The sequence below is a fragment of the Wolffia australiana genome, chromosome 7 (assembly GCF_029677425.1).
Source record: "Wolffia australiana isolate 7733 chromosome 7, ASM2967742v1".
Taxonomy (NCBI): Eukaryota; Viridiplantae; Streptophyta; class Magnoliopsida; order Alismatales; family Araceae; genus Wolffia; species Wolffia australiana.
In genome coordinates, this window is record NC_135841.1 from 2,748,300 (window position 1) to 2,892,478 (window position 144,179).

A 144,179-nucleotide genomic window follows, 5' to 3' on the forward strand; every position below is an offset into this window, starting at 1 on the left:
ATCTGCCTCTCCATTAAACCTTTCCTCTAGCCCCTTCCTCAATAGGAACCTAAATTAAGTTCCTATCAGAGAAGGATGAGATGCGTCTGATCTTCATCTGTTCCTGACAACTTGGAAATATGAGTTATGTTAGATAAGGCAGTATTTGTATATGGGTTTGCCGATTAATATGTTGAAATTAAGCGATTTTTATTCTTTTTTATTATCAATCTCTCTAAACCCTGCTCAATGTTTAGAGAGAGAAGGGTGAGCCATTGCGGGTTTACTTGGATCTGGAGGCTCCACGGAAGCGCTCTGGCACCGAAGACATTTTCGTCGGCTATCACGTCAAAGATGATGTCCAGGTCACCTATGCTGGGGCACAGTTCCACAATGCAAGAAACTACCACGTCTCCCCACAAAAAAGAAATGTGGGTTCTTCTCCCCTAGAACTCTTATTTCTTGTTTTAATGTTTTTCATTATTCCCGAAGAAAAATCTAGTTTTACTTGTTTCTTTTTACTTTTCCTACTCTTATGTATATAGCCCAGAGATTCGTCCTTTCACGGAATTCCCTGGTCTGGACACAGTTATATCACTTTTTTTTCTTAAAATTATGGAAATTTGTTTATTAGCATCCCTTTTTCACCCAACTCATTTTTTTACGTTTTGTTGATATTATAGATTTTACCGAAAAAGATGCCTTTTTAACAACAACTGCCCTCTCAAAGGGTACTAATTTTTTCACGATTTTCTTTGTGGACAAAAAATGTCTTGTTTACTAAAGACTTCCCTTCTCAACTCTTTTTATGATTTTCTTGATTATAATTATAATGATACACCCCAAGGATATGTCTTTTCTATCCAGAACTCTCTTCTAAACCATTTCCTATTTTCACTCTTTTTACCATTCTTAGTTTACTGATATACCCTGAAAGAGTGTGTTTTCCAAATATCCAGGATACTCTAGTGTACTGGTCCTCTTCGCGATGCCTTCCGCACAGGGACAAGCTGGCGAGCAGCTTTCTGAAGCGGGTTCCACACCATTCCTTTGGTAGGTGTCTCAATAATGTGGGTGGCACTGACATGGCATTGACTTTCTACCCAGAGTGTGCTGCCACCTCTGGCGGTGGCATGAACCGCTGGTGGGACCACCTCCACTGTGCCATGTCACACTACAAGTTCGTACTTGCCGTGGAGAACACAGCGACAGAGTCTTACGTCACCGAGAAGCTCTTCTACGCCCTGGATGCTGGGGCCGTGCCCGTCTATTTCGGCGCTCCTGACGTGACCAATTTTGTGCCGCCGGATTCCATTATTGACGGCTCCAAGTTCAGGTCCACAGCTGAGCTGGCATCCTATGTGGCAGTCATTGGCAATGACCCAGTGGCATATGCAGGATTCCATGCCTGGCGGCGCTGTGGCGTGCTAGGCAACTATGGCCGGGTCCGGGCCACTAGCCTCGACACACTCCCTTGCCGGCTCTGTGAACGGATCAGCAAGATGGGGGGGAAGCTGACTGCCAGCCCATAAGATGACCCGTCAGCCGATTATAGCCATATCACAATGGGAATCATAATGCAGAGGTTAATCAGATGTAAATATTAGGCGCGTGATGTTTTGGGGAAATTATTTCTATCTAATGTGCCTGAAATCCTGTCCTGCGCTCGTCTTGAATCTAAAGCTGGAGTGACCAGCTTATCCATGTCAATGTCAATGGCAGAATCAAGATTTATAGATGTGGTCAACACAATGTGCAGATCTACAAGGGTTGAGGCATGTCAAACACGTAAATGTTCACCTGAACTTTCCGACAAGGTTGAATGCTGTGTACGTTATGCAGAAGGGCACACTATTGAAGAGAGATTTTGGACCAAGTAGCATCTGCAGACAGAACCTCAAGTATGAAGAACAACTACATTAAACTGAAGGATTGGGCTTTGTTTCTGCTACATTCTAAAACTGATCCTCCAGGTGACAAGGGAGAACTTCTTGTAGATTTAATTTAAGATGAGACTAGTAAGGACTGAACACGTAACCTGTACTCATTATGATATTAGCAGCTAGGATTCAATATAAGTTCAAAAATAAATAGATGAAAGATAGAAACTAGTTCCTCTTCAAATGGGGACTAGCATACTGGCAGTGCCCATTTTGGTGGTGGCATGGAGTTTTAATTTACAACAGAATGTCTTGCAAGTCAAAAATATTGAACTTCTGGGCGTATTAAGGTCTTAATTATGATTGGTGGAATGATTTTCTCATTCAACATCTCGTTTGGGTCCATTCTTGCATTCCAAGAGTGAAGGATTGAAGGAGTAACATTCAAATCAAGACTCATGAAGAGAAAGCATCACTCGGCCCGTTAGGCATGTGACGACAATATTAGTGTGTTCTTCATCTTTTCCCAAATCATTTTTTATCTGCTTTCCTAGGTTTTCCTCATCAATACCCTAGGTTTTTTATGATTACATATGGCACCATCTCTATTTCCACCAGCAGCAGAAAAATCCACATCACTTACCACACTCCACTGTTTCTGGTGCAGATTCACAACCATCTCCACCATGATTCGTGATGGTAAAGTTTATTTGCTCACTACATTCATGCCACTGTTATAAAATATCATCTGGTGGGCCAAAGTGCAGGCTAATGTATTTAACTAAAATTAATTAGGGTTTATTGCTAGGAAATTCCAGAAATATCCCAAAATTATTCCACATAATTTGGATAAATTAAGTTAAATAGAATATATATTTCATTATGTTTGAATTAATTTGAAATTATTCTGACTAGGTTGATTTCATTAGAATATGTTTAGTTCCTAAAAACTAAATTTAAAATCATTTTAAAAATAAAATAAAATTAAAATTTTCACTAATTCAATACTTACTCTGTTCTCGTAAGGAAATTTATAAATATCATTGTATAAATCAGAAGCCTTAAATCACCAAATTACCCCTAATTTCAGGCTTATCATAAACCCAACTCAAAAATTAGAAAAATCAGGTTCATGGTCATGGTTAAGATGCATGCACTATAACCAAAATTTACACCAATTATTTTTAATAATTTAAATAGTCTAACTCCCCTGATAGAGGTGAGGTTATGATGTATTTGGGCATTAAGAATATTCATTTTATGGAGGAGCTCTTCACCCGATCGCTCACAGGTGCGATCGACCATGGCCTCATCCAACCGTATTTTACGAAAAGGGGTTGCACAATCCTCTCGCATTCTCTATTTGCAGATGATGTCATCCTCTTCCTCAATGGATCTATAAAATACATTAAGGAATTTATGAGTGTCCTCACAACATACGAGCAGGCTTCGGGCCAGCTCGTCAATGCCTCGAAAAGTAGCTTTATAGTTGGTCCTTCCACCATAATAAATCGCTCTCAGATAATCCTGCACTATACCCGCTACTCACGAGGATGCCTTCTGTTCGACTATCTTGGATGCCCTATCTTTTTGGGACCTGCTAGGCATCATTACTTTGATGTCTTGTTGGGCAAACTTAGAAAGAAACTAGAGGGATGGAAACTTCTTTTCCTATCCCCTGGAGGACGTATCCAACTTATTCGACATGTCCTCCTGGGTATCCGGCTGCACACCCTCGCGGTCCACTCACTATCTCTCACAATCCTCCGCTCAGTGGAATGACTATGCGCACGTTTCTTATGGTCCGGTCACCTCGAGGGAGAGAGTCGCCATCATTGGGTTTCTTGGGAGAAAGCATGCCGGCCGACGGCCGAGGGGGGTTGATGCAGGACGGGCGTGGTCGACGTCCTGCAACGGGAGCGTGGGTCCGCCTGTCGCTCTCGGGGACGTTCATCTTGAACTGCACGTCCCGCCTGTCGGTGGGTGTCCCGGAAAGGTCCTGCGCGGGGCCTCAATTCGTAGAAGCTGAGGGTGACCGTTCTCCACTCGGTCAACGCCCACGGGGTCGTCGTAGAGGCATTGGGGGGCTTGACGACCGGTGGGCGGATAGGTTCAGCCGGCTGAATGGCGAATACGGCGGCGAACGATACAACGGCTTACGGCAGCCGAGGGGCGCGGCGGCGCGGCGGCGGCGAGCGCGGCGCGACGGCGCAGGCGGCGCGGAGGCGAGGCGGCGTGGCGGCGCGACGAGGCAGCGAGGCAGCGGCCCAGCGGGCGGCGCTGCCCGCGGCGGCGGCTGTCCCGTCGGCGGTGTCCGCCCGTGCAAGCGGCTGCCCGCGGCGCAGCGGCAGCGGCGGCGCAGGGCGGCGCCCGTCGAGGGCGGCGCCATGCGGCGGCTGCCCGCGCGGCGGCGGCGGCCACGTGCAAGGGCGGCTGCCCCGACGGCAAGCGGCGGCCCCGGCGGTGGCTCCGCAAGGTGGGGGCGGCCCCGTGGCCGTGCGACGGGGCTGCGACCGGAATCCTTGCGGGGCGGCCTGCGACGGCGGAGGTTGCGGCGGCGGCAGCATCGGCCGCCTAGGGTTTCGTCGGGTGAAACCAACGGAACAGGAGGGGGGGTGGAACGGGACGAGTGGCCAAGCCGGCCCCGTTCCGTTCCGCCCAACTCTCTCTCACCCTCTTTCTCTCTTCTTCTCACACGAAAACGGGACGGGATCTCTTCCAAAAATTCAACAAAGACTTGCTCTTGCTCTTACCCTAGGGGTCCTATATATAGGCCCCTTGGGTTACAAAGGAAAAACCCTAAGCGAAAATAGGAAATTTTAACCTAGACTTAGAAAAACAAAAAAAATAACTAGATAACTTGAGGGCTACGCCATCAGGGGTCTAGGGATCAGACGCCTCACGGATGTCCAGGACATGCTTCAAAAGAAGCTCGTATGGCGTATGCGCACCACACACTCGCCATTGGGAAATTTTATCTCCGCCAAGTATGGCGAGTGGGCCCGTCAAGAGATAGATATCCGGGGTCATCAGAGATGGTGGACATGGCAGCGCCACTGGCTTGAGATCGTCCAGGTGACCGGCTTATTGGCCGAGCAGAGATTAGCGCCTGGTTTGATACCTGACACATTGACGAGCCATTCGCTCGCCATCCACAGTTTGTACCACATCGAGTGCGACTCACAGTGGTCCAGCTACTTACGGCGCAACACGCAACACCTACGGGAGCAGCATGGCCTCCCTTTAGACACGTTATCCGAGGTCCAGAGTATCCCAATCGGGCCTAGTCCCGACTGTGCCATTTGGACGCTCACACTCGATGGAGCCTACTTGTGCAGATCTTCTTAGGAGCATTTCAGTGAGAAATCCCCTATCCAGTAGTGGGGTTGCCGCATCTGGCATTCGGCGATCCTTACTCGAGTCTCCTTTTTCCTCTAGAGACTCTTACTTCGTGGCCTTCCGACCGATGATCGAGTGATCCGTATTGGTCACTCTCTCAGTTCCCGTTGCCACTGCTGTCCCACATCCCCACATACTGAGACCATGGACCATATTTTCTTCCATAGTGAGACAGCCCTAGACTGTTGGCGTCAAATCACACACCATTGGCGTCCACTCCTTAGTACTCCACTGACCCTGTTCGAGTGTTTTAGCAAGGTGTTTCTCTCACCAACGTGCTCTAAACGGAGCCCTATCCTACACATCACCATAGCTTATTTACTATGGGAGATATGGAAAGGGCGAAATTCTTCACGTTTTGCAGGTTCGTCCCTGCGCGCCGTGGATATCATGCGATGCGTCAAGTTATGGATATGGCATATCCACCATCTCATCCCCTTTAGAGCCTACAACTCAGCAAGCGTGTGCGATTTTCTTCGCTCTTGGGGCATTCCGGTGACCCCTGCCCCTATCTGCATTCAGCTACAGGTTGTCCGTTGGTACCCACCCCCAATTGGCATCCTCAAATTGAATGTAGATGGTGCAGCTAAAGGGAACTCGGGGCCAACAGGAGGAGGTGGAATCCTCCGAGACCATACATGGAGTATTCTCTTTGCTTTCTCCTATTTTTATGACATACAAACTAATACAGTAGCCGAAGCAATGGCAATACGTGATGATGGTTTACTCCTCTGCGAGGAACGAAACCTTCACATTATCGTCGTAGAATCGAACTCACAAGTGTTAGTCGACGTGCTTCATGTAGGTACATGCTCCCAATGGCGACTACACCGGGTATGGCAAGACATCATGCGGTGCCACCCTCGCACAACTAGCGTTCGCCACCATCTACGAGAAGGCAACCAGAAAGTAGATGCTCTCGCCAACCACGCGGTACACACACGACTCCCTTCTTCTCTTTTTCTTTCTTAGCAGGAGCTTCCTCCGCCGGCTAGGGGATGCTATCGTGTCGATCATCTCGACATGCCAACCCTCCGCACGTGTCGTACACTCTCGACGGAAGGCCCGCAAGAATGGCAGATCGCGTGTAGCATTCGAGGTGGGAGAGCTCACCCTCTCGCCTAATCTGACGACACATCATCTCAAGCCAGAGGGGTGGACTGTGGCCACCTCGAATGAGGTCCTCGCCACGCACTTCATCGAAGCCACTTGACGGAGGCGAGGACAGCTCCAATACCGCTCCACCATCGACATCATGGGAGGCTCCAGTGGGACGTCGACACGAGCACTTCTCCGAGCACCTGCCATGTATCATTTATGTATCTTTCCCTTTTCTGAACATGGGCGTGGACGAGTGGGATCCGCGTGTAATTGGGATATTTATACTCGTTCCACGCCTATAAACACTTATGAACACTCTACTTATTTATAAAACCCCCCTGGGTGGCTTCTAGGGCACGGCTGGATCGGACTACGGGCACAACCGTAAGGTTAGCCATACCCGGCACCGTGTTTTTTGTCACAAAAAAAAGGATATTCATTTTTAATATTTATAAATTTTTCCAAAATTCAAGGCCACATTTTTCTCTAAAATATTAACCTGAACTTGAAGAATCTGATAAAATACCTATCATTAAACTTAAAAACATATTTCAAAATTTCCCAAATCTTGTTATCATAAAATATTAATAATAAGATTAACAATTTTCTTCAGAGTCACTATTGTTGTGAATACATAATATTTCGATCAAGCTATGAGAAGAAATGAGAGAGCATGTATTCGACAAATATATATCTACATTGGAAGCACTTCAAGTCACTATTGTTGTGAATATTTTTTTATTGTGTTGACCTCTGTTTACCATCTATCATATGTAATCCAATGTCCCCAGGCATCATTCGGCATCATCTGAATTCTGATTTTTCAAAAAAAAATCCTCTGAATTCTGATCATCTGTATAGAAAAAAAACTACATTGCCTAAGAGGAAATGCAGTGCCCTTATTATCAGCTTTAACTTTTAGTCAAGATTGCTGGTTAAAATCCAGGAAGCAACACACTACATGAATTGACAATTTAAAAGGAAGTGGAAGGTATTCTGGGGGATTGTTTAAGAGCAGCCTACCAAACAGGAAAAATATTTTTTGCCGGTCTGATATACAATTTATGGAATGAAATCCAGAAGATTTCAGATACCAGGTGTCGGATGTCAGATGGAGATCATAGGGGTCATGACATGGTGGATGCCAGCACAGGATATCAAAATCCAATATCCAGAAATCTTTACATTTTTTAAGGACGCATTGTCTTATATGGAAGAAAAAGAAAGAAAAAAACACTATAAAAACCCAACAACAACTCAATAAATAACTGTTGCGCTCTAGGAATGACCCATTTTATGGAGTTGTCTTGGTTGTCCTGCACTTATTGTTGCCAATTTTGAAAGCCTTTTGGATCTGTCGGGCCAATAAAGGTAACACATATATTTTAACCTTTCTCCTGCAATTTCAATATCTTCAACTTAACTGAATATTGTTTAATTACCTTATGAATGTCAATATTATTTCATAGAGAAGAAATAAGACCAATAGCTTAATTACTTATTTATATGTGTTTGATAGTAAGACCAAAACACATTTAAATTATATTTGAATTCATATTTTAGATCTCTAACAAACCAATAACCTACATCCAACCCCTGAAATGAAAACAGATGCTAATATCAGGACAATAGTTCCGGATCGTCTCGGACATGTACGGTGGACGGGACGGGATGAATTTCTTCCAGTCCGACATCCGGCTTCAGTGCAGGGACATGGACGAGATGATTTTTTCGTCCGACGATACGAAAACTGTCCCGTCCATTCGTCCTGGGATGAATTCCGTCCCGTCTGGGGAAGAACCGTCCCTCCCTCATCCCAAACAAAAAAACCCATTTATATTTTTTATATATTAAAGGTGTGTTAAAATTATTAACATACTGTTGTGGCAAGTACCGTTGCTCAAAAGTAATATATTAAAGGAATTTAATTGACAAATATTTGAATATTTAAATTGCAAAAGGATACAACTATAATAAAAATAAGGGTTTAAAGTAAGTCTGAAAATCGGAGGGACTATTTTTCAAATTTAATTGCATATTTATCCTTTAAACATCTCTTGGTCGTGTGTTGCAGTCGTAAATATCCAATAAAAATAGTTCCAATGTCTCATTCAATTAATATGGATTTTTCTAAGTTTTTAGGGATACACATAGGAGAGAGAATGCAGAGGGACAAATGTACAATTACTTTTGAGCAGCATCAGTTTGGGCGTAAATGAAAATACAGGGACTTTAATGCAAAATATCACAACAAGGCCACACGGCTAGATCTCAACCGTCGAATATGAATCCTACAGTTTTCTGTCCTTCTCTGACCGTCTATTGTCTCAGACCTCCGGACGGGACGGTTTTTTCATCCCACGGGACGGAACTGTCCCGTCCGGTCATCCCCAAGACAAATTTTCATCCCAATTTTCGTGCATTCCCTTGGATGAGTCGATTTTTTCATCTTGGACGAAAAAATCGTCCCATCCGTGTCCTTACACTATAATCAGGACATATAACAGTGTCGGATATTGGAGTATCAGGACATATTGGGACAGATTTCCATTTAACATATAACATGTAAAGACCCACATCAGATTTCCATTTTCAATATCCAGTACAGCATCCGTTCTAATATGGGCATCCAATATAAGGCTCGAGACAAGCGAACATTAAGGAAAAGTAATACCCTTGTTACCAGAATGTGCTTTTTGCACAGTAGGCATTTGAATCTTAATAATCCTGACATTCCGTCCACTCAAAGTCTGTTTTTTTTTCATTTGGACCATCCGCGGACTACACCCCTGAACATGACGAGATGATGGTTTGGAACGGAACGGAACGGATGAAGGACCATCATCCATCAATGAGTCTTACAGGGATTATTCTGGAGCAATTGTGGTGTGTTGAAGGGAAATGAATAAATTAAATAAAGGTAAGGTCATTAGACAGGAAGCCCATAAAGCAATTAAAAGGCAGGTGATGATCAGTACATGGAAGACTTCTTGAGAATTGCAAAACCTGAGAGATCAGCAAAACAAGAAATTAGTCTTAGAACAGCTTCAAAGATATGGAGAGAGAAAGACAAGTGAAACTTAGTACATAGTCAAAGATATGGAGAGAGAAAATAAATGAATGTAAGTACAGCTTGAAAGACATAGGGGGGAAATCTAGGAGAATGTTAGTAAAGTGGAGAAGAGAGAGAGAGAGAGAGAGAGAGAGAGAGAGAGAAGAGAGAGATAAGTGAACCTTAAAGCAGCTGGAAAGAGAGAATGTGAGTTCTGCTTCAAAGAGATGAAGAGAGAGAAAAAAGCAGTTGACAATTATTATTACTTTCAAAATATTGAGGGAGAGAGAAGGTGAGTCTTAGTTCTGCTACAAACAGATGAAGAGAGAGAGAGAGAAGGAAGTGAATCTTAATACTGCTTCAACGAGAGGAGGAGAAAGAAAGGGATTCACTGCTACTTGAGGGAAGTCAAGAGACACAAGTCAGCACTATGTCGTAGAAGTGAAGAGAGAGAAAGAGTGAATCCTGCTTCAGAGAGGTAAAGTTAGAGAGAGAGAGAGAAAGAGAGAATCAATACTGCTTCTGGAAGGTAAAGATAGAGATGGAGAAAGAGAATCAGTACTGTTTCAGAGAGATGAAGAGAGAGAGAGAGGAAGAAAATCTGTCCTAATTCACTCAGGTGAAGAGAGAGGGGGGGGGAGGAGGAAAATCTGTTTTGCTTGACTCGGGTTGAGAGAGAGAGAGAGATAAGGAAAACTTGTCCTTCTTAGGGATCGGGGATTCGGACAGATCGTTCGAATGCTCGATCGGATCGGGCATTCGAACGAACGAATCCGAACACCGATCTGTCCACTTCAGATCCGATCCGAACACGATCTGCGCCTGTTCAGATCGGAGTGTTCGAACAAGCTTGCTGTTCGGATCGAATATTCGAATAAGATCCGATTGGAACACGTTGTTCAAATCGGATCGAATTGAATGTTAAAATCCGGCGGCGCCAGCATCGGCAAGTGGCACCCAGCGCCGGCCAGCGGCACCCAGAGGCTGGCCAGCTGCCGCCAACGCAGGCCAGCGGCCGCCAGCTCGGGCCAGCGGCCGCCAGCTGTGGCCAGCGGCCGCCAGCTGTGGCCAGCGGCCGCCAGCTCTGGCGAGTGGCCGCCAGCGCAGCCCAGCGCCGCCAGCTGCGGCCAGCGGCCGCCAACACCGCTAGCTCCAGCCAGCGGCCGCCAGCACCGCCAGCTCCGGCCAGCGGCTGCCAACTCCGGCTAGCGCCGGCCAGCGGACGCCCAGCGCTGACCAGCGGCCCCCCGCCTCGGCCAGCGGACACCAGCGACTGCCAGCGGCGTCCGGCCAATGACCGCCATCGGCACCAGCGGCCGCCAGCCAATGACCCCCAGTGGCGCTAGCGGACGCCAGCGATAAAGTCGTTGGCGGTCGCCGGCGCCGCTGACCATTTGTTCGAACTTGTTCGAACAAGGTCGAACAAATGGCAATCGAACACGAACAACCCAATTCGTTCGTTCGAAACTTTCGATCGAACACGAACAAAGGGTCTGTTCGAAAGAAAGATTTGAACAGATTGTTCAAATCGGCATTTGTTCTTTCGAATCTGTTGATCAAAATTCGAACGATCTGATCCGATCCCCGAAGCCTAATCCTTCTTCACTCAGGTGAAGAAAGAGAAAGAGAGAGAGAGAGAGAGCTAGAGAAAGAGAGAGTCTGTCCTGCTTTAAGCAGAAGAAGCGAATCTTTATACTCTTTCAAAGACATATAATGAAAGCGAGAGAAGTGAATCTTAGTACTGCTTCAAAGAGATGAAGAGAGAGAAAGAGATAAGTGAATCTTAGTACTGCTTCAAAGAGATGAAGAGAGAGAAAGAGAGAAGTGAATATTAGTACTGCTTCAAAGAGATGAAGAGAGAGAAAGAGATAAGTGAATCTTAGTACTGCTTCAAAGAGATGAAGAGAGAGAAAGAGAGAAGTGAATCTTAGTACTGCTTCAAAGAGATGAAGAGAGAGAAAGAGAGAAGTGAATCTTAGTACTGCTTCAAAGAGATGAAGAGAGAGAAAGAGAGAAGTCAATCTTAATACTGCTTCAAAGAGATGAAGAGAGAGAAAGAGAGAAGTGAATCTTTGTACTGCTTCAAAGAGATGAAGAGAGAGAAAGAGAGACAGGATCAGTACTGCTACAAAGAGATGAAGAGAGAGAAAGAGAGACAGAATCAGTACTGCTACAAAGAGATGAAGAGAGAGAAAGCGAGACAGAATCAGTACTGCTTCAAAGAGATGAAGAGAGAGAAAGCGAGACAGAATCAGTACTGCTTCAAAGAGATGAAGAGAGATAAAGAGAGACAGAATCAGTACTGCTTCAAACAGACGAATAGAGAGAAAAGAGGGACAGAATCAGTACTGCTTCAAAGAGACGAAGAGACGGGAAAAGAGAAGCATTCCTGCTTCAAAACAAGCGAAGAGAGAGAGAGAGAGAGGCGGGGTAAGTATGAACCTGAACACTGTTTCAATGAGCTGAAAATAGAAAGACGGTGATAAATAGAGATAGAGAGAGAAAGAGCATACCTGACGGATGTGGTGATGGTTTTGTGGTTTAACACGTCCAAGAAGAAGATCTCTTGATGAGGGGCTTCATGGCCTTGTCCTCTTCCAGGGAGATCATGCCAAGATGGGACGGGTCTTCCAGCATCATCTTGGCCACCAGGTACCCGCCGATTGACCACGTCTGGAATTTCCTCGCCTGCTTGCCCACGAACCGCCCAAGCTTCCCGTCGTAGTATTCGGGCCACCCGTCCTTCTGCAGCCGGCTCTCCATCAGCTCAATCGCTCTCCTTGCAATCTGCGGCCTCCCCGTCTTGATGCATGCCGCCGTCAACATCCACATCAGCACTACATAAATTTCCACCAGACCCAAAAATATTAATCCTCATGATACTTACCATGCCTAAATCCTATATGATTATGACCATACTTCATGATTGTAAGCATGGTGGTAGTCAGAATGGCAAGTTATATCATAGTCCCATGTTATTGTCATCCAAATGACTTAAAGTAAAACATAGTCTCAATTAAACACACATAACTACACGTCTTGATGCATGCAGCCATCAGCATCCACATCAGCACTACATAAATTCCCACCAGACCCAAAAATATTAATCCTCATGATACTTACCTTGCCTAAATCCTATATGATTATAACCATACTTCATGATTGTAAGCATGGTGGTTGTCAGAATGGCAAGTTATTGCAAAGTCCCATGTTATTGTCATCCAAATGACTTAAAGTAAAACATAGTCTCAATTAAATACACATAACTACACGTCAAACTTTAGGATGGAATGGAAGAAATAGACAGTTACAACTTTACATAAAACCGCACATGAAGCGCGAGTGACATATATACTTTGGTGTTGACTTTTAGGTAAGGATAGTACAAGATACCCCCAGAAACCCATAGAAAAATAAATTAATCCTCACTGACTATGATATCTAACTCATATGATTTGAATTATTCTAATTAAGATCTCTAACTCATATGATTTGACAGCTACAACTTTACATGAAAGCCCTACTGAAGCTGGAGTGACACATCTAACCTTGAAATCTAACGATATATACTTTGGGGTTGACTTTTAGGCAAGGATAGTACAAAATACCTCCAGAAAACCCATAGAAAATAAATTAACCCTCACACTGACAATGATCTCTAACTCGTATAATTTGAACTGGACTAATTATGATCTCTTATGTAATCTTCAGAGCAGAGATGAATAAAGGGAACGTTAAATTATTTCATTTTAAATAAATCTAACCCTCCCCTAAGGAAAGCAGATAAGTAGTTGATTTTGTCTGGAAGATCCTCTCAGAGGAGGCACAGGCTGATCCGAGTCTGATATCATTCGGTTTCTTCTAAATTCCTCTCTCTCTACCTTTCTGAGAGAATCCTGGGAGCTTCTATCGGGAAGGAATATGATTCCAGAGGGAGAGTATGAGAGAGAAACCATGACTCTATGATTACTCTAAAATACTCTGAAAGACAGCTCTTACTTCCAAATTATTCATTGAGCTCATAAAGGGAGGGCAGCTCTATTTAAAGGGAGAGCACCTTAACCGCACAATGACCAAAATGACCACGGCTATTGTGGTGTAGGATCGGATCATTTTCCTTCCAAGAACCCTCCATGGTAGAGATCTATGCCAGGATCTCTATCAATAATCTTCAAAGCGGATCAGGGGAACGCATGGACTAGGTCGAAAATTTAGGTCCTAATCTTAGCTTTTAAGGGAGAGGAAAGAGGTGGAGAGAAATGTCTCGAAAGAAGAAAGAGAGGAGAGAGAGAGAGATGTGAAGAGAAAGGCAAGGAGAGTGAGAGAGAGACGTAAAAAGAGAGAGAAAAACAACAGAATTTTAAAAAATAATCGGAATAATAATCAGAGAATGCCTTGGGGGATGCGTTCCATGGAAAGAAAATTGGAGCAGAAAAAGGAAAAACAGAGAAAATAGAATTTACTGATGAACAAACCTGGCCAAGATCCGCCGTTATGATAGCTCCACCTGGTGTTCTTGGGATCACAACCAGTCACAATCCTCCATTCATGGCCCTCAATTGCTGGATAACACACCTTCAATGGCATCTCCCCAACCAGCTCTTCCCACCTTGCTTCAATCAGATCCATTATAGCTGTCGACTGCTCCGGCGTGGCCAGAGACGAGAGGATTGCAATGCAGTTACCCAGAGCAAACCATCGAAAGTCCATCATAGCTGGCCCTACATTGCCCAAGAAGTACCCACCACGTATTGGCATGAAATCGAACACCCAGTCAGGGATCGAGTCTGGGATTACATTGAACTTGTTGACCGCGGTGTGGGAGTACTCCTCAGTTTTGTAGCGGTAGATGTCGTTCAATTGCTGGAAATCAATCCAGAAGTAGCTCCGCATGTGGAAGCTCAACGCGTGTAGGCGCTTGACGATTCTCTCGATGAACTCTTTGCCTTCAGCATCGTGTTTGAGCATCGTCAGAGCGCATCTTAAGGACATAAAGAAGAGGGCTTGGATCTCGATAGGATAGCCATAAATACCCTGAAAGGAAATATTTTGTTAGTAACATAGAAATATTGCAGAATAGCTGCAGATTTGTTTGAAATAGATTGATACATGGATCCATTTCGTAGAAATGTGATCCATGTATCAGCGCCGCACCCACCCACGACGAAGGCCCAATAGCCGGGCTTACTTAAGCCGGCTATCAGAATAGAGAAGTTGGCTTTTGAACTCAGTAAGTGCTTGTGACACTACTCGTCATAATCCCTCCCTCTCCTAATCGATCTCCCTCGCAGACGTCCAGACCTGCGACGGAGTCAGAGCACCCCGAGCTCAGGCGTTGTTCATCCCGCCTACTCCACGGTGTCGTCCAGCCCGCCGGACCTTCCTCGTCTCCGCTCTACCCTCCTTCTCAATCTCTTCTATTCACTCCCCCTCTCTGTTTCCCCATCGAGACATTGTAACAAGTTCATCAAGAATATTTTGACTACACGAGGGACATAACAAAATGAGTCCCTAAAATATGTGAAAGAAACTAACGCAGGAAACTGGATAGATAAAGAAGTATCAAATTTTCGAATCTAATTGATCTGACCGGGAAAAGTTAGCGCCGTCAGTGGAAGTTGAGAGCTTCACATGATTCAACGTAGAATCATCAATTCTGCAATTGATGAAGAATTCATTCATCTGTGCTTGGACGAAAGATGATTATCAATTTAGTAGTAATTACATCATAAATTAAGTAAGACATCTTTCTTCCTCGGCCACGTGGCCAGCCCAGATGAATGCCAAAAAAATTATCCAACCAAAAGAGATAAGGCCCTGTATCAGTCTTAGAGGAAGTAATTCCAATGAACTTTCAAAGGACTTAATTTCTAGATAAGTAAATATATTTTATTTTAAAAAATTATAAATAAATACATCACTCCAATTCGCTCAGCGTAAAGCTCTATCCATCCACATTGTTTCATCTTCTCGACATGTGCTCATAAACAAAAGAACAAGAGAATCTTTTCAATTTTTTTAGTTTTAAACATTTGGAAATGACCTAACCAAATATACCAAACACACGGTCGCAAAAAATGAGCAAGCTTTGAACATTACTCCAATAAACAAGACTTTTTTACGTATAACATTTGTCAAATAAAAGGGATATCTTGGGCCAAGCTCGGTGGGGCCCACTACCCGATTTTAAAATCGGGACAATAACGGCTAGTTTTTTACTAGCCGTTATGAACAGTAAATTAGCCGTTAAACGGCCTGTATATATACCTACTTGAGTAATAAAAAACTTGAACATTTTCTCTTAAATTCTGTTCTTTCTCTCTACTTCCTCTATTCTCTCATTCTCGCCCAAGAGTGTCTACACAATTCTGTCATGGTATCAGAGCAGGATCTCTGATCTTGCATTTGATATTTGTTGTTTTTTGGAGCTTAAGAGCATCCTACGGGAGGCTACCTAAAGCGTCCAGAGAATTGCTTCCGCTGCGTCTACACCATGACTGAGGAGTCAGTGAAGATTCAGGCCCCGGCCGTATCGTCTACATCATCTGGGCACCAGTTGATCGTCCCGGATCGATGGCTGGCGCATCTTCCGGTGCTTGCAAAGTGCAATATATTCAATGGCCACAATCTCCTCCTGTGGTCAAGAACAATCCAAGCTGCCTTGAAGCCTCGCAATCTTCTACACCTTTTGACTGAAGATCCTCCAAACGAAGATCATCCAGACTTCCAGAGATGGACCATGGAGGAGGAATTCGTATTTGGTTGGATGCTTGATTCTCTCTCTTCAGAGCAGCTCACAAGGTACACATCATACGCGACTTCTAAAACTTTATGGAAAGCCGTCCATAGAAATCATTCTAAGAAGCATGACAAGACGAAGATAATTACTCTCATCGTCCAGTCATATACTCTCAAGCAAGGAGACATGGATGTGCTTACCTATTCCAATAAACTGAGAGACATTCACAATGAGCTGGATCATTGTCGTCCACCCTCTACTGATCCAGTGGCTAGAGCCCATGAGGCAACTAATCGCCTCTGTCAGTTCCTTAATGGTCTTAGACCAGAATTCGAACTTGTCAGGAGTCAGCTTTACAACCGAGAAGATGAACCCTCATATTACGAGGCTGAATCCAAGGTGATGCAAGAAGAAAGTCGTTTGAATTCTGTTAAAGGAGCCATTGAAGGTACAGCTTATATAGCAAAAGGTCAGCCCCAGCAGAAGGGAGATCAAGAAAAAACTAACAAAGAGGATATATTCTGTAACTACTGCAAAAAGAGAGGACATACCAAAGAGAAATGCTGGAAACTACATGGAAAGCCTCCCCACATTGCAAGAGCACATCTAGCCCAGCAGGAACAAAATTCTGGTAATACTCTTCCCTCAATGCAGAACCTCCAGAAGGTGATAGAGGAAATTCAAAATTTGAAGACAATCATTCACTCTGGTTCTGTCATCGGCTCCACCTCAATGGCCAATACGGGTAACAATGATTTTTTAACACAAATAGCTTTGTTTACTAAGGATCTAACAACTGCTTGGATCCTAGATTCAGGAGCTGCGGACCATATGTCATCTAGGAAGGAATCCTTCATGACATATTGTTGAACTCCATGCTAGGGCTTGGAGGAAGGAGAGGAAATGAATTCCTTAACTAGAATGTACATGAGGAGGGGTATATATACCCTAGGAGAGAGAGAGGAGAGAATATAAGTTAGTGATAAGTGAGGGAGCCTAGTGGGTTTATAGAACATGACCCACTAGGAGAGGCCTCTCACTAACAGCCCCCCGCAAGCGAGGTATGGATGTCATCCATGCCAAGCTTGGAGGTAGCACGAACAAGGAGAGGATTTGATAATCCCTTCGTGAGAACATCGGCCGCCTGGTCGGATGACGGCACGAAAGACAAGTCGAACAAGCCCTCGTCCATCCGCTCCTTGAAGAAGTAGCGGTTGATCTCCATGTGCTTGATGCGACCCGTCTGGCCCGGATTTTGAGCCAAGGCAATAGCCGATTTGTTGTCACAATAAAAGTGGATCGGACGGGTGTACTCGACGCGAAGTTCGCGGAGCACCCCGTGAATCCACTGAGCCTCGAAGGCCCCATCCGCAAGTGCCCGGTATTCGCCTCTGCACTCGAACGGGAGACACGATCCTGCTTGCTGCTTTTCCAGCTCACAAGGCCCCCGAAGACAAAGATGCAAAGACCGGTGGTAGACTGGTAGTCCACAGTCGAGCCTGCATAGTCAGCGTCTGTATATACCTTTACAGTCGGCTCTGAGCTCCGGGGGAAGAGTAAACCCTTCCCGGGACAGCCCTTCAGGTACGCGAGCACCCGGTGAGCTGCCTGACGATGAATCTCATGCGGAGCATGCATGAACTGACTGAGAAGGCTAACTGCATAGCTGATGTCGGGACGCGTGTGGGTCAGATAGAAGTTTCCCCACCAACTGCTGATATTGATGGGTGCTGACCGGCGGAGAGTCACCCGCGCCCAACTTGACGTTGGGGTCGATGGGGGTCTTCACAGGAGCACAGTCGATCATACCCGTCAAAGTCAGCAGGTCCACCGTATATTTCTGCTGGCTGATGAAGATACCACGAGCCGAGTAGGCCACCTCGAGCCCCAAGAAGTACCAGAGCTGACCAAGGGCCTTGATCTCGAACTCGCGGGCAAGGGGGCGGCTGAGGCGTGAAGCTTCGGCAGTGTCCGACCCGGTGATCAGGATGTCGTCCACATAAACGACCAGGATAGCGACCCCGGCCGGGCCGTGACGGAAGAAGAGAGTGGCTTCCCCATTGCTCTGGGTGTACCCTTCGGCGCGCATGACGGAGCTGAAGCGGCCGAACCACATCCGCGGTGACTGCTTCAGTCCATACAAGGACTTCCGCAGTCGGCAGACGGTCCCCGGAGGCCCGAGAGGGTAGCCCGGAGGATGATGCATGTAGACCTCCTCGGTAAGATCGCCATGAAGGAAGGCGTTCTTAACGTCGAACTGGCGAATCAACCACCCATGATGAGCGGCCAGCGCCAGGAGGAGGCGGACGGTGTCCATCTTCGCGACCGGAGAAAACGTCTCGAAGTAGTCGACGCCGTAAGACTGAGTGAAGCCACGAGCCACGAGCCGCGATTTGCGGCGTTCCAAGGAGCCATCGGCGTTGTGCTTGGGGGTGTGAACCCACTTGCAAGAGACGGCCGTCTTCCCGGGTGGGAGAGGAACCACATCCCACGTGTGGTTTTTGAGCAAGGCGCGCATCTCCTCATCCATCGCCGCTTTCCAATGAGGACAAGCGATAGCATCGGTTAAGCGGCGTGGAACGAAGACAGAGTCGATGCGGGTCAAAAACAGGCGGTAGGGAGTACTCAACCTGGCGAAGGAGCGATAGTGAGAGAGGGGGTAAAGGGGAGTGCGGGTGCACTGGCGGACCCCTTTACGCAAAGCAATAGGCAAGTCAGGGGAGTCATCGTCAGCAAGAGAAGAAGACGGCTCGGAAATGGCTGGCGGAAGAGAGGAAGGCGAGGACTCAGCAGACGGGGAGGGAGCGGAAGCAGGAGGCGAGGATTCGGGGGAGGAAGATAATGGAGTAGGCGCAATGGGTGAGGAAGGAAGGCCGACCGGTGGAGGAGAAGAAGAGGAGGGTGGAACGACTGTGGGAGGAGAGACGACGGTGGGAGGAAAGGGAGCAGCGGGCTCCAGAACCAGATCCGGCTCCAAGGGGGGGGCCGGAGGAGATGTGGGAGAGAAGAAGGGTTGAAATTCAGAGAAGGTGACATTGGCGGAGACGAAAAACCGACGAGAAGAGGGATGAAAGCATTTATACCCTTTCTGAAGCGAAGAGTAGCCAACAAAGACGCATTTGGCGCCCGGGCATCCAGCCCGACAGGAGGCGTTGTGTCATGAACATATGCCGTGCAGCCAAAGACGCGGGAAGAAGGTGAGTGCGGAGCTGCGCGGGCGGAAAGGCAGCCGACAACCGGTCAAGCGGAGGGCTGAACTGGAGGGTCGGGGTGGGCAGCCGGTTGATGAGATGAGTACTCGTCAGAACGGCTTCCCAATAAGTCCACGGACGTCGTAGTCCAGCAGGAGAGTGCGGGCAGTCGACGTGACATACCCAATACGCCGCTCGGCAAGGCCATTCTGCTCGGGCGTCGCCACGCAAGACGTCTCGTGGAGAATCCCATGGGCGGTGAAATACGAGGTCAACTCCTGGTTGACGTAGTCCCGCGCATTGTCGGACCGGAACCGCTGAATAGTCCGGCCAAACTGAGTCTGAAGCATGGTGCAGAAGGCTTGAACAGTCGAGGAGACGGCGCTCTTGGGCGGCAACAAGTAGGTCCACGTGTAACGGGTGGCCTCATCAACAAAGATCAAGAACCACCGGTGTCCCTTCAGGCTGGCCTGTCGCGACCGACACCATACATCGCTATGAATGCGATATAAGGGAACATCACTGTGAGAAGTCGACGGAGGGAAGGAGGCCCGGCGATGCTTCGCCAGTTTGCATGCATCACAAACAACAGAAGAGAGGTCCAAGCCAGTACACAATGTCGGAAAAAGTCTTTTCAAAACATGGAAAGACGGATGCCCGAGCCGCTGGTGAGTGAGTAGAAGCCGCTGCCGGCGCTGGTCCTCGACCGTCAACAAGCACCGCTGCACCGGTCCCGACCGCCTCTCGTCCAACAGCAGTAGGCCATCCGAGCGCCTAACCCGCAAAGTCTTCCCCACCTTGTCAGTCAAAAGACCCCATCAGACTGAATGTGGAACGAGCAATGGACCGCATCGACGAGTCGCTGCGGTGACATAAGTAAGGTCTGAAGGGACGGAACATGAAGGACGTTGTGAATGATACCAAGGCCATCCACATGGATCGACCCGATACCAGTCACGCGAAGTCGTCCCCCACCCGCCGTGTGGACAGCTCGACCACCAAGGTGCCGCTCGTAGGACAGAAACCGGTGGTTGAACGGGGTCATATGCTCTGTGGCCCCAGTATCAAGCACCCAGGTGGTATCCAAACGGCGGGAGCTTGGAGGGCCGAGTGTCCACAATACCACTGATCTGACTTGGGAAGGAAGAACGCACCAAATCACTGAAGTGAGCCACGGTGAGGCTGCGAAGAAGACCGGTCTGCAGGGCAGCCAGCTGGGAGCTGAGACGGCAAGTTCGGCAGTCAGCTGGTCATTAGTCATGGTTGGATGGCTGGAGCTAGAGGCGGCGGGGCGGTGCCTGGGCAAGATGGGCTCTGGCTGCGGGACCGGCGACGACGAGGCAGGAGCTGATGACGACGAGGGGCGACCTCCGGATCCCGGTACTGTCAAAAATTTCTTGATGCACCGGGCCTCAAGATGATTCGCTTACGCAGTAGGAGCAAACCACCGGTGCCCGAGAGCCCGAAGAAGGCTTGGGCAGCAAGGGAGGTTGCTCCGTGGGCGGGACAGGAGGGCAGCACTCGCGCCGGGGACTCGGCAGGCAGGTCCAGCAGCGGACGTTGACGACGAAGGCTGCTTTCAACCTCCATCAACTCCTTAACCAGACCATCGAAGTCCGGAAGAGGAGTCTGGGAGTGAAGAGCCCGGCGCCTGACATCCGCATATTCCGGATTCAGCTTGTCGAGAAATGACATGTAGCGGAGCTTGAGAGCATGGCGGTCGGCGCACCGGATCCCCACCGGCATGTAATAGTCCACCTCGCGCCACAGGGCTTGGTGGGCAAGGCTATAGTCCATAATGGACATGGTGCCATGTCGGAGTACACTCGCCCGCTCGGCCAAAGTAAAGATCTTCCAGTCATCAGCATCATGCCCGCAGATGGCGGCAGCGTGCTCCCAGATCTCCCGCGGAGTCGTCAGGTGGAGGAACTTGTCATAGACCTCCCGAGAGAGAGTGTGAGTCAAGAGCCAGGAGTGGACGAAGTACTGCTCGGCACTCCAGGCCGGGAAATGCGGGTCCGTGACGAGGAGGGGCTGGCAGGTGAGATGTTTCTGGAGCAGACGGCGCGCGAGTGTACTCGGCGAACTTCAGCCACGACATCAAGTTCGGAGCACTGAGACGGCAGTTATCCGAGCCGGAGGGAGAGGAGCACCGATTTTCGGCGACGGGAGTTCCCGCAAAGTCAGCCGCGGTGAAATCTGCTTGGGTTGACGCCGGGCGGTGGATGCAGACGGATCACTGCCCATGCTGGAGGTAGTCGACATGACGGCAAACAGCAGCAGCGGCAGCGAACGAAGAACCAACACGGTCCGAACACGGAGACAGTTGCTTGCGGGCGGCGGCTTGCGGGGAGCGCCGTGCGGCGCTGCTCGCGGCGCTGCTCGCGGCGGCTGCTTGCGGCGCGCTGCTCGCGCGCTGCTCGCGGCGGCTGCTTGCGGCGGCGGCTTGCGGGCGAAGCGCCTGCGCGGGCGCTGCTCGCGGCGCTGCTCGCGGCGGCTGCTGCGGCGGCTGCGCTGCTCGTGGCGCTGCTCGCGGCGGCTGCGCGCGGCGCCTGCGGCGGCGCTGCTCGCGGCGCTGCTCGCGGCGGCTGCTGCGGCGGCGGCGCTGCTCGCGGCGGCTGCTTGCGGCGGCTTGCGGGCGGCGGCGCTGCGGCGGCTGCTTGCGGGCGGCGGCTGCTGCGGCGCTGCTTGCGGCGGCTGCTGTGGCGGCTGCTGCGTGCGAGCAAGGAGAAGATTGAGAGGTGATGGTGAAGAAGAAGAAGAAGAAGAAGAAGAAGAAGAAGCCCGCACACAGGCTTAGGGCTAGAGATGGGGATCAAGAGCTTGGCTCTGATACCATGTTGAACTCCATGCTAGGGCTTGGAGGAAGGAGAGGAAATGAATTCCTTAACTAGAATGTACATGAGGAGGGGTATATATACCCTAGGAGAGAGAGAGGAGAGAATATAAGTTAGTGATAAGTGAGGGAGCCTAGTGGGTTTATAGAACATGACCCACTAGGAGAGGCCTCTCACTAACACATATGAAAAACTTGCTCCTGGGAAGCATGTACAAACTGCTGATGGAACACTACTTCCAGTAGTGGGAATAGGCAATTTGGCCATACATCCAATTGGCAAACTTAAAAATGTTTTACATGTTCCAAAACTGTTTGTGAATTTAATCTCTGTTCAACAGTTAGCTAAGATAAATGAGTATACTGTTCTGTTTGATAATCTGGATGCTTATTTGTGTCAGAAGGAACTCGGGTGGAGGATTGGACTAGCTAAAGTCCAACAAGGACTCTACTACCTTCCATGCCAAAAACATGGAGTCTTAGGAGGAGATCAAACGAGAACAGTAGCTACTGCTACATCAAAGGAGTCACTTATGGTGATTCATCAAAGGATGGGTCATCCATCTTTCTTCCTCTTAAAACAAATGTATCCGCATTTATTCAAAAACTGTTTGATGGAAAATTTGATATGTGAAGCGTGTCAATTAGGAAAGTTTAAACGTACTACCTATCCACCAAGTAAATCCTACTCAACTAAACCTTTCCAAATAATTCACTCACGATGTTTGGGGACCCTCTCACAACAGGATATACTAGGATTCAAGTATTTCCTAGTCTGTGTAGATGACTATAGTAGATATACCTGGGTGTTTCTTCAGAAACACAAACACGAAGTGACTCAAAATATCAAGGTGTTATGTGCCTTGATCAAGAGACAATTTGGTGATCCAGTACAAGGACTTAGAACAGACAATGCCAAAGATTTCCTAAACAACGGATTACTAGAATTTGTTACCAGTGAAGGTATAAGACATGAGACTTCATGTCCTTATACTCCACAACAAAATGGAGTTGCTGAAAGGAAAATTGGTGATATAGTGGACAGGGGAAGAACTTTACTAGTGCAAGGAAATGTCCCAGCAAACTTATGGGGATTTGCAATCATGACAGCTACCCACTTAGTGAATAGACTTCCTTCAAGGACTCTAGATTTTAAGAGCCCACTTGAGTTAATGGAAATGCACTATCCTAATGTGCGACTAAAAACAGGATTACCTGTTAAAATCTTTGGGTGTGTTGCCTATGTATACAATCATACGCATAAACAGAATAAGCTATCTACAAAAGGTTTGAAGTGTGTATTTATTGGATATTCTGTTACTCAAAAAGGATACAAGTTATATCATCCAATTACTCGAAAGTATATTGTATCCAAAGATGTAGTATTTGATGAAACATCCTTCTACTACAAGCCACATGGTACTGAAGCTCATAAAGATGTAACTCAGTTACTCACCAGTAAAGAGACACCAACACCAAATATGGATACTGACCAAGAAGTACGTGTAGAAGTTAGATTACCAGAGCAGGAATTTGACAATTCCCTTACTGAGACAAATGAGATCGAACCTACAGATATGAATCAAACAAATGAAACAGGAGTCACAACAAGAGAGCTGGAAGGGATACACAAATTGACCCCATACCCCAAATACTATCAGAGGAAGAAGAAGGAAAAATCAACAGACCCTGTGGACTTGAGTGAAGGGGGAGAAAAAGGTAACATTACTGAAATTGAAACTGATAACCGTGGGATAGACTGGCCAATAGCCCTAAGGAAGGAAAAACGAACTTGTGTGAAACCTGTACCATATTCCATGGTAAACTATTTAAATTTTAAACAGGTCTCACCTGAATATAAAGTATTTCTCACTACAATACAAGACATTCAAATGCCGAAATCCCCAGTTGAAGCCATGAAGAACATTAGATGGAAGGAAGCTATGGATGAGGAAATGAAGGCACTACTACAGAATAATACATGGGAGATAGCTAATCGACCAAAGGACAAAAAATCAGTGGGCTGCAGATGGGTATATACGATAAAATGTAAATCTGATGGAAGTCTAGATAGGTATAAGGCACGCTTGGTAGCCAGAGGGTATACACAAACATATGGAATTGACTATCAAGAAACCTTTGCTCCAGTTGCAAAGATTAATACCATTAGGATTCTTATTTCATTAGCAGTAAATCTAGACTGGCCAATAAATCAGTATGACATAAAAAATGCCTTTCTTAATGGAGAACTAAAGGAAGAGATTTATATGGATATTCCCCCTGGATATGAGGATCAACTAAGTCAAGGTAAAGTATGTCGACTCCGCAAGGCCTTGTATGGTTTGAAACAGTCACCCAGGGCCTGGTTTGGAAAGTTTGCCCAAGCAATGAAAAGCCTTGGATATAGACAAAGCAATGGGGAACATACTATGTTTTTTAAGCTTCAAGATGATAGAATGATTACAATTCTATTAGTATATGTAGATGACATTATCGTCACTGGAAACAATCTTATAGAAATAGAGAATCTTGAAAAACGTTTAAACAAGGACTTTCAGGTTAAACAATTAGGACCTCTAAAGTATTTCCTAGGCATAGAGTTTGCAAGGTCTAGTAAAGGGATAATAATGATACAACAGAAATATATTCTAGATATTCTGAATGAAACCAAACATATGAACTGTCGTATAAGCGAAACTCCAATAGAAGTTAATCACAAATTAACCACTAGTGAAGATGACCCTAAGGTCGAAATTAGTTCTTATCAAAGCATTGTGGGAAAACTATTATATCTCTCACATACACGACCTGACATATGCTATGCGGTAAATGTACTTAGTCAATTTATGCATTCACCTAGAAACTCTCACTTTCAGGCAGTTAACAGAATTCTCAGGTACTTGAAGGGAACACCAGGGCTGGGCATCACATACAGGAAAACAGGTAAGTTAGATCTTATTTTATACACTGATTCTGACTTTGCTGGCTCTCGTCTTGATTACAGGTCTACTACGGGATATTGTACATTCCTTGGGGGAAACCTAGTCACATGGAGAAGTAAAAAACAGAGTGTGGTTGCAAAGTCAAGTACTGAAGCTGAGTTCAGAGCAATGTCAAAGGGTATTGATGAAGCAATGTGGATCAAAAGCCTACTTGATGACTTAAAGATTACATATTCTACACCACTTATCATACGCTGCGACAACAAGTCTGCCATCAGCATTGCTCATGACCCAGTTTATCACGATCGAATGAAGCACGTGAACATTGATAGATTTTATATACAAGATCATCTGGAGCAAGGAATTCTCAGGACAGAGCACGTCAACTCAGAGGAGCAGTGTGCAGACATCTTTACAAAGGGTTTACCAGTTAAACAAATGCAATATCTGGTGTCCAAGCTTGGAATGACTAGTATACATTCCTGCACTTGAGGGGGAGTGTCAAATAAAAGGGATATCTTGGGCCAAGCTCGGTGGGGCCCACTACCCGATTTTAAAATCGGGACAATAACGGCTAGTTTTTTACTAGCCGTTATGAACAGTAAATTAGCTGTTAAACGGCCTGTATATATACCTACTTGAGTAATAAAAAACTTGAACATTTTCTCTTAAATTCTGTTCTTTCTCTCTACTTCCTCTATTCTCTCATTCTCGCCCAAGAGTGTCTCCACAATTCTGTCAACATTAGTCACCGGCAGCTAAAAAAATATAAATTTCCAGAAAGAATGGCCCATAAAAACAAAGCAGCTGAGACGCTAAAATTTTACAGAGAACTAAACAGTAAACATAAAAAATAGAGAATTAATCAAAACTCGCCAAATATTAATTGAAGCATACCATTCTTCGATCTACCATGCAACAGCCATCAGCACACAGCAGGGTGGGAAACGTGTCAAAACCCTCTGACAAGCACAACGAAAGTATGAGCCTCATTCCTCTTTGAAAATCTGGCGTCTCAGACAGGGACAAATCCCCAGTCGATTTAGTATAAGCACGAAGAAGGATGATCCACCAAAACCCAGAGTCAACAGGAGCCACTCTCCCAATCGCACTCTCTCCAAAATCTGCGATCAAAGTTTCAGTTTTTCTAACCGGCTCATGCAAGACCTTGAAGCTGGCAGGCATGACCCCTTCCCCAAGCTTGAACCGATCCACCTTCTTCTCCCACCCTTGAAGATGCAGCGTCTTGAGCAGGAAATTTCTAACAATGTCGGGCTCTCCGTTCATCAGAAAAGCCAGAGCACTCGGTACAAAATCTCTAACAAAGACCTACATCAACCAAAAACCAAAAAAAAATGAGAAAAACGCAAATCTCAGGTAATAGTTAAGATCCACCTACCTGATCATAATTAAGAACCTCCTCAGAAGCGTGATCATAGGCTGCAATGGTTCCCACAGGCTGACCCCGAAAGAACACCATCGACCTCCGGAGCGCCTCCCAAGCATCAGCCACCATCGGATGCGGCTCGAACGAGCAGCGAGTGGAAGAAGCCGGGGTGTCGAATCCGGATCGAGCGGCAATTCTCGGCGAATATACGTTGTTTTCCGACGGATCGAGACCTCGAATGTTGGAGATCGACAGATCGCTGAAGGAGCGTTCTTCGAAGGATCTCTGCCGTTCTATGCTCATCTTCGGCTTGTCGAGGAACTTCCTCAGATCGAAATCGTAGGCCTCCGCAGCTGAGCAGCGCGCCTCCGCCATGGCGAGGAGCTTCGCAGGTTGGCGATCGCGAGGAAATGAAGGGCCGTCGATCGTGCAGGAGACGAAGGAGCTATTTAAACAAAACGGCTACAGTGCCAGGTGGCAGCCTTAGGAGCAGCAAGCTCATCAGACGTATCGTGACGTGGGTCCATCGAATCGACGGTCCACGTTAACTCTCCCGGCCATCTACACCGTCCCGTGGACCTTGCTACGTACCTGAGGCGACCGTAAATATCCCAATTTACACACGGTTGGTAAATCTGCTGGTGCCCAGATGAAATATCTGGGGGAATGCTCGGCGTGCCTCGAATGCCGGGAACTGAACCTCGTCCCCTTTCGCGTTGGTGCATGAATGAGATGTGGACGTTGTTGTCCCTTATTTTTGTGTATCTCGGGGATCGAGTCGCCGTAAATATCCCAATTATTACACACGGACCCCACTCGCCTGCGCCCGGTGCCCAGATGAAATAGCTGGGAAATGCGGTGTGCCGCGGATGCCAGGAGCTGAACCTCGTCCCCTTTCGTGTTGGTCCATGAATGAGATGCGGACGTTATCGTCGCTTATTGTCGTGTATCTCGAGCATCAAGTCATTGTAAATATCCCAATTTTTACACATGGACCCCACTCGTCCACGCCCGGTGCCCAGATGAAATAACAGAGGGAGATGCTCGCCGTGCCTCGGATGCCACGAGCTGAACCTCGTCCCCTTTTGCATTGATGCATGAATGAGATGTAAACGTTGTCGTCACTTATTGTTGTGTGCCTCGGGCATAGATTCGCCGTAAATATCCCAATTTACACACGAACCCCACTCGTCCACGCACGGTGCCCAGATGAAATGCATGTGGCAGTCATATCTTGGCGGGATGCTTGGTGTGCCTCTGCTGCCATGAGCTGAACATCGTCCTCTTTTGCGTTGGTGCATGAACGAGATGTGAACTTTGTCGTCGCTTATTGTTGTGTATCTCGAGCATAGAGTCACCGTAAATATCTCAATTTACACACAGATCTCACTCTTTCAAGCACGTAGCAGAGAGGAAATCCGTGGGATAATCATTCCTTGGCGACACGCTGGGTGTGCCCCCAATTCCATGAGCCAAACCTCACCCCCATTGGCGTTGGTGTTTCGAGGAGAAGTGAGCTCTGTCATCGCCATTATCGCGTATTGTGGATATAGAGTGAGCATAAATATACCAATTTACATAATGAATTTACTCATCCTTGCACACTGCTGAGAGGATGCTGGGTGTGCCTCGGATTCCATGAGTCGAACCTCGTCCCCATTAGTGTCGGTGTATGAAAGAGAAGTGGGCATCGTCATCTCCATTGTCATCTATCGTAGAACTATAGCTACTGTAAATATTCCAATTTACATATGAGCTCTACTCATCCACGCACATAGCTGAGAGGAACTGCATATAACAATCATACCTTGGCACGATGCTGGGTGTGCTCGTAGGCCATGAGCTGATCCATGGTCCCATTGCACTGGTGCATGCGGGAGAAGCGGGGCTTGTCATGGCCATTGTAGTCTATCGATGATGTAGAGAGAGCATAAATATCTCAATTTACATGCAGGTTCCTCGCTCGCACTGTCGAGATGAAATGCATGCTCCAGTCATACCTCAGAGGGACTCTGATGTATGCTTCGAATGATAGGAACTGATCCTCGTTCCCACGAGCATTGGTGCATGATAAAGATGTGGACGCTGTCATTTACATCATCTTCTATCGTAAATGTACGAGTGTAAATATCTCAATTTACACACGGACCCCGCTCGTCAACGCACACGACTGGAGCGAAATGTATACAACAATCATACCTCAGAGGGACATTGAGTATGCTGGACGCGAGGAGCTGATGTTTGTCCACCAAGGAGAACCAGGCACCGTCAACGACGTGGAAGTATGTCGTGGTAGGAGCTCCGCGATGTAGACTGTGCCTATTGATGTCGTTGTTCACGCTAGATCTTGATCTTGCTCCGGTGCTCTTGGGCCAATGCAATCTGTCCCGTCATTCTTTCATGGATCCTCTACCTAATCAAACTTTCCGTCCAATCAAGCGTGGACAAGTGTTAATAATTGGTTGGGCCCACCAATCCGACAGTAGACCTTGTCATATAGTGGGCCCGATCGGATGGGACATGTTTTGCTCTTGTGCATGGACGACTACATTATGGATCTCGGGCCAAGCAGTCAAATCAAAGATATGGACACATGGCAGCATCTTAAGAACTGAGGCCATACCTATCAACACGTGGCGCCCACAAGATGGACGATCCAGAATGGCTGTCCCAGAAACGCATCTTCCTCCGTGAAAATCGATACGTACGCTTGGATGTTCTTGTTGTTTTCTTCGTGTTTTTTTCTTGTTTTTTAGCGATACGACGGCGATCGTCGAGTTCAGAAGATGGCGGATTGCGCGAGAGGGGTTTCTCGAAGTGTCAATCGGCGTGGTTTTTGCGATGGGTAAGAAATCGATTCGCGATCTTCTTTCTCCTTTTTGCGCGTAATACTGTTCGCGATAGTTCCAATGCAATCGAAATTGCTGACGTTGAACAATTTGGACAGGACTGACTCAGTCCTGTAGCGTAAAGTCGATTGGATTGATTATCTTAATCGTGAGGTGATTTTTTTCCCCGATCAGGTCGTTAAATCTTAAGTTACTTGTTTAGTTGCTTTTTGGGGTTTATCTAGTTTTCTCCGTGATTTGGTGGATTAAGTTACTCCGAGTTCTTAAATTTAGGTGAAGAGAATGAAAAATTAAGGAGGTAGGGATGAAGGGACAAAAATGGTATCGGTCAGCAGGACGTAGTGTAGGTCCAAATCTCAGATCAGAGGATAACTTATTTTTTGCTTATCTTGGGAAAGGAACTTTCTTCGTTCAATTTAAAATTCCAAATAGGAAGATCTGTCGGAAGAAAATTAAAGAGCATGGAAATAGTCTCAGGACAATCCAAGATTTTTCCCCAGCGGAAGAAGTGAATCCATACTTCACCAGCCGGAGGAATCTTCTGAAGTTCAAACGCCAAGAATTTGTAGTTTTTCCTGTGAAAGATTTTTACTCAGGTTGGAAATTTGTGAAATTGACGAATAAGGAAAAATATTTCGGGGATTTTGCGCGGATAATGTGTTGGAGAGAATGCGATAACAATCTACTCCTGAAATTCGGACGATTGAATTTTAGAGCCTCCGAAAATACAATCAAGGCTTAGGAAATGACCCTTGAACATGAATCTTCTGAATCAAGACTTATAAATAAAGACCCCAGCGAAAAGAATCAAGACTTGGAAAAGCGGCCCATGACCTTGATTTTCTGGATTAATTGCTGAAAACCTTGACATTAATTTAATTACTGAAGACCCCTGAAATTATAATCAAGACTTGGAAAAATTGACCCGTGAAATTGATTTTTTTATGGACATCCGGGTCTGAATCCCGACTTGAAAATCAGTTTGATAAACCGAACCCTGCAAGTGGGATCACAACTTATGGAGAATGACCCATGAACTTGCTGTTCTGAACCTCAGGATCTAAATCCAGACGAGAGAAATTGTTTGACAGCTAGAAACCCCAAGAAAAGCACCGAAACTTTTTTTTATAATGTTACAGTTTCATTAATTTTGACTTTTGACTTTTTTATCATCTGGATATCTGGATTCTGAATCCTGAAAGGAAGTTCAGTTGATTAACTCTAGTGGGCCAATTTTTTTTTCTTTTTCTACTTAGGTAATTCACCAGGGCCGATTGAAATCATACAGCTGCGTGGCAAAGCCCGGACCACTTGCCATTGAATAGAGTAAGTAAATCAGGAAAATATCTGATCCGACGGTCAGAATTGTCTTGCTGCAGGGCAAACCCATCCCAACCGTCCATTCCTTGCCGTTAATTTCCTTTAAAGGGCCTCTGCATGACAGCTGGAATTTACCCCCCTTCTGATCAACATTAAATCATTTTAATGACGACTGTACGTGCCATGGCTGTAAGTTTCTGAACCCCCTTTTGTCTTTACCCGCGAGTTATTTTATTTTTCAAATATAGTTCTGGTAAAATATCTCTATCATTATTTAATATGGTAAAAAGAGAGGCAGTGTCCACTTTAAGCCAATGGGCTCCTGAACGGATATTGGACGGATGATGTGGCGGTGACGGATGTGACGGATGACGAACTGACCGTGACGGTGACGTGACGGTAACGGGGGGCCTTGGACAGGTGACGTGACGCGACGGCCATCACGGTTGACGGCCATGATGAATTTTTTAAAATGACCAAAAAGCTTAAAAATCGTTAGATTTAAGCTTTTCGACGACCTAGCTTTCGCACTTGGCCTCGCCAACTCAATTTCATGGCATTTTGCAGAAAAGTCACTTCATTAGTTCACATGCGCAAAAGGACGCCGTCCAAAATTAATTGGAGATATGCCTCTCTGATTCTCTCTCCTCCGAATGGTTGTTTTTCCCATCACACGTGACGGTGACGTTGTCCGGTGACGGGGACGCAAATGTGACGGATCTTTCTGAAATCCTGGGACGTGTGACAGGGCGGTGACGTGAAGAAAGTCTCGTCATCTCACTGTCCGTCACGGAACGTCATCCATCTCGTCCCGTCACGTCCGGGGCGTCACGTCCCGGCCGTGCTGTTCCCTAGTTACGAAGCTTTACGAGCTTTGTAATGGAAACCCCACCCCGTAGTCCGTCATCCGTCTACGAGACTTAATTCTAGGCCACTGACAGGAAACAAGGTGGGCCAGAAGGGCCCATTAAGGTCCATTAAGGCCCATGGAGGCGGCTTTAATGGCAGTTATCGCTGTCAAAGAATAGCCCAAGTATATGAGAAGAGAGGAAGCTTTCGTTTGAATCTGAAGAGTTCTTCATAGAGAGAGATGGCCGCCATGAACAAGTTCTTCTGCGTTCTCATCGTCTTCATACTTGTGTCCCAATCTCTCGCAGATCTCCAGGGAAACGTGGGTCTTCTCTTCTTTTCTCTTTCTCTCTCTCGTCTTCATACTTTTGTCTTATTCTTTTCTCTCTTCTCTTGCCTGTTGTTCCCTTCTCTCTCTTATTCTCTTCTCTCGCTCTCTCTCTCTCTTCTTCTCTTCTCTTTCCTCTTGTTCCCATTTCTCTCTCTTGTTCTCTCCACTTGCCTCTTGTTCCCTTCTCTCTCTTATTCTCTTCTCTCGCTCTCTGTCTCTCTCTCTCTCTCATTCTCTTCTCTCTTCTCTTGCTCTTGTTCCCTTTTCTCGCTTATTCTCTTTTCTCTTCTCTCTCTCTTGTTCTCGCCACTTGCCTCTTGTTCCCTTCTCTCTCTTATTCTCTTCTCTCTCTCTGTCTCTCTCTCTCTCTCATTCTCTTCTCTCTTCTCTTGCTCTTGTTCCTTTTCTCGCTTATTCTCTTTTCTCTTCTCTCTCTCTTGTTCTCGCCACTTGCCTCTTGTTCCCTTCTCTCTCTTATTCTCTTCTCTCGCTCTCTGTGTCTGTCTCGCTTTCTCATTCTCTTCTCTCTTCTCTTGCTCTTGTTCCCTTTTCTCGCTTATTCTCTTTTCTCTTCTCTCTCTCTTGTTCTCGCCACTTGCCTCTTGTTCCCTTCTCTCTCTTATTCTCTTCTCTCGCTCTCTGTCTCTCTCTCTCTCTCATTCTCTTCTCTCTTCTCTTGCTCTTGTTCCCTTTTCTCGCTTATTCTCTTTTCTCTTCTCTCTCTCTTGTTCTCGCCACTTGCCTCTTGTTCCCTTCTCTCTCTTATTCTCTTCTCTCGCTCTCTGTCTCTCTCTCTCTCTCTCATTCTCTTCTCTCTTCTCTTGCTCTTGTTCCCTTTTCTCGCTTATTCTCTTCTCTTCTCTCTCTCTTGTTATATTCTCTTCTTTTTTTGCATTCTTCTATTTTCCGTTTTAGTTATATTTTTTTCGTACTATTCGACGGGAGTGGAGACTAATTTGGTGTGTGTTTATGGTCGGCGCAGGTGCCCGGAGGTTCCTCCCAGCTTCCGTCCCCGAAGATAGGTGCGCTCTCTCTCTCTCTCCCTCTATACCCATACAGAAACGCGCTCTCTCATTCTCTTTCCATTCATCTCTCTCTCTCTTTTTATCTACCCATCTCTTCCTCCTCTTCTCTCTCTCTCTCTATCATTCTTTATATATCTGCTCTCCCATTTACACACAGAAACATGCACTCTCTCTCTCTTCCGCTATTCCACTCAAGAATTTCTCATCTTCCCTCCTCTCTCTCTCTCTCTCTCTCCCCTATTATACACAAAAAATGCACTCTCTCTCATCTTCCCTCCCTCTCCCTCTCTCTCTCTCTCTCTCTCTCTCTCTCTCTCTTCCCCTATTACACCAAAAAAAAAAACATGCACTCTCTCTCTCATCTTCCCTCCCCCTCTCTCTCTCTCTCTCTCTCTCCTTATTACACCCTAGAAAACATGCACTCTCTCTGATCTTCTCTCTCCCTCTCTCTCTTCCCTTATTAAACACGAAAAAACATGCGCTCTCTCACATCCTCTCTCTCTCTCTCTCTCTCTCTCTCTCTTCCCTACTGCAGAGATAAACATGCACTCTCTCTCATCTTCTCTCTATCTCTCTTCCCCCATTACACACAAAAAACATGCACTCTCTCTATCTCATGCACCCACTTTCTCTTTCTATCTCCTCTTTCTAAAAATGAAAATGGGGTTTTGGGGGGAGGGGGGGCAGACTGCGGGGCGGAGTGCACGCGGAGGTGCTCGAAGACGTCGAGGAGGAGCATGTGTCTGAGAGCGTGCGGGGGGTGCTGCGCCAAGTGCCAGTGCGTGCCGCCGGGCACCGCCGGCAACCTTCAGTTCTGCCCCTGCTACGCCCGCATCCGCACCAGGGGCGGCAAGCCCAAGTGCCCATGACGACGCCCTGCACTCCCACTCTTTCTCTCTCTAAGTTCATGTGTATGTTTCTGTCTCTACTTTCTCTCTCTAGTGTCTCTCTCTCTCTCTCTAATATCTCCCTCTACTTTCTCTCTCTAGTTTATCTCTCTAATTTCTCCCTCTACTTTCTCTCTCTAGTTTATCTCTCTAATTTCTCCCTCTACTTTCTCTCTCTAGTTTATCTCTCTAGTTTAATTCTCTACTTTCTTTCTCTAGTTTATCTCCCTAGTTTACCTCTCTAGTTTCTCTCTCTAATTTATCTCTCTACTTTCTCTCTATTTTATCTCTTTACTTTCTCCCTCTACTTTCTCTCTCTAGTTTATCTCTCTACTTTCTCTCTCTATTTTATCTCTCTAATTTCTCTCTCTAGTTTATCTCCATAATGTCTCCCTCTACTTTCTCTCTCTATTTTATCTCTCTAGTTTATCTCTACTTTCTCTCTCTAGTTTATCTCCCTAATGTCTCCCTCTAATTTCTCTCTCTAGTTTATCTCTATACTTTCTCTCTAGTTTATCTCTCTAGTTTATCTCTCTAATGTCTCCCTCTACTTTCTCTCTCTAGTTTATCTCTCTACTTTATCTCTCTAGTTTCTCTCTGGAAACTTCGGAGGCTCTTGTATGTTGTCCATCCTCGTGGACTGTGCTTTTAGTGCTGCCCATCTGCTGAATCAAAGTTTTCTCTCTATCTCTAATAAATCTCGCTCTGACGCACACAGAATTACGAAATCTCTCTAAAAAAATGTGTTTGTATGTTTTTCTCTCTCAAGTTTCTCTGTAGAAGCTTCGGAAGCTCGTGGATGTTGTCCATCCTCGCGTGTATTCTCTCTCTCTAAGTATATATTTCTGTGTCTGTTTTTCTCTCTACTTTCTCTCTCTATAAAACCCTGAAATTAATGTCTGTCATCTGGGGTCCATTCTAGTGGACAGTGCTTTTAATGTTGAACCGGCTGCTGAGTCAAAATTATCTCTATCTCTATATATATATCTCTCTAGTGTGCACAGAAACACAAACTCTCTCTCATTTAATTATGAGTGTATTCCACACCCCCTCTCCTCTAACATGAGGTACTGGGAATATAGATCCGGTTCGTCCCGGACGGGGACGATGGAAGAGACGGGACTAGTTTCGTCCCATCTGACGTCCAGAATTTTCCCCGGAACGAAGGATGGGATGATTTTTCGTCCGGTGAGTAAAAAACCGTCCCGTCCAATATTTCCATGACAATTTTTGTCCCGTCCATTGAAAAAACCGTCCGTCCCTCGTCCCGGGCGAAAATATATGTATTAGAAAATACTTTATTTCCAGTTCCCTTTTGAAAGAACTAGGCGCGCCCTAGTTGTGTCCTTCGAAAACGAAAGAAGAATACCTTCCCGGCTCCCCTCCCCATCAACCACGTCGGTGGATTTCACACCCATTTGCATCGTCGAAGAGCACTTCCCCGACGGCGATGTATGTTTTCTATCTCGCAATCTCACTGTCGATCTGTCTATCTCACTGTTGATTAGTCTATCTTACTGTCTACCTATCCATCTCACTGTCGATCTATCTACCTTATTGTGTACCTATCTATCTCACTGTCTATTTATCCATCTCTCAGTCGATCAATCAATCTCAATGTTTACCTATCTATCTTAATCTCGATCAATGTATCTCAATATCTACCTATCTATCTCACTGGCTATCTATCTATCTCAATGTCCACCTCTCTATCTCACTGCCTATCTATCTATCTCAATGTCTACCTATCTATCTCACTGCCTATCTATCTATCTATCTATCTATCTATCTATCTATCTATCTATCTATCTATCTATCTCTCTGTTGATCAAACTATCTCACTGTCTACCTATCTAACTCACTATCGATCAATCCATCTCAATGTCTACCTATCTGTCTCACTATCGATCAATCCATCTTAATCTTCTCGTCACCGTTAAAGGCAGTTAATCCTGCCATTGATCACACTTTTCCCACGACTTATTCTTCCAGCTATCTTCATACATCCATTGTAAGCTACGTGGGAAAATAAATGGGCGTAGAAGTTCCAGTTTTCTCTCTATAAATATGTTTTGTTTTTCTTCTGAGTGTTAAGTTGGAAAGTTCTTCACTCATGTCTTCTTCTCTTAATCAACAATCATTTCTTCATTCTCAACACCAATTGAAGCTGTGAGAGCTCCAGCTTCCCTCCAACAACCATAAGATGGCAGGATTCATCATCAGTTGATGCTGGGAAAATTTTCATGACAAAATTATTTTTAAATTGTTATTCATTGAGCTTAACCGGGACATAATGGGTTTGTATAGGCTTGAGAACTTGTTCAAAAAAATTACTGCTTAATCTTGTTGCTTTTATAAATTTATTTTTTGTAATGGTAAGGAGCAAAAACTTGTACATCTATCACAACATTTATAGATATACGGAGAATGAACTGATGAAAAATGTTAGGATATTGAACCTCAAATGCAATGTTGTATTTTTAAGCCATTTTCTAATTGTTCTTAAAGTTCAATATCCTAACCTTTTGGAAGGAAAGAACGACACTTGATTGTATGTATACATCGTATTTTTAAAATTATTGGGTCTCTTTTTTCCTACCTATCTCAATGTTGATCTAATTATCTCACAGCCTATCTATCTAGCTATCTCGATCTCTATCTATCTATCTCCATCTCCATTCCAATCACCCACAATATAGGTTTTTGGGTAGTGCGTTTATTTATTAAATAAGAGGGTTGTCACTGTCTCAATCTCTATTTCACTGTTGACCTATCTATTTCACTGCCTATCTATTTATATTTTTCCTATGTATCTATCTATCTATCTAAATGTCTACCTATCTATCTATCTATCTATCTATCTGTGTTGCTTATTTAAATGATTTTTTGAATGAGTTGTCATATTCTCCCCCTGCCACTCAGTGTTTACCAAAACAATTCTGTTTCCATATCATGTAGCCCAAGGTACTAAAGTATATGAGTATTCTTTTCCTTAATCATGCCTGGATTATTTTAATAGAACATTAATTTTACATTTCGTAAGCCCCAATATAATTTAATTTCGCCACTTTCATGTATTGTTCAGATAATTTGTACACATCTTTTTCGGAGCTTCTGGACTGCAGCTTTATTTGTCGGCGACCCGAAGAGGTACGTATATTTCAACTTGTCACATATATATCAACTGATCGTTCTCTATGAATCGTATATAAGAAATTTTTAGTTGCGTATATATCATTCTGTCGCATGTGCTATGTGATTACCGTGTTTGAGTCCGCCAGAATGGTTATGGATCTGTCAATATATTATTAGTCAATGAGTCCAAGTTTTGAGATTAATATCGATGGTCATCTCCGAATGTTTTTTTCCGCATTTGTTATCCTTATGAACGTTGAGTGTTGTAAACAACTATTAGAGTATCCATTAGTTTTATTATATTTCAATGTCACTCTAATACGGTGTTCAAATTTCTCGTCACACACTTCGTACGAATGACTGCATATTGTGAATAATTTTGATAGAGATATGGAGTCCACATCTGCTACCACTCCTAAATCAACGGCTAGGGCTACGCCGTCGGTGTCCGCGGAGTGCGATGCCGTAGAGGTGGATGACAATGTGTCATCTCGAAGTATATGACGCAATCGGTCTACAGTTTTAGATCGATTTGTTGAAGTTGGCCCGGACGAGTACTAGTGTACGCTTTATCAACCGCAGAACCCCACCCATAAGGTCATCATCAAGCGGAATAAAGATAAGAGCACGAATGTTTTTTGGGGACATATAGAGAAAGTACATCGTAAATTTCACGATGAACTCAAGGGCGTCCAGATGAATCAGAGAAGGATAACCCATTACGAATTACTGTCCCACAAGTTGTACTTACGCGGCATCACCGCGGAGCGTACAAAGGAGGAGTTCGTCAGGTTCATCTGTGACAACGATCTTCCTTGGCAACTTGTGAAGAAAAAGTTGTTCCGAAGATTATAGTTCTACGGGACACAGGTGGTTGGGGACATCCCTTGTCCTGATGTGGTCAAAGCAATGGCTTCTAACATGTATAGAGAAGTCCAAGGGAAATTAATGAGATGTTTGGTGACATTCACAGTGTCTCTCTGACAGTGGACGCTTGGCATCAAGAAATAACCTCGCCCTTTTAGGTGTCACCGCCCACTGGATTGACATCGGTTGGAAGCTCTGTGAGCTACTCCTTGCTATCCAGCGGATCAAGGGATCCCATTGCGGCACCAACTCGACGAGGATCGTCGTGGAAGTTGCAAATGAATATGGAATAGTGTCGAAGCTTTGTGCCATCACCACGGACAATGCGTCCAACAACAGAACGATGCTGGCCTCAATTGTAGATCAACTGAAGACCGTAAACCCACAGTTCACTATGGATAGACACGTACCATGCATTGCACATGTTCTCAACCTCGTAGTCCAGGCCGGATTGAAGATCATTCGTAATCCTGAAGCACCAGAAAGTAGTATGCTACGAGGCCGAGATTTTCAGACATGTGCAGCGTTGGCCACGGATGAACCAACTGAATCACAAGTTGACGAATATAGTACAATGACAGCTGCATCCTTGGGAATAGCCGTTTCACGTGTGAGAGCCATCGTCAACGCTATTCAAGGATCCACGCAACGAATGGAGAAATATGTTGATATGTGCAAAATGTTTGAGCTCCCAAACTCGATCAAGATAAAGGTGGACTGCCCAACACACTGGAACTCCACTTTCATGATGTTAGAGCGTGCTCTTGCCAAGAGAGAGGTACTCGACCATATGGCCGTGAGGTTCCTTTCGACATCGACTAAAGATTATGCCCTATGTCAGGAGGACTGGGAGTTGATTGATGAATATCTATGTATCCTCGGGCCACTGTGTTAGGGTTTCGACTATGTGTGTTCCACAAAGAGATTGTCAATCACTGAAGTAACATTATTGATCTCGGACCTGAAGTCCCAACTTGAGCAGGCTATGTATAGTGCTGGGGCAACCTTGGATGTCGAGCGAAGGGATGAATTGCGCTTGGCATGTAGTGCTATGCATAAAAAGTTGATGCAACACGCAAAGGTAATTTGGGGCAATCATATTGTGGCGACGGCGGGGACCCTGGATCCATTCTCCAAAATAGACATTGTGCATCCGTTATATCGTGAAGAGGTGCTTTCCTATCTTGGCGGTCTTTTGGATAATGCGTGTAAAACAAATGCAACTGGATGTGATTCGGAGCAGGGCGAATCATCTGGAAGACGCCGTCCGAAAATATTTTGTATCCTCCAAGCGACAATATACCCGTCCGTGCAAGACTCAGCAACCACGCTCAACGCCTAGACAAGAGCTCGACAAGTATCTAAATATCCCGTGTAGTGAGGAGGAAGATAGTCCACTAAGCTGTTGGAAGGACATCGGAACTCGATACTTTCCGAACTTCACAAAAATTGCGTCCCAATTTCTTGCCGTATGCCTAACCCGTGCACCAGTGGAGCAGCACGTATCGAAGAGGACGCCTAGATGCAGAGAGCATTGAGATGTTGATGATGCTTCGTGCATGGTTCCGTCGGGCAGAGCAGTACTCGTCTGACTCCAAGGATGACATTGTCAACGACGATAGCTCTTCTGATGGTGAGTTACGTTATATCACTTTCTGACATTTTCTTAAGCATGCTTATTTTTCTTAACTCTCTCCTTTGCACGTAACAGCGTAAGAGGGGAAAACATGAAGGCGGTGGACGGGTTTACATCTTCCTGCTTTATTGTAAGTCCTGCTAGTACCGCATCCTTCCTGCGTTTATCAACCTTTACACATCTCTCTCTCTGACGCAGATATTTGTCTTCTATATGTGATGCAATGAATCTCTCTCTGACGTGTTATTTTCAATTTAGTTTTCGTAGCTCTTCTCTACCTTTCTCAGAATTTCTCTGCTAATTTGAATTTAGAACTTTCCATTGAAAATCCTCGGCATCAAATTTGTCTCCCTCTACTTTGTTTTTGGTGGGTTTGCCCATTTTCAGTGGTATCTCTCTCTACTATTCTGATTCTATACATGGGTTCAAACTTTTTATCCTTTGCTTTCATTTTTCGCAAATTACGAGAGAAGACTGTGATTTAATTTTTTTCTTTAAGTTTTTACTCGGTTATGACCCTGCTTTATTTGTTGTGATCAGTTTTACAGTTTTGGATCATTGTTTTATGCTTGAATGCTGTTTTTTAAAGTACCTGCTTTCATCCTAAAAAATTTCCCACCTCATGATCTGGTTCTGACGATCCTGGAGTACTATTTTGTTAAACGATTTTCTACCAAACTCTCTCCCTCTGACGCCATTCCTATGTTACCCATTGATCACATTGGATTTCCTTTTTCCAATGACATTTTTACTTTGTTTCCTATAACAGTGTGGACTGCATAAAAGTGCGAGAGGTGAGACGGCCATCTCAACACCATCAATCTACGCCAAATGTGAAGGTGATTTTGAGCGAGTTGGCTGGACGGCTGCAAGACTCTGAAAAAATGCTGCATACTTTTTAGTTCACCTTTCCTGTGACTCATGAACGCCACATGTGACATGCCCACGTCCAGCCATACTCTGAATTTTTTTTCCGTTTTAGTTTGTGTGCTGTCCTTTGAACTACAATGAACATTTCGAATGATCGTAAGAAATATTTCAAAATTTCAAATTAGGACAACAACCTCGAACAAAATTGCATTTTTTTTCAAATGGTAAAAATGTTTACATTTTCAAAATATTTAGGTGATTGTTGCCACATCTGCGAGTATGATGGCAAAGCAATGGAAAGAAAACCAAAAAAAGATCTAACGCTGCATTTCAGGTGTTTTGACATTCGGCAGTTAATCTGCAGCAATCTCTGGCGGTACATGGAGAAAACAGTCTGAAGGCCGCCCACTCATTTGAGCCAAATATGAACCGAAAGCCAAATAACAAATCCTGAAGCTCGGATTCCTTGCCCAGAGACCAGTTGCCATCTCACTAAAGAGAATTTCAATTTTGAAAGCAATTATATTCTCCTAACAACTTCCCAGTGAAACTCAGCCTCACCTCTGAATTCATTAAAAAATGGTGAATAATCTGATAGGTATTTATAGGAATGTAGAAATAGGACCATTATTTTGACTTGGAGATCCTCAAATTTTTTTGAAAATTAAATTATCAATCTTAGAGTTTGGAAACTGTAAAATTCCTGATCCCTTTCTTAATCTAGAAAGAGAATTCCATCCTCATCTCTAGAATTTTAGTTACATAAAGATCAGGACAATAAAACTTACTCAAATATCCTGAATATTTAAAGAAAATTTAAATTTTACTATCATTGTCTGGAAAATGTAAAATTCCAGATTCCTCAATTAATCTAAAAAGTTAGTATTGGCCTCACCTCTAAATTAAAAAAAGGCAAATAATCTGATAGCTAATTATAGCTATATAAAAAATTAGTCAAATATTTAAAAATTTAAAAATTTAAATCCTCCAAGTTTTAAAATTTTAGAAATTCAAATATCAAAGTTGGAAAAAATGTTAATTTCCAGATTCTTTGCTTAACCTAGAGAGAGAATATCGTCCTTGTCTGTGAAATTTTAAAAGTTTGGTGAGTGAAACGGGTCCATAATTTTTTCTTGAACATGCTGAATATTTCAATAAAATTTAAAATTTACTATCAGCGTTTGAGAAATGTAGAATTCCAGACTTCTTGCTTAATCTAAATAGAGAGTCTCAGCCTCATCTCTAAATTCAAAAAAAAATGGTGAACAATCTGATAGCTAGTTATTGGTAAATTAAAAATTGGTCGATTATTTAGAGAATTCAGATTCGACAAAAGAGTGACATGTTATTTCAACGACGTTATTTCAGTTAACAAAATGAGCACACTGTTTCAACTATGCATAGATCTGTGATAGCTATCAAGTGTTCATGTGGATGTACATGAATGAATTCTTTCAATTACGGTGCCGAAGTAACCGAGAAGGATTAGAGAAAAAGTTGATGAAAAACTTATCTCACAATTGTTTAAATCGACAGAAACTGATTCAATCTTATATCACAATTTCTCAGGATTGCGTTCTGAGAATATGGTGGGAAACACAAGTGGCAAGAAAATCCCGAACAAGTTGATGGAGATTCGGGTCAACTCGACAGAATCCGATTTAAGTCTTATTTAACAAATTCCCACAACTGTATTCTGCGAATTACTTGCGAAATAAAAAATTGGCAAGAAAATCCAAAATAAAGTGACATTACGACAAAGTAACTACTACCGTACAACTATAAGTGAATGTATGAAAGATATTTTAATTGCTAATAATTGGGGATTAAATTTCAAATTATAAAATATTTCAAATGTAAAGAAATATTTTTTTCAGAATTTTATTAACAATTCGTCCACCTTTCGTCCGCCCACCGTCCGAGTATTCCGGACGGACGGATTTATCATCCCACGGGACAAAAAACGTCCCGTCCAATCGTCCTTCGGACGAATTTTCGTCCACGAATTTGTCCGAGCCCCTGGACGGGACAAATTTTTTCGTCCCGGGATGAAAAAATCGTCCTGTCCGCGTCCCGGATCTATAACTGGGAAACTTCTCAAACTCTCTCTCTCTCTCTCTAAATATAAGTTTGTTGTTATGTTTCTCTCTCTACTAGTTCTCTCTCAAGATTCCTCGGAAGCTAATATCTTTCTGTCTCTCCCTCTATCTATATATATATCTATATATATCTATATATATCTCTAATACACACAGAAAACAATCTCTCTCATCCTCTATCTGTCAATTTCATAACCCCTCTTCTCTCTCAACACTCTCCTGTAATAATATACATCTATCACTTTCTCACTCACAATCTCTCTCCTTGTATCCATCTCTCTCTCTGTGTCTCTATCTCCCTCTCTCTTCATGTATCTTCTCTCTATCTCTCTCTCTTCATATACTTGTCTCTTGCTCTTTGTCTCTCTATATCTCTCTCTCTTCATATACTTGTCTCTCGCTCTTTGTCTCTCTATATCTCTCATTCTTCATATACTTGCGTATCTCTCTCTCTATCACTATCTACATATTTATTTGCATGTTTATCTAAAACCACGCAAAGTACATGCCATCGTGGGTGCTGCCTGTTGAATTGGTTTCTCTGATTGTCCTCAGCTGTGTATTGTACTAAGCATCATATGACTTTCTCTATATAGAATTGCTAGAAGCTCAGTTGCCTTTCTCTTATAGAATTTCTAGAAGCTTAGGTAACTTTATCTCTCTAGAATTTCTAGAAGCTCAGGTGACTTTCTCTCTCAAGAATTTATAGAAGCTCAAGTGACTTTCTCTCTCTCTAGAATTTCTAGAAGCTCTGGTGACTTTCTCTCTCAAGAATTTCTAGAAGCTCAAGTAACTTTCTCTCTCTGTCAAATTCCTAGAAGCTCAGGTGACTTTATCTTTGTCGAATTCCTAGAAGCTCAGGTGACTTTATCTCTCCAGAATTTCTAGAAGCTCAGGTGACTTTATCTCTCTACAATTTCTAGAAGCTCAGGTGACTTTATCTATCTAGAATTTCTAGAACTTCATGTGACTTTATCTATCCACAATTTCTAGAACTTCAGGTGACTTTATCTCTCCACAATTTCTAGAAGCTCAAGTGAATTTATCTCTCTAGAATTTCTAGAAGCTCTGGTGACTTTCTCTCTCTATAATTGTAAGAAGCTCATGTGTTTGTCATCCTACCACAAAATTAAATTTAGATCCATAAAACATAGTATTTTCTATCTCTCTCCTCTTCTCTCTCTTGCAATGAAATAAATATCTCTCCTTATACAAAGCATAAGATGACTTTCTCTCTCTAATCTTGCTAGAAGCTAACGTCTCGGTTATCCTACCACAGTATTAAAATGAATTCCCATAAATATATATTTGTTTCTCTCCCTTTCTCCTTGTTTCTCTCTCTTTTGCCATAAATATAAATATTTCTGTCTTTCTCTCTCCATCTACTAAGCATCATATGACTTTTCTCTCTCTAAAATTGCAGAAGTTCAGGTTCCCATCATCCTACCACAGTATTAAAACGACATATAAATCATACTCTTTTATATCTCTCTCCTCTCTCTCTTGTGATAAATATAAACATTTATCCCTCCATATACTACACATCAGATGATTTTCTATCTCAAAAATTACTGCTATCTCAGCTCTCCCTCATCCTACCACAGTATTAAAATGAAACCCTTTAAAATATTCTCTTTCATATCTCTCTCCTCTCTCTCTCTTGCGATAAATATAATATTTCTCCCTCCACATAATAAGTCTCAGATGATTTTTTCTCTCTAAAATTACTGGAAGATCAGCTCTCCCTCATCCTCCCAGAGCTATAAATGAAATCCCATAAAATGATATTTTATATATCTCTCCTCTCTCTATCTCTCTTACAATAATTAGAAATATATATCTTTTATCTCAATATTACTACATATACCTCCTTTCATATAAATCTCTCTTTTCTCTCCACACATGACTCTCTATTAAATCTCTCTATTAACTATATACATCACTCTTTATTAAATCTCCTCTGCCTGCTTTAAACTCTGCTATCCTCAACATTTTAAGAAACATGGAAAATAAAATATGAATTTTCATCTTAAAAGGAGGTATTTATGAAGGAAAAAATATTATTAATTAATCTACATCAGCGTATCATCCAGGGTCAACATTGACTTGGAGGGAGAATCAAAGATCAGAAAACAGGTCAACACATTACCACCCCTTACATCATTAGAAAACTTATAGCTTCCAAAACATGAAACCCAACACCTAACTTTCATGTTAAACCCTAAACCCTAAACTCTAAATGGAGAGCAAAATTGCGCAACATTTTAATTTTTTCTAAAATATATAGAAAAAAGATGGTGATATGGGTATCTGACGTGACTCTGCCCTCCACATACAAGAGGGTAAGACGTGTTTGGTTAACCTGACTGGCATGTGGACAGCAGACACAGACGCGTGTGTTGAGATTCTCAACATGGGACTTACCAATAACTTTGTCAGTTTCAAACAATAAGTGGGTATTTTGGTCATTAACAGATTGTACTGCTCTTTGGAGGCAATTAAAATGAACTAAAGATTGCAATTTTACTCAGCTATCTATCTCTTGGCACTCCCTCTAAAGTAGTTCCCTTACCTTGTGCTCGTCTCTCTATCAGTAGATCAAAATCACACGAGATTTTTAATTTTCTCTCACATATCAGAAAAAGTAGATAGTTATTTGTATATATCTGTCTGTTCCAAATATGAAGGGGGTATTTTGGTCATATGACTTTCAGTGTATCATATTACTAGTTAGTGATAGTTTTATTTTTCGTCGCCGTAAGCATATTGAAAATAGCATTTTTAAAATGTGAAATAATGTAATGGGCGAACGACGGGGATTGAACCTGCGCATGGTGGATTCACAATCCACTGCCTTGATCCACTTGGCTACATCCGCCCTTCCTTCGGAACCTTAGCTAAGAATAGCTAAAGGTTACGAAGTCAAGTCAATATTTATTTATATATGAATATATGATTATTGTATTTAGTCTTTCGCAGGTGTTTAAAATCAATCCAGTCATGACCGCTCACTCACTCGCGTCTTCATCTAAAGATTCCCCACTTCCGCGCCTTTGGTTCTTTCTTCAAGAACTGAAAGAGAAGTTCTTGAATGAAGAAAGGTTCGTTCGACGGCGCGACGAGCAAATTGACTTCGTAACATGAAGATGAAGATGAATTGACTTCGTAACCCGCTCACTCGCCCCTCAGGTTACGAAGTCAATGAACAATATGCGAATGAAGAATGTCAGAGCAGAAATCTAGCAACGCATTCTAGGCACAGATCATTGGTATTGGATGTATCGTTAGGTTGTGCCGAGTCAAATCTGCTCCGTGTTTTTTCTGTTGCAGAAAAGAGATCCCTTACCCCCGCTTTCAAAAATTATGAATATTAAATCCGGGAGGCTGCAGGTACTATGGATCCTCTGACTCCCAATCGGGTTGCCTTCCTGGGTCTCGCCGGTGTTACCTGTAGGTCGTTCTTTCAGAACCTCGAGATGGCCGTCTCCTGTCCCCCTGTGGGGAATCCGCTCCCGGGTCTTCGCTCTGCAGTATCTGGCCCGTCCTCTAGGCACCTTTGGAAGGCAGGGAGTGTGACTTCTCCAGCTCACTCGCCCCTTCTCATCACAGGGTTTGGTGGCCCAAAATTTACTTGGCTTCGCCAAAAGGCCTCATCTCGCAAAGCCCGGCTCACGAGGCGTCCCTCTCGCAGTAGGGAATCTCCCCCCGCCTCGCTCTTGTGACATGCTATGTTTCCCTTCTCCGTTCCAGGGTGAGTCCCATGCTTTTGTGGATCGCGGTCTCACGCACTAATCCCTATAGGTGCCCATAGTAGGCTGGCCGCCCTACCTAAACCAATCATCATATCGGTCCCTAAGCCCCATTGCTGGAAAGGCTCGGCTTCAAAACCGTACGTGGAGCTTCCGCCTCATACGGCTCCTCTAGGGATGGAGGTATGCCCAGCCCAGGTTTGTGCGGTTAAGGTTGTTGTACACGACCTCAGTTGAGCATTCAGTTAGAGACGGCGATCGCAGGTTCGCCAGAAGAGAGGGTGTTGCCCGCTCGTAAACTCGCGCCTCCTGCACGCAGACAACTTCTATAAATTAGGTTGGCCACGTTACTGATAACCACAGAACGAGCAATGAATCCACCCCAACGACAAATGAACCTACGGGCGGGGCATTTTCGGGGAGTAGCCCGCTTCTTCAGAAACTTCCTGGCACATACATTAAGGGAGCCATCGAAAGGTGACTGAAACACCAGAAACAGGGATAATTGGACGTTATACTTGTAATCAAACATCTCACTACAGATTTCGATTCATCTTCTTCTTGTTTGAATAATTGGACGTTGAACCCATTTCATATGATGGGCTTCGCCCCCTTGGCGCTGCTCCGCTATGCGCTATTCATGCTGTAGAGAAGACTTTATGGAACCGTGCTTTCTTTTGCTTGCTTTTCACCGCTGAAGGTGATGCCAATCACTGCTAACTGCTTCTGGTCCCAAAGATTCGAGTTTGATATTTTCGTTAGTAACTTATCTTAGACCAGTGACCTGGGGCGTACTATTACCACTACGTACCACACCACCGGGCGGCTCGGCTGAATGCCGAGTCTTCCTCCGCCGCCAACTCAACGTCGTCGTAACCAAGCCTAACCAAACCGTCAAGGTCACTGGTACTTTGACGTTATAGGTGTGGGGAACGAGTGACATTAAGAAAGAATTAGGTTCACACCGGTACTTCGAAAGGCGCCGGCTCCCCCCGGATGGAATGCTCTGAGCAGTTTCGGCTCTTATATATCCGTAGTTGGGATTCGTCATTTCTTTGTGGTCGTAACAATCACTTCAAGCAGTGGAAAGAATAAAAAATGTGCTCCAAGTCCTTGGGCTGTTGAACAGAATCCAACCACACTTGAATGGATGGTACAAAGTCCTCCAGCTTTTCATACTTTTGAAGAACTTCCAGCTATCAAGGAGACGAAAAGCTATGTGAAGTAAAAAGGTCGTCGACTGCTACTAAGAACCTAACAGAACTTTTCTTTTGATTTCTAATCTAATGTTTGTTAGAAAGAAAAAGGCGCGAGGAGCGGGAGCAGATTGTGGCACTCCACTCGCCGCCAATGCGGAAGGATGCCGCCGAAAGGAATGGAACGCTGCTTCGCTCTGCTGGATGCGTCGGATCCAATATAAGAAGCTCTCTCTTTACCCGATCATTCAAACATGTGGGCGCTTCATGCACACCTGCTCTATTGTTGCGTAGCAATAGAAGCCTGTTCATGCTGCTTCGGCGGCGCTTTTCTTTCAGAACCTTCTCTTCGCTCTGGACATGAGCGCTAATAGACTCGGGGAGGGAGCAGGCGGTGCGTGTCGTTCGTAATGGAAAGAAAGATACCATTCCTTTAGAACCTCTTTGTTGGATCGCCGGCGCAAACACAGTGGTCTCTGACCAGGACCAGGAACCCATTCGAATTTGGATCTTGACATGTCGGTTGTTTTTAACCGTAGGCATCTTGCTAGGAAGTTGGTGGGCTCATCATGAATTAGGTCGGGGTGGGAAAGGAAATCAACCGAGACCCCGTTAGTAGCGGCGAGCGAGAGCGGATTGGGGTTTGAATTAAAAAAAGTGTGTTCCGGTTTCATTCGATTTGTTGTGAATTGGATGATGGAAAAACCGGCAAGCAGCAAGCGTAGGCTGTGTTGCCGTAGCCCGCCCTACTGAGTTGTACAAAGTCAGCAACTGGGGCACAAGCGTAGGCAACACAGGACTTACGGGGTGGGGCGCGCAGTGAAATGTAATTGTAAAAGGTTGGAAGATCTGGCCAAAGAAGGTGATAACCCTGTAGATTCGTTCCCATGGTTCGATCCTTCCCAGTAAAACGCGGCGTGTTCGAATTCAGATCGCTTTTACGCGAGAAAGGGGGACCACCCTCTAAGCCTAAGTATTCCTCAATGACCGATAGCCATAAAACTCAATTGTGACTGATTCTTTGACTTCGTAAAGACCGGAAATAGATGAGGCGCGAGGAGCGTGAAGATTCAGACGAGCGTGAAGATGAAGATTCAGACGCGACTGACGGAGCGCGAAGTAAGCGGATAAAATAACGGGTTTCGTGAGTAAGGTGGGAGCGGCTAAGCAAGCATCTAAGTTGGCCAGGAACCTATAACTGGGGGATCAAACCTGGAACAATCAACTTACAATACCTTGATAAATAAGAAGCATCCGAAGAAGCTCTTTCATCATCAGCATCTGCTTCATAAGAAGGAAAGTCTCGCTTCCCATGTCAGTCAAAAAGGTGGGGAAGGTAGCTTCTTTCAATAGGTTCCGAAGGCGCGACTCTAGGAGCGAAGTCAAGAAAGTTACGAAGGCGCGTATGAGCAGAAGCGACGGAGCGAGGTGCGAATTTATGAGCAGAATGCTAGCGCCCTATTTTTATGCTCTCTATCTTACCAATTTCTATCTAAGTTCCTCTCAGAATCTGGTATGGATTCTTCTTCTTCCTCTTCGAGCCAGCTTCGGAAGATGACGTGAAGCTTCTTCTAACGGACCATCCGCTATGCCTATAAGATAAGCTATCAATCAGTAGGCTTGCGCTGTTCACTTGAAGGGAGGGGCTGTTCGGTTCAATAGGAGCCCTACTTCCTTCAGTCACAAGAAAATGAGTCGCCGCCCCCTCTCATTGCCATTCTTTCAGATGTTGAACATTCGGTATTGTTCTTCATTCGATGTGACGTCTTATGTTCAAAATAACATAACCTTGCATAACGTTTCTTGCATTCACGCTGCGCCCCTTATGCTCCTAAGCGCCTTGCATAACATGAATCGTTGATGAATCTTCATCTTCATCTTCATCACTCCCGCTCGTAAACGCTCCTAACTAAGCGCCTAAAGGCGCCCCCGCTCGCTCGTCTTCATCTTAATCTGAACGCTCGTCTTCATCTGAACGCTCGTCTTCATCTTCATCTTCACGCTCCGTCGCGCCTTTATTTCACTCTTTTGTCTCAGTGAAGGAAGCGGAGTTCACTACTACTTATAGGTCGACGTGAAGTCAGCGAGTGTAGGACGAAGGACTCTTTCGTTCTCGTACAGGAGTTACATTACTTCGTAACCTCTGACTGACATTCCACGTTCCTGAATCCACTTCTTTTATAACCTTTTAATTACTCATAGAATTGAATTTCGCACCGGAAATTCAATTATGTAGTGACAGGGACTCGCAGCTTGTTGTAGTTCATTCAATAACGGGAGCAAACGAGGCGATCCTTGAGGCCTCCGTGCCGAGGGCACCCGGAGTTAGGGGCTCAGAAAAGCAGGAACTTGCCAGGCCGCCACTCGACAGGCCGCTCTCCTACGGTTGAATGAGAGTTTCCGAGTTCTGGAGTTCCGGAGTTCTGGAGTTTGCTGTCCAACGAGAAGCAGTCCGGAAAAGCAGCTCTCCAATCGGGAAGGCAGTCCAACCTGTTCCGGAGTTCTGGCGCTTTGGTGTTTCAAGTCCCAGCTGCGATGCGGATTCGAGGCCGCCTGGCCGATGGCACCACAAGCGAAACGATCCTCGAGGCCTCAGTGGAATTCCCCCTTTTAGTGTTGGATCCACAAGGGCTTTTGAACAAGTTTGATAGGTCATTTTGGTACTAAAATCTCTGTAGTTTTTCCCTTCCTTTTAGTATTCAAGAGTAGGAAAAGTGGGTCTTGGTAATTTGCATTGCGCACTTAAAGGTAAGGGCCCTAGCGGGACGTTCTGTCAATCGGGGAAGGTTTTTGGTGACAACACCTGGAGATATCAGAAGTGAGAATGCTGATATGAGTAACGAAAAATCCTGTGAAAAACACGATCGCCTGCCAGTGGAAGGCTTTCTGCGTTCAGTAAATCTACGCAGAGTGAATCGGTCCCTAAGGAACCCCTGAAAAATAACATTAGCATTGCTCTTGGTGCTCCCTCTACAGTGATATCCTTACCTTGTGATCATCTCTCTATCACCAGATCTTCAGTTGGCTCTCTCTAGATTGATTTTATTCACTATATTCTATCATAAATACTGATTTGCCATAAAAATAAGAGAGGAATATAAGGACAAAAGAAGATGAATCCCAGATGTATAAATATCTCTTCCTCTTTATTTTTTCCCATCTCTGAAGAACCCTTAGTTTTACAGTCTATGTCAAGCTTGTTCCCAAGATTCAGATACTTTCTTCATTCTTTATTGAATTTTGAGTGTGTTGTTTGATTCAAGAGAAACTATTACGAACTGAGTAGAGTATGGTATCATCTCCAAACATTTGTTCAAATAAAAATCAAATAAAAGATGATGACCCAAATATCAATATTTTGGTCATCATGCGTGGAAAATCATGCTTTGAATAAAAAGTTAAAAAGGATAAAATGGTAAAAAAAAAGTGTCCACCCCAACAGTTTCAGATTATTCAAATCTTAGAAAATACAAATTCCCCTCTCCAAAGTAAAAGACCAGAAAATCCGGCAACATGGTAAAACATTAAAATCATGCAACACGGTTATTTTTTTCACATGAAACTAATTAAAAAATTAAACCATAAAACCCAGCTCCAACCTGCCAAGTGGCCGTCATCTAGAAGCGGGCCCAACAGCGGTTGCATTGTGCAATACAATCTCCTTTACAGTCAACGCTATACCCAAGAACCCTAGGGTTTCTCACAAGCAGCCTGGTCAACGCTTTCCCCTTAATCCCCCAGTTGCTCATCAGCAGACCCACGTTGACTTTGACCTCCTCCTTCAGACTGCAGCCCAAAACGTCAGGAAATTTCTTCAGCAGCTTAGCCAGATCGTCGTCGGTGAGGCCGACTTCTCTGAGGAAAGTCAACAACTCATGGATGTCTACGTGGCTGGGAACCCGTCTTTCCCTCTCTTCTCCCCAGTAGGAAGAGTGGGCCCACCCAAAGGCCTTTCCCAGCATTGAATCTGCTTCTTCAGAGGAGAAGTTCAAGGACAAGATCAGTCGCTTAGATTCTTCCCATGACTTGGCTTTGTCCTCGTCTTCGAGGAGGTCTGCGTTGACCGTTGTGTGCGTTGACTTTTGTCTCCACTTTTTATGGTGGGTCAGTTCAAGTCCCAGGCTGAGTTGGAAGTTGGGGATATTCAGCTGGGACGCAGGAATATGTAATTAGTGAATGTTTGTTGAAAATAATAGTAAATTCTTGGAGGAGGTCTTTTTTATCTTTTTTTTTTCAAGAATGGAGTAAAATAAAAATGAGAGTAAATATGAGAATGTGGCTCACAGTTTGCTTGGTCCAGCTCCTTGGAGATTCTGGTATTGCCATGAGAGACAGCAGCGGCGTCTTCCCCGGCAGAGCTATTCAGTTCAGAAAAAAAGAAATTAGAAAAAATGGCAAAATAATTTGTAATTTCAACGAGAGAAACAATGTATAAGTTACCATGAGGAAATCGCAGGGATAACCTGCAACGACTGTATGAAGAACAGTAAGAAGCTAAGAATATAGGTGCGATAACTCTTGTTTATGGCACTATAGTAATGGGTTGATCATCGATTTGAGTGATCTTCCTTTTTTTCTTTCATATATATATAAGGACACAAGGAACTGTTGTATTATTATTCTTTATATCAAATAGAAAAATAATGATTATTATCTCCTACCAGTTAATAAATAAAATTCAATCAAGATATTCTAAATTGATCATTTGCTCTCTATTTATTTAACTATATGATTGTTTATCAGAGTCTCTGGCCAAAGGGAAGAGAGAAAAGAAAAAGGATATAGTATTTAACAATTACATTTTCTGCTTGAGGTTAACGAACCACGAAAATAAATTCAATAAAAGGTTTCAATGGATTATTGAGTTATTTTTTAAAGTTAAGAAATCCATTGGTTTTTGAAGGTAGGAACCTGCAGAAGCCAACCGGTTTTCTAAGAGAGAAGAACCAGAGTTATTTTTCAAAACCAGAGATTACAGCTTCCTCAGGTCAATTTTGTTCAAGTTCTACGTTCTAATTGTTCCCTTGACCTAGGCCAATAAGGAATACGGGCTCATCATCATTCAATAAAATAAGAACATTTTTTTAAGTCGGAAGCATCATTGAAGCCACTAACAAAAACCTGAAAATTTTCTTTAAAAAAAACACCTGAAAGTTGTTGTTTCCATCATTTCGTTTGAATGCTGATTAAACATCTACTGAACAGAAATTCCATTCTCCGCAAAATAGTTCCGGTTCTTCTTCTAGACTGGTTTCTTAGCTCGATGCTTATTTTATAAAGAATCGACATTCTTCACGGAAAGAACTAGAGCAACTCGAAAAATCAACCGTAAATTATCCTTTAGAAGCAAGCCACACAGCTCCCCCGTGTCAACATCGGGAAACAAAATTATAAGAAGGAATTTTTATTGAGAATTTCTTCCGGGGTCAATTGATTTGAAAAACCGCAACGCCGGAGAGGAATTTGGTGAGAAAGCCTTAAGAAATTGCAATTTTACACATCAAGTGTTTAAATTTCCACTTCCTGGAGGAAGCAAATCGCACAGAGATGCATCAGAAGGACGATTTCAACTAAGAAAAACACAGAATTATCAAAATTTCAACGAGAAAAAGAATTTAAAACAGTATTTGGAGACTAACCCATGATTCCAGGCGGCATATTTTACTTCTCCGGTGAGAATCTGCGCTCGTCGGCGATGGGTAACAGCGCAAATCCCCCACAAGAAGGTCCATGACAGCGGATTTCTCCTCCAACCAAGAAGGCATGGTTACAAACACGCCGAACGATTTCTCTTTCTCCCTGAAAAAAATAAACTCTTTCACATTAATCCAATAATCTTGAAAAATGTACATATACCCCACTTTTGGGTTGCAAGTGGAGATAAGAGACTCTTAGAAAATGGGCCCAATAGGACATTTCATGGGCCAAAATGGTCAATTAAATTGTACACTTAATCATGTTTTTTTTGCTGCAAACCAATGTAGGATTTAAACACAATCAGCCAAAATGGTGCAAAATGGGACCTTTAATGAGATGATCACAAATGGGCCAAAATTGGAAAATAGTTAATTCGGATAGGACCTTCAATGGGCCATATTGGGCCAATTAATAAGATAAAGTAAAAAATGTAGATATGCACTAGAAACGGAGGACACGTGTTATCGACACCGACGTCAACATATGAAAAAAAAAATCACAATGACAGCATCAACGTCAACAGCTGTAAAAGTTGATGTCTTTTGTCTGTTCGGTCCCGAAAATTATCATCATTCACATTGACATCATTGATGACCATCATCAAGTAAAAAGAATTCATGACCGCCCACAGTCAGTCCTGCTCAGAGTCTCTCTCCGTCATTCCACACGTGACTCACCGGAGTGACAGTCACCCGCTACTTAACACTGCTATTGCCTGTTGCAATAACTCTCTTTTTCCCCTGCTGTTGATGCAGGTATAGCTTGTCCCTTGACTAGGGTTGGACATTTTGGGCCGAGGACCGGAGTGACCGAACAAAAACTGGTACCGTCAGTCTACCATTTTAGGGTGGACTGGCTGGTTAGATCGGATTAGGTTCTAGGGTCAAACTAGATTGAGTTCAGGCATTAATTAATTTAATATTATTTTTATTATAAAGGTATAACACATAAGTATTTTAATTTGTAAACACTTCTATCCCCCTGATCCCCCTTCCCCTCTCCTGCTTCCTGCCCTTGCTCCCCCTCCCCATTCCCCATCCCTGCGCCTTGTTTTTCAAAGATCAGGTCTGTTCTCTGGATCTTGCGGTTGGCTGATCAACAAGCCAACATATTTGGTTTCTCCTTTGTCTCCAAGGTAAGAGAAAATTATGATGTCATCTTTATCTCAAATCTGGTTACTATTATTTTCTCCAGACAAATTTGGAGGTGTATTTTTGGTCGAATTTGTCCAATTGAATGCATTGTGGCACATTTTTGTTAGTGTGAGTAAAATTTTTGCATTTTCTCAGAATGTTCAATGGAATCTTAGATTAACTTAGGGTGTTTTCTTCTGTGAGACAGGCACTTCCTTTTATTCCAGCTAGATGCCTAGGAATTCATGGAACGTATTCTGGTGTGTGAGATTTTTTTGCTTGGAGTTCGTTAATTGGAATTTCCCAAATATTCTCACTTGTCTCAGGAAATTTTACTTGGAATTTTATTTCATGTAGAATTTAAAAATATAATTTGGGTAAGTACCTAGCTCAACATCATTTCAGTTCTGTCTTTGCAAACAACCCCTCGATCTTCTTTCATGATTGGTCTTTGTTACCATTGAGAATCAGTAAATCCACCATGCTTGTTCTGAATAACATGATATAATAAAATATGTGTAAAGTTTAAAATTTCCTGAATTGTCATGACATGTAGTGCCATTACTTCGTTTATTTAATTTAATAAAAAAGGAAATACACTGTCTTCATTGGTCTTTTAAGGGCGTTATTGTTGATTCTTTGGTATTTTCTACTTATTTATATAACCATGTTGGCTTCCACGAAATAACTTCAGCTTCTTGTTTTTTTCCATACATCGAACACTGAATAAAAACAATTGGTATATTATTTTAGTGTCAGGTCTGTTAATTTATCATTTTACTTTCTATTATATTGAATTTTTTATTTACACTCTCTCACATCGTTTGAGCAAATTCATTGAAGTATTCTAGCTGTCAATACTTTACATATTCTACAACCTTATTTCCTTTATTTGGATTGTGTGCTTAAGCTGTAGAGGGACCAGGATGGGGGAGGAAATGGAGAGAGAAAGAAAGAGGGAATATTAAGAGAAAGAGAGAAAACTAGGAATAGAATATGGAAAAGTACCATAAAGTTTTTCATTTCAATTTTATTTTAAAAAATCCTATTTTACTATTGGTCTTCCATTTTTAAAATTATTTACTTTTTTGGTTGCTATAGAATTTATTTTCAGATTGATTATTCTAATATTTCACCTTGTTATTGCTTCTGACCTGACTGCCACATGGGAAATTTGTTTTTTGTTATTTTTCTGAACATTATTGTTTTTTATTTTTTTATCATCATTAAAATTATCCGTTTTGGTTCTTTCTATACATCAAATTGAAATTCTTGATTTTTTTCCCTTCCAATATGAATTCCATTGAAAGTGTCATCAGAAAATTTTGACCCATCCTTCTGTATCAAAGTGACAATAAGAAAATTTTATGGAAGCACAACTTCAGCTATTGTCTATAACATGTTTTTGAATAAAATATGAAAATTATGTGATACCTTTTATGTTAGATATGCTGTAGTGTTTTGCAACTTCCTCCACAATGCAAGCGTGCAGTTATTTACTATGTGACATAAACTGTTTTTTTTCCATTTGTTGAATTTATTTTAGGTTTTATAAGACTACTCACCTGGTCTAATGTTTCATAATATTTTTATTCATTTATGAAAAATGTGTGCCTCACAGTTTTATGTCTTACCAAGAGCAGATATTGACATGACATATTTTTGGCAATTCAGCTTGTGATTAATGGTTTTGGGTAACGACCTTGTACTTTACACAACAACCATTGATTTAGAGACAAGGGATGATATGTCTATGGAGGACACCAAGACTTTCTGCATAGGAAACCATCATCTGTATCATCTGTATTATAGTAAGTATACATGAAAATTATTTAAAACTAGACAAAATAACGACAAGGGATAAGACAGGGAGCATAGAGTTATGGAAACACTTGAAAATGTGTCAAATCCAGCATCACAAAGACCTAAAGCTTTGAACTGGTGTGAAACCTATATCAGGTTAATTTTCAGGCTAAAAACTATTCAAGCAGATTTATGAAGGAAATAAAAGTACTTTTTAAGGCCTCGTTGTGAATTTGATCATGCCTTTATTGCTTATTGACCATAAAAATGTAAGAAAATTGTAACCTTTTATGTAAAAAGTGTTTATGCCACTATTCTAAATGGGAAGCTTGTACGATATTCAACACCTAAAATATTACCGTAAGGAATAAATATGGACATTCAGACCAGCTCGAACTGTGTTACCATACTTCAGATCATTATGAATTTAATTGATGAAGCATGACATGGATTCTCATCAATCCAATATTTCATATTTGGATAGTCGCTCATCATTTAGTTGGTTTTCATCAAATATTATAAACTCACATAACTGGTACATAGAAATTAATATATTTTTATGTCCTAATGCCCAAATTAATATGTTTTGTAAGTATTGTCTGAAAAACTAACAATGCTAGTTATAATATAAATATGGATGAAATTTAAAAATGCCAATGAAGGATAAGGAGTCATTAATGACCAATATGACATATCATACATGGCATATGTTCTAAATTTGGTTGTGCAACGAGGATTGAAGGAGCTAGGTATTTGGGTATATAAATTATTTTCCATTTTAATGTTTATTTCAAAAATATTTGGTACATACTTTGACTCATATTAGAGGGATAAAAACTCAATTGTGATGCTAACGATGAAACGAAGCAGATGTGCACCGATCACATTTGTGATTTATTGGATCATTGAGCGAGATGGGTTGAACTGCTCATGTGTATAGCCTCTCGAAGTATCCATGTGATCCTCCACACATCGAATCTACTTCTTCACCTTGGAGAGCTCCGTTCAACCTCTGTAGTCGTTGTTACACCGTCCCGATCACATCAAGAATGGAGAGGAGCCATGGGAAGAAGGGAGAAGAAGGGGAAGGCCCATGGACAATTCTGGCTTGGGTGAATTTCATTAAGTATATCTATAGTGTAAAGAACCAACACTTAGAGGATAAGGAGCTATCATGATTTTCTTTCAGGGCCTTCCCCTATTTATACTAAGTGTGTATTTTTCATAAAACCCCCCAAAACTTAGGTATATATTCCAATGTCCAAAAGACCATTTGTGTGCGACCCTCTAGGTGTTGAGTTCTAGAGGCCTTGATTTGAATGAACAGCTCAAAATGATACGCATCAGAAGACTTTAATGATTCATAACGACATCAACAAAATCATGAAACGAAATAACCTTTGCACGATTAACATCTGTGATTCCTTTGATCCTCCAACGAGTCGCGTGGAGCTGCTCATGTGTGCATCCTCTATAAGTATCCACGTAGTCCTTGACACGCTGAATCTCCTCCTTCATGTTGATGATCTCCGTTCAAGCTCCGTCATCATCATTACTTCGAATAGGAATATTTAGAACACATGCTTAAAGACTAGTGACCTCCGTATTATGATCTCATCATAATTCACTAAGTCCGATCATATATTCATGGACTTTGTTATAAGCATCACCTACGCACTGTAATGAATATTTTCTACAAATGAATGCGGAACGAGATATGGAATGTGTGATTGGCTTGAGAACCACATATATTACTATCAGTTTGAAAACTTGCCATTCCAATTGAAGCTTCACCACAAGTAGTTTGCCAGTGTCATAATTTATATCATGATTTGGGCATGGAAGATCATAATTTTTTCATTAAAGATGTTCCCACCAGATGGAACTTCACATATGGAATGATTGAAGCAACTTGGGAGAAGGAAATATGTTAGACAAGAGAATGAGTGATGCCAAGCTATTCCATCATGGTTGAAGAGTGAGATCTTTAGATAAGGTTTGTCGAATGATCTGAAGGGTTTTATGATGCCTCTAAGATCCTTTCTAGTCAGATGCCTCAAGTATTTTGAGTGGATCAACTTTTACTAGATAAATTTTGATCTGTAATTCTCCGTTGAACAATCCTACTCCTGGTCTCCCTACGTCTCTTCGCAACGAGAAAACAAGGTCGCTTGAAAGTGTGTCAACAGTAGTGAAGGACATGTTGATAGGTTATCAACTTTTATTAGATCACTTGATGTTGAAGCCTATATTCCCCAATGAGTCAATGTAACATGCAAGAAAGAGGATTGAGTTTTTCCCTTACAATTTTCTTACTGTCAACGTTGTTGTGAAATTCCTGAAAAAGTTGTCCACCTCTTCAACTTCAACCAACCAGTTAATTATTGAAAATCTGCTGTCTATAGTTGAGAAACGATCAAAACTAGTAATTGTATTAGTGGAGATGAAGAAACCAATCAAGCGCAATCCAAAGACCAGAACTGATAATTTCAATCAGCTTGAGAAGAAGTGGATGATTACTTAAAAGAACTTTGCATTGGTCCTTGCGATGGCCTACTCAAATGGTGTCAAGTTGGTCCACAAAATATCCATGATTCGTAGTGCTTATAAAGGAATTCCTCTCTATTTGTGCATCGAGTGCTCTGGCAAAGCGTCTTTTAACAGCACGAAGGGATTGTCACTTTTCAAAGAGGATGATTATCTATGGAATCTGTATCCATACCAAGAACTTTGAAATGTTGGGCTTCTAAGGCCAAAATAGAATACAAAGAGGATGATTGCAAATTAGAGGAAATTGAGGCAAACAATGATGAATAATAATTATTTCGTGATCATTTTTTCTGAGAACACTTTGCGGTGAACACCCATTCAAAAGCATTTAGGTCATAAAATTTAGTAAGAAATCTTTAACCCAACAGTGCTCTCTAAACAAAGGAAGATAGTCTCCTATCACTAGGCTCACAAACCAACCTGTACTTTTGTTCTTATTATTCCTAGATCCATGAGTTTAGCAGCACAATAAATTTTCAATATCTTTCCCCTTTCTTGAGCCATTAATCATGATGTGTTTCTATGCTTGTTATTGGTTGACGCCGTTCAGCAACATCGAAGCTATGCTCTATCAAATTGAGCTAAGGCGATATTGCATTCAACATCTAATGGGAACTTTTTATTTTAAAGACGAACATTATAGATTATTTTATAATATGTTCTTCCTTGCAAGGGAGGCCTGCGCCTCCCTTTGGTATTAACTAGTCGACCTGTCGTACCAAGACTGGAGCAAACTTTAGGTACGGTTTAGGTCTTTGCCAAAAACAGGTATCGAGCCCGAGGCATTTCAACCCTTCGTCGTCTATTGACGAACAGGGCATTACCTGGTGTCGTTGTCATAGTGTTCATAGGCTGATGACATCGACAACTGCAGATCCCTAAATGGGCCTTATTGGGCCGAGGGATAAATATACATAATAGTATATAAATGCCACATATTTAGGATGCGGGCTCCATCTACCTACTGCCTTCCACAAACGAGGCAAGAAATCGATTCAAATGGAATTTGCTATTCTGTGATCTAGTTGTTCATGTCACTTCACTGTTGATTTTCAAATGTTATTTCCAGTTTTAACTTTTTTTTTTTTATATATTCTACGATCTAGTTGTGCATGCCACTTCAACGCTGATTTTCAACTAGTTTTTCAATCTTAAACCTTTTTTTGCTATTCTGTGATCTACTTGTTCATGTCATGTCAAACCTGATTTTAACTAGTTGATCTTTTTTTGCTATTCTGTGATCTACTTGTTCATGTCATTTCAATCCTGATTTTCACTAGTATTTCCAATTTGAACTTTTTTTGATATTCTGTGATCTACTTGTTCATGTCATTTCAATCCTGATTTTAACTAGTATTTCCAATTTGAACTTTTTTGGGGGATTCGGTCGCTATTTCTGCGGATCCCCTTTCCGCCACCATAATTGATTGAAATTTGAGTAGCTTCCAGATCATAGTTCATGGAGCAGAGGCTGGCGAACAGCGTGCGTATGAGTATCAACGAGAAGAAGTTCATAGAGAGTGGATTGCTTTCAGAACTGCGGATTGATGGTCGACAACTGCTGGATTATCGTAATTTGATCATCGATCTCGGGAGGCGGGTATTCAGACTTCGTCTTTATGATTCAATACAATTAACGATTACTCCGATCTTTGTATTGCTCTGAACCGTCTGATTTGATTACAGAGAAGATGGTCAGGCAAGGGTACGCCTGGGAAATACTCTTGTAATGGCGATTGTGACTGCAGAACTGGTTCAGCCGTATCGAGATCGCCCTAATGAAGGAATTCTGTCAATTTTCGCGGAGTTCTCTCCCATGGCAGATCCGTGCTTCGAGACAGGTCGCCAGGGGGAGCTCCCTGTTGAACTGGGACGGATTATAGACAGAGGTTTGAGGTAAATATCCTATTTCCGAACTTTTTTTCGATTCTTTTATGAAGAATTGACTATTTTGGAGGTCGAGCTGTTCAAGAACAATTCCTTAATTTCCATTAATAAGGTTCATACAAATTTGAACCTTAGTTATTAACTCATTATTCTTCGATAATCAAAGCCGCAGTACCAGGAGTGGGCAAGGAACCAATCGTAGAAGAAGATTTCTTTGATCCCTTCACTTTCTTGCTTGTATTCATTTCGTTTATAACTTTATAACACTTTCTTTCTTCGTTGGCACTGTTGTGAATTGACTTATTTTGTTAAAAACAAGAATAGCAAACCATTTTTATATCAAGAATCAGATGCGTATTTCTCTCAGCTATGGTTTGCCGTCACTCGGGTTGAGGAGTAGAGAGGATGATGGCTACTCATCTTTCATTTTCACCGAGATGATGACGATTACTAGTTTGCCAGTGTCATCATCATCCATCCACGAATTATTGACTGATGATGACGACGACCCATCAATGCTCTCTTGTTACTTTCTTTAATTTTACTGTTTCAGATGACTTGTAGTGATGACTAGTTATCATTATCCTAATCATTCGCCTGTGGCTAGGATGATGACTGTGATGATGATTCTGGTTTCATCATTCTGGCTGAAAACAAGGACAATGATGAGGCTGACTTGTCATCATCGATTGTAGATGACAAACTCTGTTCTTGGCTTTCATGGTTTTTTGAAGACCTATTTTTATGGAACTATACGGACCTTAATTACAGGGAAAGCTGGGCTTTGGACATGGAGGCTCTCTGTGTGATCTCTGGGAGATTTGTTTGGGCTATTCGCATTGACCTTCACATTCTTGACAATGGGGGGTGAGCTTTGAAAATTTAACATTCTGTAACTGTTGAAAAATACTTGAACGACAATCCAACTCCAGGTATCTCGTTCAGGAACTTGATTGATGCGGCCAATATAGCTGTCTTAGCTGCCCTCATGACTTTTCGAAGACCCGATTGTTCTATTGAGGGAGTAGATGATCTGAGGGTTACTATTCATCCCCCCGAGGTTAGACTCAAACCGTTTTATTATCTATATTTTTATACATTCTCATTACTTGAACGTGGAATCTGGGTTTTCTTTTTCTCATCTCTGGGCAGGAAAAAGAGCCCCTTCCTTTTATTATCCATCATCTTCCAATTGCAGTAACGTTTGGAATATTCAATGAAGGCAACACTGTAGTACGTAATGCTTGCATATGCTATTTTTTCCTGTTGCTCTCTCCCTCTCTCTCTTCATCTCTCCCTCTCTTGCATCCTCTCTCTGTCCCCCCTCTCTCCATCTCTCCCTCTCTTGCATCCTCTCTCTCCCCCCCCTCTCCCCATCTCTTCCCTTCTCTCTTCCTCTCTCTTACTCTCTCTCTCCCCTCTCTCTTCCTCTCTCTCTCCCTCTCTCTTAATCTCTCTCTCTCCCCTCTCTCTTCCTCTCTCTCTCCCTCTCTCTTAATCTCTCTCTCGTTCCCCTCTCCCTCTCCCTCTTACTCTCTCTCTCTCCCCCTCTCCCTCCCGCTTTCTCACCCTCTCTTCCTCTCTCTCTCTCTCTCTTCCGCTCTCAACCTCTCTGAATATGCAATGCATTATTCAGGTGATAGATCCTTCTCATCTTGAAGAAGCTGTGATGTTAGGAAGAATCACAGTGACCGTGAATTCAAACTGCGAAATATGTGCCATACAGAAGGCGGGTGGGGAAGGCATCCCGCCAAGTGTTATCACTCACTGTTTGAAGGTCGCCTGTTCCAAAGCTGCTGAATTAAGTGCTCAAATTGAGAACTCTGTGAGTAGGAATACCATGAGAAAGACCCATTTTTTATCCACTTTTTAGTCTTCATTTCTTAGTATTATCACATTTGGTATGATAACGAAGGCCATTTATTTTATTTTTTTCAGGTAGACTCACACAATGAAGGCCGTGTTCTTAGGCAAGTGAAGCAGTATTCTTTGTCCTCTGCATCACCGTGTATCATAAAAGTGGACGATGATGCAAACACCATTATCATTGAGAATGAGATTGATGAATTGAAGTGTCGAATGGAGGAATGGAATCCTGTGTCTGACGAGCGCCATGGTGACATCAAAGTTCGTGGCATTGGAGATGATTCATTTTCTAAACAGAGAAAACGTAGCTCATCTGTTGGTCACCCATTAAACTGGTAAAGCAATACTATATCAAATCTTATCTTGATTTATCTCTTGATATTTCCTTATTTCATGAGGCAGTCTCTTTGGTTATCTTTTTGTTAGGATTTGAAATCTTCTTAATATCTTAAACTCTGATTGTTAGACCTCAGATGAAAATCAATTTTTAGTTATTTCATGTCAAGTGCATTGATGCCAGAACTATGCAACTTCTCTCAATCAGTAGTCTTGTGATATGATGCTGCTTTGATTCAAAATTTCACTAGTTTAATATTTATTTTTGTTTCAATGGACTGGATTTAGAGTTTCATTTTTCTCAGCGCATCACTCGGCTATTTTCGATGCCATTAAACAAGTAGTTCTATAAAGTTTAAGAGTTTTCCTGGAACTAAAACCTACAGAGTTTGTTGCATCTGCGGTTGCAAATTGAGGATAATAATATTTTCCTGGCTAAGCTTTTGAATTCTCTATGTTTTTTCATGGCAGGGATCCATACTCGGATGTCATTCCTACAAATATCCTTCGGAAAGTAATGATTGCGCCAGGTAGGAACCCTTATCCTCTCTCTCTCTTTATGTATATCTTTCTATATAAATCTCTCTCAATCTGTCTGGAACCTTCATCCAATCAATATATATCTTTATCTCTCTCCCCCCCTCCCTCCCCCCTCTCTATTTATATCTATGTCTAATCTAGACCTACATCTATCTTTTTTATTTATTTTAAACATACAATATCTATTTATTGATCAAGAACACTATCCACTCTCTCTCTATATGTCTATCTACCAATCTGTCTCTATCTTTGACTCGCACACACATATTCTTGCTTTCTCTGTGGAACCCTTAGCCTCTCTCTCTGTACACACATATATATACAAACGTATTTCATCAAAAAATATACATGCCCACATATCGATTTATCGTTCTCTCTCTTTATCTCTGTGGACTCGCACAGACATTCTCTCTCTGTGGAACTTTGGTCAATCTCTCTCTTTCTGTTGAACCTTGATCACTCTCTCGCTCTGTAGAACCCTTGGCCACTCTTTCTCTCTCTCTCTCTCTCTCTCTCTCTCTCTCTCTCTTCTCTATCTATCTATCTATTGATCAATTTATCGCTAGAATCACACACTTATTCCTTCCTGGGTTGGCACCCTCAATTGCATGCCCAGGAACATTGTCGGTCCTGAGAGTGGACCAGGAATTGGTGAAAGTTCAGGATAAGCAGGAATCCAACGTGGACCCATTTTTGGGGAATCCAGGTAAGGCATCAGTTCTAGATTTGGGCCGACCAAAGAGCAGGCCCATTACTCTGAGAGATGCGGTGAAGCCCAAGGATCGTCGTAGACGGTACACTCCATTGCCTTCTTCCAATGACGTATAATTTGCTGCCGAAAGTGGCCTTGCATCTTTTTTTTGTTCTAGCTGTACCCACCATTACTTATTCCATCTGTCGCATAAATAGATTATTGATGTAACCAAGTTCATTGTGTTTAAGAATTTGTGTCATGATATCGCATAATTCCAAATCAAAATGTATTGATTTGGTGGAGGGAACAACCACACTTAGCCTCTGGTCTCGTCCCAGACCCTCGGACATGGGATAGGACTGAAGACCTGATTTGGGATGTGGATCAGGATGGTAATCCATATTTTCAAAAAAAAATCAGGACGGTACTTCAACCGTGTCCTCTCCTAGGCATCCCAAATGCATTGAAATGTGTTTGTCAGCAGCCGTGCACCTTTCTCTTTTCTTTATGTCCTTAAAGCCATGTATTTCTGTTATTAGATATCAACCCTTATAATTCGGATCCCTCATATCGGGTCCACGAGACCCGATAGGTGTAAAACCCAGTATAACTACTGGGTTATGATGTAAAACCTAATGACTAATTATAGTTGGTTGAATCTCGTTTTTCTTCTGGCGGCTATGGTTTGGACAAGTGGAGAAGAAGCTTCTCTATTGCTTCTCTCCAAGATCAGCTGAAAGCTGACAGTGTTAGAACAGGACTGCTGGTGCATCGGATAAGATGCTTGGACTCAGGACATCCCTTGTCCGAGTCCCTGCGTTCGCTCCTCACCCTTTCCAGAAGTCACAGATGCAGGCTGTGATACACCACGTCACGTTCTGCATCTGGCATCCTACACAGATTCAATTCCACTTTGGCAGGTTCGAGGTCTGTTTGAGTAATCCAATTGGCCAAAGATCTTATTCGAAGACTAGATCAGCTGAGTCAGTCTATTTAACCGGCTGAGTTGACGATAAAGTTCAGGGACGGATGATGATTTTCCAGGGACTCCATCCCCTAACCGTCATCAGTCATCCGTCCTGACCTCAAAACTGATCATGGAACAAAAGCCTTGGTGCCATCCATTCCATCTTGTGATACAATATACTCTATGTTTACATTCGGTCATCTATCCATTCTATCCTGCCCCTCGGCTAGAAACGGAATGGAACTGCAGCCTACGTGACAGATGCCTGACCAGATTTCTGTTCCGTCATGCCTGATCAATTAACAATCTACTACAAAGTCAGATCAATCAAGAGATTAGGGACAGACAGACAGAGAGAGGGTATGAGAAAACAGTTTTTCAGACCACAACTACTTGAGCACATCAACCGATTCAAAATAAGATCAGCCAAGTGGATAGATTGGGTCAGCCTCGCAATGGGGCAGAAAATATATTAGAGAGAGAGAAAACACCACTCAAGTGGTGCCCAAAGTCATGCCTCGTAACCGGACTCCAAATGTCAAAATCTCTTTCTTTCGTGACCTTTGGTTACAACCTTTCTCAACTACGTGTTGGGAGATACAATTTTTATGGATGGAGTTGAGTCATTACATCCATTCATAAATAAGGGATGATCAAACTTGCTCAGAGAACTTTTGAGCTTTTTGGACTTATTGATCGATGAATCATCGTGGTTCGAGTCTGAATCTGAGGTTTTAGAGAGAGGGAGAGAGAGAGAGAGAGAGAGAGAGAGAGAGAGAGAGAGAGAGAGAGAGAGAGAGAGAATAGGGTAAAGTGTATCATCTCTCCTATTTTTGTTATTGATGTTTGCAATCTAGAAATCATCTTAAATAATTTGAACAAAAAAATTGTAGTGATAGATTAAGATGGATAAGAGATTCAAGGGATAATGAAATAGAACTTGAAGAAAATATAGAATGATATATTGTTCAAATTATTGAGAGTTAATTAGAAAATAAACCCAATGGGTTGATAACTAATATAACTGAGGTAGAGGTATATTTTAGAGGGAGATCGAGATAATGATAATTAGATACATATGATTTGAGAATTAGATTAAAAGTAAATGTTTCATTTTACCAGAATGTATTCTCATTTTTGGCCTAATTCTTTTTCTGATGATCGATTCAACCTCTGATAAAAAAGATAAGACCTTGGTTCCATTTCATCTCTTTAATAAGTTTAGCAATGAGCATAATAACCCTATTGTTTCGATGGAGAGAAGAACATATGATTACCTTTTTCAGAAAATTTCCAAATGTGCAATTTAAAGAAAGTTTTAATTCCTTATTTTACCATCTTCAACTTTATGTATTCCTCTAATTGTAGAGTACATTGAATGTTTTGGTAGCTTCTGTTATTCATATTAACAGCTTCTCCAGGAGGAATATTTTTATGTGGTGCTAACGATTCAATAACTATCTTTGTAGCTCCATGACGGAGGCAAATTAGCTAATTAATTTAATTTGTCATTGTAATTTAATTTGCCTACAATAAAATAAATTTGATAAAATATAGAAACTTACTCAAATGTATAGAGTAAGGTCGTATCCACAGGGACTGGCCTTTAGGTATATATTCAATGATTGAGTTGTTAGTTAATAAGAAATAATAATAATAATAACACCAAAGATAGTGAATATAAGAAGAATTAAGTAATAAGTAAGTATAGGGAAAATTAGTTTAATAAGATAAGTATAGAAGAGGGAATATCCTATATTATATGAATATGTATTTTATAGATACTAAGAATAATAAAGAATTATGATACTAGATATTATACTTAAGAATGATAGTAATAGAGTTAGTGAAATAGTAGAAAAATATTTATTAAGAGTAATTAGTAAGAGGATAGAAGAAGAGGAGTTAGATAGAGGGGTATGTATATATAAGGAGAGAGTATTAAGTGATTATCTAACTATAATATACTAAGTAAGAGTTTAGATAAGTATAGAGAGATATTAAGGGAAAAGAGGAAGTAATAGTAATTAAGAGGTAATTACAATAATATAAGATCGCATATACTTATAGATTACTACTTATATAGGTGAAATATTTGTTATAGAATTACTATAAACATTTTAGATGTTTTTTTACATGTCTTATATTTTTATGTATTTTTATAGATTTTTTTAGGGTTAATTTAAGGCGTTGAAAGGCCTGATTTAGTCAAACACCTAAAGGTGTTCGACCCAATGCTCTAAAGGATGTCAAACTAAGAGATATATACTGTATTTAATTCTTAGATGCTTTTTTAATATATTTATATAAGTTTTTAATAGCAGAAAATCAAAGATAAGGGGTATTTCTGTTGAACGACCGTGAGGTGTTCGATAGAATGCCCGATAGAAGTCAGGTAAGAGGGGGGAAATAATATGTTTTAAAATTTTATAAGGTTGAGATATTAGAACTTAGGTAAATTGAACAAATAATCATCGAACACGCTAGGTGTTCGATGAAATGCCACAACGAGTTTGCGGTACCAATTTCAACGAAAACTCGATCACGATATTGATTGAACGGGAAATTAAGCATCCAGATTAACTGAAAACATACAAATCAACCGAAGAAAGTCATAAAATAACCTGAATCGCCCTGATTTGAAGAACTAGATTGGCGGCGCCGATCGCCACTGTTGAGCTTCGGTTTAGGGGTTCCCTGGCTCTTCTCCTCCGTCCGAGTGCAAATCCAAGCTGCTTCGGAGCTTCTTTGGCTCCTTCCTCGCTGTCCACAACCGCCGGCGCTGTCACAACGCCGCAGATTGCTTCCAAATGGGGAAGGTATCTCCGCCGCCGCTGAGGGCTTAAGGTTGAAAGATAGTGAAATTGGGGGCCTTCAGGGCCCCTTTAACGGCTTGGGAGGGACCTCTCAGGCCATCTGATGGAGGGGGCCGACCCAGAGGCCGTTGGATGGCCTCCAGCCGGCGGCGTCAACGGCCAGGGGCAAGGTTGGGTGGAAATGCTCATGGCCATCCGATCGTACTTATAAACGTCCAACGGCTGCGATTAAATTGCAGCCGTGGACCCCCTTACGGTGCACCTCGGTTGCTATGTCACCATCCCCGTCAGCCGCCTCGTCAGTAATAAAAATGCATTATTTTATTACTTGTTCTATTTAGTGCATGAAATGCAAAAATCTTGTGAAATTGAAGATAATACACATGAAATGTACGCAGAATGACCTGAAAGTGTGTATGTTTACATGCCACATTTTGGGTCTATCACTCCATAATGTTTCAATTTATGCTCTTACCTATCATCTAGTTATACCAAGATAAATGTATGATTTAATAAGGCTACCAAAACATATTATAGAATGGAACTGAGATAGTGAGGATTAGAAATCTGGATTGCAACAAAGAGAGGTTTAGAAAGTAAGAGTTAGCATATTGATATTTAACTGAATATTAAAGGAGATACTAATATTTATATGTATTCATGGACATCATTATAAACACTACATGTGAATAACATTGAATATATTAATTTTTCAATGAACTTAAAATTTATTGCGAAGTGTGAATGGCTTGCAGGCCATATAATTTCATCACGAGGTTTAAATGAAGTCCATGAATATTGAAATAATAAGTGAATTTATATAAAATTATAATATAGTTTTATTCAAAGGATACTTGAGAAGGACATCAAAATATACAGATAAAATATCACTATCTACTCATGCTCATATGATAAGGATAGATGGTTGGTCCTATAATCATTTCTGTGGAGATGTTAAGTAGAGATTGTGCTTTTAAGGGAAAGTTATATTGAATATAAAAATATGAATCCTTGAATAATTTTATAAATAACTTTATTATTATGATTTAGTAAGTGATACTTAGCCTTGAGACACCAAAGACACATTGTGGGTAAATGGTTGTGTTTTGATTATGGCCTATGATTCCTTAATCACATTATTCAAGAAGTCTTAGCTCGGATGTAACAATTTCTGGGATGCGGAGCCTCGATTGGATGAAATTTAATTGGTTCACACAGTGGAAGACTATGAAAAAAATCTTAATTACATTAAAAAACTATGATCAAATCAATTGTGCACTGATCAAATCCATGTTTTCTCAGTTTCTCGAGCAAGATGGGTTGAGTTTTTCATTAGTCCACCCTCTAGATGTATCTATGTGACCATTGGCATATTGAATCTCCTTTATCTTGACAAATCCTATTATTGGACCTATGGCATCATTACAGCCTGCTAATCCCATTTGAAGTGGAGAGGAGCTGAGGGGAGAAAAGAGAATAAGGATGTGGCACCTGAAAAATTCTGGCCTGAGTGAATTTTTTAGGGATCTTCCCTATTTATTCTTAGTGAGATTTTTCATAGAACCCCTAAACTTTAAGTATAACTTCAAATGTCTTAACAAACATTTGTGTGTGACCCTCTAGTCCCATGTATCAGTTTATTTGAAAACTCTGGTGGCCTAATAGCCTTTATTGGCCTTCTAAATTAACTATCTACACCATCATATAGATTAATTATTCATAGGTTGATTTAAACCCAGTCAAAAGGTCAAGTTTCCAGCTCGAGGGATGTCATGCTGCACCTCATGCTCTAGAAGATACAAATGAGCGCATTGACTCACTCATAGAACCTTGTAAATAGTCCTTTATACATTCGTGTTTGTAGGATGACTTGGGTATGATCCTTGTCAAAGTGTAATTGGGCATCCAAATTACTAGTGATGTTTTTGAAACTCATGGGAAACTCTCCTATAATATTCCATTACCTTAGCCAAGGACTTCATCGCTTCATCTTCCTTGAGTCGTCTCCTCTTATATTGAGAGTAGACGAGAACTTCATGTTGTCCCAAGCTATGACAATTTAGAATTCTATCAATAAGAACTCCTAGGTCAAAGTCAAAATAAAGCCATCCACAATATTTCTTTGGTGTCTCATGTTTAAGAACCACTTAAAAAACCGTGATGTGGAAAAAAACCAACTATTTATCCTTAGTGTCTCCACCCTATGGCTATAGGATCGATCGTAGTCATCATCCAAGAGTGAGAATATAATGTTATTCTATACATATACATTGATGTCCTTATGGAGTATCATTCAAATAGGAATATTTATAACACATGCTCAAAGACTTAATGATCTGTGTATTATGATTCCATCATTATTCAGTAAATCGGATCATGTAGTCATGGACTTCATCATAAGCACCATGCATGCACTATAACAAAAACATTGTATTAGTGAAATTTGAATAAGATATTGATTGTGTGATTGGCTTGCCCACCACACATATTTTCATCCGTAACAAGCCACCAAGGTCATTTTGCTGTAAAGATGGGCTTCTATGCCTTCATATAGAGGAGATTTTTTTTTTGGCAAAAATCACGGTGCCGGGTACGTCCAACCCTAGGGTTTTGCCCGTAGTCCGATCCAGCCGTGCCCTGGATGCCACCCAGGGGGGTTTTATTTATAAAGTGTAGTGTTTTTCAATGTTTGTGGGCGTGGATAGAGTATATATATCCCAATTACACTCGGATCCCACTCGTCCATGCCCATAGTTAGGGAAAAGAAAAGATACATGAGTGATACCTCGCGGACGCTCGAGGAAGTGTGTTCGTCGTCAGTTCTCCGGAGCGATTCCACGAGGTCATTGTAGCGCTTGGTTGCGCTCTAGTCGGGGTGGTTCTTCGTCGTCGTCATGTGTGCTCTGAGTGGGCGGAGTGACGCTCTAGTCGAGGCGGGCGCGGTCCACGCCTCGTACGCCAGCGCTCCAGGCGATCCTCCAATCCCGCGGGCCTGGCGTCGCGAGGAGGCGGCGTGTGCGGAGGGAGGGCAAGCCAAGACGATCGAGCCGATGACATCCTCGGGCCATGGGCGGAAGCTCCTGCCAAGAATAGAAAAGATTGGAGTGGGTGCGAGCGTGTACCGCATGGTTGGCGAGGGCATCAGCTGTCTGGTTTCCCTCTCTCAGCTGATGACGAAAGCACGCGATACGCGAGCAGCACCGCATGATGTCGTTCCACGCTCGACGTAGTTGCCACTGGGAGCATGTGCCTATACTAAACATATCAACTAATATCTGTGAGTCCGATTCCGCGACGATATTATGAAGGTTCCGTTCCTCACAGAGGAGGAGACCGTCACGTATCGCCATAGCCTCGGCTACTGTATTAGTTTGTACGCCATAAAAAGAAGAGAAGGCAAGAAGGAGGCTCCTTGTGTGATCACGTAGGACGCCTCCGCCCCCTGCTGGCCCTGGGTTCCCTTTCGTCGCACCATCCACATTCAATTTGAGAAAGCTTACTAGCAGTGGGAGCCAATAAACTACTCGATACTGGATGCGGGTGGCGAGGGGGGTCACCGGGATGCCAATAGAGCGGAGGAGGTCGCATGCAAGTGGTGATCGGCTATCTCGCGGTGTGAGGAGAGGCTGAATGCGTCGAAGCCACACCTGAACTCGACGCCTGATGTCCACAGCTTGCATAGGTGTACTTGCAAAACGAGACGAATTTCGCCCTTTCCAAATCTCCCATAGAAGATAAGCTATGGTGATGGGGAGGATGGGGCTCCGTGCAGAGCGAGTCGGCGTGAGGATAAACTTGCCGAAACACTTAGGCAGTGTTAAAGGACGAAGACAGTCAGTGATGAGACGCCAGCAATCCACTGCCGTCTCGCTATGGAAGAAAAGATGATCTATCGTCTCTGTGTGCGGGAGAGTGGGGCAGCAGTGGCAGCGCGAACTAAGAGAACAGCCTATCTGAGCCACTCGGTCGTTACTCGGGAGGCCTTGGTGGAGGAGTCTCCAAAGGAAAAAGGAGACACGTGTATGGATTGCCGGATGCCAAATGCGTTGACCCCAGTGCTGTAGGGGAGATTTCACACGGAAATGCTCTCACGAGGAACGACACGTGTATGCTCCATGGGGTGTGAGTGTCCATATGGCACAATCAGGACTAAGGTCAAGAGGGGTAGTCTGGACCTCGGATAAAGTAGCCAAGGGAAGGCCGTGCTGCTCCCATAGGTGTGGTGGGTTGCTTCTAAGCAACTGGGCCACTATGAGGCGCACACGGTGTGGTACGAACTGAGGATGAGAAGCGAGCGCCGCATCAGCATGCCAGGTGTCGTACCAAGCGCTAATGTCGCCTCGGCCGATGTGCCAACGGGTCACGTGACTCATCTCAAGCCAGTGGCGCTGCCATGTCCGCCATCGCTTGGGGCCCCGAATATCAAGCTCGCGTCGGGCCCATTCTTTGTATTTAGCTAAGATGAAACTCCCCAATGGGGAGTGGGTGGTACGCATATGCCATACCAGTTTCTTTTGAAGCATGTCTTGGACATCCAAGAGGCGTCTGATCCCTAGACCCCCTTCAAGCGTCGGCCGACATACTTTCTTCCAAGAAACCCAATGGTGACGTCGCTCCCCCTCAAAATGACCAGACCATAGGAAGCGTGCGCATAGGCGTTCGACAGAGCGGAGAACCGTAAGTGATAGTGAGTGGACCGCCGAAGTGTGTAGCGGGATATTCATGAGGACATGTCGGATTAGTTGGATGCGGCCTCCAGGGGAGAGGAAACGTAGTTTCCATCCCTCTAGTTTCTTCCTTAGCTTGCCTAGCACGACATCAAAATAATGATGACGAGCAGGGCCAAGGAAGATAGGGCATCCAAGGTAGTCTAATGGAAGCTGTCCTCGTGAGTATCGTGTGGAGTGTTGAATGATCCCAGAGCGCCTCAGAGTGGTAGACGGGCCCACAATAAAGCTGCTCTTCGAAGCGTTGACGAGTTGGCCGGAGGCTTGCTCGTACGCTGTAAGGACACTCATAAATTCCTTGATGAATTTTTTAGATCCATTAAGGAACAGGATGGCATCATCAGCAAATAAGGAGTGAGAGATGATCGGGCAACCCCTCTTCGTAAAGTACGGTTGGATGAGGCCTTGGTTGATCGCCCGTGTGAGCGATCGGCTAAAGACCTCCTCCATCAATATAAAGAGGGTGGGTGAGATAGGGTCACCCTGCCTGAGTCCCCGCGTAGCCGTGAAAAAGCCGATGAAATTTCCATCCATCAAGAGGGAGAAGTGATTCTCCCTAATGCAAGCATCGACCAGTGCGATGAACGCATCTATGAATCCGAAGCGGCGCAACACTTCGAGGAGGAAGTTCCACTCAACTCGATCAAAGGCTTTATCCATATCAAGCTTGATGATGACGTTAAAGCCCGGAATATGAGTGTCTATCGACTGGGCTAGCTCGTGTACTAGTGTGATGCTGTCATGGATCTGTCGACCCTTGACAAAGCCACACTGTTCTGGCGAGATAAGTCTATCAAGGAAGCGTCCAAGTCGGTTTGTAATGATCTTTGATGCAACTTTATAGCATACATTACAAAGACTGATCGGACGAAAGTCACGGAAGGAAGTGGGGGTGTCCACTTTCGGAATAAGCGCCAAAAAAGTGGATTTCCAACTCTTTGCGAAGACTTTACGTTGGAACGCTTCCTTGATAGCTAGGACCAAGTCGGTGCCTACCACATCCCAGCACGCTGTATAGAATTTGGCAGTGAAGCCATCGGCTCCTGGGGCTTTGTTACGGCCCAAGGAGAACACTACCTCTTTGATCTCCGCGCGCGTCGGGGTAGCTAGCAAAAGTGCATATAGAGGAGATAGAGTTAAGGAATATGATGTAATCAAGGATGATAGTAAATTAGATAATGATGGATGCTATGTTTGGCTGAAATTTATGTAATGTATTTATGTGGATGGGTAGACATGGATGGATGGATGAATGTGAATAGATGGATTTTGAGAAGATGATGATGTAAGCACAAGGAGATTCACTATATATCCTTATATTCTACAAGGATCGAGAAAACTTATGACAGTAGGAGAGACCCTCCATTTCTCTTTTTACGTTTAGCTTTTATCATCTATGGACACCGATAAAACTTGAAAGATCTCAAAATTACTTTCTTTCCCTCAGCCCACTAATGTAAGATCTATTCATAGATAAATTTTGGATAGATAACATGGATGTTTATACATGAAAGGGCATGTATGGATAAAGGGGAGAGAGAGAGACTAGTCCCCTCAAATTTTCATTATAAAGCTCATTCTAGATCGCTAGATATCACGACTTGAAGTTGGGTAATTATTAGTTGTTGGAATTTTCTCTCTCCTCATTTATTCATGGGTCAGATTGCCAACGTGTTAGTATAACTAATTTATTTCACAACAGCCACTTGGATACTTTCTAGGATTCTTTGAAGATTCATTAACTTGCCCTAGTTGTGCGACACATGTACTTTCACTACAAAAACAAAATTCATTAGTAAGGCAAATTTAATGCCTGAAATGGTGACAAAGGCATTTTAGATATCAGCACATTTTAAATTTTCAGATAATAATAGGGGGCATGATTGTGAGTAAAATCACCAATTTTGGTCTTGCCGACACCTGTCCCTCCATATCAATCTTTAAAATTGTTCTTCATAATTTAGATTATTCCTTATCCACTAGGCCACATCTCCTTGTGCATTACAATGTGTCAGCTCATGGTTGGCCCACTATGGCATCGCAATTTGGGATGCCATTACGCCACCTGTAATGATCAGAAGAGCTGATCATTACTGAATGTAAATGATTGATTTCTATCTGATAAAATGGATAGTGACTCATAGTATACTCAAAATTAAACCAGAAAAATATTTCAAAAAGTACTTTAATAAGTCCAATTTTTTTAATGCATCCCAAATTGCATAAAAATCTAATAAAACTAGACTTTAAATACAAACATAGATTTAATCATTTTAAGCTTGATAACATGAACATATAAGTAAAATTAATGTGACAATTAATTGTTTTTTTTTAAAATGAGTTCAGTAATGATTTTCCAATACACGTGTTGGCTAGGATGACCAATAGTGGTTTGACACTGCCATTTCCTAATTCATTGTAAGAATGTTATAAAATGAGGGATTTATTTGCACATTCACGGATGATAATCAGGTTCCATGGAAGAGTTTATGAGTTATTTTATATCTTATGGGACATGCATTCTAACATGGCACCAAATGTGTTGGCCATTGGGCCTATCGAGCAGGTTAAGTCAATATTGATTAATGAATCTATATTTTTGATATAGTTAATTTATTGTGTTATATATTAAAGAATCATGTAGCTTCTTCAAATATTAAACAAACTGGTATATGGGCCTAGAGGTCACACACATAAGGTTTGTTGGACATTAGGGATATACTTAAAGGAGAAAATAGCGGAAGTGTCAAATACACATGAAAGTCTCTCATTGAGTGCTCCTCCTACCTTTCTTCTTAAATGCATTATTGTCCTGTGACTGGAATGACAAGAAAATCATCCTCGATATATGGTGCAATTGAATGAGAGGAGGATGATGAGATTTGATGTGCTGAATACTGTGTAGATACATCTAAAACTCAGATGTGTGTGGTTTTAGATGACTCATTTGAAGAACCAAAAGGTAGTGGACTTGAATCTCCATTAGGAGATTTGATCATCAGAGTGTTTTGTTTTGTTTTTTTTTTGCAAAGGTTCATGTTATCATTTTATTCTTCTGCATGAATCAGATTCATATCATCGTTCATGGTTATAACCCAAAAAAATAATACATGAAATGGAGTGTGTATGTATAAAGATAAACATTTGTGAGAGATTAAGGAACGAGTGAAGACAAATGACAATGAATAGTAAACATGATACGGAACAGACATCGATATGTATTATAAGTATATATCTAACCATGTTTATTTACAAACATGATTCTTCATCGTAGAATTTATGAATATCAGAAAATAAAAAAACTAATCCCTATTATTGTACTAAATTTATAAATACTGAATGAAATAGATGTGAATAAGTATATTTATAATATATTTATATTAGACATATATATAAGCGTCTAGAGACAAATGTCTCTATATTTATTGACACTTCATTATTTTTATCATTTTTAAATGGTTCTGTATTAGTTGATTGATAATAGATTTAAGACTTGAATTTGGATTGAATAGGTAGTTGTTGAATTATATTATGCTAATGCAAAAAATATCAATTCACTCAATGTATAAAACCTATGTATTACTACTTATTCTTACATACAAATATGTTCCAAAATATTAATTAATTTTTAATTAAGTGATATTATAAAACTAATGGTTTACTTTGCTATATTTAATACAGTGAACAGTTATTTTAATAATCTCTATCATCTAACTGATTTTTCAACATTAGAGACACCTTCCCTATAAACATCAGACAATAGGAGAGATAATAATACTTGGTATTAATTGTATATGATAATAGCCCACATTAAATCCTCGGTCATTGACAGCCAAAGGGTGAATAAATCATCAAAATAAGTGTTATCATGGAAATTGATACAACAAGAGAGAGACATGATTTTTAAAGATCTTTGTGGCTTGGCACTTACCATCCTTACCAGACATGATCACATACATTCTCTCTCTCTCTCTCTCTCTCTCTCTCTCTCTCTCTCTCTCTCTCTCTCCCTCCCTCCTCTCCCCTCGCCTCTCTACATGTGTGAAGTATACATACAATGATGGAAATTATTTTGATGGATTACCTTACATTTCAATATTCTCTTATTCAAAATTTTCTGAGACTTACTTCCATGTGCAAATTACACCGTGTATTGTTATTTGTCATATTGCCTTGTGTTTTTGTTTATATACTCACCTTATTGTATAGTATAATATAATATTCATATTCATGTGGATATATGTTGAAGGCTGTGTTTTCATGTCTGTAATATGAGGTATCACATTTATACTTCACTCTATCTGAGATTCTCAGCAATAATGAACACAAAGTTGCTACCCAAAATATGGCAATACATTTCTATGAGGTGTACCTTGTTTATTGATTTGGCAATACATTTATTTGTGTAACCTCAGGTAAATTTTTTACTCACATAATTCATAATTAAAATCACACCTATGTTGTTTCATGTGACCATGATATTAGGTGCATTTCATTGAATATTCCCATTAATATGATATCTATTTTACATTTTTCTGGTCATATATTACATCTTGTCATGTTACATTTGATTATTTTTTTACAAAATTTATTTTTTGACCTGATAGTTGAGAAGGATATTGTATGTGTTTAAATCAAAAAACTTTTATATTTATAAAATATTTCAAAGGTTAGTCTTTAAAAAACACCAATCCCAACATTCTCCTATCTTAAGAACAAGGAAAATCTTGATATCCCCTCTCGAAGGAGACATTAATCACCCTCACAAACAAAATCTTAAGGTACAGTGACCATCACAAATGGTGAATTGAATGCTTCGATGAAATAGACTAATTCTGGATCTGGAAGATTAACAGCCACTAATGGGGATCAAATTCAACAGCCTAAACTTATGCACATGAGATTTTGGAGAGTTGCGAGAGACATTGAATTGTAACTTGTGAGGGGTGGAAGATCAAGAATAAAGTAAAAATTGGAAAGCTGGTACCATGAGATCAAACCTAACTTTGATACTAGGAAAACATTCTAAGTCAATATTAATTTACCTTAAGTTAGTAAATTATTAAAGTTCAAAAGTGAAGGCCTAAAATTTGCGGAAAAACACACAAATCAGCCAGAGCAACACAATTCAACCAAATATCAATTATTTTACACAGTAGCCTGAAAAAATCCACATAATTATCCCTAAAAATTTTTGAAGTTAATAAACGCAAAATTTTCATCTTTCCTTTACTGTCCCTCGTCAGAGACCACCAGATGGGACAGCCTTTTTCGTCCCAGGTCAAGAAAACCATCCCGTCATTCATCTGAGGGACGATTTTCCATCCCGTTATCCGTCCGCCCCCCCGAAAAAATCGTCCCGTCCGCGTCCGTGCACTATGACTATGAAATCAAACCTAACTTTGACACTAGGAAAACATTCTAATTCAATCTTAATTTACCTTAAGTTAGTAAATTATTAAAGTGAAGGCCTAAAATTTGCCAAAAAAACACACAAATCAGCCAGAGCCACACAATTCAACCAAAAATCAATTATTTTACACAATAGCCCGAAAAAAAAACCCACAAGAAATTCGGGCTTCATCTCTCTCTCCACACCATGTTTGATCCTCAACTGAGATGAAACTCACCACTTGCATGTACCTGTTTCACCGCTTTATCGTATTCATCATCATCTTCTTCATCATCTTCATCATCATCTTTATCACCGTCTTCTAGTTCTTTGCCATTGTTTGAAGCTGGAGTTTCGCCATCGTCAAGGCCGAAGCCTGAGATGGTCCTCGCCACGGGCGCGGGCGTCCTTGCCTCTTCGACGATTTTCATGATCTCTTCAACACTTTGGAGCGAGTAAACAGGAGCGGCCGCGGCGGGGGAGGCCGCGGCACGGCCCTTCTTATAGTAAACTGCCTGTGCTGCCTCTGTTAGTTCTCTGGGTAGATTTTTCAAGTACCATGGGTGGGTTTTTATCTCCCCAATCGTTATCCTCTGCGACATTTTTAGAAATAATTAAGGTTATAAGAGATATATAGAGAGGGATAAAAGATGGATAAACAGAGAGAGATTGAGAAGATATGAGTGAGACGGAGAGAGAGATAGAAAGACGCATGGAGAGAGGGACAGAGACAGAGAGATGTCGAGAACATGATATACAGCAATGAGGTAGAGAGAGAGAGAGGGATATACAGGGAGGAGGGAGAGAGGAGAAAGAGGGAGATAGAAAGAGGGAGGAGGTTAGGGAAAGGAGAGAGAGAGGTAGAAAGATGGAGATAGAGAGGAAGAGAGAAACACGGAGAGAGAGAGAGATATATACAGAAGCAGGTAGTGAGAGAGATATATAGAAGCAGGGAGTGAGAGTGATGTATAGAAGCAGGGAGAGAGAGAGAGAAAGGGAGAGAGGAAGATATTGAAAGAGAGATAGAGAGAGAGAGAGAGAAAATTAGAGTTCACGATAATGAAAGGGAGATAGAAAATGAGCAAGAGAGCGAGAGAGGAAGATGTATTGCAAGAGAGAGAGAAATTGAAAGGAAAGGAGAGAGAGAGAGAGAGAAAGGGAAACAGAAAGGGAGGGAGAGAAAAAGAGAGAAAGAGAAACAGAAAGGGAGAGAGAGAGAGAAAGGGAAACAGAAAAGGCGGGAGAGAAAGAGAAACAGAAAGGGATAGAGAGATAGAGAGAGAGGGAAACAGAAGGGAGGAAGAGAAAGAGAGAGAAAGAGAAACAGAAATGAAGGGAGAGAAAGAGAGAGAAAGAGAAACAGAAAGGGAGGGAGAGATAGAGAGAGAAAGAGAAACAGAAAGGGAGGGAGAGAGAGAGAAAAAGGGAAACAGAAGGGAGGGAGAGAAAAAGAGAGAAAGAGAAACAGAAAGGGAGAGAGAGAGAGAGAGAGAGAGAGAAAGGGAAACAGAAAGGGAGGGAGAGAAAAAGAGAGAAAGAGAAACAGAAAGGGAGGGAGAGATAGAGAGAGAAAGGGAAACAGAAAGGGAGAGAGAGATAGAGAGAGAAAGGGAAACAGAAAGGGAGGTAGAGATAGAGAGAGAAAGGGAAATAGAAAGGGTGAGAGAGATAGAGAGAGAAAGGGAAACAGAAAGGGAGAGAGAGATAGAGAGAGAAAGGGAAACAGAAAGGGAGAGAGAGATAGAGAGAGAAAGGGAAACAGAAAGGGACGGAGAAATAGAGAGATAAACGGAAACAGAAAGGGAGGGAGAGATAGAGAGAGAAAGGGAAACAGAAAGGGAGAGAGAGAGAGAGAGAGAGAGAAAGGGAAACAGAAAGGGAGAGAGAGATAGAGAGAGAAAGAAACAGAAAGGGAGGGAGAGAAAGGGAAACAGAAAGGGAGGGAGAGATAGAGAGAGAAAGAGAAACAGAAAGGGCGGGAGAGATACAGAGAGAAAGGAAACAGAAAGGGAGGGAGAGAAAGGGAAACAGAAAGGGAGGGAGAGATAGAGAGAGAAAGAGAAACAGAGAGGGAGGGAGAGATAGAGAGAGAAAGGGAAACAGAAAGGGAGGGAGAGAAAGAGACACCGAAAGGGAGGGAGAGATAGAGAGAGAAAGGGAAACAGAAAGGGAGGGAGAGAAAGAGACACCGAAAGGGAGGGAGAGATAGAGAGAGAAAGGGAAACAGAAAGGGAGGGAGAGAAAGAGACACCGAAAGGAAGGGACAGATAGAGAGAGAAAGGGAAACAGAAAGGGAGAGATAGAGGGAGAAAGGGAGGGAGAAATAGAGAGAGAAAGAGAAGTAGAGAGAGAAAGAAAAAGAGAGAGAGAGAGAGAGAGAGAGAGGAAGAGAAATTTTCAGCCAGATTGAACTACCTTGGAAGGGTTGGCCACAAAGATCCGCTGGAGCAGATCCCTGCAGTCTTTAGAGACGTGGACATAATCCGGAATCTGATACTGAACCGATATAATTCTCTGCAAAATCAATACGCTAAAGTAAAATATCTAAAATCAGGCTATGATATAACTGATCTGTGAACACCAACATTTTAAAAAATTACATTCTGAATGCCTCAAAGAAAAAAAACCACTAAAATAAGGGAATTATATCGCAACAGGTCTGATTTTTTTTTAGTATAACCTTTTGCCGAGAAGTTAAAAAAAAAACAAAAAAAAAGAGATTATTTTACGTTGACTGTTTTTCTGAAGTTCCTCGGATCTGAAGGATCTTCAAATGGGTAGGCGCCAACCAGCATGATGTAAAGGGTCACCCCACACGACCAAACGTCTGCAAGCTGCTCAAAACGAAGGACATAAGAAAACTATATAAAATAATTATGAAAATTATCTAGCTGATCTAAGCAAAAAGAAGTTTCACATGCAGTACAATCATTCAAGTATATACCATCGATTTTTACAGAAATTGAACATCCCAAATTCCCCTAGTTTGTCATCATTTCACAGGAACATAACAAGTAAACAGAAATAAACAGGTTGACCACCAATTAAGGGTGGTCTTCCTTATTTTCTTCAAAAAAAAAGTAAACAGAAATAAAAGGAAAATCTCAAACTGCCTATTTGATCCTGAGGAATAACTTTGATCCTAACTACTCGACATGAATCAATGACGTCATACCTAAAAAAAGAACAAAAAAACTGCCAAATGAAGAAAGAATTAAGGCTTGTGGACAGAAGATGGATTACTGTTTGGGACTGGACAATCTTTCATTCAGTCGTCTGTTACAGGGCTTGTTGTTTCGTTCTGTTCCTGTCTGCCGGGCGGGATGGCACGGGTAAACAGTAAACTAACTGAGTGGCATATGATGAAAGAACGGGACGGGAAAGGACCTAACGGGAGCTGGAAAGGGTTTTTGTTCTGTTTCTGTTCCAAGGTCAGGACGGATGCCTGACGAAGGATTGGATATCCCGTTCTATTTGTTATTTTCCCTCCAGCCTTGGACTAAAATAGGTAAACACCACCAAGCAGGACTCAGAGCCCTCTCAAAATGGGAAAATGATACCATTTTGCCTTATTTTTTTGGTGTTCAAAAAAAACTAGGTAGATGTTAGAGTCCTTATGAAATAACTGATTCTTGAAATCGTAGGGTTATAAATACCCCCTTGTAAGGTCATTAGAGGGACTTTTGATGAATGATTACCCTGAGGTTTCTTGGCACGAGTAGTTGTATCTGGCTTTCGTGAGGGAGAGAACTCCCGATTCAGAGGTTCTTGAGAGTTTGTTCTCCTATCGCTCTCTCCTCTTCTCTCTTACCTCTTCCATCTCTCCAATTCTCCTCTCTATCCCTCGTCCCGTTTCTTGATTTTGTTTGATCTCCATGGGAATCGTAATAGTAGATCGCGTTCAAATGATGAGGTCATGTTGAGTCTCAATAATCCAGTCCAAAGAGAGCGAAAAGAGTTAAAAACAATAACCTCAGAATGAATCCAAGTGTGAGAGAGAGAGAGAGGATGAAAGTATTAACACCTTTCCATCGTACTCTCGCCGGGACAGCACCTCTGGAGCAATATAGGCAGGGGTTCCGACTGTTGATTTGGGACGTGAGTGCAGCAGAGACGACTATTCACAGCAGAAAAAGACAAATACGAATAAAATAATCTGATATAAATGGCGGGTTACTCTTTGTGTGAGGAAAATTTTAGATAAAAAGGTGGGTTAGCTTCATGCAGAAGAAAACACAGCCCGCCTATCTTTGCATAAAATGAAGGTTTTCCTTTTTGAGAAAAAGTAAGAGGGAAAAAATCGCGGGCTAATTTCCTATAAAATGAAGGGTTATTATTTTTAAGAAAGAACATAGAGGGAAAAATGGAGTGCGATACGTTCCTCACAAGAATGTATCGTGACCAGAGGCTGGAGCAGCCAGAGTCCGCGGCCGGATAGGAGAAGATCAATCAGGACATCGATGTTCTCTCCATCTATCTTCTATTGATTTTCTTCTTTCTGTTGAGTGACATTGTTACCGATTGTTATCGTTCGGAGTCAAGTATCGATAAGTATTCAAGGAATTGAAGTTTGAAGTATTATTCAAGATTCGCCAGGGACGACGATACATGGTTGGTGTATCAGAGTTTTAACTACATAAAAAAAGATGGTTTATTCTTCTTGAGAAGGACTTTGTAGGAAAAAATAGAATTTTAAAGTCATAAAAATAAAGGGATTATTCTTTCCGAGAAAGAATTTACAAAGAAACTGGTGTCTTAATCTCATATACAATGAAGGGCTGTTCTTTTTGAGAAAGAAATTAGAGGTAAAAAATCCCAGGTTAACTTCACATTTCATGAAAGATTATATTTTTGAGAAAGAATTTAGCGGAGAAAAAAGGCTAACTTAAATTCGAGCAGACACCTTGGAGTAGCCAAAGTCACATATCTTTAGGCGGGGCGCTGGGCTTCCATCAAGCAGTGTGTTCTCCAACTTCAAGTCCCGATGGCAGATTTGCTGAAGAAGGTTGAGAAGATTGAATTAAAACGCAAACATTCAAACATTAGAGTTCAGGGATTCTCCTTATCACGCACAGACCTACCATGAAATGACAGTAACTGACCCCACAGATGAGCTGCTGGAAGAAATATCTTGCCTGGACATTTCAATAATATCAATACCCAGTCATTCATAATTTCCACAATAAAACGAAATGATTTCACAAATTCATAAACCTCATCTTCACTGAACCGCCCGGCACTGCAGATGCGCTCGAAGAGCTCCCCACCAGCTGCATATTCCATCACTATCCCCAAATGCGTTGGGGTAAGGACAACCTATACCATAATCAAAGTATCATTCAATTTCTATAATTTCTGAGCAGATTACGGAGAATATGCACAAAAATTCAGTAATATCCCTGCCTCCTTAAACCGAATGATGTTGGGATGTGGCAGAGACCTGTGGTTGATTATCTCCCTGGCCACCTTTTCATCGATCTGCAAGTAAACACAAAAAATGGACATCAGAGGGAGCCGAAAGAAGAACTCCAAGATGAAGAAACTTTCAGGAAAACCTTGTGGCCTCTCACGAGGTACTTCATCGCGACCAATTCCTTGGTTTCTTTGTTCCGCATCAGCCTAGCCACGCCAAAATTACCCGATCCCAACTCGCCTACCACTTCGTACTTGTCCATCTAATTCCAGCAAGAATTCCCCTCAATATTACGATCCAGAAACTAGTTCAAATACTCAATCAACTGAAGATAATATCCAGAGCCAAACCTTACACGGATGAAGATTGACACTAGAAGATGATGATTGAATTCAGCAACCAAATATACGTTGTTTTGATCTTCTTCTCCTGCAAAGATATCTTCAATAAGACTTCTTCCCCAATATTACGATCCAGAAACCAGTTCAAATGATCAATAAAATGAAAATAAGATCCAGAGTGATACCTAGTAGGCTAGTACGGATGAAGACTGACACTAGAAGAAGACGATTATAGTCAATTCAACAACGAAATATCCGCTGTATTGATCCTCTTCTCCGGAAAATATATCTGTAATTAGACTTCTCCCCCAATATTACGATCCAGAAACAAGTTCAAATACTCAATCAACCGAAAATAGGATCCAGAGCGATACCTTAGCACGGATGAAGATTGACACTAGAAGACGACGATTAAATTCAATTCAAAAATATATACGCTCTATTGATCTTCTTCTCCTGCAACAGGACTTCTCCCCCAATATTACGATTTAGAAACCAGTTCAAATACTCAATCAACTGAAAGTAAGATCCAGAGAAATACCTACTACGATGATGATTGAAACTTAGAAGACGAAGAATAAATTTAAATTCAACAGTGAAATCTACGCAGTATGGATCTTCTTCTCCGGCTAAGAACTCCGCAACAACTGTCGGAGCTTCGACGAAGAAGCAGAGGATGAAGACGAACAAGTCCAACAAACTAATGAGCTGGGTATTTATACCCCCCTTTCCCAATTTAAATTTTGAAATACCATAAAAGCCCCCCAAAAGACTCATTATTACGCCGACAGCATCTGCCATTCAAACGGGCCGGGTCAATTCGAGCCTGTCATTCTCCCTGTGGTGGCCCACTAAGAGAGAGGTTTGAATTTGAAATGGCCCAGCAAGAGAGAGAGAGAGAGAAAGAAGGAATCTTTAAATACCCATAAGATTCCCAACAATTATTAAATTTATATGGTCCCAATAGTATTTCTGGACTGGCCTGATGAGTAGAAAATGAGCAAACATGAAATGAAAATGTAGTAAGTTGTGGAAGATTCATTTAGTTTTAATTTAGTACCAGACGACCCCTGAAGGATTCATTTCTACATTGAAACCTAAGATTCGCCTGTCCCGAGAATGGAGCGAGCTGTGCTTGCGTGTAACTGTTCCTTTATGTGTTTATTCTCATTAAAATAATCATAAATCCATGCTATTAAGGCTTTAAATGACTTATTACATGTTTTTTGGTATTCAAAAGTATTTAAAAGTATTTGAAAGTATTCGATTATAATGACGAAACTACCCTTCATAGCCGTTATGACACCTCATGGGTCCTACTGATATCTCTTTTTATTAAGCATTCAGGCCCAACAAACGGCCCACTTCTCTATTTTATTATTTATTCTGTTTTTCTGTGTTTTTGTCTGTCTACGTATTTTGTATGTATGTTTGAATTTATGTATATATGTATGTATGTGGGTGTATGTATGCATGTATGTACATATGTATGTGTATGAACAAATGTACGAATGTATGTGTACTTACGTACGTATGTATGTTGCTCGAGTGAAGTTCCTATTTTTCTATATTTTTTGGTATTTTAACAAAACTTCAATTTATCTAATTGTTTATCGTATTTTTGAAAGATAATAATTTTTTTCTGAATTTTCTGGTATTTTATGGAATTTTTTGAGGAGAGAGAAAATCTGATGGCTCAGATCGCTTCAAATTAAAATGACAATATGTAACAATCCAGAAGGGTTTTTTGGGCTGAAAATTTGAGGGTATTTCCACCTTTCCCTCCTATACCCATTCATCATCTTGGATATATAAATAGAACTCCCATCCTTGTTAAAAGACACACTTGGATTTCGCCCCTATTTAAGATTGGATGAATGATTTGCTCATTCAAAATCTCATTTGGGTTCTTTCTTGTACTTTAAGAGTGAGTAATTGAAGTAGTGACATTCCAATCAATACATGTGAAGAAAAACACCACTCGGCCCCTTGGGCACATGATGACGAGGTTAGTGTGATCTTCGCCTATATCTGACTCACATCTTCATCCTCACTCATAGGTTATCATCACCTATAGCCTAGATCTTCACTATCATGCACACTTCTTAAACTCCGCCACTCATCGGTGCATATCTGCATCTATCATCGTTACACCAACATCAATAAAGTCATCATCACTTGCCTCCCCCCCCCCCTCCACCACTCGCCAAGGCATATCCATCATCATCTCTGTAACTATTTTGATTTTCCTTAAAATAAATATAAAGTTCAATTGGTAGGATTTGGCACTTACTGAAGCTATGCTCATACAAAAATTGTAAATGTTGTTGTATAAACTAGAAGCCTTAAACAACATATTCAATCCTGATTTCTGGTTCATCACAGCTCTAACAATCTAGGTCCCTTGTGAATGTTGATATTTGGGGTAATAATTTCTAGTTGATAATTTGAGTTAATACGTATTTTTGATAATACCCGAACCTATAAAGATAATGACTAATTAGCAATGAGCAAGGGCTGCCTCTATAGGGAAAATTATTTGGGATTTAATTAATTTTTAAATGGTGAATAAGGGATGATAAAATATATTTTATGAATTGAGAATTACGGTGGCATGTGAAGGATGATAAGGATGTATGTATTTGATAAAATGGATAATCATGTAAATGTGATATGGATGGATGGGATGTATGGATGATGTGGATGGAAGGGGTTGAGAAGAAGATGGAACAAGCACAAGAAGACTCGTCCTAGATCCCTATAGTTTGCAGGATCAGGGCAATTTGTGATATTGGTGAAACTCAAAGTTACTTTTTCAACTTCAACCTTTGATAATGTTGATTTACTATGAACGCCAAGAATATTCAATGGATCTCAATATTACTTTATTTCACACTACATACTAAGTAATAGAAAATCCTATATGATATTTGCATGGATAGAGGTGATATGGATGGATGTAGGTATGGATGGATGGATGTAGGTAAAAGAAATGAATCTATTCTCAAAGTTCCAGCCCCAATCAAATATAGCAATTTGAAGTTGAATTTTTCCCAACCATCAGATTTTCTCTCCTCTATTGATCCAAAAATCATATTACCAGTGTGGCACCTAATCATTGGTTTTCCTAAGATCCAATCACATTTTTCTGTATTTTTAATTATGAACTAACATGTGTGGATAAAATTCTCTAAAAAAATTGCATCATAATATGTATTATTCTCTTTCTCTTAATCAAAATGTGTCACATGTACGCACTTTATTGACTTCCAAAATCATATTTTTTGCAACTTAAATCCCCTTTTTTTCTTTGGTCCACATCTTTTTATTATACTATAAATTTTTCCTTAGTTCACAATAAAAAAATAAACATCCAAAGTTGATTAGCCATTATGGCACCATGATTGGAGATACCCTAATGGCACTTTCTGGCAGTGATATACAGGCATTTCATTGGCTGCAGCCTTGACTGGATGCAACAAATGATTTGTTGTAATCCAAATTGCTTGATTACGACATATGGGGAATCTAAAGCAAACCTAGAATAAAATCCTAAATCAATTTAAATTAGTCCAAAAAATATATGTGAGTTCATAATATATATATGTTCCAACTTAAAAAGATCATTTTCTTTGCAAACCTTAATGTCAGAAAATTCTAAAAAAAAACGTTCCAACTTAGGAATGGATTTTCTTTACACACATGATGTCAAAAATGTAATAAAATACCAATAAATAAATGATTATCAGAGAATCACTCTGAGTAAACTTATGCTATTAAGCTTGGAAACAAAAATCTATATTCGACATGGCCTTGTGAACTGGCATGATATAAACAATGAAAACTAATGATATAATATGAATAACTGGCATGATATAAAATGTCTCCTCCATGGGCCACATGCCATTTATCACACCAACCTGACCAAGTGTGTGCCAATACAATATGACATGGCCGTGTGGATCCAACTTACAACTGATGTCTCGTCAACCGATCAACAAGATCGATACAAACGATGTCGGCAATCAGACCAACGCGAACAACCCAATCAATTTCACCAATCCAATAGATGAGAAGACACTACTATCTGTTGTGCCAACCTAATCGAACAGACCATCTTGACTGACTGACCCAAGAAACACCACCGACCTGGATGAAGGGGCTAATGTCATGGGCATGACATACATTAATGACCAATTCAACATACTCTATTAGATTGAGCCAGCCTACATGACTAGCCAAACCCAGTGATATGACCTACTTAACCAATGGGCTCAACATGACCGCGTCCTATATAAGTGACCGATCTTAGCATGAGCGTTCCCTACATACACACAAGTTCTCAAAGCTTGATATTTGACAATCCAGAGGTCTGACTTAGCTGAAATTTGTAGGGATGCTTCATCTTCACCACCTCTTTCCATCCATACCCTCTAATCTATAAATAGAGTCATGGATCCTTTAAATTCAACTTTACATGTAATTCCTACTCATGTGGGCTGATTGAAAGCTAGTGAGTTTGTAAAAACCCATCAAGCTTGTTCTTGGTGCCTGGGGTGAAGATGAAGCATCCCTGAAAATTTCAGCTCAATCAGACCTCTGGATTGTCAAATGTCAAGCTTTGAAGGTAGAGCGATCCTAGCCATCCATTTTTTATCTCATCGTTATCGGCACTGATGCTTCCTAGTTTTCTGTTGGCAGTTGAGATGTCCAATCATCAGGTATTTTATGATTTGTGCAATCAGGTCATCTTCTATGATGTCCTCTTAAAGAACACCATGTGTACCAGGAAGAGAAAAAGACAAACAATGGCTTAAAATATGGTTATTGAATATTTGTGACGTGGCGGTGCATCACCCGCGGGCCACGTCACAATATTCCCCTTTTTGCTGACTTCAAGTGAATGACACGATGACTCGTGTCATTCACGTAAAAAAAGGGATAGATTCCCCAATCATTCCTTGATGTGGCACACATTTCCGTGTGCCACATCAAGGAATCTTTTTAATCAATTGTAACATTTATCTCTCTTTTTAACTAATTGCAGTGGTACACGTGTGCACCACATCTGCCACCATAATTTTTTATTTTTCTCTTGCTTTTTTATTATCTTTTCCCAGTATATGAGACACTTTATTGCAATTTAAGTCCCTATTTTTCTATTGGTCCACTTTGCCTCCTATGAATAAAATACTGAAATGTTAGATGATGATTGGTGCAATTATGACATCGTGATTTGTGATGCCATAATTGCACTTTTTTGATCTGATTAGTGCAAGTAATCATTGCAGATACTTGTGATTGGTTGTCATTCAACAAATCAAATGGGCGACACCTGACAAGTGCATATCCAAGCAAAAATATATCAACAAATCATTATAAAATAATTTATAAGTCAGAAAATATAATATTGTATATTTTAACTTAGAAAATTCATATCTTCATGAATATAGGACAAAACATTTTATTAAAAATATACTCCAAATCAAAAAATTAAGTTCTTTTAGAAAATTTTGTCACAAAAATCCTTAAAATATGATTAAATTCAAAAAATCATAATATCACTACAAAAATAGGTTTAATCACTTAAAGGTTGATAACATAAAATTATAATTATTTTAATGCATAAGCGTGTGTAAATTTCCCATAATAACCCATTAATTTACTTGTTATCACCCATTAATCAAATCAAATGGCAAAACATGTGGGGCACATTTTTAAGGCAAATATACATTAATAATCATTCTAAAATAAATGCAAAGTCAGAAAATAATATATATATATATATATATATATATATATATATATATATATATATATCAACTTAGAAAAATCATATCTCCACGAGTATAATGTCAAAATATTAAATAAAAAATATATTCTGAATTCAAAATTTAATTTATGTTATAATCTGATGTCGAAAAAATCCTTAAAAAGTACCATTAAATAAATAAATCAGAATAGCACTCTAAAAGTATGTTTTATCATTTAAAGCATGATAACACACACTTACAATTATTTTAATGCATAAAATATATAAATTTCACTAAAAATAACACAATAATTTGAATGTTAGTGCATCACTAACCCAACTGATCGGACTAATGACACCGACCTTGTCATGTGGGACCAACACACCTGACGTGACTGATTTGGCCGACCAAAACCATCACTGATCTGACAAATGTGACAAACCCAACTGACGTGACCAATCAAACTTATGTGCCTAGTCCTGGCCAACTGAAGCTACGTGATCTACCCGACTAACCCCATTGACCCAACCAATCCAATCGGCATGATAGATGCCACTGACAAGATTGATAGGGCAGATATCACATACCTAAATTATAGGACTGTGTGAACCAACAGGTTATGACCAACATGACTGATTGACCTGACCAATGCCATTACCCTAACCAACATGACTGACCAGCTTAACTCACTTAGCCAAGCTAGCTCTATGTGACCAACCAGCTCGACGTCACTGACTTGACTAATGGGACTAACCTGCCGTCCTGACGGAGAAGACAGATCCAGGTGACATGCCTGACTATACATAAACTGCAGATGTCACCGAGCCAACTCACAGTCCAACGTCTCGCATCGGAGGGCATGGACTGACCCAAATCAACTTGATCGACTTGATTGCGAGAATGGCGTCCCAGAGTTTTGAAGGAGAAGATCAACCCAATTGACAAAACCTAATCTGGCCAACCTGACCAACATGATATACTAACATGGGCCAATTGGCGTGAGAGACGTCACCCGCCCGGCATGCATGCACGGGCCGACTAACCCAACTTACATTGCAAACCCAATTGAGGGGGTCGGATCGACTCGTCCAATGTGGAACGATGCATCCAGCCTGACCGATGTCACTGAGTTCATATAGTTGAAACCATGGATCAGTACCAACTGACTTAGAAAATATTTATTTCTCCATTGACAACCGTCGCAGCTTAAAAGAGGCCTGACCATTTGCAGTCTGTTACGGAGATAGAGACTTACAGAGACTGTGTCGAAGTTCAACTAAGTTGTTTACAAAAAATAAAATAAAAAAATTAAAAAACACAGGGGATGCAACTCAGTCTTCCTCTTCGTCGGTCAGGAACTTGCCCGTGCCGGGGTTAAGGGCGGCGAAGAAGAAGAAGGCGACGTTGAAGAGGACCAGCGGCTCGATCTCGCTGATCGGAACCCCCGTCTCGATGTTCAGCTGCGCCAGCGCGCCCTTCCCGGTGATGATCTCTCCGATGATGGAGAACGCAATGCCCAGCTGCGCGAGCCTCCCCACGAAGAGCTCGTTCGACTTGGTGAACCCGAAAAGCGGACCTTCACGAAAATTATTTAATATCAGAATCCATCTCCAGAAATCACTTAACCAGTTTCTCTAGGTCACATTCCAATTCCTCAGAATCTTAGATTTCTTGGATCATGACGTTGACCATGACGCTGACAAAGCAGTCAGAGGACGCTGTCAACATGATTATCAGTCTACATCATGTCAACGTTAGTCAACGTTAAGTCAACAATAAGTCAACGGTAAGGCAACATTAAGTCAACGGTAAGGCAACCTAACATCAATGTTAAGTCAAAATCATCGCTAACGGTAAGTCAATGTTACCTCAACGATAAGTCGACGGTAAGTCAATGTCAAGTCAACGCTAAATCAGCGGTAAGACAAAGTTACATCAACATTACGTCAACGTTAAGTCAACATCAACGTTAAGCAAACGTTAAGTCAACCGTTCAACAGTAAGGCAACATAACATTAACATTAAGTCATCATCAACGTTAAGTAAGCATTAAGTCAACGGTATCTCAACGGTAAGTCAACATTACATCAACGTTAAGTCAACATCAACGTTAAGTAAAAGTTACCTCAACAATAAGATAGCGATAAGTCAACGTTAAGTCAGCGTTAACGTTAAGTAAACATTAAGTCAACGTTGAATCAACGGTACGGTAAGGCACCGTTAATTTAAAGTTAAGTCAACGTTAAATCAACATTGAATCATCGTTCATTCAACGGCAAGTCAACATTAAGTCAACGATAAGTCAACGATAAGTCAACGATAAGTCAACGATAAGTCAACGATAAGTCAACGATAAGTCAACGATAAGTCAACGATAAGTCAACGTTAAGCCAAAGAAAGTAATTTTCAAAGGAGATTACCTCCTTCGCTGAGGCCAAGAGCAGATCGGAAGCCCTTCCCGGGGGGGATGACGGCCTTGTCGAGCCCGGTTGGGGTTTCGTCGACGAAGCGCCCTCTGTCACCAAGAGCACCAATGGCGCCGAGGAGAGTGAAGAGGATGAAGAAGAGCAGCAGCGGCTCTGCCTCGTAGATCGGGATCCCCGTCTCCAAGTTCAATTGAGAGAGAATTCCCTTCCCTGTGATCCCCTCGCCGAGCAGAGACGCCTGCCACAAGTGAAAACCCGACTATAAAAACCACAATTCTCCAAGAGCCCACCTCGTTGTTGATCAAGAGATTGCGAAGAGCGCGAAGAACATGAAGAATAATGGGAATAAACACGAGCGGAAGCGTATTTGGACGTGAATCAGAGCAATTAATGAATGGGAGAATTGAAATTTAGACTTACAGCGAATCCGATCATAGCAACACGGCCGACAAAGAGCTCGTTGGCCTTGGTGAAGCCGATCCCTCCCGAGGTCCCGAAAATGCCGTCCTCAACCTTCAACTTCGGCTTCGGCTCCGGCTGCACAATCCAGATGAACAATCATCAGGTCAACGTCCACGTCAATGTCCTCCATATCTCATTAAGACTCATTTTCACTAAACTATGATTGAAAATGGACAGCCATTGATATCGTCATCGTCATCGTCATCATCGGCAAGCAACGGCCACTCAATACTTTCTCCCAAACCAGATCTAAACAGAAATGGTCAAACCGCATAATCACAGCCGCATTGTCGCTAAACTTCAAATAAAAGACCGACAATCGCACAAGCAAAACCCTCATCCTTGCTAAACTTTACTAAAAAATCGACAACCACATCAGCATAACCAAAAAAGTAACGATGACGCCGCTGTCGACATCGTAATCAAGTCGTACCGATCTCTAAGCGCAAAATTCGGTTTGCAGAAGATGAAATTCGAGCCTAGGAACATTGACGATGACGATTTTCGTCATCGTCGACAAACAACAGTCACTTCTCAAGACGTTCTCCAGAAAACAACACGAAAACGACATTCAAATCCAAAAACAACGACGATGAAGATTTCCATCATTATCGGCAAACAACAGTCGCTCGAGACATTCTGCGAGGAGCTGAAATCCTCCAACCACATCATCATAATAGACTATGCTAAAAAATCGATAATCATATCAGAATAACGATGACGCTACCTCAACAACGTCATCATGACAAGCCGATGACTAAATGCGAACTTCGGCGAGCAAAAAACAACATGAAAACGGCATTCAAATCCAAAAAACAACGGCGATGAAGATTTCCATCATCATCCGCAAACATTAGTAGCTCAAGAAATTCTGCAAGCAGAAATCCTCAGACGGCATCATAAAAGCGACGACGTTACCTCATCATCGTCATCAAGACAAGCCGATGCCTAAATGCGAACTTCGACGACCAAAAAATAGCACGAAAACGGCATTCAAATCCAAAAACAACGACGATGAAGATTTCCGTCATCGTTAGCAAACAACAGCCACTGAAAACGTTCTGCGAGTAGAAATCCGCAAACCGCATCATCATAATCGACAATCACATCATCAAGACGAGCCAATACCAAAATGCGACAAAAAACAACATGAAAACGACATTCAAATCCAAAAGACAACGGCGATGAAGATTTCCATCATCATCGGCAAACATCAGCAGCTCAAGACATTCGGCCAGCAGAAATCCTCAAACCGCGTCATCATAATCGACAATTACGTCAGCGTAACGACGACGCTGCCACGACAACGTCATCAAGCAAGCCGATGCCTCAAATGCGAACTTCGACGAGCGAAAAACAACACGAAAACGGCATTCAAATTCCAAAAACAACGACGGCGAAAATTTCCGTCATCGTCGGCAAATAACAGCCACTGAAGACATTCTGCGAGCAGAAATCCTCAAACCGCATCATCATAATCGACAATCACATCATCAAGACGCGCCGATGCCTAAACGCGAACTTCGATGACCAAAAAAAAGCACGAAAACGGCATTCAAATCCAAAAACAACGACGACGCAAATTTCCGTCATCGTCGGCAAACAACAGCCACTAAAAGACGACTACGGATCAAGATCAGAGGAGAAACCGAAACCAACCTTCTTCGGCGCCGGCTTCGCCTTCGGCTTGAAGATCGCCGTCACCGGGGCGTAAGAAAGAGACGGCAGACTCGCTCGCCGAAGAACAGGCGAGTAGATCAGAGCCGCAGACTCCTCCGCCGGCCTCAAACGCCGCGCCAGAGACCGCGCCGGCGACTTCGCCGCCGCGAGACGACTGCAACCGACGCTCGACATGAGCATAGACTGCACCATTCTCCCTCTTCTCCTTCCTTCTCGAGCTCGCCGGCGACTTCAAATCTGCCGCCCGGGCGAAGGTTATATAGTGGCGGGATTTGGGGATAGCGCCGCGGGGAACGCGGTCGGCGCTGGTGCGGCCACGTCACCCCTAACGGTCGCCTCTCTCGTCCACTCAGTAAACTCACTTTTTTTTCGCGGCTGTATTCCTTTTTTCTTTTTTACTCTGTCCTGGTTCAATGAATTTTTTGGGCTTTTTCTCATTTCCGGAAAAACGGAAAGGCAGTGGAAATTAGACCGCCCGACACGTGGCGGGAGGTCAGCCAGCCGCAGCTTCTCGAACCATCGGACGGTTTTGCGGGAAGCCCCTCGAGGAGTAAAATATTGACTGGCGCTCGTTGGAAAAGGGTGGGTATAAAGTGAATTAATGGCGGTTTAAGGGTTATTTGATACTAGAGAGAAGATCCGAATCTGGTTGGATCTCTTGAGGATCAGAAATCTCGGCAGCCAATCAGGAGACTCGCTGAGCCAGCTGCTTAACAGTTCGGATATCGGATCCTTGTCGGGTCTCTCGGTTTTGTTAGTGGGCCCGGAATTGGACTATTTGTTCAGGCCCGTTGACTACGTCAGGGAAGTGGACCCCACTCTGCGCTGTGGACGGTTTTTTAAGAGAACTAAATTATTATTTTTTAAGATAAATAAATAATTTTAGTTATGGCGGGGTATATTTGGAAAAAGAGCAGTAGCTGTCTAGCAGACACTTTAACACGGATCTATATGGGGAAGAGAGAGAAAGAAACAAGTCTTAGATTCTAATTCTCTCTCTATTTCTATCTTTTTTTAGCACTCTATCTCTATCTGTCTCTCTCTGATTTCCTTGTTCTCTCTCTTTATCTTCCTCTTTCTCCATCATTCTCTCTCTCTCTCTCTCTCTGTTTTCTCTCTCTCTCTCTCTCTCCCTCTTTCTCTGTCTTTCTCCAGCATTTTATCACACACACTCTCTCTCTCTCTGTTTTCCTCTATCTCTATCTTTCTCCAGCATTCTCTCTCTCTCTCTCTCTCTCTCTCTCTCTCTCTCTCTCTCTCTCTCTCTCTCTCTTTCTCTCTCTCTCTCTCTCTCTCTCTGTTTTCCTCTATCTCTCTCTTTCTCCAGCATTCTCTCTCTCTCTCTCTCTCTCTCTCTCTCTCTCTTCCTCTTTCTCTGTCTTTCTCCAGCATTTTATCACTCTCTCTCTCTCTCTCTCTGTTTTCCTCTTTCTCTATCTTTCTCCAGAATTCTCTCTCTCTCTCTCTATCTCTCTCTTCCTCTTTCTCTATCTTTCTCCTTTTCTCTCTCTCCTCTGTGTTTTCCTCTTTCTCTATCTTTCTCCGGCATTTTCTCTCTCTCTCTCTCTCTCTCTCTGTGTTTTCCTCTTTCTCTTTCTTTCTTCAGCATTCTCTCTCTTTATCTCTCGTTCTCTCTCTCTCTCTGTTTTCCTCTTCCTCTTTCTCCAGCATTTTCTCTCTTTGTCTCTGTTTTCCTCTTTCTCTATCTTTCTCCAGCATTCTCTCTCTCTCTCTCTCTCTCTCTCTCTATATATATATATAGATATCTGTTATCCTCTTTCTCTTATCATTCTCCAGCATTCTCTCTCTCTCTCTCTCTCTCTTAACAGATATTTATATAGCTATTATCTTCTTTCACTTATCTTTCTGCAGCATTTCTCTCTCTCTCTCTCTCTCTCTCTCTCTTTATATATATATATATATCTGTTATCCTCTTTCTTTTCTTTCTCCAGCATGTCTCTATCTCTTTATATATTTATATCTCTGTTTTCCTCTTTCTCTATCTTTCACCAGCATTCTCTCTATTTAACTGTCTCTCTGTTTTCCACTTTTTTATCTCTTCCTCTCTCTTCGGTTTCTTCTTTCTCTCTCTTTGGCTTAATCTTTCTCTAGCAACCTCACTCTATCTCTTTATATCTCTGTTGTCCTTTTTTCCTCTCTCTATCTCTTTTACTTTTTATCCCTTTCTCTAGCATTCTATATATCTCGCTCTATTGTTCTCTAGCATTCTGTTTCCTTTTTTATCTATCCTTTTCTCCACCATTCTCTTTCTCTCTCTCTCTCTATATATATCTATCAATCTATCAATCTATCAATCTATCTATCTATCTGTCTGTCTATCTATCTATCTGTCTATCTATCTGTCTATCTATCCATCTGTCTATCTATCCATCTGTCTATCTATCTATCTGTCTATCTATCTGTCTATCTATCTGTCTATCTATCTATCTATCTGTCTATCTATCTGTCTGTCTATCTGTCTATCAATCTATCTATCTATCCAGCTATCTATCTATCTATCCCTTTCCCTCTATCTTTATCTTGCATTATCTTTCAATCTCTCTCTTTCTCTGTCTGTTTTGTTTTTTCTCTACATCCTTCTTCTATCTATCTATCCCTTTCCCTCTATCTTTATCTTGCATTCTCTATCAATCTCTCTCTTCTCTGTCTGTTTTCCTTCCACTCTCTTTATCTTTTCTCTAGCATTCTCTCTCTATTTCCCTCTCTCTATCTCTCTAGCATTCTCCCTCCCCCTCTCTCTCTAGAATTCTCTCATTCTCTTTATTTTTCTCTAGCATTTTCTCTCTATCCCCTCTCTCTATTTTTCTCTAGCATTATCTCTCTATCCCCTCTCTCTATTTCTCTAGCATTATCTCTCCATCTCCTACGCTCTGTTTTTCTCTTGCATTATCTCTCTATCTCCCTCTCTCTATTTTTCTCTATTATTCTCTCTCTGTCTCCCTCTTTATATCTTTCACTAGCATTCTCTCACTATCTCCCCTCTCTCTTTGAATGCTTTCTTCTCTCTCTATCTTTGTCTAACACTCTCTCTCTCCATCTCTCTATCCTCCGCTTTCTCTCTCTTCTGCTTCCTCTCTCTCTATCTCTTTCTTTCTCTAGCTCTCTCTATATTTCTCTTTCTATCCGTGTTTTACTCTTTTTTATCTTTCCCCAGCATTCACTCTTTCTCTCTCTTATCTTGCTCGTTCTCTCTCTTTCTCTACCATCACAGACTCTCTCCCTCTCTCTCTAGAACGTCCTCTTTCTCTCTCATTATCATCCTCGTTCTGAGTCATTCTCTCTCTTCAATTTCTTGCAATTTGATTGAAGCAGGCGGGAAAGAGAATGGCTAGGTTTTGAAATCACGATCAGTTGTTAAGCTCAGAGGTTGGTGAAACCAAGGCAAGTGTTGAATCCTTGCTTGAATTCAACTCTTAATTTTCAGCAGCGTCATTGCCTTCTTTTCTTTTGCTTTTTAAACTTTCCTCTTTGCTTAGATCGCAATCTTGTTGAAGCAGTTTGCGTTTTTACTTCAGTTCTTCGAGTTTGAACACTTATCGATCCGTTTTTATTTCAATCTTCTCGATGTCAGCTTTCCGAAAGCTCTCGATTTCTGTTTTTTTTGCCTGTTCTTTTGCATGTGCGGATTCCTAATCAAATGCTGCTTGTTCAGTGTTCATCCGTAGGGTGTTAGTTCGTCATGATGTGCTGATAATCGCTGGAGGAAAATGCGGGCTGGATTCGATGAAGGTTCTGATTGTTCCCCAGCGGATGGAGAAGATCGGGAAACGGACTGTTCTAGCCAGTTGCTAATGTCGAGTGTTGCAGAAAAAGCTCCTGAAGTGGCGGAGAGCTCTGCCTCGGATGACAAGGTCTCTTTTCTCTGCTCTGTTCTTGGATCTTGCTCGATTCTTGGATCTGTACGACTGATTTCTTCCATTTTTCTATGCATTTCTAATGTGATTGGTTATTGTCCAAACATCGTTTCTATGGAATCTTTGCATTGTTTGACCTGCAATTTACTTGATGTTGGGCAGAATCAAATGAATGTACCTTCTCATCTTCGGATTTTCCCTCTCGAGTTCATTATCTAACTATAATAGTAGCTTTTTCTGATGATTTTAGTCTTCGATTTTGCGTTGATTTGGCGCACAACGCAAAATCCCTTAAAAATATCATTTCATTTTTTCTCTCTCTATTGCAACGGGCGCTTCTACAATAGGCATGCAGTTATTTGAACCACGTGATAAGTTGAGTGATCGTTTTTAATAGTGGTTATCCCTTAAAAAGCACTCATTCTAATTTACTTCTTGTATAAAAATTGAAGCGATCTAGGGTGATCAATCTTCTTGACTTTGTGACCTGGGGCTGTGTTTCAATCTCCTAAGTGCAAAAGATAAGGGAAGCAAGGTCCTTATTTAAGTTAAATAAAGAACCTTGGTCTAATTCCAGGACAGAGAGTTGACATGGCCTAATGTAAAGATTGGGGGAGAAGAGTGAAATCCCATCTGGGATATTCTGAAGATGTAACAGAGGCAACAACCTGATGGTTCAACTAGAGGGCGTAGCGTAAAGATAACAATATATTTTGCAAGATTATGATTTTGTGAGTCTTTCTCTTTCAGCAGACCGCAAAGGATTTTCCTGTTGATCCGAAATCTCCTACAGCTTTGTCTCATGATGGAAGTTTTTCGGATGAAGACCCCATAAAGATTTTGACAGAAAAGCTTTCCACTGTGCTCCGCGATGTCCGATGCAAAGAGGATCTCGCTAAACAGCACGCCAAAGTTGCTGAAGAGGCAGTCTCTGGTCAGATGATTGGATACTCGTGTTTTATTCCCCATTTATTTAATCTGCTTATAGAGTCTTTAAAAGTATTATCTCCTTATGTTGTTCTTCTGCATGAAAAAATAGGGTGGGAGAAGGCTGAAAAAGAAGTTGCAACTTTGAAGCTACAGCTTGAGCTTGCTCTGCAGAATACCTCTGCACTAGGGGAAAAAGTTACCCATCTTGATTCGGCACTCAAGGAATGTGTGCGAGAGCTGCGTCAGTCGAGAGAAGAACACACACAGAAAAGCAGCTGCTGGGAATTAGAAAAGAATGGTCTAAAAGCCCAAATTTCGGAGCTCGAAGCCCTAATAGAAACTGAAAAAGAGGCGTCTACATCAGTGGGGAATGGAATCCAGATGAAGCTTGAAGCCATGGAGAAAGAAAACGAATATCTTAAGTCTGAGCTGCTTGCCCAATCAGAGGAGCTTAACATACGGACTCTAGAGAGAGAATTGAGCACACAAGCGGCAGAGATAGCCAGCAAACAGCATCTAGAGAGCATTAAGAAGGTGACAAAGCTTGAATCAGAGTGTCTCCGGTTGCGCGCAAGGGCCTGCAAGAAGTCTTCCAATGATCATAAGCTAATCACTGCCCCTGTTAGCGTGAACTCACAAGCTGATAGTCTATCGGACAATGGAGATCGGTTTATTGGATTGGATCCTGAGCCAAGCTGTTCCGACTCGTGGGCATCAGCTTTAATTGTGGAGCTTGACCAGTTCAAAGGAGCTGGGTTAAACCCGTCCGGGCCATCCCCGGAGATTGATCTCATGGATGACTTTGTTCAGATGGAAAAGTTTGCTGCATTGACCGAGACTGCCTTTGATGGCCCGCCTTCAGAAACCTCGATGAATGCTGCCGGACTCGAAGAGAAGATTCGACTGCTGGAAGTTGAGAAAGCTGACATGGAAAGGTTGTTGTCTGAAACCCAGGAACGCCTTGAGAAGGCAAACAACCTGCTGGATGATTATCAGAAGGAATTGCAAAGGACCGAGGATTCCTGCCGAACAGCGCAGATGTCGTTGGAATCTTCTGAAAGAGTTAGAAAAGTTTTGGAGTCTCAGCTTGAGGCAGCTGTTTCTGAAGTGGATGGTCTGAGGGAGAAGATTGAGGAATTACAGAGAAAGAATGAGGAAGATATGATCTTGTCCAATGAGTTGGCATTGAAATGTCGGGGTCTTGAAGATGAGTTGTTGAGAAGAAATCAAGAGGCTGAACTTGCCAGAGCCTCGGTCTTGAATGGCGAGCTGAAGTTAAAACAGGTAAATTCCTGTTTACTTTTACTATTTTTCAATTATTTGGGCCTCCATTTGTTTCCAATGTTTTTTATAAAATTGAAAGCTCCGGTGAAATTTTTTCTAACATAAATTTTAAAGGTAGACTTAAGGTTCTAAGGTTTAGGGCTCGTGCAAAAGTTCTTAATATGATCAGAACTTGACAAAGTTTGGTCATCTGGAGCAGGAGCTTGGTGTGGCTTCTAGATATTTGACTGTTATGAAATAAATTGTCTTGAAAATATTTATCTGTTTACTGCTTCCTTGTATTGTTTCTCTACTGATTCAAACCTCCATTAATTTCTAACAATTTTTTTGAAATTGAATATTTGAATGAATACATAGAAATTTACTTTTCAAAGGGTGAGTTTAGGTTTAAGGTTCAGGATTTAGGGATTCGTCAAAATAAGTTCTTAATATGATTCTTCCAAGAAAAAGATTCTTAGTATGAGCGAAATTGTCCTTGTTTTGATCATCTAGAGAAGGCGCTTGTTGTGGCTGCAAGCTATTTGGCTGTTATAAAAGAAGTCATCCGGGAAATTATTTCTCTTTTTACTGTTTTCTTGTATTACTTTTCTACTGACTGAGACTTCTATATTTCATCTAATTTTTTGTGAAATCCGATGCCCTGGTAGCATATTTCTAAACAAAAAATTTTCAGTGTGTTGAATTCAGGCTTTCAATTTTTGGGTTTGGGGATTTGTGCGCAAGTTCTTAATAGGATAAAACTTGAACAAAGTTTGGTCATCTGGAGTAGGAACTTGGTGTGGCATCCTGTCATTGAACTAAAAAAATTATCAAGAAGTTGAGTTTAGGGTATCGTGCATCGGTTCCTAGAACAGTCAAGATATTACCAAAGTAGGGGAGCAAGATATTTATAAGTTGTGAAATAATGTTAGATAAAATATAACGCGAAAGCGAATTCTTTCTACTACAAATTCTTTCTACTTCAGGACAAGGAGCTCGCTGTCGCGGCCGGGAAACTCGCCGAATGTCAGAAGACAATTGCCTCCCTGGGTCAACAACTGAGATCACTAGCAAATCTCGAGAATATAACAATGGAAGAAGAGGGAGGTGGGCTTAATGGGCTGTCTTCTCTTCCACAGCAACTGGGATTTAAGTTACATTCGAACGAGTCCGTGGAAAGCCCAAAAAGCCCAGATTTTTTAAATGGAAGAGAGGATTTACAGTCTCCATCATCCTCATCTTCATCTGTTTCTGGGCCTTGGAGATCTGTGCCTGAGCAAGGTCATCATCCACATCTGCACATCTGAACATGCATCTGTTGGGATAATTTAGAGAGAGAGATATAGTTTTAGAGTGAGATATAGAGAGAGGTTTACTTGGTTGTCAGATGGTCAGTGGCATTAAAAATTGGTGTTGAGGATGTTTTTTTTTTGTTCCTCTTTCAACCTGTGTTAGGAATCTGACAGGCAGTTTGACATGGGCAAGACATTTTTATGAAGAAAATCTAATCAGGGTTTGATTCCAGAAAAATCTCATAGCTGGTGGCTAATTCTAGTGTTCATCTCCTAAATTTGTTTACTAATTGTAGTAGGAATTGGAACATGAATAATTTATTAATTAATATATTTTGGTCTTGATTCCAAAGGTGCACTTGTGTCAGCTTGCCATGATGAAAAAATGTGTTACAATCAACATCCATTCAGAAATAACAATAAAAATGGACCTTGAACTGGCAGAAGAAATGTCTATCCAGTTTGATTTCTTAGAAAGATAACTCACATCATCCAGAAGATTCAAAGGTTCTCAAAAGTTGATTATGTTCAAAAAATAAGTCAACATTGAGGATCCATTGGTCATGGTGCATCTTCTGTGACGATGTTATGAAAAGATAAAGGAGAAAGAAATGAAAAGATCTGAGCAGGCAAGTGAATGCAACTTGAACAAAATAACTACTCATTTACATTACTACTATACACTAGTATCATATGTTATTAAGTTGGTCCAAGAATATGTAAAATTCTGTCTTCAACACTCTACAACCTGGTGATTTTATGTCTTTTATATACAATCTGATTGACTGAAATGATAAGATCATTTTAGCTAATTGCTAATGTTCTAACATAAGAGTGATTCTTAAATCAGTCTTATGCTTATTTAGATATAATCAACAGACTAAAACCATGGCCGACCCAACCAAATTAAACATAATATATTATCCAAGGAGACTAGCTGAAAAATAAATATCCTAAAAAAACCTGAGACATGGTATTACATATTCCATTTAATTAAAGTGTTACATAAAAAAAAATCACAGTTATATTCTTCCTTTAATGAGTAGGTATTAGCTTTGGATTTATCACAGCACAAGAGTAATTGATAATTAAATTTATAATTTATAGAAATTATATTAGTTTTGGTGTAATATTTTCTAGAAACTTTAGTTTTGATAGTTTGCTCACTTTTATCAGTATAAATGATTTCATCATTTTTGTATATGATTCTACCATTATATATTTATTATCTTTCATGAAAGTGTGCAATTGTTATCATCTATTTATGTTAGTTTTATGAATGGGTATTCTTCCAAATGAAATGTAGTCTGTCATGAGGCCATGATGTACTTCTATCCCCGTCCTGCCACAATGTATTTCTGACTTCGGAGGGTAGGTCTATAAAGTGGCAGAATCGACGAAAGCAGTATTCCAATAGGATAAATTAAAGATAAAGATAAAATCTTCCCCACTTTCCCTGACACTTCATTTAAATTGTCAATGAAAATTTTAATTATAGTGATTCAGAGAAGTCTTGAGGTGATCACAATGATTAAGAGCTTATCAAGATGTTATACCCAATATGTCTGGGTGCAACATGTTATGACTTGGGTGTTCCTGATATCTGCTTAGGCAAAAAAATAATGAATATAACCTTTTGGGAGGATCTTGATGAAGTTTTGAATCCTAAAAGTTGTTTCTTTGCCTATGTTTGCTCGGGAGGGGGGGCAGGTGTAGGTGTTGTGGTTTTGGCGAGGTTCCTTTCATCAAAGGGCACATGGTATACATGGTGAAAGGTCTAGAAAGTGGGAATATTTTGGCATTAATTTGGCCATCTTTCACACGCCACCTACATTTGGTGGTGACACTGTCCCCCGAGTTGCATTGCAATGATGGAGAATGATTTGGAATTGTGTCACTCATTAACTTAAAATGTAGGACCATTGTGTCAATACAGCCTTATGGAGTTTGTATTTATCCATTCGTAGGAAAGCTTAGTCCTGCCACATGCTTTGTCTAATGGGTGATATCACTTTATTGGATGTTGAGAAAAGGAGTCAACGAGGGATATCATAAATGGAATCTTAAATTATTATAGCAACAGAGCTCAATCGAGTATGTGCATAATGCAATGGAAGTTTTTTGTGTGCATATTAGGACACCATCACGATATGGTTCCATTATAGTTCTAAGCTACATATTTGATGATACAAATACTTTTTAAGAATGACATTTGTGTGATTTTTCTAAAATTCACTATGCAGATAACTAAGAACACCGAAGTAGAGCTTAATATCAGTTTTTGGAAAATAGGTTATCTATAACACTTGAACAAATAAGCTTCAACACTAATAATAATTGATCATCCTCTATTTAAAGATGGAATATGTTTGAAAAAAATAAGATTCAATACAATCAGAAACTTTGAATGACCAAAATAGTATAATAAATTTTGGAGGCATTGGACGATTCTAGGAATTTTGTATTAAATATTTTAAGATAATAATAATGCTTCTATGAGGTCTTTCTGTATGGCTGAATCTATTCGGCATGTGACTATACATATGTCTGAAAAAATAATTATAGATTGAAGGGCCCATAATTATAAATATAAATGAAGAATTGATTGACCTTTAACTGATCTTTCGACATCCTTTTGGAGGGGAAATACAATTCCTTGATTTTATTCAATGAATATTATATCAATGTCCTCCAACAAAATCATACATTTCTTGAATTAATATGGGACGGATTAGGTCAAACCCTATCTGTCTTTCCCGTTCTCTCTCTCTCTCTCTCATGCTCTCGCTCTCCCGTTATCTCTCTCTCCCGTTCTCTCTCTCTCACATACACACACACACTTGCTTCTCTCTCTCTCACTTTGTTTCTATATTTCTCTCGCATGCTCTCCCTCTCTCTGGCATGCTCTCGCTCTCCTGTTCTCTCTCTCACTCTCTCTCTCCTGTTCTCTCTCTCACTCTCTCTCCTGTTCTCTCTCTCTCGCATGCTCCCTCTCTCTCCTATTCTCTCTCTCTCTCTCTCTCTCTCTCGTTGTCTCTACCTAGGGAAGAAAACGGTCTGGTCTCAGTCCAGTTTTACCGAAAACCTAAACCTAGACCTGAAGTTTGGTCTGATCTCGGTCTTGGTCTGGGCTCGGTCCAGTCAGTTCTTTGGTCGGTCATGCTTACTAGTCAATGTTAAGTTTAGTTGGTCATCTCACTTCATCTAACGTCACCTCTTGTGCTGAAGCAGTGTTGAATAATGAGAGAGTGAGAGGGGGATAGCGAAAGAGTGTGAGAATGAGAGAGGGAGAGAGTGACACTGAGATAGTGTAAAGGCAGAGAGAATACCATATAGAGAGAGATAGAGAGAGAGATAAAGAGAGAGAGATAGATAGATAGAGAGAGAGTGGTGGTGACGACGTCAACGCATCGACACCGGACGTGCCACCACCTTCATCTGAAGTCAACGCCACTACTAAGGACATGCCGCCATCGTCACCAGACCAAGTCAACATGCCAGCATCAGACACGCCTCCACGCCCCTTCACGCGTCCTGACACGTCGCCAAAGACAGATCAAGAACTGCCCCTTGACGTGACACTAAACCACGTTGCTCGTCTTTATTTTTATTTTCATCAATTGTATTTTCTCTTTCCTCCAAGGCCTATAAGTATAGGTCAATGTCCCGAGAAACAGTTAGGCAAGTTTATTTCAAGAATTGAGTTGTTTTCTCTTCTTGGAGTACTTGCCCCAACTCCCCAACTCCTTCTACGGATCGCCAACGTCAATGCCACCACCGCCACCATTGCCACCATCGCTGCCACGCTTCCTCCACCACCATCTCTTCCACTCGCCCCTCTCTCCCTTTCCTTCTTCCTCATCCTCCCTCTCTCTCTTTCTCCTCGCCTCGCCAGTTAGAGATCTGACCTAGATCTCCCGCCAGCACCAGCGGCTGCTTGAACCCACCGGCACCAGCGCCCGCCTGAACCCATCGGCACCGCGCATGCCAGCGCCCACCAGCGCCAGCGCCCGCCAGCGCCCACCAGCGCCAGCGCCCGCTAGCGCCCACCAGTGCTAGTGCACACCACCGCCCGCAGGCTCCGCGCATGTCAGCGCTCGTCGGCGCTAGCGCACGCCAGCGCCAGCCAGCGCCAGCCAGCGCCCGCGCACACCAGCGCCACTGACGCCAGCGCACACTAGCGCCGGCCAACGCCCGCGCACAACAATGCCACTGACACCAGCGCACACCAGCGTCCGCAGGCGCCGCGCATGCCAGCGCTCGTCGGCGCCAGCGCACGCCAGCGCACACCAGCGCTGTCGATGTCAGTGCACACCAGCGCAGCCGACATCAGCGCACACCAGCGTCGCCGACGCCAGCGCACACCAGCGCCCGTAGGCGCCGTGCACGCCAGCGCTCGCCCGTGCTAGCGAACGCTAGCGCCCGCCGGCACCGCGCACACCAGCGCCAGCCGGTGCTCGCGCACACCAAACCGTTTGCACCAGCGCACGCCAACCATCTGCGTTCGCCACTCGCCCCACGTCCTTGCCAGGGCCGAACAACGCCTGGAACATCCAGTCATTTCATCCAGTGGGCCACGCAATGCCCAGAACGCTGAGCCGTAATACAACCAGAATTTCCCACAGCCTCTTCACGCAGTCCGATGCCGAGGTACACCTGAACCCTTTGGTGTCGTGTGTTCTCTGTCCAATATTCCTCGAGGATTCGTCTACCGCCGTCGGATTTGCTTTGAATTCCTTGGAATTCTCAACGATTAGTGGATTAGGTTTCTCGTGAGTTTTCCCGCGAACGAGAATTCGAAGTATTGGATTTGGTGCTTAAGCATCGTCACGGTGGTTGAAGACAGTACTACCGCCCTCGACGAGGAAAGGGGCTGCACCACCATTATTTCATCGGATTTAAGTTTTCAAAATCGATCGTGTGGATTTGTGGTTTGTTTTATCCCTCCTACCCTCAACCATTTCCTGCACCTGTATCCCTGTCATCCACCCCGTCTCCTTTAGTCATCTGCATCCATTCATCTAGTTGTCCTACATCAGAGAAAGAGAGAGAGAGAGAGAGAGAGAGAGAGAGAGAGAGAGAGAGAGAGAGAGAGAGAGAGAGAGAGAGAGAGAGAGAGAGAGAGAGAGAGAGAGAGAGAGAACGAGATTGAGAGAGATAGAGGGAAACAAAATGAGTGGAAGAGAATGAGAACGGGAGCAAACGAGAGAGATAGTAAGACAGTAAGAGAGAGGGAGAGAGAGAAAGAGAGGGAGTGGGGGGGAGAGAGAGAGGAAGAGTGGGTGAAAGAGTGAGAAAGAGAGGAAGGAGAGCGGGAGAGAGGGCGAGGAGAAAGAGAGGGAGAGAATAAGATAGGGAGACGGATAGAGGGAAAGAAAACGAGAGGGAGAGAGTGAGAACGGGCCAGAGGGCGAAAGGGCGGGAGGGAGAGCGAACAAGAGGGAGAGAAAGAGAGGGAGAGAGAACGAGTGGGAGAGAGGGAGAGACAACGAGAGCACGAGAGAGAGAGGGATAGAGGGAGAGAGAACGCACAGGCAAGCGGGAAAGAGAATGACAGAGAGAGAGAATGAGCGGGAGACAGGGAGAGAGGATGAAAGAGAGAGAGGGAGAGAGAACAGAGGGAGAGGAAGCAGGTGAGAGAGAGAGTAACGGTCTTCAGTCCGGTTCGGTCCGGCCTGACCGAACTTTGGTCAGACCGTGTCCTTCCCTATCTCTCTCTCACTCTCGCACGCTCTCTCTCTCTGAAAAGGATCGATCCTCGCTTTGGAAGAGGGATTGAGAAGAGAAAGAGTGAGAGAAAGATAGAGAGATAGAGAAGAACAAGAAGTGAGGAAGAGAGGAGAAGAGCAACACAGTCGAGATTCGAATCTCTTCTTTATTCCCGTGATGATCTGTGAAAATGGTTGGTTCTCTTTATACAGGGTATGTTTAGGCTAAATATAGTAATGATTTAAAAATATCGTAACTGTTATTTTAGTTATAACGGCTACAGATTGAACGGTTTCCGGTCGTTCTGTTTAAATCGTAGCTTTTATAACTGGTATAACAGCTACGGATCGAACGGTTCAGACCGTTCGATCTATTTAAAACATAGCCGTTATATTTCATACAACGGCTATCTATGTTCAACCTATCTATGTTTGATCCTTTCTATGTTTGACCCTAAACTATGTTTAATCCTAATCTATATTTAAACTTATATGTTTCCTATTCCTTCTAATCTCTTAACGAGTATAAAATAAATTCATCATTACTAAACTAATCTTGATTAGGTGTCTTCACTCTGTCCTGTTCTCTCTCTCTCTCGCGTGCTCTCTCTCTCCCGTTCTCTCTCTCTATCTCTCTCTCGCACGCTCTCTCTCTCTCATTCTCTCTCTCTCTCTCTCTCTCTCTCTCTCTTGTACACACTCTCTCTCTCTCTCACACACACACTCTCTCTCTCGCATACTCTTTCTCTCCCTCGCCCTCTCTCTCTCTCTCTCTTGCACACTCTCTTCTCTCTCTCCCATTCTCTCTCGCGCACACGCTTGCTCTCCCTCTCGTGTTCTATCTCTGTCCCACTCTTTGAGTCCTTTCTTGCTCTCAATCTTGAGAATGATTAGTTTATCCTTGTTTCTTTCTCTCCTCCAACTCGGTCAAGTTTAGTTCATTGTATTTCGAGCTATGTTAGGTTTCTGAACTCTACACTCTGTCAAGTTTTCTCCATTTCTTTTAGTCTTCTTCTCTTTCTATTTTATCCTTCGTTTCATCATCCGTTCTTCTTTTACTTTCTTTTTCTCCCTTTTTAATTAATCTTTTCTTCTTATTTATTCTTCTTTCTTCTTCTTCCCATCTTCTTTTATTCTTATTTTATTCTTCTTTCTTCTTCTTCCCATCTTCTTTTATTCTTATTTTATTCTTCTTCCTTCTTCTTTCCATCTTATTTTCCTCTTATTTTATTATTATTATTATTATTCTCCTTTCTAGTCTTCTTTTACTTTTTCTTCTTCGTTACCTTTTTCCTACTATTTTCCTTCTTCCTCTTTCACCTGATTTTCTTATTTATCGTTATGTTTCTTTACCTTCTTCCTTTTCATCTTCCTTTCTTCTTCTTTAATTCCTCTTTTATTGTTCAATTATTCTTTTTTCAATCTTATTTTCTTTTTATTTTTTTATTTTCTTCTTTTCATTTTTCAAGATGGGCTTCATAGGTGACTTTGCACCAAATTTTCCATTTGATGAGAAGTCCATACCATTTTTTTATATTGACTTTTTTTTCTTTGACTTTGACTAGTCAACATGACTGGACCAGGATCGGACCCGGACCGGACAAGACCGGACCGGAACCGGACCAACCCTTACGTAAGGTTTAGGTCCTTGCTATAAGTACGGACCGGACCGGGACCGTCAAACCCTATTAGTAGGTGGTAACATTAAACTAGTACTACTAGTAGTATGCTGTTAAGCTTGATTTTATCATTAATATTCAGCTATGCCCCCATATTATCCATCATTTATGGTTAAATAGAAAATTCGTGAACTATTTGCCAAGTTCTAATTTTCTGCCTTCATTGATTTATGAGACTAATGCCACTTGAGTCCTTTGATTCAAGCAGATAATTTCTCCCATTTTTTGGAGTTTATTTTGCAAACAAGAATAATGAGAATTTAATAAGAAATGGTATCATTTGGGAGAAAAGGATAAGTCAACCCACAACCTGGAACAGAGGGAGAAGCCCAGATCACAACCTTGACGGATTGAGGAGGCCAAGAGCGTTAAACTAAGAATTTGGGTCCATTAAAATTTCAAGAAAATTTGTGGTATAGTGTTAGTTTATGGTGGCTAGGTTACATCTTTAAAGAGAGGGTGGGGTGTAATTATGTGATCTTTAACATGTTTAATGTAGTAGTTTTGAAGGAGATCAAAACAGTTTTTTTGTTACAGGTTGGGGGATAATCCCTTAATTTTGTCACATGGATTCTTAAAAATCCAAACCCAAGTTTTATGAACCCCAAGAAAAAAATAAATTGATGAAAGGGAATACAAAGGATACCAAAAGTAAAGAAAATTTGGAGGAAGAAATCACAAACTCGGCCCTAGTAGCCGTTGTTGGATGTGCGACTCTTACACCTCCTCGTTTAACCACACATATCCTCTTTCTTTGGCCCACTTATCATAGTCTAGAAGGTGTCCAAAACCCTCTAAAGTTTATTGATGATCCAAGTGATGACATATTGGAATGAATCCCACAAAAATATATCAACTATTTTAATCATGAAACACAAGTATATCAAAGATAATATGTATTGAAGATAATTAAATTATGCATTCTAGACCTTGCCTTTCACTTAAATTTATTGAATTTTCCTCTGAGTCAACTCTTCATATTATCCATGTCCTCAAGGTCTTACCTTATTCTTTTGATTTTATCAATTTGATCTTTATCCTCTCTTCAAACGGCTTTGAGTTTGTTTTAAAGAAATCTAATATAGAGCCCAATAAGTATCACCTAATATAGAGCCCACTAACATTCACTTTAGAATGACCCCTTAAAAAAACATTGAATGAAGAAAAAAATCTAGAGTCTTAGTGGGGATTCATTTTACAATAGTCACACTAAGAATTCGTTATACTAAAGATCACTTATAGGATTCCCGCTAAGAATATATATTTGTTTCTCTTCATTCAATAGCCTATCTCTCACTCTATTTAATCCAATATTTCCATGATCAATATCAGATAACCTTGTCCATACTTCCTATTCAATCCACATTCCTTACTCTCTCTAATTTAATCATTTAACCCTCTCACTCTTTAATCTTTGACTTATTACTCTCTCCCTAACCTCTTTAATCCTTTGTTCAATCCTTATAAATAAAATTTATTTTTCTTTCAAAACACTCTTGAAAATATCTCTCCTTTCGCAGCATACAGTCTCACCAAAAGCAACATTTAGGAAGAATGACACAAATGGGTATCAAAAAGTGAAGATAAGAGAGGGGAGGGTGATGGAATATTTGTGGCCAACAAGCAAATAACACATTACATATCTCATTCCATGTACATTAATAAAATATATTCATTATAGTGCACATGTGATGCTTATAATTACGTCCATGAATTCATGATCGGTCTTAGTGAATTATGATGAGATCAAAATATGGAGATCCCAAATATTTAAGCATGTAGTCTAAATATTCATATTCAAAGGACAATCGAGAAAGACACCAATCAATAAGATTAATTAGTCCCACTCATATGTTGAGTATGGCTTGTATTGTAGCAATTAATGTGGAGACACTAAGGATAGATAGTGGGTGCTCTTTAGAGTAAATATTACACTAAAGTGATCCGTATGGATCCTTGAATGGTGTTCCACCAAACTATCAATCAGATTTATTCACATTGTGGTTGTACAAGTGGTCCTAAGACCTGAGACTCCAAAGACATCTTGTGGATGAATGATTGAAAACCCATTATCAATCGTTCTATGAGTTCCTAATCATGGAACTCTGAACAATCTTAGTTCGGGTGCAACAAGAAGTTCAAAAATATGATTGAGTGATCAAGATGGGATTGTCTACTCTCGGTATAAGAGGAGTCAGATTAAGGAACATGATGCGATGAAGTCCTTGGCAATGATATTGAAATATCAAAATATTTGCTAATGATTTTTTGAACTCATTGTGTCTACTAGAACATGAGATGTAGCTTGGAAACCTAGGGGCTGGAGACTTGAACTATCGATCACGTTCAATCGATCCAATATTAATTAATCTATATGATGATATATTCATTAATTTGGAAGGCAAATAAAGTTTATTGGTCCATTGGAGTCATTAATTATACTTATACGTGGGCCTATAGGGTCAAATGCAAATGGTCTTTTGGATATCAAAAGATATAATTAAAGTTTGTTATGAAAAATATCCACTTTTTATAAATAGGGGAATGCCCTAAAAGAATTTCACCTTGGCGAGAGGTGTTTCCCTTCCTCCCGTCTCCCCTTAGCTCCTCTCCATTCTCAATGCCATTATGATGGCATAACAATAATCACAGAGGGTGAACAAATCTCGTCAAGATGAAGGAGGAGATTTGACGTGCCAAGGATCATAATGATACATCGATAGGCTTTACATTTAAGCAACTTGACACACCTCACTGAGGATCCAAGAAATCATGAATGTGATTCTTGACTAGGTAATTTGATTTTATGATTTTAATGATGTTGTTTTGATTCTAGTTGAATCCTTAGAATGAAGGAGGAGATTCATGCCTCATCAAGATGAAGTCTTCCACGTCAAGTAATCTATTTGTTCATCTAGAAAAAGGCCCTAGAACCCAACAAAGGGAAGAATTGCTTCTTGGTATCAGAAGTCAGTGCCATCCTTGATGAAAAGCAAATTACGTTGTTGTTTTTAATGTCATTCTGATTTGTATAATGGGAGCAAGGTTGTCTTTAAAGGGACTGGCCTTTAGAGGTGAATTTCATACTTAAGATAGGATAATGGAGAATTTAGGGTGAGAATAAGGGTGATTAAAGAGGTTAGTTATAAGTTGAGTAAGATAAGTGATAATAATAAAGATAGTGAAAGGTGAAGATAAGTAGGTAAACAGGGGTAGATAGGGAAGTGGATAAATTAGGACTATACTGATATTAAGTAATAAAAAAGTAATGATAGAGGATAGTAGTGAAAGGAAGAGGGAAGATAGGCATAACATAGGATGTTAATTATATCATTTATTAGGATTAATATATTTATATACATTTGATGTAGTGAGTAAGTAAGATGATGAAATTTATTTATAGTATTAAAATGAAGGGATATATTAAAATAGCTGGTGGAAGTGTTGTATAAGTTTAATACTCTAGATAGAATAATAATATTCTATGCTTAGTGTAAGATAGGAAGTATTTATTTATTGAATAGTAGATTATATACAAGATAAGAGATACATATATTAATGATTTTTATTTAGTTATATGTAGATTAATAAGATACGAAATATTTATATATAATAATATCTTAAGGTAGATAGATGAGAAAATAGGTGTTGTCTAATTTTAGAAGAATTGAGTTAAATAGAGAGGATGTTGTATAATATTTAAAATAATTTAATTAACTAGTTATATAGAGAGATGTTAAGAGAAGATGGAAGGATTAATAAGATTAATTAAGAGGAATGTGAGTATGTATTTAGAGCTTATGGTGTACCATTCCTTGCCATGTCAACTGCCCTGTCAGCTGCCCTGTTAACAACCATCCTCATGATTCATTGTTTATGTGGCTCCACCATCCTTGTCAGCATCTATTGGCAAATCAGAAACCTACGAGAAGAAGAAAACATAATAATATAATCTTCTTTAAATCTCACTGTCCAATCTGTGATAAACATAAAATTAGGGTTAATTTAATTGTCATTAAATTGAGTTTATTCAATAATTTTTGTAAGCCTGTGCTCATAAATTAATTAAAATTTTTAGTGATGAGTAAGGTTTGTCTCCATATGGAATGGATATTAGGGAAATATCGCTCTCTATCAGGGGAATTCAAGAAGGTGAGAAGGATTATGTGTATCATATGAGGTAGTGAATGGGGTGAAGATTGTAATTACAGTAGAGGTAGTAGTAATTTTGAGAAGATGAGTCGAGGATCGCACTAGTAATGGATGGTTATCACCTGAGATTATTCATTGTACTTACTTGCTGAAGGGACACAATACGTTACCTTCACAGTACCATATTCCATGCATCCTTAAAAACTTTAGTCTATGCGTCACATCAACATCTACTATGTGAGGCCTTATAAGGGGAAATTACACAACATACTCAGGACTACCGTTGGCTTGTTGATCACCCTTGGTTTAAGGCTGGGGATTTCAAATGCATACATGTAGTTAGTGAACGCTAGGGCAAACAACCCCCTAGGTCAAGGTCCATGTAAGCATTCAATGACTTCATACACTAGACATCACTCATTGAGCCATCGACTACGGGTGAGATATGGATGAGCGCCAATCAGATGCTCATACGTACTAGTGGCTTGATTGGTGTTTTACAAACATCATTGCCATGATGCAGTAGTCTATTATTGTTACAATTCCACCGGGGTATTATTCTGATCTCTCACCGATCCTCCTTCTCCCAAACATGAGTGCTAGAGTCCCTAGACCTCCTTTCCGGTTCTAAGCCATGTGGCTCCAACATGAGGCTTTTCACAACTTTGTGCGGCACCATTGGAATAGAGATATTTCTACATCACCTATGGAGAACTTAAGTTATCGACTAAGGAATCTCAAACTCCACGTGAAATGGTAGAATAGACATGCATTTATGGATATACACATATAGGTTGAGACGCTAAAAACGGAAGTCTCAGCAATTGAGCACCAACTTTAGGGAGCCTAGATTGATGGAGTTTAGGAGCAGAAGATTGCAATTAGTGAGAAACTTGATGATGACATGCGATGACATGAGATTTATTATCTCCATAAATTAGATATTATGCTCCGAGAGGATGATATAAATACATGCTTCTTACACGCCTAGATTCAACATAGATCTTGACCTAACTATACTACTCTACTACCAACATAGAATCAGGTTCCAGAAAAGTTGGCGACAACTGATGTTACATACTTTCAATCCCTTCTTACCTCCTAGTCCACAGAGATGACTGAGGATATACTCTCTTCCATCATACAATTGGTGACTGACCTGGAAAAGACCATACTCACAAACCTTCATATGCGTAGAGATCAAGGGGGTAGTCTTCTCACTTAGCAGGAACAAGGCTCTAAGGCCTGATGGCGTTTTAACTGAGTTCTACATTGCTTGTTGGGATCTCATAGGCACAAACTTAGTGTAGTCTATCAAGGAGATATTTACATGCAAATTCATTCCTAGAAGCTAGAAATCCACTTTCCTTGTGCTCATCCAAAAAGCAGATAATCCATTTTATTTTAGAGACGAGGTTTGAATTAATGATAAGATGTATCTATTTTAGGGTTTAATATAGGAGGATTGGGAGACGAGAAAGAATGAAGATAATGATGTGGAACATGGTGATGGAGGTAGTGAAAATAAGGCAGAATGAGGACTAAAATGGAAGAAATAGTGATGTATGTTTTCTTAATCAAAAGGAGAGAAGGAACGTTATGGGATCATGATGATGTGTAGGGGTGATCGATGGGCTTAAAAACCTTCAAAATTTCACTTTCTTTCAATCTTCCTCTCTAGGAAGAACTAAGCTGAATGATATTTTTTACATAGATCTGGCATTCAATTTATATATTCAACCAAATGTATGGATAGAGGAAATAAAGATGAGGCTACCTTTAAAATTTCAGCTCGATCAGAGTTCTGGATCATTAGATAGCAAACCTGGAAGTGTGACTATTTCTAGCTGTTGATTTAATCAAAAGATTTCTCTCTCCTCGTCCTTGTCAGAGAAGGTTTTTGCCTCATGTTGGGATTTAATCAATTGTCATGTCATTCAGTTAGTGGTTTGTATCATCCTGGCATTTAATGCATTGATTAGCTCAGATTCTTCCTCGTCATTCATGATCAACAGATCTCCTCGCACCACGTGTCACCATGGAAAAAGATAAAATAGAGGGAATAATGATATAGTATTAATTATATTATTTTAATCCCAAAAGGACAAGTAACATGGCGGCCCATCAGTGCGTGTCATGTCAGTGTCCTCTCTTAAATTCTCATCTGATATGCGACACAGGTGTCATGTGTACACTGGACACCACATGTTGCATGACAAATCATCAATCACAACCATATTTGACCAGTTAGAGGAGAGCGAGTAAATAAATTAGAATTTTTAATTTCATATTTTCCCCGGTCCATGGATCACATTTATTGTGAAAAAAGTACCTCCTCTTTTGATTGGACCAATTTACCCCTCCTATGAAAGAATTTGGAGAGAGATTCATCAACATTAAATGCCATTATTGCATTCGTAATCATGATGCCATAATGGTATGCGAGTGATGATAGGTTGACACCAATCATTAACTAGGTTTAATGATTGGCTGTTGCCAATTATTATCCCAAACCATGGCTGGTTGCTTTTCATGAATCAAACAGCAACACGTGGCATCGTGGAAATAAACAGGTTTAAAAATATTAAAAAATTCATATTAAATTAATAAAGGCCCAAAATTATATATACAATATGCATTGTGACTTAGAAAAATCATATCTTTATGAATTTCATGTTGAAAAATTCCAGAAAAAAATAAATTCTGACTCAACAAAATTACATTCTTTCATAATTTGATGTCAGAAAAATCATTAAAAGTACATAAAAATTCATAAATTTAAAGTATTATTCTAAAAATAAGTTGAATCACTTAAATCTTGATAACACTCATATATATTCCATTTGATGCAAATAAACATGTAAATATGGCCAGATTAAACTATTAAAAATGTGTTATCAATCTTCCTTTAAGAAGATTGGATGACCAAAGTTATATCAACAAAAATAAATATGAATGTTAGGACGCGGGCTTTGAGCTGGGTCGGGTCGAAGCCTCGACATAGTTTCTTGTTATCTTTCTTAAGAGTGCAGCCCGTTGGGTTGTAATCTTTCTGTTATCTTTTGTCGACCGGGGCATTTTGGGGAAAGGAGAAAAACTTAATCCATATTAAAAAAAAAACAAGTATAGCTATATAAATTCCATCCATCTCTCATATTTTAATTAATTGCTTCCATTCATGCGCGCACATGTGCGGGCATTTCTGTCTATCTATTGTATCTGTGTGTTTGAGATCTATGTGGCTGGCCTTGTGGCTCCATGTGTTGTGGTGATCGGATGTTGTTTGTACCAGCGCTGGAGCTTTCCAACTGTGGGTGGGCTTGAGCACTCTACACTCGCCAGCGTGCAGCTGGCTTGCGTGCTGCATACTTGGCTTGGTCTAGGCACTTCACTAGAAACCCATTTTTTTTCTTTCTTTCTTTAGTTATTTAATTTATGCCCTGGAAATTGTATAATAACCAATAGGGAAAATTTAGCCCATTAAAATTAATATATTTGAAATTTATTTTGCATGAAAATAATTGGACTTCTAAATAATGCAAAAATTACATTAAAAAGTATTTTTTCAAATTAATGCTGCATTTAATGCATGAGATGAAAATCCATATAAAGCTGAAGGTAACATTGATAGAAAGATGCCAAAATGGTCTTAAAGTATATATAGTTTCATGCCTCATTTTGGGTTCATCACTCCATTATTTATGCCACATTGAAAATTTTCATAGAGCCCCCAAACTTTGAGCATATCCACCAATATGTAAACATATTCTGTGTGCAACCCTCGTGGCCTATGTATTAGTCTAGTTAATAGAGTTAGTACCCAACCTAATCAACTAAATATATTAACATTTTAAGTAATTAATTAAGGATTGATCTAACCAAATAGATAGGTTGAGCTGACAAATGTGAGGTACCATGCTATGACTTGTGCTTGAGAAGATGTAAATGAGTGTGTCAACTCTCACATGGAACCTTAACCATCATCAGTTATCCTGCATGTTTAATCCTTCATCCACATGAGACTCCCAAATAATAAGAATATGGTTAATCATAAAACTCTTATAACTCATTCTAGTTGGTACTCATGCATGGTCGAAATAATTTTAGAACATGTTCTCCAATATTTCCATTGCCATCGCTAATGATTTAATTATAGCTTCTTCCGTGAGCCAGTCTCCTCTTATACCAAGGGCGAAGAATTTCATCTTGAGCACATAATAACCTTCATGGGCTTCTTGTGACATCTAAGCTAGGACTGATTTGAACCTCATGGTCAGATACCCATAGGTCAAATACAACCTTCCATTTAAAAGGTATCTTTCGTATCTCAGGTCTAAGGAGCACTACCCAACGCTCAATTAAATACAAAACCACAGAGGAGCATATATTATCTAGGGTCCTGTTGTCAGAGAAATTATAATCTCACCAACCACTCTGCTTAATTTTTTGTATAAGGAAGAAAAATAGATACATATCTAATTTTTTTTCCTAATACTTGAAGAGTTTGACTTTTATATTAAAGATAGAAAGGAAAGAAAAAACTTGGTGGTTAATCATTTGATTTAGAGTAGCATGAATAGAAATCATCAAAATATTTGCAAATGAATGATTCTTTGTTGTCTCAGGCGCTAGGCCACGCTTTTCATGATAGTGAACCACTTGGTTTTTGGATTACCTCCCAATCACGATAGAAAAACTAGATGATGGAAAATTTATTCTTCGTATTAAATACTAATTTTTCAAACAACCATAAATGTTACACTTGGGGGAAGATGGGAGACAACAAAGAGATATTCAATGATGAATTCTGGAAGAAGACTAGTTGGGTGTTCTTACATTTAGTTTAAGTGGCTTGGATATGACATAAAAGGGAGTATGTATTAGGTCCTCTTAAAATTCTGGAAGAAGACTATGTAAGCTAATATTCTTCTATCATGATAGTGAATAGTATGATATTAGAGACATGCATTTTTTATGCAGCTCATGCTACCTTAATGTTGATATGAGGATATCCTGCCCGTTCATATGAAACCTCCAAGTCAAAACACTCAGAAAGTTGTATTTAACAATGAAATCAATTAAGTAAATATGATGTGTATATGATTCCCTTTTACCCCACAAGTATCCCATGGATGATCAGAATGAAACCTTCCTGAAACATGCTATTGAAAATCTCCTCTAGATCAGCCTCCTAAGCCTTCCAAAAAATACTAAACACTATGTATAACAAGTTCAAATAACCACAATATCAATGGTAGTTTAATACAATTGATATCTTCCTAAAATCACAAAAATATTAATGCCCAATATCACTTAATATTTCTCAATTATTCTTTGTGAATTAAAATAAAGATGATGTTTAACAAGTAAGACTTTCAAAAATACTTATGAATTAATTTTAACAGTGATTTTTTTCAGATATTTTACATGACCTTGAAGCTCGAGGGATTGATAACAGAGATCAAAGATATATCAAATTGACCTCCCTCGAGGGATTTCATTTGGTGATAGACTGATTGGAATTTTAACTGTAACACCTTCTTAATGCCTGAACCAAATAACTGTACAGACTTGTGTTGAAGTAGAAAGACATATTTAAAATATGTAGAAGTTAATATTATCAGATGCATTGGTGGCCGTGTGATTTGCAAAGGTTTTTCTTCATGTGAGTCAATACTGAATACAATCTCTTGATTCCAAATGTTACGAATTTTAATGAAGTTTGAAAACTTTATATCAATAAAAAATCTAAAAATATTGGTAAATATTTCCAATAAATAATCTTGACACAGATGCACTAATAGTGTGAATCTACAGAAGTCAGTCGCGTTTGCTGTATCTTTATGAATCTTGGATAAATACATGATCCTTATTACACGGATTCCTGTTGAAGTTAAGAATAAATTCTATGTTAAGAAAACCTCAAAAACCATTATTATATAACTCCACAAAATAATCTTGTCACAAAGGTCATTGACGGCGTGCATGTATAATGCAGTATTTTATCCCTAAATTATTGTCTATACACGCATGAAAATGAAAATTTTAAGCAACAATTAAACAGTTTAGGAGAATCTTAAAGTTGTCCTGCATATTGTTCAAAATCAGAGGGGCTAGGTATACTTTTCACATATAGAAAATGGTGAAACACATTTAAAATGAAAGAGAAAAATAAGAAAGGATAACTAGTTTGATTTGAGCTGGCATAATTAAAAATTAGTATTCATTTTGTGAGTCATAAAAGATAAACCCGATCATTGCACTTCCTCCACGAATTTAACATCAAAAAAATTCTTGAAATTATGGTACATATCCGAAATCATATCTTTAAAATATGACAAATTTAATTTTATTAATCTATATTTATGCTCTTTAAAAAAATCCATTAATTTAGATATATTTACTCAAGACAGTAGATAAGTCCACGTGGGTCATAATGTTTCATTACTTAAATGATGTGTAATTGATAAGCCGAAAATAGGGGAGAAAATTACGCGAGTTTTTAGCCCTTGTCGTTGTGAATTTTTGGCTTATGCAATAAAATTTATAAAAACTCAACTTAAGACGTATAGTGATAAGTACGAGTGTCGTCCAAGGGAAGCTAGTAAGAAATTTATTTTGGTGATATTTTTGGTTTTTTTAATTCTAATTAGGGTGAATCTGATCTTCAAGGAAGATCCACTCACCTAATTGGAAGAGAAGGTTAGAAATGGGGGTAGAAGAGATGAGATGAAAAGAAGAAATGTGGGCTCTAGATTGAATTAATTGATCCAATTGGATGGATCAAAGAATTCAATTAGAGAGGTTGGAAGAAATTTTTGATTTAAGTTTTGGTTGGTTTTTAGAATTTGCTAAATCAGAAATAAAAAGGGGAATCTTAATCTCCTAAGAATTAAAACTAAATTTTTTAGAGTTTTCTTTTGGAATGCAATTGAATGCCAAGGTAAATACCTCAATTTCTCCTCTCAATCCTAATCAGGGCTTGTACATGCCGCTCAAGCCAAGCGATTTAGAAGTTCAGATCAGAATAGAGATGAAGAAACAAACAACTTAACCTAATTCATTCAAAATGCATAAAAGTTCAAATACAATCAAGGAAAAAAGTACCAGATAACTTGATCCAAGCTAGAGCTCCTCCCTGTCTTGCAGCTGTGATAGAGCACCATCCAGAATGAGCCCCTCCTCTCGAAATTCAGCTTTTATACCTAGGTCACATGGTGAAAATCACTATTTTACCCCCGTTTAGTAATTAATTTTTATCTATCAATTTAGGCTATATCTGAATGATCCAACCATACAGATAGAAAGAAGGGATCAAGACGAGAAAATCCATAAAAAAATCATCTCAATCGGACTTCAGGATCAAAAGTTATTAATAAATCAATTTTAAACCAATTTAGTCCAGTGGATTTAAAATTGATATATTTATTAATACACGCAATGACGTGTCGACTTCCCATTGGCTGCGGCGTTTCAACTCCTTTGGCGGGCACTCTCTCATCGCGCCACGTACCCCTGACGAGAGAGTAAAAAACAATTAAATTTTCGTTAGTGCGCATTTTGCGTACGTTTTGATACGCACGCACACGTGCGTTTTTTCGTTCCTTTGCCTACTTGTGTGTCGCCACGTCACCGCCCGTGCACGCGCATTGTATGCGCCGCACGGGCGGTGAACTTACCTCCTGCCACATACACATGTGCGATCGCCGTTGGATTTTTATCCAACGGCTAAAGTTGCGCCACGTCGACAAGGCGCGAGGCCCTCTGCGTTCTTCTTCAAGAACCCCCTAAATAAAACAAGCAATTGTAAACGAACGCCGCCCAAAAATATTTGTGTATATGCCCTTTCGGCACTCTCTCCTCCGATTTTCTCTAAAATTAATAATGCAATTGCAAATAAACCCTGAATGATTTTAAATTGGATCTTTACGCCTGCCGTGGCGACCGAGAGCTGTTTTCAGGGTCTTTTTGCAACGAAACGTTGCAAAAAGGCCCCGAAAAGTCCAGAAATTGTGTAAATACATTGTATTCTATTATAAATATGCCCTTTTTAAATAGAATAAATGCATTTCTTCTTGAAATAATTCCCAGAAAAATCCTTAAAATTCGTAAAAAATTCTAGAAAATTCTAGAAAATTCCCTGATTCATTCCCATGCTGATACATGTCGAAAAAAATATTAAATATGTCATTTTAATTCAAAAATAATTATTTCGAGCTTCAATAAATCCTTACAAATTCATATAATTAACAGAAAATTAGGGAAAAATCAGAAAATACTTGCAAACATTATTTTCATGCAAATATATGATAACAGCCCAATTTTAAGCTCTTTAAATGCATGAAATCATGCTAATAACATGAAATAAAGACCGAAATCAAGGTGTTATCAGTAATCAACATAATATTTGACATAGGAATATGAAGTCTTAGATCCATGATTTGCATATTGACCAGATAGCCAAACATCAGACCTCTTCATGTGCATGAACATGCAATGTATGGGGAGTTTCATAATTCAATCCATTTGACGTTGTATGTCTTCATATCCATGCTTTATGATATAACTGAGAAGTTATAATCTGATGTCAAACCTATTGACTAAGGCTTGGTTTTGCATTATCCACCTTGAACATTCATCAAAACACATACTTAGGCATTTGCCTTAAAATGTGTTGAGCACTAAGCATCACACCAACATCTGGGGACATTTTTGTCACCAGAAAGATGGCCAAGAAGATTATGCAAATAAAGTTATTTTTTCTATATTTATGAATATACATATACTATACACATAATGCTTACATTGACAATAAGAATTGAATATTATCTTAGAAAATTTGAAATGACCTTGAAGTACATCCAGCATATAGGACATTGATTTCATGCGAATTTTTCATCCATCCAATGGATGAATACATAATGATAGCCATTTATTATGTCTATATGTACGTACAGGCCATAGCCAAACAAATGGATGACCATGAGGTAATGAATTTATCCAGTTCAAGTGGTTATTTTTAGTGGGAAATTTTATTTTATTGAACAGTTTCACTCCAAAAAGGAGAAATGAAAGTTCAGTTTAAATAAGGCCTCATTTTTGGGTAATTGAGGATAAAAGGGTTTTTGGGCCAATGTAATAAGTCCATTCATGAAACCCTTGTTTTTTTTAGAGATTTCTTTCTCCCCTTTTGGAGATTTCTGCATCGACCCAAATTCATAAGTAGCTGGATATATGAAACAAGCTGCCCTGTAGTCATTATAAGTTTCATGAATTTATTCTTGGTAAATACTTTGTGCTCAATGTTTACTCTGCTTGATCATTACAAACAACCTGGTCTGGGCGGCAAGTAAAGATCCAGGTAAGTGGTTTTTGTTCGTACGAATTCACAGTTGATTTCATGTACTCATAAAAATACCAAAACATCTCCTTTGAAACTTTCATATTTTGTGCTTCCCTATCTCTTTGAGTCTCCCTTTCGATATATCTCTTTGATTTACAAACTGACAATTGAAATTATGTTATATCTATCATGAAATAATTCCCAATGAAATTTGATAATATTTTGGAAATATATCTATTCAGACAGTCTGATAATAGTAGAATTCTTTATGGAGGAAATTATAGACAACTTTTAAATTAAAATGTTGTGATTATTGGAAAGATAATTAGTGTTAAGAGGAAGGAAAGTGAACTTGTAAATTATGTAAAAAGGTAGAAATCAAAGAGGAGAATGTTTAATGCAATAAAAAGAAGTGGCCATGCATAAGGAGACATACTAAGCTGAAACCCCTGCAAAAAAAGCAATTACATTTGCATCCTATAACTTCAAAAAATTCTACTCTAAATGTACAAAAACTTTGGTAGTTTAAGTATGAGGGTGTAAGGATATGAATATACCTAAGCCTTTAAATCAATCATGATTTTGATGGCCAGTGGTGAGTGTTACTCTACTTATAGGGTAAATTTTGACCTTCATATTCTAAACAATAATTAGAGAATTGATCAAGGCTCTAAGTAAGAATACATTAATACAAAAATATTCTTAAAAACCTGTTTCTTTTTCACCCATCCCCCCTATCCATTCTATAGCTAGCAGTACTAAGTTAAATAATCAAGAAGAGGACAAGGAGAGAAGCCGAGTGCCGAAATAAACATAAAACATATTAGAAGATAAGGTGGGAGGATAAAAATTAAAAACTGTATCTCAACTATGCTCTTCTATAACTTCCTTACTGGAATACTAAAAAATATTATATGAATAAAATAATGTCTTCAGTTATTGGCTCCATGAATAAGGTAAAAATACATTTCACTATGATAGATCCAATTTAAAATATCCCTTTTCGTTCAAAAGTAGGGGTAAGTCCTCTCATTATTTTTTTAGTCACTTATATGGGCATTTCATTTTTATACTCCCTTCGATCGTTTAAGTCTTAATCAGTCAAAAATAAATAGAAATAAGCAGTGTAAAGTTTCAAAATCTCTCAAAGCATATCAGTGAAATGGTGTTTATTATTAGGTAATTCATTCTAGTGAAAAGTAACATGTTTTAGTTTTACTCCATTTTAATAAAAATAAGCACACGATATCCTCAATTCAGAAATTTTATTGTATGAGAATACCACTATCAGTCTCCTTTGTCTCAAATTTTTTTTCCTTGCAGTTACAGTATCATTTCAAACCATATGTCAATGCACCATATAACTTTCAACACATTTAGTTTTTACTTTCATCATTATTTCGGTTAACCTGTCTTAATTGAATACAACATAAATTTATCCTTAATATAATAAAGTTCCAGATATTTTACATAACTGAATTTATTAAACCATTGAAGTCTATCTAACTCATCCAGTTTAACTTTCACTAGCCAAATTTATAATTATAATGCATATTTTACTCTTTGTATAACTTATAAATTTAATCATCATGACTATTCTGTTAATCATGTATTTTTCTTAATTTATCCCATTAGTTATTTTTTAGGGAACCACAAGTAAAAGTTAATGCAGTCTAATATCCAATCTTATAATTAAAACTAAAATAAATTGAAGAAATAATTTAAAATTTTAAATGATAAGAGAAAAAATATTTTGAACGTTATTAGTGATATCAAGTTTTCCCCTTAGTTATACTATTTTAGAGTTACTCTAATATGGTAGGTTAATCTCGATACATGAGGTATGAACTGACTAATTAGGAATGTTGAAAATTGATCAAAGAGACAATGAAAATGATAAAAATTAGGGTGAAATGTATTTTGTGAAGCAGAATATGAAAATTTTAGGGATTAAATTTCCCTCTTTGCCAAGATCACAACTGCATATGCCAAATATTTTGTGGGGGGAACCAAACTATCAATGCACTTGCGAATCGTGCAGTTTGTTCTAGAATGCGCACCCTTATGCATCTGATTGGGATTTGGCTATGAAAAAGTGTGGTTAACATTGTTTTGAATGATTCAACATGGTGACCATAAATTTACAATTCACACTTGTTCTGAACAACCCTTTTGCTAGAAAATTTAATGGGTCTGAATGAGTATGGTGCATGACATATCCAAATTCATGCATACATTTTATCATTTTATAGCTTTTACCATATCTAAAATGTTTGATCGTGATGTACATATATTTGTGTTTGATGAATAATCCAAATTCATGCATAAATTCACATTTGATAAAACTTCCTATCTCTGATGTCTGACGTCGTCGATCTCATGCCTAGAGCATCACATTCATCCTGAGGAAACTCCACAAGGTCTTCCAGAAGTAACTCGTGAAGCGGACATCTCGTTCGGAGACCATCGAAGTGGGCAAGCCATGTAAACTCAAAATTTCTCGAAAGAATAATTATGCAACCTGAGAAGTGTCGGATGTCTTCTCGCAAGGCACAAAGTGCGCCATCTTCGAAAACCTATCAACGACAACCATGATAGAATCGTGTCGTCGTACGGTCTGGGGTAACCCTCAGACGAAGTCCGTACTGACATCATCCCACAGATGCTTGGGCACCGGTAGTAGGATGTATAACTCGACGTTCTTCTTGACCTGCTTGGCCAAGGCACATACACAGCACTGGGCGACGATATTGCCAATGTCGCGCTTCAAGCTAGGCTAGTAGAACTGATATTCTACGGCGATGATGGTCTTGTCGTGGCCAAAGTGACCACTAAGACCTCTAGCGTGACATTCCCATGTAAGGAAGTCACGAAGTAACGTGCGTGGCACACAAATCCTGTTTTGGTAGAACAGGTAAATGTCGATGATGACGTAGTCTTTGAACTTGTGGGATGGTCCTCGCTGAATCTCTGTGACGATAGGCCCAAAATCAGGGAAGCTAGGGTAACCCTCTCAAATCTGCTCAATTCCTAGAATCTTTACCTTCATGACGTTAAGCACGTGTGCCCGTTGACTGAGTGCGTCAGCGATGACGTTATCTGTTCCCTTCTTGTGCTTGATGATGAAGGTAAAATCATGTAAGTACTTGATCTGTATCGCATGGCAGTCACTCAATTTTTGCTGGGAAGGAAGGTACTTGGGTGCCTCGTGATCTGAGAAGACTACAAACTCCTTCGAGAGGAGACAGTGCCGCCAATGCTTCAATGCCTAGATGATGGCGTAGAACTCCTTGTTGTAAGTTGAATAGCATAGTCTCGCATTGTTTAGCTTCTCGCTAAATAACTCCACGAGGTGCCCTTCCTGGCTGAGCACACCGCCAATTCTGACGCCAGAAGCATGCACGTAACCTTGAAGACTTTCCCAAAGCCAGACATGCGGAAGATGGGCGCCTCAGTCATCACAAGCTTCACTCACTGGAAAGCTCGATCTGCTACCTGTGTCCACATGAACAGGTCCACCTTAAGGCAGTCTGTGATTGGAGCGGTGATAGAACTAAAGTTCTGTATGAATCGCTAGTAGAATGTGGCATCTTATGAAACTCTGTACGTTATGAATATTAGTCGGCGGAGGCCATGATGTGATGGCTCAGACCTTCTCTGGGTTGGCGGTGATGCCCTGGGCTTATACGATGAATCCTAGGAACATAACTTCCGAGGTGAGGAAGCACCATTTCTTTGGGTGGGTGTATAATTGTTCTCGTATAAGGACTGCACAGACATGTCAAAGATGCTCGAGATGTTCATTTTGTGTGCGGCTATATATGAGGATGTCGTTGAAGTAGACGAAGAAAAACTTTCCAATGAACGTGCTGAGTATTTTGGTCATGAGCCATTTGAAGGTACTTGTCACGTTGGAGAGACCGAAGGCCATAACTCTCCACTCATATAACCCATATTTAATTTTAAAGGCGGTCTTCCATTCATCCCCGGGACAAATCTGAACCTGATGGTATCCACTACGGAGATCTATCTTTGAGAAGATAGTGGATCCAACCATCATGTCAAAGAGATTTTGTATGTGGGGGATGGGAAAGTGGTGCTTGACCGTTATCTTGTTGATGGATTGACTGTTGCAGCACATACGCCACGTGCCATCCTTCTTCGAGGCTAAAGGGCTGCACATGGGCTGAGGCTCTCTTGGATGAGGCCTTTCACAAGTAGCTCTTGGACTTGTCATAGCAGTTCCTCATACTTCTGCATCTCCATGCGGTAATGGGGCAGATTTGGTAGTGACGCTCCGAGCACGAGATCGATTGCGTTCTGTTTGTGAGGCATCAGAGGTAATTCACCGGGAAACTCTTTGGGGAATACGTCGATGAACTTTGATATGAGGGACTCAACTTTGGGTGGTTGGGAAGCTACGAGTGTATCTGGGAAGCGTCGAGAGAGATGGCGAGGCACACTGGCGTGTCGTCAATCTCGTGTCCCAAGTCTCGGGCAAACAAAGTGCCACGTACGACCACTAACCCTACCAGGTTGGTCAGGACCATCTTGTTCACTAGTTTCATGGTATATGGGTACCATGCGACCATCTGTCCGTGGTACATGAACGGACATGTGTTCGTCCTTACGGCTAGAGTGACATCGTGGTCATATAGCCAGGGACGACCTAGGATGATGCTTCCTACTTTCATAGAAAGTACGTCACAGAGGACGCTCTCATCGTAGGAGCTCACCTTCAACGGGACGCGGCATTGACGTCTCACCAGCAAGGATGAAGCGCCGATCCATGACACATCATAGGGAGCCAGAATGGGGTATGGCCGCCAACCCTAGTCGGGCGACCATCGCATCAGAGATGGCATTAATGCAAATCCCACTATCCACGATCAACTTGCATACCTTATCGTTGATCTTGACATAGGTATAGAAGATTGAGGTGCGAAGGGTCTCATTAGGCATCGGGTCGGACCGCTGCACTACAGGTGCAGGTCAAGTCAGTGGAGCGGCTCAAGGTGGTGGCCATGTTCCACTAGTGCCAGGGTGATCTACGGTGATATTGGCCAACTGTCGGCCAATGGGTTGGGGAGCTGGTGGTGGAGTTGGTCTAGGTTCACTGATCTCAATGTACCCGACTCATTCGTCAGGCTCTTCGTACTTCTGGGCGAACTCCTTGATGTAACACGATGGACGCCAGGATCGAACGACTCGTGTTACACCACAGGGAGGGCCATGACGATCACGTCATGTAGGAAAACTGACTAACGTGGACATCATGCAAGTGAAGATGCAACCATGAAATCACTGAGAAGTATAAATTCAGGGTCGACGTACACCAACGACCATTCAGCTACAATAAAGGTGACCTAGAGATGCCACTAGGCTCCCGAAGATCCGGACGTCACGTTGAAGACCGACGTTGCAAGCTCGGCTACTGCCACTTTTTTGCACACCCTCGATGGTCTCAACTAAGGACGTACCAATTAAAATTCTAATCCTCAAAACGTGAATCCTATCTATCACTAATCTAACCCCGGCAATGGAGAAATCGTTCGAAGGCACTTAAGGAAATAATATAACGCCGAGAGGGAATTGATTAGTGTACCAGGAGCGGTAGGCGCGAGCGGTGTCTGATTCAGCAGTAGAGTAAGGCAAGCAACATGTAGGCGTTATGACGACGCAGGTAGATGCTGCGACGCAAGTAGGCGTGGCGACTCATGTAAGCTTGACGGCGCAAAAGGCGCGGCGGTGCAAGTTGGCGGCTATGCACAGATACGGGTGTGATGACAATGAGTTCGGGGCAGTGGCTACGACTAGCGTAGATTCAGATGGCCAAGCAATGTTGGACCCGATTATTGGGCAGCGGCTGCGACGGGCCGTTGCTGCGGTTGCTAGGGTTGGTGCGGCCGCGGTGGGCTGTGGCGACTGCTAGGACTGTTGCGGGACCAAACAATCTGCGGGGCCGCTAGGATTGCGGTGACCGTGGGCTGTTGCGACGGTCGCGGCTATGATGGCGTCAACGGCTCTAGCGGCTATGACGGCAACGGGCTGCTGCGATGGCCGTGAGCGGATGTGGCAGTCGCTTGTTGCTGCGATGGCCATGGGCAGGAGCAACGATTACTGGTTGCCGCAGTGGCTGCAGTGGCTGCAGTGGCCGCTGGTTGCCATGGCGGCCACGAGCTGCTGCGGCAGCCGTAGGCTGTTGTAGCCACCGCTGGCTGCTATGGCAGTCGCAGGCGGCGGCTTGCAGCAGCGAGCGGCGGCTTGGGCTGCGAGCGGCAGCTTGCGGCTGTGGGTTGTTGCTTGCAGCCGCAGGTGGCGGCCGCGGGTTTCCGCTTGCGGCTGCGAGCGACGGCTTGTGGCTGCGGGTAGCGACTTGCAGCCATGAGCGGCTGCTTGTGGCCGCCGGCGACAACCTATGGCGGTTGCTGCTGCTGTTGCTGCGGTTGTGGATAGTGGTCGGAAGGCCGCAACAACAGCGCAATCGGCTATGAAGACGGCGGTCGCTGGCGGGAAGGACGTCGGAAGTGGCTGTAGAGCTCCGACGAAGACAGCGGTGGTAGAGCTCCGGCGAAGACAACGGTGGCAGAGCTCTGGCGAAAATGGCGATGGCGGCAGTTATCGGCGAATGCTGCGGTGGTTTTGGGGAAACTCTAGGGTTTTTTTCCTCTCTCTATTTTCGCAGTGGCATTTTCATAAATATGATGAAAACTAAAAACACAAAAAGCAGGAAAAATCACTAAAAAATCACAATTTCTTCTCTTTTCTTCTCTTCTCTCTTCCTATGGGCGGGCCTCCCCCTAAAATAAAGGGGAGAAGGCCTAATTAAGAATAATTGGGGCCCCCTAATAGGAGAGAGAAAACTACTAACACGCTCACACCTGGGCTCGCACATGCGCAAACGTGTAGGTCCTAAGAGCGGTCCAATTAGCGAAGAAACAGAAAATAGACACATACGCGGCCGACATACAAGGCCTTTTAAACAAAGAAAATATAAGGAAAGATAACGTCAAACTTTTGTGGCCCATTGAGGAGGCCAAATACTCCTAAGGTTGGATCTCGCGTGTGAGCCGTCGTTTGACGAATTGGTTCGATGGGGTATTGGAAGCTGGATGATCCCCCATCACTCCTCGTCCACACGATATTCATCGTTGTGGAGGGGCTCCATCTCACTCAACTGGTCTGGGTCGACATCTTAAACGTCGATCAATAGGGCCGATGACGGGCACTAGCTGGCTCGGTGCCCTTTCCCTTGGCACTGAAAGCACATGATATGTGCTTAGTTCATGGTAGCGCTATGGGCCGTAGTGTCCATCGTGACGGCTGATCCCACTAAAGTGGTCCGGGTGTTCCCTTGCCCTCCGGTGTTCTGTGAATTCCGAGTAGATGCAGATGGGGTGGATCGAGTGGGTGTGGCTGGATGTGGTGCTGGGGTAGCGTGAGTAACGGTCTCCTTGCCTGGATGCTCTAGGTGCTCTACGATGTGGTAGGCTTCGTCGACCTTGGTAGGGTTGCACTTAAAGACCTCGCCGCACAAGGTCGGTCGAAGCCCGTGAGCAAACAGGCCGATGATGATTCGCGGGTCCTCCATGAACCGACACTACATCCGGCACTCTTTAAAGGCCTCGATGTATTCTGTCATGGACTGTCCACCCTGTCAAAGGTCGAGCCATAAAAGGACTAATGTCATCTGGCACTGTCGTGGCACGTACTTAATCCTCAGCTTTTGAGCCATCTCGGTCCATGATGTGATGGGTCATCCTCGTCGCACTATTACGACACACTCGTTCTACCAGAAAATCTTGGCTTGTCTGTCAAGTCTCGTCTCCGCATACTCGACACACAAGTTGTTGTCCATGCGATACCATTGAAAATAGGAGTTCATACTCAACTCCCAATCGATAAACTCCTTTGGATTCCTTGACCCTTTGAAGATGGCGACGTTGGCTCGTACACTCTTTTGGATCTTGGCGCGATGCTCCTCTTGTCGATGCTTGTAGTCGTCTGGCTGCCGCTCGGGCATCGATTGTCCTCCATATTGCATTTCTCCGTATTGTCGGGGTGGGGTCGGGTAGTGCTTGGGGGTCAACCCTTCGTTGAGGTTGACCCTCGTATGGAGCGCGGTGATCATGCATCATGCACGGCGGGTACCGAGGAACCTCATAGGGTTTGTCATACCGTCGATCATAGGGCCGGACGAAGTCATCTCGACAGGCCGGTAGATCGGCCTCGTACCCACGGTCATAGTCATCTCGTGGGTATCGTCCATCTTGGACATGGACATCCTAGGGGTCACGTGTGGGATAATGTTTGAAATGTTGGTCCCAACACATCTCATCCTGCCACCGTTCGTCAAGGTACTCGTCTTCAATGGGCATCCGAGGTTGCTCTAGGGGTTGCGCGACCCTAGGTGGATCGTGGGCTCATTTTGGCGCCACAGGCTCGGGTGCGGTGATGGGTACTAGAGGTTCAGTGGGTCGTGCTAGTTGTTGCTCCACGCGTTTGGAGACGACGGTCAGGGTGCAGAGATACACTCTACATTCTTTGTTCGAGTCCTCCTGGGGTGAGTGCTGTTGCTGCATTCTCCCTCGTCCACATCTTGCTCCTCGGCCACGTGCGGAGGGAGCCCGGGGTGTAGGCTCGTCCACAGGATCCTTCCCGTGTGGGTGATGATTCGACATCGAGTTCTCCTCAATGTCACTAGGGTAGGTAGTACCTAGTGATCGCGAGGCACTATAGTGGGATCTAGCTCGTCCACGGAAACCATGGACGTGTTTGCGTGGACGAGTGATCTGTCGGCAACCATATCAATGGGTGCGGATCGTCTGAGCTCTGAGGGAGGCGGTGATGCACCACATTTGGGCGTGATGGGACGAGGCTCTAAGAGTCGTATAGGATTGACTCTTTCGAGCGGTGACAAGTCATCTCGTCGCAGGGAAGTTGAACCTTATGGGTGCATCCTTCTACTTGATCACGTCTCGACGACCATGGCCAGTTCCTCAATGGGGTACCTAGATGAGTTTTTGAAAACGGGTGTATGCAGATGTTATGATACGAGGTTACGGAGACGTGCTAAGGGTGTCCACAACCTGGTTCTAATACCAAAATGATGTCGGACGTCATCAATGCCATCGTCCAACAGGTGATACACTAACGAGAATGTAACTACGTCATGCGATGAAACCCTAGATGAGTGTACGTGCAGGTTTGAACTGTGGGACATTATTGAGTTCTGAGCTCCAGGGCGGGCGACCGATGATGATGACGGTGACCTTCTGACCCTCTCGGAGTGACGACTGTGACTATGGTACCGAATGGATTAATTCTATAGGGGCTTGCACGTAACGGACGGGATCGGCCTATGCCGACGGTGACGGGCTCGCACATAATTTTCTCGAAGTAATTATCTCACCTAATCTAACCCAGCGCGGTGGAGCACAGTTGAAAGTATACTGAAAATAATAATATAATAGGCGAGCAAGGGGACGGTGTACCTAGTCTGTGGTTTCACCCGTCGTCGGGTCTTCGCCAGTGCAGGTATCGACGCGGGCAGTTGTAGTATGAGAGTGCCGATGGAGTAGGTAGGCGTCGCTCGACTGGCGATAGGCCAAGGTACTAGAACAAAATGCCGTGGTAGACGAGAACAAGGAGACAATATGGTGAAGAGGATGATGCGATCTGAACAATAGCCGGACTGGGGGGGAGATACCGTAGTCGTCGTATCAACGCAGGCATGGTACTGTTGTTGGAGTCACCAATGCAGAGTTGCAAGAAGCAGGTGCAGCGCCACCAGAGATTCAGGGTGCAGGATGCGTCGATGGTGCAGCAACTACACCATTGGATCGTCGATGCTTGGAGTCGGTGCAGTGCCGAGGGCGTGTGCTGGTTTACCACACCATTTGGATGGTAATGGCGGCCCGTGTACCCGGTGAATGTGAGCACTAGACCACAAGCAGGGGGAGCAGTGCACGCAATTGAGCACAACATCGTCGAGTGGTGCGCAGTTCCAATGTCATTCAGACGATACCACATGGGCGTCGAGTTAGATGGCCGAGAGGATCTGGGAGGAGGGGTCGCTGAGATCCAAATCACCAAACACGATGGCCATTCAGCATTCACAGCCAACTGTCACATAGTCAAGTTGACCGTGGGTGGGTCGGCACTAGGTGTCGACTAGTGAAATGATCTGACAGTGGACCACGTGCTTGGGCAAATATCAGACAAGATACTTTGACCGAGTGGTTACTTGACCCCATCAGGGCCCGACATTGGTTGACCAGCAGAAGGCATGACTCAGGGCGATGTTGATTCGATATGGAGAGCGATCGTCACAAACGGCCAACCAGGAACCTAGTGGAAGACTCGGATGCGCGTCAAGAAGTTGATCGACAATGCACGGTGATGAACAATACCAGACTGTGTGGATGATGGAATATCCATGGACGGAGCCAATTCTTGGAGAGCGATGGCGCTTGGGGGGCGAGTGAAAGGCAAGATGGAAGGATTCCATCCGTTTGACAATGGCGTGAATGTGGCCTTCTCTGCTCCCTTCTTTCCCTCTTCTTCTTCTCTTGCCTTCCTCCCTCTCTTCTTCTCACACTGAGATCTGATAACTGAACAACAACTTCCATGAATAAACTCAGATCTGAGAATGAACGTGCCCATCATGGCCTTTTATAGGGCCATGATGGGCCCATTACAAAGTTTACATAAGGGGCCCAATAAGGGATCCCTTTTACAACACTTAAAATTGAAAAACATAGGAGAAAAACATAAAACAATTCAAAATAAAAAAATGGATAAAACATGATGGTATGAATGCGTCACAACGAGTAGGGTGCACTCATCGTGATGAACACAAAATAGAAATTAGATGAACAAAAACAGATAATTAAAACACGAATATGAGCGTGGAAGTGCTCTACCCAGGGTATTTAAACCTGGGCATCTTCACGGATGCTTTGGCGTGCTGGTCGAGCTGGATACGGACCGACAAGGATGCTGATGACAGTGAAGACGGCTTTGATGATGTTTCATCATTGTCGTTTGGGCACGCTCCATCAATCTCTCCAGAATGTGTCATGCTTTATGCGCGAAGGAGAAAATAAATAATACACAACATTTTAATTGCATTATAATGTTTGACCTTTCTTGATAAGACAACTCTACAAAGAAAATAAGACAACAAAAGAAAACAAAGGTGCTTAAAACATGAAGCAACAACTGAAGGTAATGGCCACTACAACTGAATGAAACTACGACTACAGGCAACAAACCCCCTAAATCAGAAACAGCCACAGCCATAAGGAAAATCCAACACAAGGCAGCAACATCCACGACCACCATGGTAGCCAAGGAACTACCACAAGTAGTATTGCGAGCAGCTAAATACAACAAGATCACATGCCACAACCAAGAGAGGTAAGTTAAGTGCCAAGGGTCCCACGCACGCACATGCAAAAATGTTTATTTTCAATTAAAAGTTGTTAATCCCTCTTGAAGCAAATAGATTCCCAATGTTCCATTCTTCCCCATGCTATTTGAGCTAGGTTATTGACAATTGTGATGTAAGACATCAAAGTATGCGGCATTCCTGCATAGAGGCCTGCGCGCTAACTGTGGGGACATGTTTGTGTACTAGACTCATGATTGGAGATTGAGTCTTTAAGTGCGACACTACAACACGCATTGCGGGTGGTGGCGCCCCACCCTGATCTTTAAAGCCAATGTCCTTATGGTACGTGCGCTCGTCATCGCTCAAGAGCGATGGATTCGGGGAGGCCCACGCGTGCTGGGTGCACCGGCTGTTGAGAGCGCGTGCGTGGTCGCCTAATGCCTTGTACGCGGCCAGTTCGCATAGTCTGGGTGGTAGTGCCGCAGTGCTACGCGCGAAGTTGGGTGGACGAAGTACCAGGATACTAAGGCATTGGCAAACAATGAACATCGAGGTGGTTGTTGAAGCTTGGAGCCCCCGTGGATAGTGCTAGGCGTGCTACAACTAGTTTATGGTGCCGAGCACATCGATGCCATGTGGATCGTGTGCGATAGGTGTCAGCGAGGGTGCTGGTGACGCGTGAAGCATCAAGGCTGGGATGTGATGTAACGCAATGTGCTCAGGCCGTCGGGTTGCACCACTAGAGTAGCTGCGATGGGCGGAATTCAAAGTAATAGAAGTGCAAGCAAATTTAAAGGGGGAAATTGAACTAGAAAATGCAGTGGCCACTAACACGGGACGAGGGGCAAGGTACGACACCGGGGGATGTCGAGCCTTGTCTAGGCTCCCAATGATCCGAGGGACCAGTTTGAAGACTGACAGAATGGGAGATGTGTCACCATCCGGTGGCGTGCGTACCGTCGCTGATAGCTAACTAATCCGTTGCCATCAAGGAATAATCTATCTTGACCGTGTCTATTCCTATATAGTCAACAAAGGGTATCTCACGACAAAGGAGCAGTCAAAACTTGGCACTGAATGAAGTAATCATGCTGCAATTGACTGAAGGGATGGAAGTTAAACTGGAGAGTTGAAGCCGTAAGTCCTAGGGATGTCAGGGCGTCCGTGAGACCATGTTGCAAATCTAGAATACCAACTCTTGGGGGCCCCAGGTGATGGACTTGAGCAAGGATTGAGTGGCCATTGCGCGAACACTATCTTCCACGGATGCAGTAGACAGCGAACAAAGGAAGAGAAACGAGTGTAAAATGCTACTATCATGCGTTCACACCATGCAGACTGCGCTTGGAAGGGTCAAAGGGGCAGAACAGCTCTTTCGCTATGGAGGGGTCGAGCGGTCGTTGGCATTAGTGGTGGCTTCAGATCCGTAACCCGAACGGTGGCGAGGCTTCGACACTTCCACGAGGTACTCGGATGCCGTGCTGATGGTTCCGAGAGATACCTGTCGCGCAACTAGCGACGGTCGGTTCCAGTGTCTGCCGAGTCCTCTATCGGGTCCGTCGTCGACGGAAGGCCAGTACAACACCCGTAGGGGAAGAAGAAAAGAAAACCCGCTCTCAGTGTGTCGGGGATCATAGCGGATGGGGAACTCTCGGCTCGATCCCTGGACAACAGCAAGTGGTTGGGTACACTCCTGAGCAGTCTGCCACACGGTCTTGTGCATCGGGGATCTGTTCTAGGGCAGGGAGAGTTTGAACGCGGGTTCTGTAGGGAGGAAACGAGGAAGAAAAAAAGGGGGGAAGAGAAGGTGAAGGCTGAAGCTGATGCAAGTCTCAAAGAGAGATTTTCTGGTAGACGACGGAAGTGGGGGAGGGAGAGGACGGGGGAAGAGAGAGGGAGGGAGGGGAAGCAGGAGATGATGACAAGGAACCCTAAAAGAAACTCAAGAAAAATGTACGCGTATTTCCATTCATGATAAAACAGGTCTGTAGCAAAACGATGGTCTCCCCCTTCCCTTTATAGTGAAAAGAGAGAGGGGGGGGAAAGAAGTCTTGCATGGCTTCACCCCCATCAAAGGTGTGACAAAACATAGTGAACAAATGACACAACTTCCAAGGGGGAAGGCGGTACACACACAGGTGTGGTCTCCCCTGCAGTCTGTGATGACGAAATAAAATAATGACGTAAAACAGACCCTGTAAAATCATGAGGGGCCTCCATAAGATAGTAAAACAGCATGAACACGAGAAAACACCACAGCACATACATGGTTTTCAAACCTGGTAGTGAAAGCTCGGGTTCTTCACATCGGCTCGGGCTTCACGACGAGGTTGATGACGAGTCGGGGCACGTTCGATGGCATGGTCCTCCATCAGGATGGGTGGGCAAATAGTTGGGCGCCATACCCACGGGTGCATGGCGTCAACCTCCGGGTGCGTGTAACAGCGAGGCCAAGGGCCGCGCAGAGGTTCGGGCCTCAAGGCACAGGAGCGACACTACCAAGGAGCGAGATGCCTCATCTCGATACTTCAATTTCTTTCTTCGTCTTACCCCACGCAACGTCCATGACTACGATATAACCTCTTTGATATATGATGCAATGACCCTATCCCTATACGGGGCTGCATCCCCACCTTCTCTCCTAAACCCTTTGAAGCATATTTAAGCTATTGTGAAGACTTCCGGTACAATGAAGCAAGGCTGCTCAGTGTTCTGCTCCAAGCACTAAGGCTGACACGCATCAGATTCGAGCATTATTCCTAACTTGAGATTTGACTGCGTGACAATTGGTATCAGAGTCAGATTGGGCTTCTCATCCATTTGTTCCTACACTCGTTGTCCATGGAGAGATGGAGTCCAAAGGAGACTCTAAATTACTTGAAGAAAGATGTCTAAAGGTGAAGCGACGAAAGCAAGAATTTCATGCGATGTAGAGAAATTTATTGGGCTTGAAAGCCCTAGTTGATGGAAACCATGATGAATCAGTCTCGAGGTACACTCAGCTTGAAGATCAGAATGAGGAATTCAGGAAAGAGAAAAGCCGCCTATGAGATGTGGTCCAAGAACTCACGGACATGGTCATATCCATGAGGACACAGTGGGCAGACTGGCGCCAAGCCCAATCATCTAGGACCCGACCTAGTGGAGGAGAAGACAAACTCTTGATGCCACCCCCGAAGTTCAACGACGCTCGCAAGGAGGAGGATGTGGCCGACTCCTTGTATGACTATGAGAGATTTTTCGAAATGCACGACTCACCGGAGGGGAGGAAGGTCTTATAGGCTAGCTACTTCCTAACGGGATGCTAAAATCTAGTGGCGCCAACGTTTGAGGGATCAAGATTGGCCACCGGTGACATTCAAGGAGTTGGTACAAGATACCAAAGACACCTTCATGCAGTACAACACCTTTTGGATGGCGTAGGAAGACCTCGACAACCTCTAGATGACTGGGGCTTCAAGAGAATACGCGAAGAAGTTTTCTTCCATAATCTTCAGGATCACCAGGTTGCTTGACAAGGACAAGCTCTACCGCTTCACTAGAGGACTCCTCCACTGGGCGCATATTGAACTAGAGGAGGCACTTTTAAGATGTCTAGGCAGCCACAAAGTTGTGGAGGAACTTGTGGACCCCCGCATTAACAAAACCAGAAAGTTGAAAGAGAAATCCGAGAAGAGGAGTGGGAACCACCTGGACCACACAAAAGCACCTTCAGCCCCAGCCAGTCAGGGTCTGAAGAGAAAGTTAAAACTAAGCTACCGTAGGGGCCATGACAAAGACAATATCCCAAGACTGGCAATAACAACACCAAGTGGTGTGGATGGCAAGCTGGGATGTTTTGCATGTGGAGGACCCCACTATATGAGGGATTGTTGGCGAGGCACGGGGATGACCACCAATGTTAACGCGCTGATCGTACCCCTGGCCCAACCAGACTTTCCTGAGGGTAGTAGTACAATGACGTTGAAACCCTTCAATGCCTAGTGGCATTGCAAGGGGGGGCCCTAGTCAAGTATGAGGGTACTGGCCTCCTATACCTATCGGTATTCATCAACAGAAAATACACCACTACCACGGTCGACACAAAGGCGACACACAACGTCCTCACAAAAAAAGAAGCAAAAAGGCTCGACCTAAGTCTCTCCCCAAATACAGAGAAGATCAAGGCCGTCAACTCGGAAGCGAGATACATCGTCGACTTTGCCAAGGGGGTGCTATTGTGGGTGGGGACGTGGTAGGGCCAGACCAACTTCATGGTGTCCCCCATGGATGTCTTCTCAATCGTACTGGGTTTGAATTTCCTAATGGGGGCATGCGCAGTTGTGTTTCCCTAGTACTGTGGCATCTTGTTCTCGGAGGGATCTGATCCATGTTTTATGAGGAACCAAGGGGGACAGAGGCCATGGGAAAACCCTCTCTTGTTTGTGATGCAAGTCAAGGACGAACAGAGAAAAGGGTAAGAGACATTCCTGGTTACCATACAAGCGTTGACACCCTAGAAAAAGTGTGGAAGGTAGGGCTGTTCACCAACCCATTTGGCTGAGCTTAATTGGGATGACGCTGACGACAATGACCCTGGCGTTGTCACGGGTGGACTACCCGGGTCAGTGACGTATGTACTATGGGAGTTCGCTGGGGTGATGCTTGCAGAACGAACAGTAAGATTACCGCCCAAGCGAGACATGGACTATGAAATAGAATTTCTACCCAGTACCCGTAAGCCTGCATGTGCACCTTACAAGATAGTGCCTGCTTACCTAGAGGAACTGTGGAAACATCTTCAACAACTATTTTGAGACCGGACTATTTTGGCCATCCAAGGCACCCTTTGATGCCCCATTGTTGTTCCAGAAGAAGAAGAATGGGTCGCTCAGACTCCGCGTGGACTACCGGGCGCTGAACCCCATGCCAAATGCTGAGGAGTTGTTCGACATGCTCAGTGAAGCTCGCTTCTTCTCGTGGATGGATTTGAAGACTAGGTACGACTATGTGCGGATCAAGGAGGGAGATGACCTAAAGACTACATGTGTCACTTGAGTCTGATCATTTGAATTTAGTGTCATACCCTTTGGACTCACTAATGCTCCCGCAGCATTTTGTTGCTTAATGAATTCTATTTTTAGGACTACATCGATGAATTTGTTGTGGTATAATTGGATGATATTATGTTGTACAACTGAAGCTTAGATGATCATGTGAGGCACCTGAGGAAGGTAATGGGAAAGCTGAAGGAACATCAGCTCTACCTCAACCTGAAGAAATGTGAATTTGCCTTGTAGGAAATTGAGTTCCTCAGACACCTAGTCGGGAGGGGAAGTGTGCGTATGGTAGTGTTCGCCCATCCTGATACCGGTACCGGATGCCGGTATCAGGACGGATTCTGTGTCGGAAACCGGAAAGGCATTTTTCGGTATCCATTTTTTTCAATATCCGGATACCAGATATTAGTATCGGATATCGGTTGCTATAGTGCCGATATCCGATACCGATTTCCATCTCGATGTCAGCATCTGTCTCCGTCTCAATGGGGCAGATGACAATATTGGATATCGGATGCTGATATCAAAAACCGATATCTGCATCGAATAATAATAAAAATATTATTATTTATCAGATGTCTCACATTTTGCATAGATAACGTGGGCACGGGAGTACCAGAAGAGCTTTCTATCTGGTCATACATCTCATTTATTATATACAGGCGAGCATTTTTAATTTATTCCATATGGGATAGAAGGATTCGGGTTTTGTGTAAAACTCGGAATCCCTTTATCCCATATAGAAGGAAATAGAAATCTTTGTTTCTATTTATTGGATGGTGTATTCATTTATTAAATAATTAATATATATATGGCTCTTAAAATATGAAGCTAATTAATAAAGTTATTATTTTAACATTAAATATATTGTTGGCCTCATTTATTATATACAAAGAAACTTTTCTAATATCTTCAATGTGGGAAACGGGATTTTGAGTTTACATTAACTTCGAATCCTGTTATCCCATATGGAAGGAAAAAAAAAGTTTTCACTCTATATATTAACCGACATTGAAAATAAATTAAAACTATTCAACGCAGATTAACCATACAGGTAAAATGAGATTTGAAGCTTATTTTTATCGATCGATACCGGATATCGATATCCGGATATCGGAACTGATATCCGGATATCGAAATCCGATATCTGGTATCCGATACCTATTTCGTCCTCACCCCCTTGATATCCAGTACCGATATCCGTGTAACCCCTTATAGACGGATATCGACCAATATCTGATATCCGATGTCCAAAATCGTCCCATTTTTTTTACCGAATATCGGATATCGGTTGTCCGATACCGGATGACGGACGGATATCAGTTGGGCCATCACTAGCATATGGATCCCTCTAAGGTGAGGGCTATCCGAGATTGGGAAGTGCCGAAGGGGGTACTATAGGTCAGGTCCTTCCTCAGGCTAGCCATTTACTACCAGAAGTTTATCGAGGCCTTCTTTGGGCTAGATGCTCTGTTGAAATACTTCTTGAAGAAGGATGCAAAGTGGTAGTTGACTGATTATTGATAAAGAGCCTTCAACGAGTTGAGGAAGGCAGTCTCTAGTGAACCAGTGCTTCTACTGCCTAAGTTCGACAAGCCATATGAAGCACACACCGACGCTTCTGATTTGCACTTGGAGGTGTCTTGATGCACGATGGACTCTCGGTGGCGTGTGAGAGCCAGAAAATAAACAACACGAAAAGGAGGTATTATGTGCAAGAGAAGGAGATGACGCCTGTGGTACACTACCTCAGAGTATGGCGCCACTATCTCGTTGGAGGTAAATTTGTGATCTACACAAAAAACATGGCCACCAGTTGCTTTGAATCCCAAAAGAAACTAACCCCGAAGCAAGCAAGATGGAAAGACTTCTTGGCAGAATTCAAATTCGACTTGAAGTACAAACTGGGGTGTACCAAACAAGTAGCTGACGTCCTGAGCTGCAAAGAACTGGTGATTTTGTGGCTGCACTTTTTGCAGTCCAAGATAGCATCTTAGACGAAATCAAATTGGTGCTGAAACATGATTCAGAAGTTGTTTGCCTTATGAAACACATTGTTGCCGGCGAGAAGAGGAGATTCTGATTAGAGGAACATGTCATCTATGCAAGTGGAAATCAGCCATATGGGCCACGTGAAGGTGGGCTGCGCCGCAAACTTCTATACGAAGCGTACGACGCACCCCATGAAGGGCACTCAGTGCAAGCACCTACACTTGCGCATGTCTAGCAGGTATCACTGGCCACGAATGGGACATGATGTGGAGGCTTATGTCCGTTCATGTCTCGTGTGTAAACAAGATAAGACGGAGAAGGCCAAAATTGCAGGAACCCTATAACCTCTCCAAGGTTGAGCAGATTGTGGGAGTCCATCTCGATAGAATTCATCACATGTCTTCTGCGCGAGGGTGGTGACAAAGCTATCTTGGTGGTCGTGGACCATTTTTCCAAGTACGCAACATTCATCCCTACCATGTTGGAGGTGCACGCTTATAACATTCATCCCATGTGACGAAGTCAGGGGGCTTCCATAGGACATTATCAATGAGCCGATACAAGATTAAGGGACGTTTCTGGGAGTCACTATTTAAGTGCAAGGGCTCCATGCTCAAGTTTCCAACAATCTTCCACCCACAAACTAATGGCCAAATGGATTGTGAATGCTATTTTTGAAAACTATTTACAACACTACGTTTCTGCCAACCAAGAGAATTGGGTGGAGTGATGTATCCATACTCATGTTTGCAATTTAACATTCTTTAAGGGTTTATGAAGTTATAGAGTGGAATTAACATGCATATTTGATTAGAAATTCCATTTCATGTAATTATTCACTCATTATGTAAATTTCCTATTTGTTAAGAAATATTGCAAGACTAAAAAATATTAACTCATTGTTTGAGAAAACAAAAAATATATAGATTTAATAAATAAATATGAAAAAAACAATCAAAAGAGCTCCTAAGTAGCTGCAGCCAAGGCCGCAACCCAACCTTAGCTTGAGGCGCAGCCAAGGCCGCAACCCCTCAAAGCGGCCCAAAGGTAAGCAAGGTCGTGTTCAAGGTAAGTTCCATGTTTATATCAATTGATTTGTTATTCATTTTGGCATTTATATACCGCTTGGGCTTTTTAAAAAGCAATCTGGGATAAATAAGACTGATGTTTCATGAAGTTTCAGGCTGGGCTAAGGCACAGAGTATCGAGTTCTCATCAGGCCCACGCTCCACCATAAGCATAAATAATAAAGCGAATAAAGACTTCGGGCTTCACTTTGACCCAGGCCGAAGTCCACGTCTGCATGGGCTTTTACTTTAACAAATAATCTAATCCTGACCGTCAATCTTCTCTAAGAGGATTAAACGCTCAGATTTAGTTGGCATTTTTTTATTTTATGTCCTTCTCTCTTTTACAGGTGCCAAATCAGCGACCGTGGCTAACGCAAACCATGAAATGAGGCCGCCGAGAGAAGATGCTCACGTGGACGCCGCAGACTGGGAGAGTACCATCAAACTTAAAGGGCTTCACGACTACGATTTAATTGTAATTGTTGAATCCCAAGGTGTGGATCTAATGGTCCAGGGGCAGCACTGACCTTTTTTTCCTCCCGCCGCTGTCTCAGCCTGCGGAGCCATTATTCTGGCGACAAGAAGACATATTTATGTTGATTTGTCATCAAAGATGGTGGCTTAAAGGTCCCATAATGGTCAGGAAGGTCTTTAGATCATTCTTTACCTATAAAAAGAGCTTTAGATCACTGAAAAAAATATCTTTGCCACCAAATTTGAATCCATCGTTTGAAATAAAATTTTGGGGGAAGATTCTCATTCTCTTCCCCTTTCTCTTGATTCTCTCGGCCAACGCGTGCGACAGGCCTGTGACCTGAAGGGAGAATAGTAAGAGAGGGTTAGAAGGGAAGAGAAAGTGAAATGTTTACCTAAAGAATGACGCAGACGGAGAGGGGTGAGGAGCCGCCAACAACCTCCACTTGATGTAGAAATCCGATAAGTACATAGTTAAATTTTATTTATGTATCATATAGTATAAGTAAGGATTGAGGAATCATCCTCAATCTGTCTCCTCGAAATCAAAATAATTCAATTTCGAGCAAAGAAAAAAATCTACAAAAAAGGCGTTAAGGCATTTTATCAAACACCTCATGTTCAAGATTTGATTCTCAAAATTCTCCTATCCATTGACTTCTAAAAATTCTGAAAGTTTTTCAAAAGCTCACTAATATATCTCCACTACATATATATAAAATTTGAGGTCTAAATAAAATCTTTACAAAATCCTTCTGTTGTACTCTCCCAACTTATTAGTTAATTCTACCTCTAAGAGCCAATCCTTGTGGATACAACCTTACTCTACCCTATACATTTCTGAGTAAGTTTACAAATTAAAATTTTAATTTGGTCAAGGTGAAAACAATACAACGATGAATTAATACCCCCATTTTAATTTTAGCCCAATTTACACACAACATCAACCGGAGTTCAGCTACAAGGCATTAACCATTTGAGATTGCAATGGGAAGGCATCTGTTAACCCCTCTAGAAGTGGTGAAAAGAAAAGGGAATGGACATTTCCCTGCGGCTTTCTGCTTTGCATGCGATTATCATGCCCGCGTTGAAGAAGCTCGCGAGGCACTGGAGTGTGCTGCTCAAAGAATGAAGAAAAATGCAGATCAAAACAAAAGGGATGTGGAGTTCCAAGTGGGTTATCTAGTCTTGTTGAAGACAAATGTCCAAATGTTGAAGACAAAGCGGGCAAAACAAAGCCACAAAGGTCTTGTTCCATGTTGTGATGGTCCATTCAAAGTGGTAGCACAAATAGGACGAGTTTCCTACCAGCTCAATATACCCCGAAGGCTAGTGGTCCATCCGGTCTTCCTTGAATCGGTGCTCAAAAAGTATGAGTTAGACCTCAAAGATGTGACGAGGAATCAGCCCCAGTGTGCTCCACCAAATGTGTGGGGTGCACTTCGACCAGGAGGTAGAGGCGGTCTTGGCAAAAAGGGAGATTGACTGGGGAGGATGGCACAGTTGCTACCACAAGATCGAGTACCTCATAAAGTGGAAGAACAAGCTAGAGAATCAACGACATGGGAGCACGACTCGGATTTTGGCAATTTGAGGATCTACTGCGGGCATATGGGGCAGCGTAGTTGGTGTTGATGAGGGTGTCGACAAATTCAGGCTGTGGGGGCAAGTGAGGCCCAAAGTATGGGGTATTCCTACATAGAGGCATACGTGACTGTGGGGACATTTCAGTGTACTGGAATTATGATTGGAGATTGAGTCCTTCAGTGCAACACTACAACAGGCACTGCGAGTGGTGACGCTCAACCCTGATCTTTAAATCCAACGCCCTTATGGTGTGTGTGCTCGTCATTGCTCAAGCATGGTGGATAAGGGGAGGCCTGCGTGTGCTGGGCACGCGGACTGCCGAGAGCATAGGTTGGACGACAGTGGCGCGGCACTGCGTGCGGAGTTGTGCGGGCAAACTGCATGACTGCACGTGCGTATTGTGTGCGCTGTTTATGTGGGGTGCGAGGCAGGACACATTCTGTAGGACACTAAAGCATTGGCATAGAGAGAGCACCAAGATGGATGCGGGTGCTTGGCACCCTCGCGTGTAGTGTTGGGCACACTACGCCTAATTTGAGGCATAGAGCACGGCGGTGTCGTGCAGACCGCGTGCGATA

The 144,179-nt window shown here is 41.9% G+C and overlaps 8 protein-coding genes across 18 annotated transcripts in view; 4 read left to right on the top strand and 4 right to left on the bottom strand.

The window, feature by feature from the left end:
- The window catches only part of FUT13 (fucosyltransferase 13), a 4,526-nt gene extending 2,517 nt beyond the window's left edge, over positions 1–2,009 (top strand). Inside the window, exons 2-4 of one of the 2 annotated variants that reach the window (XM_078578543.1) lie at positions 237–410; positions 939–1,315; positions 1,378–2,009. In XM_078578543.1, the coding sequence (XP_078434669.1) occupies positions 237–410; positions 939–1,315; positions 1,378–1,438 (612 nt within the window). In that variant the 3' untranslated portion in view covers positions 1,439–2,009. Of the gene's footprint in view, positions 1–236; positions 411–938 lie in introns of both variants that reach the window. The other variant, XM_078578542.1, reaches the window with a different exon arrangement.
- Positions 2,010–9,097: 7,088 nt separating this feature from the next.
- LOC144705332 (putative alkaline/neutral invertase F) lies at positions 9,098–27,094 on the bottom strand. Its single transcript, XM_078577948.1, has 5 exons — positions 26,519–27,094; positions 26,017–26,448; positions 13,887–14,445; positions 11,925–12,248; positions 9,098–9,365 (listed from the first exon to the last, which is right to left on the bottom strand). The coding sequence occupies exons 1-4, from the start codon at positions 26,879–26,881 to the stop codon at positions 11,953–11,955; spliced, it is 1,650 nt and encodes a 549-aa protein (XP_078434074.1). The 5' UTR covers positions 26,882–27,094; the 3' UTR covers positions 9,098–9,365; positions 11,925–11,952.
- Positions 27,095–31,688: 4,594 nt separating this feature from the next.
- On the top strand, positions 31,689–34,629 carry LOC144705328 (cypmaclein-like). The gene is made up of 3 exons (XM_078577940.1): positions 31,689–31,846; positions 32,838–32,877; positions 33,568–34,629. Exons 1-3 carry the CDS (start codon positions 31,766–31,768, stop codon positions 33,747–33,749), a joined length of 303 nt encoding a protein of 100 aa, XP_078434066.1. The 5' UTR covers positions 31,689–31,765; the 3' UTR covers positions 33,750–34,629.
- A 16,194-nt stretch (positions 34,630–50,823) lies between these two features.
- LOC144705919 (Mitochondrial transcription termination factor family protein) lies at positions 50,824–53,105 on the bottom strand. The gene is made up of 3 exons (XM_078578785.1): positions 52,959–53,105; positions 51,604–51,677; positions 50,824–51,467 (listed from the first exon to the last, which is right to left on the bottom strand). Exons 1-3 carry the CDS (start codon positions 52,975–52,977, stop codon positions 50,937–50,939), a joined length of 624 nt encoding a protein of 207 aa, XP_078434911.1. The 5' UTR covers positions 52,978–53,105; the 3' UTR covers positions 50,824–50,936.
- A 6,365-nt stretch (positions 53,106–59,470) lies between these two features.
- On the top strand, positions 59,471–64,097 carry LOC144705817 (exosome complex component RRP45A-like). 2 transcript variants are annotated; one of them, XM_078578642.1, is made up of 9 exons: positions 59,471–60,098; positions 60,189–60,398; positions 61,161–61,256; positions 61,335–61,449; positions 61,542–61,622; positions 62,026–62,214; positions 62,328–62,590; positions 63,063–63,121; positions 63,748–64,097. In XM_078578642.1, the coding sequence occupies exons 1-9, from the start codon at positions 59,962–59,964 to the stop codon at positions 63,957–63,959; spliced, it is 1,362 nt and encodes a 453-aa protein (XP_078434768.1). In that variant the 5' UTR covers positions 59,471–59,961; the 3' UTR covers positions 63,960–64,097. The 2 variants fall into 2 exon arrangements, with proteins under 2 accessions (XP_078434768.1, XP_078434769.1); XM_078578643.1 differs by having other exon boundaries at positions 59,962–60,102.
- Positions 64,098–77,812: 13,715 nt separating this feature from the next.
- Positions 77,813–84,181, bottom strand: LOC144705714 (serine/threonine-protein kinase SAPK7-like). 7 transcript variants are annotated; one of them, XM_078578492.1, is made up of 13 exons: positions 84,023–84,181; positions 83,856–83,948; positions 83,667–83,770; positions 83,496–83,569; positions 83,283–83,402; positions 83,131–83,205; positions 82,942–83,043; positions 82,809–82,862; positions 82,631–82,723; positions 81,752–81,844; positions 80,457–80,561; positions 80,143–80,241; positions 77,813–78,320 (listed from the first exon to the last, which is right to left on the bottom strand). In XM_078578492.1, the coding sequence occupies exons 5-13, from the start codon at positions 83,400–83,402 to the stop codon at positions 77,946–77,948; spliced, it is 1,116 nt and encodes a 371-aa protein (XP_078434618.1). In that variant the 5' UTR covers positions 83,496–83,569; positions 83,667–83,770; positions 83,856–83,948; positions 84,023–84,181; the 3' UTR covers positions 77,813–77,945. The 7 variants fall into 7 exon arrangements, with proteins under 7 accessions (XP_078434618.1, XP_078434613.1, XP_078434615.1 ...); XM_078578487.1 differs by having other exon boundaries at positions 83,491–83,569; positions 84,023–84,180; XM_078578489.1 differs by having other exon boundaries at positions 83,491–83,569; positions 83,667–83,781; positions 84,023–84,180.
- Positions 84,182–90,397: 6,216 nt separating this feature from the next.
- Positions 90,398–94,047, bottom strand: NPQ4 (Chlorophyll A-B binding family protein). Its single transcript, XM_078578495.1, has 4 exons — positions 93,782–94,047; positions 92,081–92,197; positions 91,655–91,898; positions 90,398–90,810 (listed from the first exon to the last, which is right to left on the bottom strand). Exons 1-4 carry the CDS (start codon positions 93,992–93,994, stop codon positions 90,566–90,568), a joined length of 819 nt encoding a protein of 272 aa, XP_078434621.1. The 5' UTR covers positions 93,995–94,047; the 3' UTR covers positions 90,398–90,565.
- Positions 94,048–96,944: 2,897 nt separating this feature from the next.
- Positions 96,945–101,347, top strand: LOC144705557 (filament-like plant protein). 3 transcript variants are annotated; one of them, XM_078578308.1, is made up of 5 exons: positions 96,945–97,204; positions 97,476–97,674; positions 98,431–98,611; positions 98,717–99,891; positions 100,857–101,347. In XM_078578308.1, exons 2-5 carry the CDS (start codon positions 97,531–97,533, stop codon positions 101,175–101,177), a joined length of 1,821 nt encoding a protein of 606 aa, XP_078434434.1. In that variant the 5' UTR covers positions 96,945–97,204; positions 97,476–97,530; the 3' UTR covers positions 101,178–101,347. The 3 variants fall into 3 exon arrangements, with proteins under 3 accessions (XP_078434434.1, XP_078434432.1, XP_078434431.1); XM_078578306.1 differs by having other exon boundaries at positions 96,947–97,189; positions 98,428–98,611; XM_078578305.1 differs by having other exon boundaries at positions 96,950–97,204; positions 98,428–98,611.
- The last annotated feature ends 42,832 nt before the right edge of the window (positions 101,348–144,179 follow it).

Bases quoted from the DNA above. Each gene is read 5' to 3' on its own strand.
- LOC144705332 (XM_078577948.1), bottom strand. From the start codon at position 26,881: ATGGCGGAGGCGCGCTGCTCAGCTGCGGAGGCCTACGATTTCGATCTG. The intron at 26,449-26,518 runs GTAGGTGGATCT...TGGTTGATGTAG, and splicing joins AGGTTCTTAATTATGATCAG to GTCTTTGTTAGAGATTTTGT. The intron at 14,446-26,016 runs GTATGCTTCAAT...ATTTCCTTTCAG, and splicing joins GCATGGTAGATCGAAGAATG to GGTATTTATGGCTATCCTAT.
- LOC144705328 (XM_078577940.1), top strand. From the start codon at position 31,766: ATGGCCGCCATGAACAAGTTCTTCTGCGTTCTCATCGTCTTCATACTT. The intron at 31,847-32,837 runs GTGGGTCTTCTC...TGGTCGGCGCAG, and splicing joins TCGCAGATCTCCAGGGAAAC to GTGCCCGGAGGTTCCTCCCA. The intron at 32,878-33,567 runs GTGCGCTCTCTC...GAGGGGGGGCAG, and splicing joins GCTTCCGTCCCCGAAGATAG to ACTGCGGGGCGGAGTGCACG.
- LOC144705919 (XM_078578785.1), bottom strand. The intron at 51,468-51,603 runs GTGAGCCACATT...CCTGCGTCCCAG, and splicing joins GGAGCTGGACCAAGCAAACT to CTGAATATCCCCAACTTCCA.
- LOC144705817 (XM_078578642.1), top strand. From the start codon at position 59,962: ATGGAGCAGAGGCTGGCGAACAGCGTGCGTATGAGTATCAACGAGAAG. The intron at 60,399-61,160 runs GTAAATATCCTA...CCTTAATTACAG, and splicing joins ATTATAGACAGAGGTTTGAG to GGAAAGCTGGGCTTTGGACA. The intron at 61,623-62,025 runs GTACGTAATGCT...TGCATTATTCAG, and splicing joins TCAATGAAGGCAACACTGTA to GTGATAGATCCTTCTCATCT.
- LOC144705714 (XM_078578492.1), bottom strand. From the start codon at position 83,402: ATGGACAAGTACGAAGTGGTAGGCGAGTTGGGATCGGGTAATTTTGGC. The intron at 81,845-82,630 runs GTGTCTGCTCGA...TGCTGTGAATAG, and splicing joins GTGACTTTGGCTACTCCAAG to TCGTCTCTGCTGCACTCACG. The intron at 80,242-80,456 runs GTAAAATAATCT...TTGATTTTGCAG, and splicing joins ACTTCAGAAAAACAGTCAAC to AGAATTATATCGGTTCAGTA.
- NPQ4 (XM_078578495.1), bottom strand. From the start codon at position 93,994: ATGGTGCAGTCTATGCTCATGTCGAGCGTCGGTTGCAGTCGTCTCGCG. The intron at 91,899-92,080 runs GTAAGTCTAAAT...CACTTGTGGCAG, and splicing joins TTGCTATGATCGGATTCGCT to GCGTCTCTGCTCGGCGAGGG. The intron at 90,811-91,654 runs GTAATCTCCTTT...ATTTTCGTGAAG, and splicing joins TCTTGGCCTCAGCGAAGGAG to GTCCGCTTTTCGGGTTCACC.
- LOC144705557 (XM_078578306.1), top strand. From the start codon at position 97,531: ATGCGGGCTGGATTCGATGAAGGTTCTGATTGTTCCCCAGCGGATGGA. The intron at 97,675-98,427 runs GTCTCTTTTCTC...TTTCTCTTTCAG, and splicing joins GCTCTGCCTCGGATGACAAG to CAGACCGCAAAGGATTTTCC. The intron at 98,612-98,716 runs GTCAGATGATTG...ATGAAAAAATAG, and splicing joins TGCTGAAGAGGCAGTCTCTG to GGTGGGAGAAGGCTGAAAAA.